This window comes from Nycticebus coucang, chromosome 13, assembly GCF_027406575.1.
Source record: "Nycticebus coucang isolate mNycCou1 chromosome 13, mNycCou1.pri, whole genome shotgun sequence".
Classification (NCBI taxonomy): domain Eukaryota; kingdom Metazoa; phylum Chordata; class Mammalia; order Primates; family Lorisidae; genus Nycticebus; species Nycticebus coucang.
This window is the reverse complement of record NC_069792.1, coordinates 30,177,155-30,321,333: the sequence shown is the minus strand read 5'-3', so window position 1 is coordinate 30,321,333 and position 144,179 is coordinate 30,177,155. Positions and strand designations below refer to the sequence as shown.

At 39.0% G+C, this 144,179-nt stretch overlaps 1 protein-coding gene across 1 annotated transcript; it reads right to left on the bottom strand.

The window, feature by feature from the left end:
• Positions 1-74,788: 74,788 nt before the first annotated feature.
• On the bottom strand, positions 74,789-130,984 carry STMN2 (stathmin 2). Its single transcript, XM_053558628.1, has 5 exons — positions 130,612-130,984; positions 104,123-104,218; positions 98,997-99,169; positions 85,548-85,739; positions 74,789-76,128 (listed from the first exon to the last, which is right to left on the bottom strand). Exons 1-5 carry the CDS (start codon positions 130,628-130,630, stop codon positions 76,069-76,071), a joined length of 540 nt encoding a protein of 179 aa, XP_053414603.1. The 5' UTR covers positions 130,631-130,984; the 3' UTR covers positions 74,789-76,068.
• Between the last annotated feature and the right edge of the window lie 13,195 nt (positions 130,985-144,179).

Here is a 144,179-nt window from a genome sequence, read left to right as displayed (position 1 = left end):
AGCAAACTGTCTCAATTCTTTTTGATAAGATATTTGGAGGATGTAGTAGTAGTAAATGGTAAAGGAATACCTACCTAAAGAAACAACTATCTATGCATGGTGCATGTGGCTCAAAGGAGTAGGATGCTGGCTCCATATGCTGGAGGTGGTGGGTTCAAACCCAGCCCCAGGCAAAAACTGCAAAAAAAAAAAGAAAAGAAAAAAGAAACAACTATTTAGACCCCATAATTTCTAATAAGTTTTCTAATATCTCCCATTTCCTGTTTATTTATTACCTTCCTTACCTTTCTCTTTCTCTTTCCTTTTCTTTTTTTAACTGTAAAAAACCAAAACTACTACCAGACTTTGGGCTATATGGATTTTTTTTTTAATTGATAGAGTCAAACCCAAATATATAAGGAAATGTTTAAAAGCCTTTTTTCCCCGTTCTTATTCTGGTGTTATTGAAGTTCGACTGGCTTTGGTTATGTGAGGTGCAATAGTTTTATAAGAGGTCATTTGCCAAGGTATGATTGCAAATGAAATTAATTATGTGACGCTTGCAAACAATATAATTTCTCTTCTTTTTTGAGGGAGGAGAAAATGACAATCTTGGTCACTGTGGAGTATTCCCTTTAACCAGACACATTCTCTGTGGAGCATTCCCTTTAACCAGACTTAAATCCTTCAGGTGGAAGAGAGAGCCTAATTCCTTCCTAAGTAATAAAATGGTTATGTCTACCAGTTTTTAGAAGATCAAAGCCTTAGCCCACCATCAGGTTCAGTCAGAATGTTGCTGCCCAATAGGTTTGGCAGTAGGTGCACAGAGTGAGTTTAATCAGCACAGTGTGAAACTTTTTAATTTAAATGTTTTATTATTTTATATCCAATGTATTCAATACTAATATGAAACCAATACATAAACAACTGCACTCCCACTAGAAAGATAAAACATAAACATAGTCTAGCAAGGAGCAGAGGAGAGAAGGGGAGAGGAAGGGAGGGTTGGCGGGAGGACGGAGGGCAACTGGGGGGATCTCACCTAATGTGCACAATGTGAGGGCGTTCAGCTGGCCTCCTGGGTGAAAGGCTTAACTACACTTGAACTTTACCTTAGAATTGAAAACAATGTAACCTGAACATTTGTACCCTCATATTAATTTGAAATTAAAAATGTTGTATTATTTTACTATTATTAGGAAAAGCATAATGAGCACATCAAATATATTATTTTAGGGATACAATTCCTTAGGTAAATCTAAAATTTTAAAAATGAGTTGACTTCTGTGACAATATTAACTAAATAATCACCTTGATGGAAGCACACAGAAAACTTTATTAAGATGATAGGCTACAAACTGAAGTCTTGGAAACCTTGAGTGAGGACAGTCTTTCATGGAGAAATATGAGATGAAAGTATGCAAGCTGAAGGGTATCTCAAAATTCTGTAGTGGCTGAGATGACCATTCATTGAAAGATCCTGGTACCCTTCTGCCCTTTTTCATCTCTTGAAACTTTGTTAAATGTGACCTTCTGCACTGAAAAAAGGTCACTTTGATTCATGCTGTTTGTGTACAGTTGATGGATGCCCCGTTTATTGGCTTCTCTATATGGCTTCTCTGCATCTCTAGAATACATCCCTTGCATCAGTTTTTCAATTTGAGCACCAGTCTTCAACATTTTGCTTGCATACCTATAACTGAATTTTTAACATTTAAAAAATAATCAAGTAATACTTTTTATCGTAATTCTAAGTATCAACTAATTCTAAATAGTTACAGCATTTTATAATTATTGACAATTAAAACCTGAAACTGACATATCACTCATTTTAGTGAATCCAATGAAAAATATAATCCAGTAGAATTATGACCCATTTAAACAGTTTCTTCTATACCAGTCAAAAATTTTGCATCATTCATTTCCCTCCTAGGACTTGTATCTTTTTCTTGTATCTTTAACTTTGCAGTTAAATAAAAACAATAGAAATAATTTGATGCATTTTAAAACTTTATAAAACAAAGAAAGCAAATATTCTTTAGAAATATGTCTTTTAATGAGTCAACTCTGGGTATAAACATATATTTATGGCACCTTGATTAAGATAATTGTCTAATTGTCCCCTTGTTTTAACACCTTTGGGTTGTTATACACTTTGGTAAAATTCTGGATGGGTAAGAGGTGAGCCTTTGTTTTGAAATGAGGAAAATCATTGTGAAAAAGAAGTTGAGAAAGGATGACTTCTACTATCACAGGAGCCGTCTCTGGCAAATTTATGTTAGAAAAGTGGAAATTGAGATACAGAACTTGAACCTCTTAGAACTATCCATAAGCTATAGCACTTAAAAGACTTAGTAATTTGAAGACAGCTGAGCTAGAGAATTAGAAGAGTCATCAACAAGGTCACCTTCCTGAGTGTGCAAGCTGGGTAACTGCATAGTTCTCATGCTCAAAGTGGGCCTCAATTAGTACCTTAAAATTCTTAGCAATTTTTGAACCAAGAGCCCATATTTTATTTTAATCATGGCCATAAAATTATGTGGAAAGTATTGGTCGTGAATGTTTGGTAGGGGAAAACCTTGGCAGAGGAAGTAAGATGGTATCTCCAGATGCAATTGGAGTAGGATTACACCATCTTGTGAGAGCTGCTTTATTCAATATTCTGGAATTTCGAGAATTAGTTGTTAAATCTTTGGTAGCTTGAAATCAGTCACTGAAGGAATATGTACACCATAAAAATCTCAAACGCTACAAATCAGGGCGTTTCCATGATCATCACACCACATCTTAACAGAAAGCTGAAATAATGCAACCAAAAGTAGACTGATTATACATTCTTACAACTAGAACATTAAAGAGAATAGTTGTGATAGCTAAAATTAGTTGGTATCTTATGTATCAGGTACGATGCTAAATGCATTACAAAGATTATCTATGAAGTAGATAAAACCCTTCATTAAACCCTATGAAGTCTGAATGGTTGTGTACCATACCACAGATTTATAGGTTGAAATCTTCACTCCCAAAATGATGGTATTAAGAGGTTGGGACTTTTGGGAAGCAAGTAGGTCATGGATGGGATTAGTGCCCCCATGAAAGAGATAAGGGGAACTTGCTTGTTCCTCCCAAGTGAAGACTCAGCAAGAAGGTGCTGTCTATAAATCAGGAAATGAGCCCTCTCCAGATACCAGATCTACCCATGCCTTGATCCTGGTCTTTCCACTCTCCACAATGGTGAGAAATACACTTCTTTTTTAAATAAGCTACCTGATTTTGTGAGAGCGCCCAAACTGCTAAGACAAGGGTGATTATTCTTTTTCTGCAAATGGAAAAATTGATGTACAGAGAGGGTAACTAGTTTTCCTGTGGACACTTAGCTGGTAAGAGAGATGCAGGGAGCTAGGACTTAAATACAGGGCCCATGCTTCTGACACTTCACAATAAAAGCTTTTTTTTTTTTTATGTCTCTACTCCTCACCCCAGTGAGGCTATTTCCACCCATATCTTTTCTACCAGAAAAATCTCATGAACCTCCTGACTTGTAGTTTTGCATCACAACATCTTCAAGTCTATTAAATGTCTCACAGTTTTCCTTTGAGGCTTTAGTACTGACCCAGTGTATCCACAGTCATTACAAATCCTACCTGAAAAATTTTTATCCAGCCTTGTTTTTGTTGTCTGGCTAATTACCATCATTTTTCTAACCCAGCCTGTTTGATGTAGTGTAAAAAAATATACATTTTCACTTTGACCTACCCATTCACAAATAGCCCAAACAATGTTAAACAGTTCATTTCATATAATTATCAAAAACACTTCTGAGTTTCTCTGATTATAAAAACACAGTAGAACCTTTGTAAATTGACCACCCAAAGGACTGTAACAAACTGCCATATGGAGGTGGTCAAGATAAGGAACTAGGCCGACTGTGCTGACATGTATATATGGGTAATGTCTGGTCTATGCAAATTAGGTCAACTTAAGGAGATGGTCACTATGGGGAGGTGGTCAACTATTTATTAGAAAGGTATACTTCATAGCCAGGGAGGTCAAAGTTCAAATTCTGATCCAGTCAAGTATTAGCTGTACGATATGAAATGTTACTAATTTCTCCTTTTTTTTTAAATTTCTGAGACAGAGTTACTTTTTCTCCCTTGGTAGATGTAGTGGCATCATAGCTCATAGCAGTCTCAAACTCTTGGGCTCAAGAGATCCCCTTGTCTTAGCCTCCTGAGTAGCTGGGACTATAGGTGACTGTCACAATGAATATATTTTTTTGTAGAAAAGAGGTCTCACTCTTGCTCAGACTGCTCTAGAATTCCTGAGCTCAAGTGATCCACCTGCATTGGCTTTCCAGAGAGCTAGGATTGCAGATGTGAGCCACCTCACCTGGCCACCAATTTCTCTTTTGTGTATAATGAGTGTTATAATAGTCACCACCATTAGGATTGCTGTGAAGATGAATTGAGAAAATGTAAAACCATACAGCTTCATGAACTCTAGCTACTATTTTGCTCATTATTAAAATTATGAAAAATAGAGACAGAAATGAAGAAGAAATTTAAATCGCCTGTAAACATATAATCTTGAGGTATTATCAAGGTTTTAAAAAATGTTATTTCTGATAGAGGCTCCCATCCAGAAGGAGAGTTAAAGGACAGAAATTTAGCAAGTAACCTGGTGGATTAGAGCTGCACCAAGAGAGAAGATTGAATAACACACATCAACCCCACTGAGGTGAGCTGCAACCCCAAGAATACAAACAAAAGGTACAAAATCCATCACCAAGCGGACGGGAGTCTCCTCCCCTATGAGAATGGTTTGGAGTGCCCCACAAACAAACAAGCACAGTTCAAAGGTCCTCCCATTACAGTCCATGGGAGAGACCCTCTATAAGCTGGACCTATCTCCCCTACTAGGGTGCCACGGCATTCTCCTGCCAGGCGTAAAACTGTATATATTCTCTACCTGCAATTCTGAGCTCCCAGCACTCCTCTCCACTCTCACTCTGAGGTCTGGAGGCCTGTACCACAGGAGTCCAGATTCTTGCATGATTTCTCAAGTGGTGTGGACAGGGTCTAGACTGCAGCTGGTCAGTGCTGATTCTGAGGCATGGGAGTGAGGAGAGGATAGTTGGCTGAGAGGGAACGACACCAGAGCGGCGGTGCCCTGAGGCGCAGAGCAGTAGTCGTTTTTTGGCAACAATAGGGCTCACTCCCAGATATTCTGAAGCCACACCCTCTATTTCCCTGGGCAAGCAGAGGAGGCAGGGCATCTTCTCAGGTGGCAACTACCTCAGAACAGATCTGGGACGGAAATTCAGGACCTGTGAGTAAAGGGTTTACATGAGGCAGTTCCGGCCTGAGTGGAGCACAGGGACTAGAAAACGCACTGCAGAGCCAGGAAATTCCCAGGGCAGGGCTGACTCAGAGGACTGCTTTACTGAGCCTAAGATGCACCTGGCCCTCAGAGGATCGTAAGCCTGTAGACAAAGGAAGGCAGGAGGCTAGAACTGACAGCTAACTGAATACAAACCTGCAGGAACAAAGACAGGGCCTGAGGCGCAGGCTCTGGGAACTCAAAACAGCTTCTCTCCTGCAGAACTTAGAAAGGAGAGAAACAAATTCCAGCAAAGTTGTTCATTCTGTTCTGTCAGTAACATCAATCAGGGGCAGGGCTAGAACTGAGTGAACACCCCCCAGCCTCCATTAAGCGCCTGAGGTTGTCAGGCCTCACCTTCTCCTGTTGTACAGAGGCAGAGTGCAGTGGCCTGGCTGAGCAGATATAGATTTCTTTGTGATTCAGGAAGGTGCAAATCCCTGGAGTACCTGTTCACTAGAGGCAACTGGGTCAAAGCCCTGCGGGGCTATCAGTGGCTGAGTGTGACAGAGGTACAAGGTGGGGAAGGAGGCATCAACCTTCCCAGACTAATCAATTTGCTGTGGGTCCTCCTGACTTCACGGAGCACTGGAGCAAGTCATATCTGAGTTGTCACCAGACACCTGTGATACGGTTGGCAGAGACCTTTTAAACTCTCCTACCTGAGACAGGTGCTGACTGAGACAATTGATTTGGATCTTTTGAACTGAGCCAATTGCCCGAGTACTATTCAATTGGTGCCCTGGGTGTGTGGTTGTAGGAAGGTTTGATTTTCCTTTTCCAATTGTTGCCTGCGGGGGGCGGGGTGACTTAATTGCTGGTATTTCTCCTCAGCTGAGACTTCAACCCAGAGTAACTGTTTGACTGGGGTTGAACAGAGACCAGCTGAAAACAAGACAGAACCACTTAGCTCCACCACACCAAACAGGTCCCCAGTTTCTCAAGCCATAGCACTGTATGGGTCCTCAACAAAGCTCCAGGGGAAAAATCAAATGGTGTAAAATAATCATGGGGCGGAATCAGCGGAAACACTCTTGTGACATGAATAACTAGAAAAGATCAACCCCCCCCAAGGAAATATATGGCAGATGTAAATGAAGATTACATTCATAAATAGCTGGCCAAGATGTCAGAAATCGAACTCAGAATTTGGATCACAAACAAGATTAATAGAATGGAGGAAAATTTGGAATTAGAAATTTGAGGAGAAATTCAAAAGTTGTCTCAAGAATTTAACGAATTTCGAGACAAAACCACCAAGGATTTTGAGGCACTAAAGCAAGAATTCGCAGCCCTCAAAGATATGAAAAATACAGTAGAAGCCCTTAGTAACAGAGTGGAGCAAGCAGAAGAAAGGATTTCTGACATTGATGACAAAGCCTTTGAATGCTCCCAAACTCTCAAAGAGGAAGAGAAATGGAGAGCAAAAACGGATCATTCTCTCACAGAGCTATGAGATAATTCAAAGAAGGCTAATGTCTGCCTCATTTGAATTCCTGAAAGTGATGAAGTGGTCTCACAAGGCACAGAGGCCCTACTCCATGAATTATGAAAGAGAATTTTCCAGACATGCCAAGAGATTCTGAAATTCAGATAGCAGACAGTTTCAGAACCTCAGCATGACTCAATCCAAATAAGACATCCCCCAGGCATATCATAATTAACTTCACTAAAGTTAATATGATGGAGAAAATTCTGAAAGCAGCCAGATGCAAGAAATTCATTACTTACAAAGGGAAGATTATTAGAATGACTGTAGATCTCTCTGCTGAAACTTTTCAAGCCAGAAGAGGGTGGCCATCGACTATTAACCTCCTAAAGCAAAATAAATTTCAACCCCGGATCCTGTATCCAGCTAAACTGAGTTTCACTTATGATGGAAAATTAAGTACCTTAATGGCATTCATATGTTGAAGAAATTTGCCATAACCAAACCAGCTCTTCAGGATACTCTCAGACCTATCCTCCATAATGACCAGCCCAATCCTTTACCACAAAAGTAAACTCACTCAGAAACTTTTTATCAAACTCCAACTTCCACAGTGGTGAAAAGATTAAAAATGTTCACTGACCTTTCAAAAAGCTTGATACCCAAAATTTTACCAGACTTATCAGTATTCTTCATTAATGTGAACAGTTTAAACTGTCCTCTAAAGAGGCACAGGTTAGCTGACTGGATACAAAAACTCAGGCCAGATACTGCATACAAGAGTCACATCTTACCTTAAAAAATAAATATAGACTCAGGGTGAAAGGATGTTCGTCCATATTTCAGGCAAATGGTAATCAGAAAAAGGCAGGTGTTGCAATTCTATTTGCAGACACAATAGGCTTTAAACCAACAAAAGTAAGGAAGGATAAGAATGGTCACTTCATATTTGTTAAGGGTAATATTCAATATGATGAGATTTCAATTATTAATATCTATGCACCCCACCAGAATGCACCTCAATTTATAAGAGAAACTCTAAACAGACATGAGCAACTTGATTTCCTCCAGCTCCATAATAGTCGGAGATTTCAATACTCCTTTGGCAGTGTTGGATAGATCCTCCAATAAGAAGCTGAGCAAAAAAATTGTAGATTTAAACCTAACCATCCAACATTTGGATTTAGCAGGCATCTACAGAACATGTCATCCCAACAAAACTGAATACACATACTTCTCATCAGGCCACGGAACATACTCCAAAATCAATCACATCTTAGGTCACAAGTTTTTTTTCTTTTTTTTTTGTAGAGACAGAGTCTCACCTTAGGGCCCTCTGTAGAGTGCTGTGGCCTCACACAGCTCACAGCAACCTCCAACTCCTGGGCTTAAGCGATTCTCTTGCCTCAGCCTCCCGAGCAGCTGGGACTACAGGCGCCCACCACAACGCCCGGCTATTTTTTTTGCTTGCAGTTTGGCCGGGGCTGGGTTTGAACACACCACCCTCGGTATATGGGGCTGGTGCCTTACCGACTGAGCCACAGGTGCCGCCCCAGGTCACAAGTTTAACCTCAGTAAATTTAAAGGAATAGAAATTATTCTTTGCATCTTCTCGAACCACCATGGAATAAAATTTGAACTCAGTAACAACGGGAATCTACATACTCATACTAAAACATGGAAGTTAAATAACGTTATGCTGAATGATAGCTGGGTCAGAGATGAGATTAAGAAGGCAACTGCCAAATTTTTGGAACAAAAGGACAATGAAGACACAAATTATCAGAACCCCTGGGATACCGCAAAGGCCATCCTAAGAGGGAAATTTATAGTACTGCAAGCCTTCCTCAACAGGATGGAAAGAGAGAAAGTTAACAACTTAATAGGACATCTCAAGCAACTGGAAAAGGAAGAACATTCTAACCCAAACCCAGTAGAAGAAAAGAAATAACCAAAATTAGTGCAAAATTAAATCAAATTGAAAACAAAAGAATTATACAACAGATCAATAAATCAAAAAGTTGGTTTTTTGATAAGGTCAATAAAATAGATAAACCTTTGGCTAACCTAACCAGGAAAAAAAGAATAAATCTCTAATCTCATAAATCAGAAACGACAAAGACGAAATAACAACAGACTCATCAGAAATTCAAAATATCCTTAATGAATATTACAAGAAACTTTATTCTCAGAAATATGAAAATCTGAAGGAAATTGACCAATACTTGGAAGCATGTCACCTTCCAAGACTTAGCCAGAATCAAGTGGAAATGTTGAACAAGCTAATATCAAGTTCTGAAATAGCATCAACCATACGAAATCTCCCTAAAAAGAAAAGCCCGGGACCAGGTGGCTTCACGTCAGAATTCTACCAAACCTTTAAAGAGGAACTAGTACCTATATTACTCAACCTGTTCCAAAATATAGAAAAAGAAGGAAGACTACCCAACACGTTCTATGAAGCAAACATCACCCTGATCCCAAAACCAGGAAAAGACCCAACAAGAAAAGAAATTATAGACCAATATCACTAATTAATATAGATGCAAAAATATTCAACAAGATCCTAACAAACAGAATCCAGCAACACATCAAATAAATTATACATCATGACCAAGTCGGTTTTATCCCAGGGTGTCAAGGCTGGTAATTCAGCACATAAACAAATTAAAAAACAAAGACAATATGATTCTCTCAATTGATGCAGAAAAAGCTTTTGATAATATCCAGCAATGCTTCATGATCACAACACTTAAGAAAATTGGTATAGAAGGGACATTTCTTAAACTGATAGAGGCCATCTACAGGAAACCCATAACCAACATCATATTGAATGGAGTTAAATTGAAATCATTTCCACTCAGATCAGGAACCAGACAAGACTGCCCATTGTCTCCACTGCTCTTTAACATTGTAATGGAAGTTTTAGCCACCACAGTTAGGGAAGAAAACATGATCAAGGGTATCCATATAGGGTCAGAAGAAATCAAACTTTCGCTCTTCGCAGATGATATGATTGTATATCTGGGAAACTCCAGAGATTCTACCACAAAACTCTGAGAAGTGATCAAGGAATACAGCAGCATCTCAGGTTACAAATCAACATTCATAAATCGGTAGCCTTAATATATACCAACAGTAGTCAAGCTGAGAAAACAGTTAAGGACTCTATTCCATGCACAGTAGTGCCAAAAAAGATGAACTATTTGGGAGTTTATCTAACAAAGGACGTGAAAGATCTCTATAAAGAGAACTATGAAACTCTAAGAAAAGAAATAGCTGAAAATGTTAACAAATGGAAAAACATACCATGCTCATGGCTGGGAAGAATCAACATTGTTAAAATGTCCATACTACCCAAAGCAATATATAATTTTACTGCATTCCATATTAAAGCTCCACTGCCATACTTTAAAGATCTTGAAAAAGTAATACTCCGTTTTATATGGAATAAAAAAAAAACCTCGAATAGCCAAAAATTACTCAGAAATAAAAACAAAGCAGGAGGAATCAGACTACCAGACCTCAGACTATACTATAAATCGATAGTGATCAAAACAGCATGGTACTGGTACAAAAACAGAGAAGTAGATGTCTGGAACAGAATAGAGAACCAAGAGATGAATCCAGCTACTTACCATTATTTGATCTTTGACAAGCCAATTAAAAACATTCAGTTGGGAAAAGATTCCCTATTTAACAAATGGTGCTGAGTGAACTGGCTGGCAACCTATAGAAGACTGAAACTGGACCCACACCTTTTACTATTAACTAAGATAGACTATCACTGAATTAAAGCTTTAATTAAAGCTTTTCATGTCTTCTAAGACATGAAACTATAAAAATACTAGAAGTGAGTGCAGGGAAAACCCTTGAAGAAATCGTTCTGGGTGAGTATTTTAGGAGGAGGACCCCCAGGCAATTGAAGCAGCTTCAAAAATACACTACTGCAACCTGATCAAACTAAAAATCTTCTGTACAGCCAAGAACACAGTAAGTAAAGCAAGCAAACAGCCCTCAGAATGGGAGAAGATATTTGCAGGTTATGTCTCTGACAAAGGTTTAACAACCAGAATCCACAGAGAACTCAAACATATAAGCAAGGAAAGAACAAGTGATCCAATTGCAGGCTGGCCAAGGGACTTGAAGAGAAACTACTCTGAAGAAGACAACCACAGGAACTACAGACATATGAAAAAATGCTCATCATCTTTAATCATCAGAGAAATGCAAATCAAAACTACTTTGAGATATCATCTAACTCCAGTAAGGTTAGCCCATATCACAAAATCCCAAGATGTTGGCGTTTATGTGGAGAAAAGGGAACACTTCTACACTGCTTGTGGGAATGCAAATTAATGCATTCCTTTTTGAAAGATGTTTGGAGAATGCTTAGAGATCTAAAAATAGATGTCCCATTCAAGCCTATAATTACTCTACTAGGTATACACCCAGAAGACCAAAAATCACATTATAACAAAGGTATTTGTACCAGAATATTTATAGCAGCCCAATTCACAATTGCTAATTCATGGAAAAAGTCCAAGTGCCCATCCATCCACAAATGGATTAATAAATTGTGGTATATGTACACCATGGAATATTATGCAGCCTTAAAGAAAGATGGAGACTTTACGTCTTTCATGTTTACATGGATGGAGCTGGAACATATTCTTCTTAGTAAAGTATTTCAAGAATGGAAGAAAAAGTATCCAATGTACTCAGCCCTACTATTATACTAATTTATGGCGCTCACATGAAAGCTATAACCTAAGGATATGGGGAAGGCGGAAGGGGAGGGGAGGGAGGGGGCAGGTGGGCAGAGGGAGGGTGATTGGTGGGATTACACCTGTGGTTCATCTTACCATGGTACATGTGAAACTTAGTAAATGTAGAATGTAAATATCTTAACACAATAACTGAGAAAATGCCAGGAAGGCTATAACCAGTGTGATGAAAATGTGTCAACCGGTTATAAAACCAGTGTATGGTGCCCCATGATTGCATTAATGTATACAGCTATGATTTAATAATAATAAAAAAGTTCAAAAAAATTTTATTTCTGTTCATTTTACTTGCAAATTTTGAATCACCATTCATTTGCAGTTTTGTATCCTCATTTTCATTGAATATGTGATGACTATTTTCTAATTTTATAAAATATTACTTGAAAACACAATCTCTAATGGCTGTGTAGTATTTAGTCTTTCGGTAGACCATAACTCTTAAATATTTAAGATGCTTACATATGTGAGTAGTATAAATAACATGGAGATAAACATCCTTGCTCAAATGCCTATTTCTCTGATTATTTCTTTAAAAGAGTCCTGGGAGTAAGTGACAGGCTAAGTGATATGAACCATTCTAAAATTTTCAATATATACTGTCACTTTCAGTTTTGCAAAAGGTTTACTATTTTACCTTCCTACTTGTAGAACGAGTGTTAATATTTGAACAGATTGGAGAGAGAGCAAGATGGCGGCCGAGTAACAGCTTCCTTGCATCTGGGCACCGTGAGTCTGGGGAGATAGGACTCCAGGCATCTCTGGCTGGTGGGATCTGCCTATAATCATCCTTGTAAGGATACAGGGTGTCAGTGAGAGACTTCTGGACCCCAAGAGGAGGACTAAAACAGTGGAAAACTGGCAAGTGGTCGTGTGTGTTCAATTGGTCTAAACCTGCCAACAACTGTAAGTACAGTAGCAGCGAGACTGCAAACTGGAAAGGCCTTACCTGTGGATTGTTTTGGTGTATTTGGACTTGGCACTCAGTTGATCTGCCTTGGGGAGAGCCTGAGTGGGAGTGTAGAGGACTTTGGCCGTTGTCTAGGGCCCCAGTCTGAGCTGCTGAGCCAGACGGAGCTAATAGTGTTTGGCTGTGAGCCACAGGGAGCCATTTTGAGTGATCTGCTCTGGCAAGCTCCGCCCTCAGGGTCAAGAGCAAGATTTGGGTGGGAGTGGAAACCCAGTGACTGAGTAGCCTATGGGCGGGGTCTGAGCCGCCTTACAGCCCTAACCCTCAGGGGCAGAGTGAGACCGGTTTTGGCACACTGGGTAAGTGGATAGCCATTTCAGCAGTGATTCCAGCCACAAGCACTTTCCTGGGAAAGCTTCTACTCAGCAAGTTTACAAGTTCAAATTGCCTTTTAAGAAGGCTGAAGAGAGATTTAGGGTGTCTACCTGCTGGGGTTGGAGAAATCTGCAGCCTCCAGTCGTATCAGCACTGTGATTAATGCTCATACCCCAGAAGACCATGTGTTGCCCAGACAATATTCAACAATATATACATACTGCTTTGTTTTTGGTTGTGCTTTTTTTTTCTGTTTTTTTTTTTTTTTTGGTTTGGTTGTTTTTTCTGTTCATTTTGATGTTGTTGATGTTGCTCTGTTTTTTAATTTCGACCTTTTCCGTACAGATTTTTTTCTTTCTCAATTTTTCTAGTGTAATTATAATTTCCCATTGCTGCCTTTTTCAATAACTAGAACTTCATTTTTGTTAGTGTTTCTACCGCTATTATTTGGTTTTTCACCCAATTTTATCCCATAAAGTTTTCTGTTTGCTTGTTTTGGTTTGATTTATAGCATTTTTGTCTTCCTCTCTACTTGGTGGAGGTGGGGTACTGTGTCTAATCAGGTTAGCAAAGAGCTGCTGACCTCAAGGGAACCACCCAACTGGGCACCCCCAGAAGGTGGAGTTTTTTTAAGGTTGTGTCAAAGTACCCTACTGTACACCTATATTGCTCTGTCTCCCTCTTTCTGTGCCTCTCTTATTTTTGTCAATATTCCTTTTACCCACACCCTCCCCTTTCTCTATTTTTTTCTTTTCACGCATTCCTCCTTTCTTTCATCCCTTTCTTGCTCTTCAACCTTCTCATCCTTCTGGTCCTGTACCAAAAGGACCCATCGAAACCTTAGTCCACAGGCACGAGAACTTAAAGAGCAAGAGGAAGTGAAAGGAAAATTAGGGCAAGGAAACACATAAAAGAAATCACTCATGAGGAAGAATTGGCAGAAAACTCCAGGCAACATGAAGAACCAGTCCAGAACAACCCCGCCAAGGGACCATGAGGTAGCTACTGCAGAGTATTCCACCTATAAAGAAATGTTAGGAACGACAGAAAGGGAATTTAGAATACACATGATGAAAATAATGAAAGAAATGATGGAAACAATAAAGGAAACTGCTAATAAAGTGTAAAATAACCAAAAAGAAATTCAAAAACAGAATCAAATAAGGGATGAACGATATGAAGAATATAGAAAGGATATAGCAGAGCTGAAGGAACTGAAACAGTCAATTAGGGAACTTAAAGATGCAATGGAAAGTATCAGCAACAGGTTAGACCATGCAGAAGAAAGAATTTCAGAGGTAGAAGACAAAGTTCTTGAGATAACTCAGATAGTAAAAGAGGCAGAAAAGAAGAGAGAGAAAGCAGAACGTTCACTGTCAGAATTATGGGATTTTATGAAGCATTCCAACATATGAGTTATAGGAATCCCAGAAGGGGAAGAAGAATGCCCCAGAGGAATGGAAGCCATACTAGAGAATATTATAAAAGAAAATTTCCCAAATATCACCAAAGATTCTGACACACTGCTTTCAGAGGGATATTGGACCTCAGGTCACCTCAACTCTAACCGAGCTTCTCCAAGACACATTGTGATGAACCTGTCCAAAGTCAAGACAAAAGAAAAGATTCTGCAAGCTGCCAGGAGTAAGCGCCAGTTGACCTACAGGGGAAAATCCATCAGAGTGACCGCAGACTTCTCTAATGAAACTTTCCAAGCAAGAAGAAAATGGTCATCTACCTTTAATCTACTTAAACAGAACGACTTCCAGCCCAGAATTCTGTACCCTGCTAAGCTAAGCTTTAAAACTGACGGAGAAATCAAATTATTTACGGATATACAAACATTGAGGAAATTCGCCACAACAAGACCAGCTCTACAGGAAATACTTCAACCTGTTTTACACACTGACCATCACAATGGATCAGCAGCAAAGTAAGGACTCAGAAATTAAAGGACAGAACCTAACCTCCACACTGATGCAAAAGACAAAATTAAGCAATGGACTCTCACAAAATAAGATGACTAGAATACTACCACACTTATCAATTATCTCAATAAACGTTAATGGCTTGAATTCCCCACTGAAGAGACATAGATTGGCTGACTGGATTAAAAAACACAAGCCATCCATCTGCTGCCTGCAAGAAACACACCTGGCTTCAAAAGACAAATTAAAGCTCCGAGTCAAGGGTTGGAAGACAATTTTTCAGGCAAATGGAATTCAGAAGAAAAGAGGAGTTGCAATCTTATTTTCAGATACATGTGCATTTAAAGCAACTAAAGTCAAAAAGGACAAAGATGGTCACTTTATATTGGTCAAGGGAAAAATACAACAAGAAGACATTTCAATTCTAAATATTTATGCACCCAATTTAAATACTCCCAGATTCTTGAAACAGACCTTACTCAGTCTGAGCAATATGATATCTGATAATACCATAATAACAGGGGACTTTAACACTCCTCTTACAGAGCTGGACAGATCCTCTAAACAGAAATTAAACAAAGATATAAGAGATTTAAATGAAACTCTAGAACAACTGTGCTTGATAGATGCATATAGAACACTCCATCCCAAAGATAAAGAATATACATTCTTCTCATCACCCCATGGAACATTCTCCAAATTGATCATATCCTGGGACACAAAACAAATATCAACAGAATCAAAAGAATTGATATTTTACCTTGTATCTTCTCAGACCACAAGGCACTAAAGGTGGAACTCAACTGTAACAAAAACGCTCGACCCCACCCAAAGGCATGGAAATTAAACAATCTTCTGTTGAATAACAGATGGGTGCAGGAAGAAATAAAACAGGAAATCATCAACTTCCTTGAGCATAACAACAGTGAAGACATAAGCTACCAAAACCTGTGGGATACTGCAAAAGCAGTTTTGAGAGGAAAATTTATCGCTTTAGATGCCTACATTCGAAAAACAGAAAGAGAGCACATCAACAATCTCACAAGCCATCTTACAGAATTGGAGAAAGAAGAACAATCTAAGCCTAAACTCAGTAGAAGAAAAGAAATCTCCAAAATCAAATCAGAGATCAATGAAATTGAACACAAAAGAATCATTCAGAAAATTAATGAAACAAGGAGTTGGTTTTCTGAAAAAAATAAATAAAATAGATAAACCATTGGCCAGACTAATGAGAAATAGAAAAGTAAAATCTCTAGTAACCTCAATCAGAAATGATAAAGGGGAAATAACAACTGATCCCACAGAGATACAAGAGATCATCTCTGAATACTACCAGAAACTCTATGCCCAGAAATTTGACAATGTGAAGAAAATGGATCAATATTTGGAATCACACCCTCTCCCTAGACTCAGCCAGGAAGAAATAGAGCTCCTGAACAGATCAATTTCAAGCACTGAGATTAAAGAAACAATAAAAAATCTTCCAACCAAAAAATGCCCTGGTCCAGATGGCTTCACTCCAGAATTCTATCAAACCTTCAAGGAAGAGCTTATTCCTGTACTGCAGAAATTATTCCAAAAAATTAAGGAAGAAGGAATCCTCCCCAACACATTCTATGAAGCAAACATCAACCTGATACCAAAACCAGTGAAAGACCCAAACAAAGAGGAGAATTTCAGACCAATCTCACTCATGAATATAGATGCAAAAATTCTCAACAAAATCCTAACCAATAGTTTACAGCTTATCATCAAAAAGTCATTCATCATGATCAAGTAGGCTTCATCCCAGGGATGCAAGGCTGGTTTAACATACGCAAGTCCATAAACATTATCCACCATTTAACAGAGGCAAAAATAAAGATCATATGATCCTCTCAATAGATGCAGAAAAAGCATTTGATAAAATCCAGCATCCTTTTCTAATTAGAACACTGAAGAGTATAGGCATAGGTGGCACATTTTAAAACTGATCGAAGCTATCTATGACAAACCCACAGCTAATATTTTCCTGAATGGAGTAAAACTGAAAGCTTTTCCTCTTAGAACTGGAACCAGACAAGGTTGTCCTCTGTCACCTTTACTATTCAACATAGTGCTGGAAGTTCTAGCCAATGCAATTAAGCAAGACAAGGAAATAAAGGGAATCCAAATGGGAGCAGAGGAGGTCAAACTCTCCCTCTTTGCTGACGACATGATCTTATACTTAGAGAACCCCAAAGACTCAACCACAAGAATCCTAGAAGTCATCAAAAAATACAGTAATGTTTCAGGATATAAAATCAATGTCCACAAGTCAGTAGCCTTTGTATACGCCAATAACAGTCAAGATGAGAAGCTAATTAAGGACACAACTCCCTTCATCATATTTTCAAAGAAAATGAAATACCTAGGAATATACCTAACGAAGGAGGTGAAGGACCTCTATAAAGAAAATTATGAAATCCCCAGAAAGGAAATAGCAGAGGACATTAACAAATGGAAGAACATACCATGCTCATGGATGGGAAGAATCAACATTGTTAAAATGTCTATACTTCCCAAAGCAATCTACCCATTCAATGCCATTCCTATCAAAATACCAACATCGTACTTTTAAGATTTGGAAAAAATGATTCTGCGTTTTGTATGGAACCGGAAAAAAACCCGTATATCTAAGGCAGTTCTTAGTAATAGAAATAAAGCTGGGGGCATCAGCATACCAGATTTTAGTCTATACTAAAAGCCATAGTGGTCAAGACAGCATGGTACTGGCACAAAAACAGAGACATAGACACTTGGAATTGAATTGAAAACCAAGAAATGAAACTAACATCTTACAACCACCTAATCTTTGATAAACCAAACAAGAACATACCTTGGGGGAAAGACTCCCTATTCAATAAATGGTGTTGGGAGAACTGGATGTCTACATGTAAAAGACTGAAACTGGACCCACACTTTTCTCCACTCACAAAAATTGATTCAAGATGGATAAAGGACTTAAATTTAAGGCATGAAACATAAAAAATCCTCCAAGAAAGCATAGGAAAAACATTGGAAGATATTGGCCTGGGGAAAGACTTCATGAAGAAGACTGCCATGGCAATTGCAACAACAACAAAAATAAACAAATGGGACTTCATTAAACTGAAAAGCTTCTGTACGGCTAAGGAGACAACAACCAAAGCAAAGAGACAACCTACACAATGGGAAAGGATATTTGCATATTTTCAATCAGACAAAAGCTTGATAACTAGGATCTATAGAGAACTCAAATTAATCCACATGAAAAAAGCCAACAGTCCCATATATCAATGGGCAAGAGACATGAATAGAACCTTCTTTAAACATGTGTTTGCATGCATTGTATTTCATATGTTTTGGGAAGCTTTATATTTATTTATAAAACCAATATTAAGTAGAGAGTAAGAGAACTTAAAATGAAAAACACAAAATGTCTTCCTGGTTAAAGTTTATTTTGCTCAGTTTTGCTGTAAGTGATGTGCAGAGGAATAAGGGAGGAAACAGAACAATGCTGACAATTCTAAGAGCAATAAATGGCCTGCTGAGCCGCTACAGACAACAGAATTTACAAAGTAATGTGTCCCCTTTGGGGACTTACTGGGCATTGTCACTGTGCCTTGGGTATTACTGGCCAGTGAACAGTTACTTGACCCAATTTATAATAGCCCATATTCATCTTGAATTATTCATTCTGTGATCTCTGGAAATAGAAAACACACTGCTTTAGAATGAAGGCATGCGTTAGTTTCCGTGGGGAGAGGGCAAAACCTTAAGTATTTCTGCAGTTCTTGGTCTGGTAAATGTGTCATGCAGTTTATTTTTCAAAATGTGACACATAAAACACTTAATTCAATTTAACAACAAAATTTGATTTCTGGGTAGTTTCTTGTGTGTGACTTCAACAGGTTTTCCTTGGTTGACTACAGGCATTTGTGAGGGGTATTGCATGAATTAACAATGGTTGCACTGAGAAAATTAAGTGTTACCTCACTATTTATGCTGCTATATCCCTTGGTGCAAATCCCAATGGAAGACCTGCTTCTACATGAACTATTCCTAGCAGAATAACTTTCCAGTTCCTTGATACTAGACAGAGAACTAAAAAAATAGGAGGAAAAAAATGCACACTTGGGCTTTTTGTTCTTTATTATCTCAGTGGAGTGGTTGCGCATTCCTTTTTCCAAAGCCATAAAGCCTTTGCTGCAATGAAAATCCTTCCTGCTAGGTTGCTCAGCAACTACTGAACCCCAGTCAATGAGGACGATTTCATGCTAGTTGCAAAGAAAATCTCATGTAGAGTGGGGTGATACCCTTCGGAGTCTTCTATTTCGTGCGTTTATTCACATTATTTGGCTTGGCTCTGGTTTATTGGGAGGCGGAAAGCCTTGGTTTAGTCCTTTCCAGCCTCCACCGCTGATTTGGTTAAGTGGTGACACAAGTGGGTGCTCCTTGGGAGCAAAATTTGGAAGAGGGCTAAGTTTGTTTTTAGAGCCAGCTCTTTTTAAATCTATGATCTTGTCTCAAAATTAGTATTTAAGTATACAGTGTTACCTGAATACATGCTTTACATATAGGGGTATGGACATCACTTTGTGTGTTTATAAGTATGTTTATTTTACCAAAAGAGAAATTCTACATGTATTTTATTTGGCCACTTGCTTTTTCAGTCAATATTTCCTGATACACACACACACACACACACACACTCACCACACACACCACACACACATCCATTTCTTTCTTTTTAACCACTGTGCATTGTCCTTGGTGTGAAGTACACATAAGGTTGACTTAGCTCTTCTGGCTTTGATGAATAGGTTGTTCTCTCTACTCCCACTTCTATCTCTTACCTTCTGGAGTTGGTCACTTCTTTCTAAACTCTGGGGGCCTGATGTCCACACACCGTTCCCATGATGCAAAGAAGGACTCATTGATCTCACTTGAGCTATCTCCTGTCATGTAAATCTTCCCTTCCGTCCAATGGGAGGAAAGCTCCAGGTAAACTAACTTATCATAGGGTCTTCTTCCATTTCAGAACTTGGGATGGCTCTCTGCTCCCTGCACTAGTGGTTCTCAAACTTTATGGTCAATAAGAATCGTCTGAGATGCTTATTAAAATGTATATTACCACACTTTCTCTCCAGGAGGTCTGGAGTGAGGCTTGAGGACTCTGCATTTTAACACATACTCCAGGAGATTCTGTTGCAGGTGGTGAGTGGCACCCATATTCAGAGAGATGATGTCCCAAATACAAATTCTTTAGTGCTCTCTTACCCTCCCATACCAGACCCACCTGTCCCCTCCTCTGTTCACATGCCAGACTCCTCTCTCCGCTGTAAATGAGTGTGTGATTTTGAACTTAGCCTGCTTCATTTTCTCTGTTTGGATTTCTCTTTTCACTTTCCCCTTCTATCCCTCAATTCCACGTGGAAAATTTCTACTAATCCCCTAAGTCCCAATTTAAATGTCACCTTCTCCACAAAGCTTCCAGCATTCTTTCCCAGCACTTCCTCTTTCCCTTGGTTCTTCATTCTGTTACTAATAAAATGTGAGCTTATACACACGCACACATGCTTTATGTGCAGTTATACGGGTTCCCCATATGTGCCCATGAAGGCTGTGCACTGCACAAGTCTGGCAGGGAATCACCCATATGAATAATTGTTGAATTCTTATTCTGAAAGCTTTTGGCAGATGGTAGTGAAGTGTCTTGAGAAAGGGGAGGCTTTTCCAAATCTGTGCAATGCACCACTTGGGGTGGCCCAAAAGCTGGTTATTTTCTTTCTAGTTTGTGAGCTCTTCAGGAGAAAAATTAGGTTAGGGAAGTGATCTGTGAAGATGTGTGAAGAATTGGGCTGGCATAGCCCTTGGCACACTGAAATAAAATAGCATTACTGAGCATTTACTAAGAGTTAGACACTTTCTAAGGACTTCTCATGGTTCCCTTTATTAAGGTTATTTAATTCTCATAATAGCCATAATGAGATAGCTGTAATTATCATCTCATTTTAGAGATAACAGAGCTGAGGCACAGAGAAGTTAAGTGACTTGTCTGAGGTCACACAGCTGGGATTAGCCCAAGAAGCCAGACTCCTTTCTCAAGCTCTTGACTATTCAGATATGCTTATTTGAGTTATTGTGTTCTGAGCATAAAATAATTGACTTACTTTCCTAAGGTCAAGTCACTTCACTGTGTTTGCATCCATAGGCATTGTGGGGGAAAAAGAGAAATTACTAATAACTGATATGTGTATAGCCTTTCACACAGTTACAAGGCATCTTTATATATAATGATGACAGTAGTAGTTATCGCTTATTATCTCCTATGTGTTAGGTATCTGTCTAGAAGATTCTTTACCTGCATCTATTAGCATTAAAAATCACAGTTACATACAAAAATACTAACAGATAGTATTATTTTCTCTGAAGGAAACTGAGCCTTACTGAGGTTAAGAGACTTAAGGCCGGGGGGCGGAGCAAGATGGCAGCCGAGTAACAGCTTCCTTGCATCTGGGCACTGTGAGTCTGGGGAGATAGGACTCCAGGCATCTCTGGCTGGTGGGAACTGCCTATCATCACTCCTATGAGGATACAGGGAGTCAGCGAGAGACTTCCGGACCCCAAGAGGAGGACTAAAACAGTGGAAAACCGGCAAGTGGTCGCGTGTGTTCAACCCGTCTAAACCCGCCCACAACTGTAAGTTCAGTAGCAGCGAGACTGCAAACCAGAAAGGCCTTACCTGTGAACTCTTTTGATGTCCTTGGACTTGGCACTGAGTTGAACTGCCTTGGGGAAGGCCTGAGTGGGAGTGCGGAGAACTTTGGCCGTTGTCTAGGGCCCCAGTCTGAGCCGCTGAGCCAGACGGAGCTAATAGTGTTTGGCGGTGGGTCACACGGATCCATTGTCAGTGATCTGCCCCGGCAAGCTCCGCCCTCAGGGTCGCAGAGCTAGAAACGGGTGGGAGCTGGTAACCCAGCAACCAAGTAGCCTAAGGGTGGGGTCTGAGCCGCCTTGCAGCCCTAACCCTCAGGGGCAGAGTGAGACCGGTTTTGGCACACTGAGTAAGTGGATAGCCACTTCAGCAGTGATTCCAGCAAGAAAGCTGGGAAAGCTTCTGCTCAGCAAGTTTACAAGTTCAAAGTGCCTTTTAAGTGGGCTGAAGAGAGATTTAGGGTGTCTACCTGCTGGGGTTTGAGAAATCAGCAGCCTCCAGTCGTATCAGAACTGTGACTAACATCTCATACCCCAAAAGACCACGTGTTGCCCAGACAATATTCAACAACATATACAAACTGCTTTGTTTTTGGTTGTGTATTTTTTTTTTTCTTTTTTTTTTGTTTGGTTGGGTTTTTTTGTTTGTTTATTTTGACGTTGTTGATGTTCTTTTGTTTCTTAATTTCAATCTTTTCCATACAGATCCCTTTTCCTTTCTCAATTTTTCTAGTTTAATTATAATTTCCCATTGCTGCCTTTTTTAATAACTACAACTTCATTTTTGCTAGTGTTTCTACCGCTATCACTTGGTTTTTCACCCAATTTTATCGCCATAAAGTTTTCTGTTTGTTTGTTTTGGTTTGATTTATAGCATTTTTGTCTTTCCTCTCTACTTGGTGGAGGTGGGGTACTGTGTCTGACCAGGTTAGCAAAGAGCTGCTGACCTCAAGGGAACCACCCAACTGGGCACCCAACCCCCAGAAGGTGGGGTTTTTTAAGGTTGTGTCAAAGTACCCTACTGTACACCTATATTGCCCTGTCTCCCTCTTTCTGTGCCTCTCTTCTTTTTGTCAACATTCCTTATCCCTACCCCCTCTCCTTTCTCTATCTTTCTTTTTTTTCTTATCACTCGGTCCTCCTTTCTTTCATCCCTTTTTTGCTCTTCAACCTTCTCACCTTTCTGGTCCTGTAACCCTTAGTCCACAGGCACAAGAACTTAAAGAGCAAGAGGAAGTGAAAGGAAAATTAGGGCAAGGAAACAGATAAAAGAAATCACTCATGAGGAAGAATCAGCAGAAAACTCCAGGCAACATGAAGAACCAGTCCAGAACAACCCCGCCAAGGGACCATGAGGTAGCTACTGCAGAGGATTCCACCTATACAGAAATGTTAGGAATGACAGAAAGGGAATTTAGAATACACATGTTGAAAACAATGAAAGAAATGATGGAAACAATGAAGGAAACTGCTAATAAAGTGGAAAATAACCAAAAGGAAATCCAAAAACAGAATCAAATCAGAGATGAACGATATGAAGAATATAAAAAGGATATAGCAGAGCTGAAGGAAATGAAACAGTCAATCAGGGAACTTAAAGATGCAATGGAAAATATCAGCAACAGGTTAGACCATGCAGAAGAAAGAATTTCAGAGGTAGAAGACAAAGTTTTTGAGATAACTCAGATAGTAAAAGAGGCAGAAAAGAAGAGAGAGAAAGCAGAACGTTCACTGTCAGAATTATGGGACTTTATGAAACGTTCCAACATACGAGTTATAGGAATTCCAGAAGGGGAAGAAGAATGCCCCAGAGGAATGGAAGCCATACTAGAGAATATTATAAAAGAAAATTTCCCAAACATCACCAAAGATTCTGACACACTGCTTTCAGAGGGCTATCGGACCCCAGGTCGCCTCAACTCTAACCGAGCCTCTCCAAGACACATTGTGATGAACCTGTCCAAAGTCAAGACAAAAGAAAAGATTCTGCAAGCTGCCAGGAGTAAGCGCCAGTTGACCTACAGGGGCAAATCCATCAGAGTGACCTCAGACTTCTCTAATGAAACTTTCCAAGCAAGAAGACAATGGTCATCTACCTTTAATCTACTTAAACAGAACAATTTTCAGCCCAGAATTCTGTACCCTGCTAAGCTAAGCTTCAAAATTGATGGAGAAATCAAATCATTTACGGATATACAAACATTGAGGAAATTCACCACAACAAGACCAGCTCTACAGGGAATACTTCAACCTGTTCTGCACACTGACCACCACAATGGATCAGCAGCAAAGTAAGAACTCAGAAATCAAAGGACAGAACCTAACCTCCACACTGATGCAAAAGATAAATCTAAGCAATGGACTCTCACCAAATAAGACGAATAGAATACTACCACACTTATCAATTATCTCCATAAATGTTAATGGCTTGAATTCCCCACTGAAGAGACATAGATTGGCTGACTGGATTAAAAAACACAAGCCATCCATTTGCTGTCTGCAAGAAACACACCTGGCTTCAAAAGACAAATTAAAGCTCCGAGTCAAGGGTTGGAAGACAATTTTTCAGGCAAATGGAATTCAGAAGAAAAGAGGAGTTGCAATCTTATTTTCAGATACATGTGGATTTAAAGCAACTAAAGTCAAAAAAGACAAAGATGGTCACTTTATATTGGTCAAGGGAAAACTACAACAAGAAGACATTTCAATTCTAAATATCTATGCACCAAATTTAAATGCTCCCAGATTCTTGAAACAGACCTTACTCAGTCTGAGCAATATGATATCTGATAATACCATCATAACAGGGGACTTTAACACACCTCTTACAGAGCTGGACAGATCCTCTAAACAGAAATTAAACAAAGATATAAGAGATTTAAATGAGACCCTAGAACAATTATGCTTGATAGACGCATATAGAACACTCCACCCCAAAGATAAAGAATATACATTCTTCTCATCACCCCATGGAACATTCTCCAAAATTGATCATATCCTGGGACACAAAACAAATATCAACAGAATCAAAAGAATTGAAATTTTACCTTGTATCTTTTCAGACCATAAGGCACTAAAGGCGGAACTCAACTCTAACAAAAATGCTCGACCCCATCCAAAGGCATGGAAATTAAACAATCTTCTGTTGAATAACAGATGGGTGCAGGAAGAAATCAAACAGGAAATCACTAACTTCCTTAAGCATAACAACAATGAAGACACAAGCTACCAAAACCTGTGGGATACTGCAAAAGCAGTTTTGAGAGGAAAATTCATCGCTTTAGATGCCTACATTCGAAAAACAGACAGAGAGCACATCAACAATCTCACAAGAGACCTTATGGAATTGGAAAAAGAAGAACAATCTGAGCCTAAACTCAGTAGAAGAAAAGAAATCTCCAAAATCAAATCAGAGATCAATGAAATTGAAAACAAAAGAATCATTCAGAAGATTAATGAAACAAGGAGTTGGTTTTTTGAAAAAATAAATAAAATAGATAAACCATTGGCCAGACTAACTAGAAATAGAAAAGTAAAATCTCTAGTAACCTCAATCAGAAATGATAAAGGGGAAATAACAACTGATCCCACAGAGATACAAGAGATCATCTCTGAATACTACCAGAAACTGTATGCCCAGAAATTTGACAATGTGAAGGAAATGGATCAATATTTGGAATCACACCCTCTCCCTAGACTTGGCCAGGAAGAAATAGAGCTCCTCAACAGACCAATTTCAAGCACTGAGATCAAAGAAACAATAAAAAAGCTTCCAACTAAAAAATGCCCTGGTCCAGATGGCTTCACTCCAGAATTCTATCAAACCTTCAAGGAAGAGCTTATTCCTGTACTGCAGAAATTATTCCAAAAAATTGAGGAAGAAGGAATCTTCCCCAACACATTCTATGAAGCAAACATCACCCTGATACCAAAACCAGTAAAAGACCCAAACAAAAAGGAGAATTTCAGACCAATCTCACTCATGAATATAGATGGAAAAATTCTCAACAAAATCCTAGCCAATAGATTACAGCTTATCATCAAAAAAGTCATTCATCATGATCAAGCAGGCTTCATCCCAGGGATGCAAGGCTGGTTCAACATACGCAAGTCCATAAACGTTATCCACCATTTAACAGAGGCAAAAATAAAGATCACATGATCCTCTCAATAGATGCAGAAAAAGCATTTGATAAAATCCAGCATCCTTTTCTAATTAGAACACTGAAGAGTATAGGCATAGGTGGCACATTTCTAAAACTGATTGAAGCTATCTATGACAAACCCACAGCCAATATTTTACTGAATGGAGTAAAACTGAAAGCTTTTCCTCTTAGAACTGGAACCAGACAAGGTTGTCCTCTGTCACCTTTACTATTCAACATAGTGCTGGAAGTTCTAGCCAATACAATTAGGCAAGACAAGGAAATAAAGGGAATCCAAATGGGAGCAGAGGAGGTCAAACTCTCCCTCTTTGCTGACGACATGATCTTATACTTAGAGAACCCCAAAGACTCAACCACAAGACTCCTAGAAGTCATCATAAAATACAGTAATGTTTCAGGATATAAAATCAATGTCCACAAGTCAGTAGCCTTTGTATACACCAATAACAGTCAAGAGGAGAAGCTAATTAAGGACACAACTCCCTTCACCATAGTTTCAAAGAAATTGAAATACCTAGGAATATACCTAACGAAGGAGGTGAAGGACCTCTATAAAGAAAACTATGAACTCCTCAGAAAGGAAATAGCAGAGGATATTAACAAATGGAAGAACATACCATGCTCATGGATGGGAAGAATCAACATTGTTAAAATGTCTATACTTCCCAAAGCAATCTACCTATTCAATGCCATTCCTATCAAAGTACCTACATCGTACTTTCAAGATTTGGAAAAAATGATTCTGCGTTTTGTATGGAACCGGAAAAAACCCCGTATAGCTAAGGCAGTTCTTAGTAACAAAAATAAAGCTGGGGGCATCAGCATACCAGATTTTAGTCTGTACTACAAAGCCATAGTGCTCAAGACAGCATGGTACTGGCACAAAAACAGAGACATAGACACTTGGAATCGAATTGAACACCAAGAAATGAAACTAACATCTTACAACCACCTAATCTTCGATAAACCAAACAAGAACTTACCTTGGGGGAAAGACTCCCTATTCAATAAATGGTGTTGGGAGAATTGGATGTCTGCGTGTAAAAGACTGAAACTGGACCCACACCTTTCCCCACTCACAAAAATTGACTCAAGATGGATAAAGGACTTAAATTTAAGGCACGAAACAATAAAAATCCTCAAAGAAAGCATAGGAAAAACACTGGAAGATATTGGCCTGGGGGAAGACTTCATGAAGAAGACTGCCATGGCAATTGCAACAACAACAAAAATAAACAAATGGGACTTCATTAAACTGAAAAGCTTCTGTACAGCTAAGGTGACGATAACCAAAGCAAAGAGACAACCCACACAATGGGAAAGGATATTTGCATATTTTCAATCAGACAAAAGCTTGATAACCAGGATCTATAGAGAACTCAAATTAATCCACACGAAAAAAGCCAACAATCCCTTATATCAATGGGCAAGTGACATGAATAGAACTTTCTCTAAAGACGACAGACGAATGGCTAACAAACACATGAAAAAATGTTCATCATCTCTATATATTAGAGAAATGCAAATCAAAACATCCCTGAGATATCATCTAACCCCAGTGAGAATGGCCCACATCACAAAATCTCAAAACTGCAGATGCTGGCGTGGATGTGGAGAGAAGGGAACACTTTTACACTGCTGGTGGGACTGCAAACTAGTACAACCTTTCTGGAAGGAAGTATGGAGAAACCTCAAAGCACTCAACCTAGACCTCCCATTTGATCCTGCAATCCCATTACTGGGCATCTACCCAGAAGGAAAAAAATCCTTTTATCATAAGGACACTTGTACTAGACTGTTTATTGCAGCTCAATTTACAATCGCCAAAATGTGGAAACAGCCTAAATGCCCACCAACCCAGGAATGGATTAACAAGCTGTGGTATATGTATACCATGGAATACTATTCAGCTATTAAAAAAAATGGAGACTTTACATCCTTCGTATTAACCTGGATGGAAGTGGAAGACATTATTCTTAGTAAAGCATCACAAGAATGGAGAAGCATGAATCCTATGTACTCAATCTTGATATGAGGACAATTAATGACAATTAAGGTTATGGGGGGGGAAGCAGAAAGAGAGAGGGAGGGAGGGGGGTGGGGCCTTAGTGTGTGTCACACTTTATGGGGGCAAGACATGATTGCAAGAGGGACTTTACCTAACAATTGCAATCAGTGTAACTGGCTTATTGTACCCTCAATGAATCCCCAACAATAAAAAAAAAAGAAAAAAAAAAAATCAAAAAAAAAAAAAAAAAAAAAAAGAGACTTAAGGCCACACCTCTAAGCGCAAGTACTGGCTGAGACCTCATGCCTGCCTGATTCACCACTGTAACTCACTATTACCCATTTGATAGAGGAGAAAATTGAAGCTCAGAGTGGTTAGAGCTTCGCATTATCTTATGGTTCTGTGGAGCATATGCTCTGTGCAGCATGTTGGCCCCCAGACTGGCTTCTTAGTGGAATCAAATTGCTCCAAGCACTGTGTTTTTAAAGTTGAGCTAGTGGCAAAATTAATGATAAAACCACATTTTACAGACAAGAAGTCTAGAGTTTCAATGACTTGCCCAAGATATACCTAGAAAATGACTAAGCTGGGATCTAAACCAGAGATTCTGGCTGCAAATGCATTACCAAACACCTTACAACACGAGTGACAGACAGCAGAGGCCCCTTTCCCTCCCGAGCCTCACTACTGAGTCTCCCCAGAGCTGCTAACTCCATCTACTGCCAGTAACCTACAATATCACCCAAAATGACATTATCCTTTTCCTGTGTCAGGTGACAAAAAGGAGAGCTACATGTTGCTATTCATCAGCTAACAGTACACAGCTGGCTGAGATTCATCTGGGAAAATTGGAACCTTCTGGTGGAGTGGAGGGGATCTGAGTCATACATGGCAGGGCTCCCTGGAACCCAATACGGAGAAGCAATGTGCTATCTGTGCTTGTAGATTTTGGCCAGAGGCTGACATATATGCATTTTCTCTTAAGTTGTCTTCTGCTCCTGCAAAGGATGAGATGGGGCTGTTTTGGCAGGTGGAAGACCAAAAGCTGCTGGGCCAGAGAGGCCGCTTTTCTGCGGGAGTTTCTTCCCTACCAGTCTTCCTCTCACTTGCCGATATGCTGATTGGCCAGGGCCTTGGAGGATATTTTAAGAGGTCTAGGCACGTGGGATTAGAGAGGTGGGGGAAATTGTGTCAATTAGGGTAGGATTGCTGGTCTGGACTTAGTGTAAGTTGTACCTGTTGAATGCAAGGCTTCCTGCTTCCAAAGCCCAAGTTCTCGTGGCCATGCTCAGACTCACCATGAACTTCCTAACTGGGCACTAAACAGAGGCTCAGAGTGGGTCAGTGATAAGTTCATACTTTAAGGCCAGAATCTGATTTCCTATCTCAAGACTCAAAAGACCACACTCTTTGCTCTGTGATGTGTTGGCTTTTAGCTCAATATAGGAGCCAAACTGCATTGCTGTTTCCCCCCCCAGTTTTGTATAAAACAATGAACAATCATGGACCATTAGTTGTAGGTACATCACCAACACTCTCAGACCTCACTGCAATCTGGCCATGGCCTGAACTCCTACTGGAGAGGAAGGCCTGGTAGGGCCTCCAGCTGTGACCACATTCAGGTGTTCATGGTGGGTTTGAATAATGAAGTGGGCCTTGTGATTCTGGGCTGGATGTGATTCAGGGGTTGTTCACTTTTCCCACTGAGGGAGACTTTCACTTTGGACCTGTTTACCCGCACAGCTGCATTTCCCTCTGGCTCGCTGTGCTCAATTCTTGCTAACCCCAGTGTCTGAGCATCTGGCTGCTGACATGGGGGATGAGTGAGCTTGGGGGCAGCTCCTGCCTCAGGTAGAGGCCCTGAAGGGAGTGAAAAGTACCCAAGATTTGCAGTTCATGTGACCCAGGCAGATCCAGTATGTGAAACAATGCACAACTGGGAAAACTAGTATGACCATGCAGGGAGAAAGCACTAGATAAGAGCTGGAGCTCAGGGGAGGGATTGAACAATACCTGCTTGGCAGGCACATCCAGAGGTGTGAATATTGGGCACACAAGCAATCTCCCCATGGGGCAGCACTTTGTGGACATGGGCAATCCCCAGCTGGAGGCAGAGTGGCTGCCTGGAAGAGCAAGGCATCTCCTTATGATGAGGAAGGCAGAGCTGTGGGGTCTGACAGTCAGAGTCAATGTCTGCAAGGAACAAACACCTGCCGGTGATGCTTACGCTTGGTTCTGCACAGTGCATGCTGCCACTGGGCCACAGAGCTGCCAGTCTGTTGCAGGAAATGCCTGATGCATGCTCAAACTTGGCCCACTCAAGAATTGCCAACATCCATTTAGGAACTAGGTCCAGCCAGGCTTGAGGATTATGATGAACTCTGTTTTTTGAATGTACTTCATGCTTCTTACCTTGTGGCTCACATTCTTCCCTGCCTTGTTTTCATAAGTGTCCAAATAACCCGGCTCTGAGACTTTGTCTCTGATTCCTTCTGTCCTGATTTGGACATCCCTGAAGCAGCTGTGGAGAATTTGCAATTGGATGGTGGCTGATCTGACCCTAGAAAGCATTTCTTTTTAGGGGAAGGTGACAAAAGCTATGATTTAATAATTAAAAAGAAAAGAATCATTAAGAATAAAAAAAGAACGTACATGCAAATAAAAAAGAAGAAGAAGAAGAAGTCTGCACAGCAGCACAGAAAGCAGGAATGAAGTGGTCCATGTGGCAAGAGGGAAAGATGCATGTGGACTGCAGTTACAAATTATGATAATCACAGCCATTATTTATTGGTACCTTGTAGTTGCCAGCCCCTGTGCTAAGTGCTGTATATATGTGTTAGCTTATTTATGACTCACAATAAAGTATTTGGAGGAAAAAGAAATATTTATTAAACCAAGCTTTTAAGTTATTTATCTACACACAGTCTATAAACAAATACAGTACATACGTAAGAGGCTAGCATATAAGAATTTGTGAAAAAACTGAAGTTCCCTCTGTACACTGGTACTTCACCATGACACCCTCCTTAGATCGAAGCCATGGAGCTGGGCCATGGTTAAGAGTTCAGTGAAAAACCAGGAATTTAGCTCAACTCTACCTCCTGGAGTGGATTGCAAAACAGGTACTTGTTCCACATTGTAGTAGGGTGGATTATAGCAAAGCAACAGTGTAGTTTTTATATCCACAAATTGTCTGAAATAGTGCAAATTAAGCTTCTAATCTGTGTCTCTCCCTGTTACCATAATTAATAAGAAATGTGAATTAAAATCAATGACAGACCACAGGTGATTACAAAAATAGATAATAAACATCTATAGTTAGCAAGGCATGCATTTATAAAATTTATCTTTTTTCCATAATGTGCAGAATAGTATAAGTATGTTCAAGAGGTATAGTCAGCAGGCTTCAGAGCGTAATTATGAGGGCATTCGTAAAGAAAAAACACTCGCGTACAAAATCCAGAGTAGAAAGCTGAATACAAATGAGAATATGCAAAACACACCAAATCTTACATCCTTCTTAATGGATACGACAACTAGCTTATTAGCCCTTCATGTACCTTAAAAAGTAACTCTTTGTTATCTATGTACAAACTTAAAAATGTTTTTTTCATGTGACAAGCAAAAACTGAGTAACTTAATGATGGCATTAAAACCACTGAAACTTGTAAAGCATTTTGTATCTTCATATACTTCTGCGCATAGGGCTTTAAAATGCCCCCAAAATTTTTAGAGAAAGTTTTTTAAATTTTCACAAAAATTTATTCTGTAATTATTTCAGGCAGAGAAGAAAAAAAAAAATCCCAAACTGAGGCAAATTGAAGTTTGGAGGCAGGCCCAAATCTCACAAAGCAGAATTCCATCAATAAGTAAATTACATTTGTATGTCCCTTTAACACTTACCAAGTGCCATGTAAGGTAACTGTGTAATGTTATTCTGAAACCATTCTCATTTAAAAAGTACAGTAATTCCCACTCTCATTTGAGAATTTAAAGTACTTATTCCACATAATGTTCAGTTCAGCGAGGTTGACATCTGCTTTGTATGACAGTGTCATCTTAAAGCTTTAGAAAACATTTCTTAACTGTTTTACTGATGAACTAAGGAGACTAACTTGTGATAGGAAAGTTCCCATAAGCTTCTGCTATTAAAATTACCCAAGTTATCTCCTACTCTTCTATTGGAATGTCCACTGTAGACTCAGTGACAATTATATATCAAACGGAGTAATTTTTTGGCTGTCTTTTGTCACAGGCAAAGACCGATTTGGAGGTAAGTAGACAACTCTCAGCTTGAATTATTTATGCTCAAATTTCTAAATGTGTAATAACAAAGAAGTCTCTTCCTATTCAGAAGAGCAGAAACAAAGAGTTTTGCCCTAGTAGTCCAAATAAAATCACACATCTAGATTGGAAATTAAAAAAACAAAAAACAACTCATCCAGATACTTCTACAAAGTTGGAGTTTAGCATAATACAGACATGAGAGCCAGCTTTTCCCTATCCCTTCACAAAGTTCATCCTGTTCCCCTGTAGAGAAATTAAATACTATTACAAGGTAGAAACTCCAATTGTGACGGTGAACTCTGAGCAATTAAGCCTCCAAGACTTTATTCTCTATGAGTCAGTGTTGGAGAGTTCTTGATGATCAGGTTGTAGAGCAATGTATTCAAAAATTGGGAAGCAAATACTCAAAAAATCCTGTGTTAGGTGAGACCTCTGTATCAGTAATCCTGTAATGATTCCCCAGGGGATTTCGGGGTAAAACTGAGGCTGGGACCCATTGTGATTTAAACGAGCTTTCAGGTGTGGTGAGATAGTGATCTTCTCAGCTCTTGGGGTGGCCAGAGCTCCAGGTAAGACCAGGTCATTTCTGGACCTCAATCTGGGTTGCCAAGAAATACAATTATTTTCAGTGTGAAATAGGCTGAGAACCCCTGGTAGTTTAAAATCAATCCTTTCATTTATAGGAAGTTCTGTGGTCTAAATATGTCCACCAGAGTTCATGTGCTAGAAACTTAATCCCCTATGCAACAGTGTTGGGAGGTGGGGCCTTTTGGGAGCTGTTTAAGTCACGAGGGTGGGATTAATGCCAATACAAAGGGCTTGCAGGAGCGAGATCTGTTGCCCCTTCTGCGTTCTGCCATGTGAGGATGCAACAAGAAGGTCCTCACCCGATACTGGTCCTTTGATCTTGGAATTCCCAGCCACTGGAACTGTGAGAATTACATTTCTGTTCTTTATATACTCAATCTCAGAAACTTTGTTCTAGCATCACAAATTGGATTAAGACCAGTAGTCAGCCCCAGTGCATGAAGTTAGTGTGGTCAGCCATTTGGGTCAATCACGTAGCTTGCAGCTGCCACCAGAGACCACCTGCTACAGAAGTGCCTCCTTTCTTTCGCTCTCTTTCGCTTACCTGTCTGTCATTCTGTCTGTTTGTTTGCCTGCTTACCTGTTATTCAGTTTAGTTATTTATTTTATTTGGCTAACAGTTTTCAAAGGGGACCCCTAGGAAAATATTATTATAAATCTTTAATAAGCAGAAAACATTAGTGATTGGTTGAATGGACTTAGGTGCCTGCCCCTCTAGATTTGCTTGCCTGGTCTTTTAACTTGTAGGTCCCTTTCCCATGCACTTTCTTATGTCTCAGGATTTACTTATCCGGTCTCTCCCTGGAATCCCTTTAACTATATTTCCCACATACACTCTTCTTCCATTCTTCGTGGCCCACTATCAATGCCGTCTTCTCTGCATGCCCCAAGCATCATAAATATAATCACTTGTATTTTTGAACTCCTGTGGCACTTTGTGCTCTATTTCTTTTTAAATTTTATTATTATGGTTTTCAGTTGACAAATGAAAATTGTATATATTTATAATGCATATGATATTTTGAAATATGTATGCATTATGGAATGACTAAGTAAAGTGTATTAACATAAGAATTATCTCAAACACTTGTCACTATTTTGTGGTTGCACCTGGTATCTTTTCTTTTTTTTAAAGACAGAGTCTCACTGTTGCCCTTGGTAGAGTGCCATGGGATCATAGCTCACAGCAACCTCCAACTCTTAGGCTCAAGCTATCCTCTTGCCTCAGCCTCCACAAGTAGCTGGGACTACAGGTGCCTACCACAATGCCTGACTAGATTTTCTATTTTTAGTAGAGATGGAGTCTCGCTGTTGTTCAAGCTGGTCTTAAACTCATGGGCTCAAGCAATTGACCTTCCTCAGCTTCCCAAAGTGCTAGGATTACAGGCATGAGCCACCATTGCCTGGCTGCACCCTGTATCTTTTTTTTTTTGATGTCTGAACTGGACTTTTTTTTTTTTTTTATTAAATCATAGCTGTGTACATCGATATGATCATGGGGCATCATACACTAGCTTCACAGACCGTTTGACACACTTTCATCACACTGGTTAACATAGCCTTCCTGGTGCACCCTGTATCTTAAAGTACTGATCACTATGTACAGCAAGCAGGTGGATGTTTGTATATAGGACTTATCTCTGTGTGGTGGATATTATCGGTGGCAAACCAAGCTCCCATTCTCCTGTGGCAGATTTCATTTTCCAAAAATGTCACAACAATAATTCCAATGTCACAAGTTCTTCCAGGACCTTGCCACTCAACCATCAAGTTACAGAATTTATGTTCCCTCTCTTTGAACCTGGGTGGACTTTTGTAATTGTTTCTATGAGTATGTCTAGCAGAAGTGAAGCTAAGTTAGGAAAGGCACACAGATTCTCCTGACTCCCTGTCTTGGGACACGTGCTGCCGGAGCCCTGAGCTGCCATGTAAGGAGTTTGGAGACTCTGAAGCCACCATGCTAGGGAGAGCATGTAGAGACCAGATAAAGACAGAGGCCCAAGGAGACTCTCACTGAGTTTCAGGCAGCCCCTCTTTACCAGCCGATGCCATGCAGAACAGAGATGAGTTGCTCTTGACCAAAATGCAGACTTGTAAGCTAAATAAGATTGTTGTCTTTAGGCCACCAAGTTTTCTGTGGTGTTTTATGCTAATTGGTGACCAGTCTATTACTTTTCCTCCTGTCTACGCAATTTCAGTTTTGCTTGGCCATCTTGAGCTCCTTCACCTGCTGGCACACCAGGCCTAGAGGAAGCAACCCTCACCCCCACTTCTATGGGTAGTTCTTTTTGGGCAAAAGGTGATTCTGCCGACTTGCCAATGGTGCTTCAGGGTTCAATTCAGGTCCAAATAGAAAAAGAGAGACTTGTTGGGGATTTGTTACTAAGTTTGTTTTCTCTCTTTTAGGGAAACTTCTGGAAGCTACTTTCTCCCTCTTCTTTGGGATGTGCAGATGTAAGGCCCAGAACTACTATACCTGTGTTATTACTGGCACAAGATTAGCCTTGCTTGTGAAGGAGAGCAGAGGCCACGAGTGTCCCAGGGAGTCAGGTCCACTAGATCATGTGATTCCTGCAACCCACCCTATTGCGGTTCCTTCCATCATGTGAGTATATCATTAGGGTCAAGCTTCATGGTGAGTCATGCAGACCTAATGTGACAATGACTTAAGCAAGTGGATGATTAATTCTTTCTCATGCAAAAGTCTATAGGAACCCAGGTTGGGGCTGATGCAGTGGCTCCATTCTGTGAAGTCCTTGGGGGCCCAGGATTCTTCCAGATCATCACTCCACTATCCTTAGCATGTGGCACAGCCCTTATCCTTAAGGTCCAAGATAACTGCTCCTTTTTCCAGGCAGCTAGAAGGATAAAAGCATAAGGAAGAAGGTGGTGAAATGAATGTGTCATCTGTCTCTTCAGGAATATTCTTAGAAGCTGCCAAATCCACTTCAGCTTATATCTTGTTGGCTAAAACTTAGTGTGAGGGAGGCTGGGAAAAGCAATTTTCTAAGTGGCCACATGCTCAAGTTATATGACAACAGGATATTGGAGCACAACTCAGTCTCAGATGCAATGAGACAATAAACTTCTTTACCATCTAAAATGAGTTTTTATTGAAATTTCTATTAACTTGAAGACAAATAAATCTTTACCAATACACTTGCTTTCTGGTATATAATCTAGAATGCCTTTCTTTTACAGTTTGTTGACCCAGAAGTTCAAGTTTTGGAGATCACAAATTACTAGATAATAAGAGTAGTTGTGTCTGTTTTTCCCTCTCTTATCTTCTAAGGGGCAAGATATACTAGCACATGAATTGTCTAAGACAGGGATGGAAAAGGCTTTTGCATTAAATGCCATCATTATCACACTAACCCTTCAGGAGGGTGGGGATCATTCTGTGCTGTTTGCTGCTGTCGCCCAGCACCTGTCACAATGCCTAGCAAAGAGCAGGTGCTCTATGAATATTTGTTGACCAAAGGCATGAAAAACCTGATGGACTGATATAGGTTGCCTAAGGAGGTGTGTTGAAGGGGATCCCTGGCTTTGTTTTGGCTGAACTGTGATCTGTTACTGATATATCTGCTATGAGCTGAGACTGGGGAATACCAGTTATTTGCCTTTGCTGTTGATGGATGGAGAAATACTTCAGGCGATTCTTTATAGTCAGTATCTGTTCTTATCATCTTTCACATTTAATACAGATTTATATTTCAATTAACAACAAGATTTCCCCCCCAAATTACATTTTTCCACGTAGGAATGTGCCACAGTGACTCACATATAGTAGGAATCAGTCAATATTTGTTGAGCCTCAGTCATGTTTTCCAAAATTGCTCTGTGCTCAGTGGGCAATCAATTAACTACCCAGATGTGTTGTAATGAAATATTTTTACCTATGCCTTTATGTGTATTTACCCCCAATTAGCACCTCTTAAACCTGAGAAAAGAAATACAATCAGTACACTGCAACTTGTTGGCAATGCTAAATTGAAGGAGTAGCAAATGCCGGTGAAGGACTCGAACCAATAAAAATCCCGTGTGAGGAAGTTTTTTGTTTGTTTCTAAGGAAATACTTCAAAGTTCATGTTAAACATCTAGGAACAGTGACAAGAACAGAAATGTCAAAATAGTCACGGTGCTAATGGGAAGCTAATGAGACCCATGTGTGCAATGTGATCTCCCAGGGGAAAGGACATGGCTATTTTGAGTGGAACGCCCCACAGAGGAGTGGAGCCAGTCCTTCTCTAAGAATCTTTTAGGTGTCACTGCATTTAGAATGCCAGGTGCAGTTTCTAAACTGATTTATCCGCAAAGAGGCTCATGTGAGTGGAATAAAAAGAGAAACTCACATGAATAATGATAGTTAATAATAGCCAATGCTGGTAGACATCTTTGTTCTGGGCACCGCTCTATGCACTTTATATCAACACTTAATTTGGTTCTCACAACAAGTCCATGAGGCTGCTACCAATACTTCAAGGTTATAGCAACTGATGTTTGATGAGAAATACAAGGAGAGAATCGTGCAAAGCTCAACTGAAAAGGACCAAGAAAGAGGTCTGGGTTGACTCTAGAATACACCACAAATATGTAAGATCAAACTAAGAGTCACTTGCATCTGACAGAGAAATACAAGGAAAAAAAGATGAACTTCAGCAAAGAAACTCAGAGTGCATGCTGTAGCAGAATAGTTGAGATTGGGTTGTACCCCTTTGAGATACTGGACTATGTTAGCATGGACAGGGTGGCCAGTCTCAGTGGGTGCTGAGTTCTTCTTTGGTAGTAATCGCACATGTGATGGGGACTCATTGGCAGGAAAATGGTAGAGAAGATATAAAGATAAAGGCAGTGTTCTTTGAAGTGATATTTTTATGCTCTTTCTTACCCTGAGTGGTTATAACCTTCGGATTAGGATATCTGAAAGTCTGGATATTTTAAAAAGAATTTCCATTTCCTCCTCTTTCTCCCCATCTCTTCTATGATGTCTTCCTTAGAAAGCATTAGATTGCAGGGCTGCAGACAGCAATGGGGGCAGGGGGCATGTTGGACAAAGGCACGAGGGCCATCTTTAGGATCTTTGTGGCCTGTGAGTCACTGGGAAGGGCCAGAATGTGGCAGGAGAGTTGCCTCAGACTTTGTCTTGATAATGGTGACAAAAGGGAGATAGTAAGTATCAGAGTCTTTATAAATCCACTCATTACCAGCAGCTCTGTCATCACCTCAGACCCCAGATGTCCAATCATCCTTCTGCTTGGAAATTTCATAGGGGCCTCAGAATATGTTATGAACCATCCATACCCAACTCTATGCTGGAGTACTTCTGCCCAACAGTCTGGGAGGACTCCTGCAATGATTACAAGAATGAGGGCAAGACTTACAGGGTTTGAGGCAAGATTAAAGACAGGGTAGGGGTGGTGCTTGAAGCACCAGTTGCTTTCTGGGCCAATGTTTGCAAATCCTTTTAGAATATCTAATTCAGTGTTGTCCACAGGGCATTAGATTGTGGAGGAGGCTCTGAAGAGCAATTTCAATGGTCGAAGAAAACAGGGTGTATGTGATGAGAAGTAGAGACAATCACGTAACATCAGGGAAGAAGAACACAGAGTAAGAAGTTAAATCCTGCTTCATCCTTGGCTATTTTCTTTTCAGTGTCCCAGAATCTGATAAATTAACTGGCCAAATGAAGATTGTGTTTCCCTGTCACAATTACAACTCACAGCATTCACTCATAGACATAGAATCGAATTAATTTGATGAGGTATTGGCTCCACTTCTCATAGGTATTTGAACTCAAATTTCTATAAAATGAGAGTGACTGAACAATATTAGTAGATTCCTAAAGGACTAAAGGACTAAAAGGGATAGATGTGATGGTAACAGGGATTAGGTAACACAGAGGGGATGGCAGTCAGGGCTGAGAGCCACAACCTTGCCTCCTGCCATGTCATGTGAAATTAGGAACTCAGAGGGAAAATAACTGGCTGTTTATATTATTTGGGGAACAATGTGCCAGCCACAAAACACAGATTGGGATCTCTTCCCCTCTGACCTTAGGACCCTCAATCATTCAAGATGAGTATCTCTAAAGAAACCAAAAACATTCATTGACTTTAGGACTCTGGGCTCTGTGACCACTAGTGGTACTGTCACCAGAGACCTATGCATGGCCTTTGGCTATTTATCAAGCCTTTGAAGAGTTCCTATGCTTCAGATGCCAACTGGCAAATCTTAATGCTCTGAGGCAAGACTGAGACAGGAGTTGGAATGGCTAAGAGATTCAGTTTTGGCAATAAAACTGCTTCCTGGAGCCTTTTCCTCCAGAGTTCTTATGTATTTCAGCAGAAAGCATTATAGGCTTGGACATTGGGAATGAAACATATCTTCTTGATATCTGCAGGGGTTTGCCCAGTAAGCTCAATCCTGTGCCCAAGTCCTTCTGCCTCTTCATTCCTTCTCTGGGCTCTCCTGTATTTTCAGGTCTGTGTAATGTGAGTATTTTAATTTTGAGATACTAAGCCTGCCGGACCAGACTAATGGGGTCAGAATGCCCAGGAGCAGAACGAGGTGCTGATTGCAGGCCTGTAGCTGGGAGAAGAACTGGCCCTGTCTCAGCCTGTATGAACTCAGAAGCTTCTTGAAGAGCCTGCTGTACTCACTTCCAGACTGTTCTTTAGGGTCAGGTCTCCTATGTTTCCTCAAAGTATAAATGTCAGGGCTCACTGGGCCTCTAGCAACATTCAAGAGAAGCTCCCTGTTTCCATCAGCTGTTTTGTCTCTGGAACTGCAGGATTCCTCAGCTCATTCCACAGGAACCTAGCCTTTCATATAATTTTTTAGCCTTGAAGTGGGTAAATTTCAAACCAGATTAATGTCTCATACAGACTCTGAATTTAATCAGGTTTCCAAGTTCAAACTGATTCCATCACATGGCCACAGAAGCAATGGTTGGGTATGGGAAGCAGCTTCTGTGGCAAACATGCAGGGACAGAGAGGGATAAAATGGATTTGGAGACTGGGGGCTGTTCCAGAGTGAGGAAGCAGCTTGTGATGCAAGGAAGGAAGCCATTATAGCTCCAAAATAAGCAGAGGGATGACCCAGTGACTTCTTTCTTCTGAAAATCAATTGAAAATTTTTAAAAGAGAATCTTTCCAGTTTTTAAAACAAGGTTTCTTTTTGCTTGTGTTTTTCTTTCTTCTTTCTCCCTTGTTCCCTTCCCTCTTCCTCTTTTTTCCTCCCTCCCTTTTTTAAACTCTCTTAAATTATTTTCTAATATAAAGAACCTACAGACATTTGTCTCTTCATTGAAAAATAAAAGAAACTGTCTAATGTACTCAATACTTATGTGAAACCAATAGATAAACAACTACACACCCACAAGAAAGAAAAACACAATTATATTCAAGTGGGAGTGTGGGAGGGAGGAGGGAAATGGGAGCGGGGAGGAGGGAGTGACTGGTGTGCTTTCACCTAAGGTGCACAGTATAAGGGTGTACAGCACACCCGTTGAGTGAAGGGTTCAATTACAAGCTGAATGTTACCTAAGGAATGCAAACAATGAAACCTAATCACTTGTACCCTATATTAATCTGAAATAAAAATAAATTAAAAAAAGAAAAGTAAAAGGTCTGCACAAATTATCCTTTACATGTTATGATGCCCTGTGTGCTCTACTTAACACTACATTGCTCCAATATGATGACTATCAAAGATTATGGATCTGGGCATTAGGAAAAATTGCCCTTTACTTTTATTCATTTCATAGTTATGCAGTCCACTGTCTTGGAATGATGTCATTGACCAACTATTTAAAGTTCATCACTCTAATGGGCACAATGTTGGGGTATATGGCACACCTCTTGGGGGTGGAGCACAATTATAAGACGGACTCTACCTAACAAATGCAAACATTGTAACCTAATTCTTTGTACTCTCAAATTAACCTGAAATAATAAAAAATTAAATTAAATTAAAAATAAACGTAATCACTCATGGGCACCATGAGTTCTGTCCTTGAAAGAAGAGACTTTGCCTAATGCGTTTCACGCCTTATGGTGCCCAGCCTGGTATCTCACATGGAATCGATGCTCACTCAACTTTGACTGTGGACGTGGTGGAAAATAATTAGTCTGAACTGTCTCCCTTACTCTACCATGACCTACTGAAAAGAAGGAACTGTGTCTTTAAAAAGCAAACAAAGTGAAATAAACACTCCCCCCAAAAACTTTAGGTCCCACCAGCTAGGTACTAAGTAGCAAAATAGTTAAACTATAGTACATGGCTCTTACTAATAAGTAATAAGAAGTTTGATTTTTAGCATATAAACAGCTCTGGATTGCTTTGGAGTATACATGTGAGTAGAGGGGTATGAAGTGTTAGATAATTTGCTTATTGCACTAATCTTTTAAAAAGAGACAAAAGGACACTTACTGTGCTTGGGCTATAACCATCTAAACGTGTCCTACTGGCTTGTGTAATATTTTGGTTATAATCCCATGACGTACAGTGCGATGGCTGTGACTTGTCCTCAGAAAATTGGTAGATTGCTCAGGAAATCTTTCCGCTGTGAATACCTGCATGTGAACATGGTATTTCGTGTGCCTCTGTGTGCACAGCTCTGTGTCAGATATCCAGGTGAGGAGTGAGCTGGGCAAGAAGAAGAGCAGGCACTAAACAGACCATCACCAGACAGGTCTTCTCTGCTTTGGGAATTTACCATCTTGCCAGGTGATTAGAAAATGCACACAAACCCATCATCTTTCAATGCCGGTAGCATAGACGGCTGTTAACTTACTTTAGCACTTCCTAACTCCAAAGAAGCAAATTGAGACTGTTACAATTTATTTTCCTGAAACAATGAAAGGTAAACTAAGTTTTCTCGGTGGGGAATTGGTGTCTATCTGCATGATTGCGTTTTGCACACACTGCCACACACACAGGTCCTCCCCTTTGGCCTTGGATTTGGCTTGTCACATTCTTTTACACAAATAGTGACTACTAAAGATATCAGGTTTTTCTGACAGCCCGGCAGCTTTCAGCAGGTGCAGTTTAAATTTATAGCTGGTCTCTTAGATACCCTTAGCAGGCTCATTCTCCCCGAGGTGAATGAGGGTGGGACGGGGGTGCCATACATCATCTTCCCAGACGTACTCTCAAGGACTCACTTCTAAGCAAGTGGGATCAGGCAACCTGTATCATTCTTTCTAGAAAATTCAAAGTTATTTTAGACAAAGGCCAAATAATCTCAGCAGCTTAATTTTTTGGAGGAAGGTAGAGTACCCCATTTAGAGAGAAGGAAACTGAGACATTACTTTCCTGAGGTCATGGAGAGCTTGTGGCAGATGAAGCCTCCTCAGTTACAGCCTCAGCCTCACTACAGTAAAGCTAATTTTGATTCAGATTGGTTCCCCTAATTAATTCTCTACCCAGTGATGAGAGTGAGCTCTCCTTACTCCTGCCTGCTTGCCTTGGAGTCTAGGAGGAACTTTTGCACTTTGAGGCTTTAGCCGAACAAAATATAGGGGTTCGAGCCAGGAGAGCTGACTGCCAGCCAGTGTGGCCCCTAAGCAGCCGTGTGGTTTTAGGAAAGTCAGTCATTTCAGAGATTCAGTTTCTTGATCTGTACACGGAACTGCAATGCGGACCACAGGGCAGGGTTCCTGTGATGCCAAATGGGATAATGCACCTGAAAGATTTTTAAATTAAAAAAATATTGTGTGTTTATTTTTATAAAATAGAAAACTTTATGCAAACCACTATGTATACTACCCCCATTGGAGTGTTAACTTGTTGTCTCTAGTACTCACTCTCCTTGGAATTTCTTTATTATTATTATTATTCTCAAGAAGCTGTATTCACTGTGGTATTCATAGCTGCCAAATCTTCCCATGAATTCTTTCATCGCAAAAACTCAGGAATCTTGTTGGCTTGATTTTTAGTCCCTTTCAGATTAATATGATGGCATAAATGATTAGGTCATACTGTGTGCATTCCTTAGACACAGTCAAAGTTGTAGCTGAGCCCTTCACCCAGAGGGTGTGCTGTACACCCCTATATTGTGCACCTTTGGTGAAAGCACACCAGTCACCCTCTCTCCTCCCTCTTTCCTTTTCCCTCATCCCTCTCCTCCGTTTGAATTCAATTGTGTTTTTCTCTTTTGAGGGCAAGTAGTTGTTTATCTATTGGTTTCACATTAGTACTCAATATTTTCCATTCTTGTAGTATTTTACTAAGAAGAGTGTGTTTCAACTCCATCCAGGTAAATACAAAAGATGTAAAATCTCCATTTTTTATGGCTGAACAGAATTCCATGGCATACATCTACCACAGTTTATTAACCCATTCATGGGTTGATGGGCACTTGAGTTGATTCCTTGTCTTATGCTTGTGAATAGAGCTGCAATGAATATTATAGTGCTAATGTCCTTAAGGTAAAATGATTTTTTTTTTCTTCTGGGTAGATCTCTAGTAATGAGATTTCAGGATCAAATAGAAGGTCTACTTTAGCTCTTTGAGGATTCTCCATGCTTCTTATAGCAGCTGTATTAGTTTGCAATCCCACCAATAATGTACAAGTGTTCTCTTCTCCCTGCATCCATGCTAGCAACCGGAGGGTCAGGATTTTGTAATTTTATCTCACTGGGGTTAGGTGATATCTCTGAGTGGTTTTGATTTGCATTTCTTCGATGATCAGGGATGATGAGTATTTTTTCATGTGTTTGTTGGCCAGTCGTCTGTCTTCTCCAGAAAAGGTTCTTTTCAAGTCTCTTTCTCATTTATAAATGGGATTGTTTGCTATTTTCTTGGTTAGTTGAGTTCTCTATAGATTCTGGTGATCAGCCCTTCATCAGATTTGTAGCATGCAAATATCTTCTCCCATTCCAAAAGCTGTCTGTTTGCTTTAGTTGTGGTACCCTTTGCTGTGTAGAAGCTTTTTAGCTTGATCATGTCCCCATTTACTTTTGGTGTTGCTGCGATTGCCCAGGGGGTCTTCTTTATAAAATTTTTCCAAAGCTGATTTTCTTGAGAGTTTTTCCCACATTTTCTCCTAGAATTTTTTTTTTTTTATCATTTTATGTATTAAATTTAAATCTTGTATCCAGTGAGAATCAATTTTTGGAAGTGGTGAGAGGTTTTGGTTTTCTACACGTGACTCATCAGTTCTTCAGCACCATTTATTAAATAGGGATTCTTTTCCCCAGTATATGTTTTTGTTTGGTTTATTGAAGATCAGATGGTGATATATGGCTTGCTTCCTCTATGTTCTTTAGTCTATTCTGTAGGTCTATATCTCTATTTTTGTGCCAGGACCATGCTGTTTTGGTCACTGTTGACTTGTAGTATAACCTGAAGTCTGGTAATGTGATTCCTCCGGATTTGTTTTTAATTCTTAGAATTGCATTGACTATTTGATGTTTTTTTCTGGTTCATCTGTGATTTCATATGAATCACAGTGTTATTTTTTAAAGTTCTTCAAAGTATGATGTTGGTACTTTGATGGGAATTGCAGTAAATCTGTAGACTGCTTTGAGTAGTATGAAATTTCTTGAGACCAGGATCCTTCTGGCTTTCTGTATCACACCTACCGACTGTACCCTCCTAAGATGCTTCCCAAAGAGCTTTGTTCTCCTTATTGCCACAGCCAGTGACTTCGTATTCATGTTCATTCTTCTAAGAGAACGTGGCTTCTGATCTTTTTCATGTCTTCTTGATTATAGTGATTTATTTGGATTTTACAAAAAAAAAAAACAACTCAAAATATAGGTGCATAGTGACAGAACAAACTATCTCCAGAAGTGTACAAAGAAAAAGTTAATTTCCTTTCCTCTTCCATTCCATGCTGCTCCAGGATTCAAAATTGTCAAATTGGTGTGTGTACTTCCGTTGTCTCCTCTGTGCGCATGCAAACCCAGCCTGCATAGAGACAGGGTCCCGCCCTACTTCGTACAGGAAGGAGATCATATTGCAAAGTATTACTTTGCAACTTGAATTTTGATTTAAAAATATAGCCTACCTTTTCAGATTAAAGCATATGTGTTCTTTTTAATGGATACACAATATTTCTCAGTATGTATATGCCATAATTTATTCTATTATTTTCTTATCTGGCTTCAATTTTTTCAAATTTTTCTTTCCACTACCAAAAAAAAAATGCTGCAGGATACATTCAAATACAAGTAACTTTAAACATATTAGTGCTTTAATTTCTGTATAACAGATTTTCAAAGTTAGGGAAAGAGCTATTGGGTCAAAGGGTATGGCATTTTAGAATTAATTTATTAGATGCTATTGGATGACTGTCAAAAAGGTTACAGCAATGTGCTATCTCTGCAATGTATAAAAAAGCCCAACTCCCTACACCATGGCCACTATGGATGGTATTTATGATAGGTATTAATATACATTTTCTTGATTACTGAAGGTTATGAATATTTCTTGCACATGCAACTGGCTATTTTCAGTTCTATTCCTGGGAATTATTGTGCATATTCTTTGCGTTTCTCTATGGAAGAATTTTTTATATTAATGTATTTTATCTGCCCATATGTAGCTCAGATGTGCTATGGTCTGAATGTTGGTGTCCCCCCAAATCCATAGGTTGAAACCTAATCCTCAATGCAATGGTATTAATAAAAGGTGAGGTTTTTAGGAGGGGATTGGGCCATGACGTCTGTGCCCTCATGAGTGAGATCAACACTTTCATAAAAGCAGCCCAAGGGAGCTTGCTTACCCTTCTACCATGTGAGGACACACAGAAGGCACCATCTATGAAGAATAGGCTCAGCCCATATACTGAAGCTGTTGGCTCCTTTCTCTTGGACTTTCCAGTCTGTGGAACTATAAGCAATCAATTTCTGTTGTTTATGAATTACTCAGTCTAAGATATTTTGGTTTAGCATCCCACATGGACTGAGACAACATGTTTTCTCCTGGTCTGTCGTTTGCCTTCTACTTTCATTTATGGCATCCTTTACTACACGGAAATTTTTAAGACACTTACTTTTCAGAAACCTTTCTCTTGTCATCTGAGGTACTGCAGTATTTCCCTGTGTCTCCCATCTCTGCACTACTCCTTTTCTATTTATCTTTTGGTATCTCTTCCTTTTCTTTATTTTACCCAGTAGATACAAGTTCTGCCCTCTTGGTAACTTTTCCTCTCTTGAAATTTGGAATGCTTATCAGTACTTTGTCATTTCTCACCTTTATGCTGATGACACCCTTATCTATATTTCTAGAGTGAACCTTTAGTCTTATGTGTCCAGGTCCCCATTAGCCATCTGCACTTGGGTCTTTCTCCCTCACCTCACAGACAACTTGCGTAAGAGCAAATTCTTTGTTTTAACTTCCCAAACATAGATCTTCCCAACAATTCCTCTGACTTTTTCAGTACAATTAGTTATCTGTCAGCTGGACTTGAAGCTTTGTGTCCATCTTCAACTTTTATCTGACTTACTCAATCTTGGTCAAGCCCAGTCCTTTCTTCTCTGTGTCCAGGTGCCTACTGGTCTAACACCTGGCAGCTTATGAGGAAATACTCCCATTTTCACAGTTGTATGAGTCTTCCTGTATGTACACAACATTTGGTGCAGAGTATTAGGACATGCTTTGGTGTTTGCAACAGTAAGAACAGAGTTCAGGGTGAGGGTTATGGGTGTGGGGATCTTGGACAAGGAATCTTACTGGCTGAATGAAGTCATGTGTGATGCCAATCACCTGGAGAACAATTAAGTCCTCAGGTGAGTTCATGGAAGTAAGAAAAGAATTCCACGAAGAAGGTTTTTCTTTAAATTAGACATCCAGGAAGTTGCTCCCATACTGCATGTTTAAAGGTGGTTTTACCACATAGAAGAGACTGGAAGGTGAGGGTCTTGAGTGAGGAGAGTGCAGGGATGCATACCCCTGGAGGGAGGGAGGTGTTCTGAAGAGATCATGAAGGGAAGGCAAGTCGTCTATGAAAGTGTTGGAGACTTGCATTTTGTTAGTCAAATTAGTTTTCTTGTTTTACTTTCTTCTCCTTTACTATTTAGTAAAGAATTTTACAGGTTTTGGTTTGTGTTAGTGCCATCAAGAGCACAGAGCAGACTTCTGGAACCAGCCTAGTGGTGGCAGCAAAGGTGAGATGAGTGAGCTTAGAGGGAAGGTACCACGGAGAGCAGCCTGGGAGGCAGCGTGGCGAAGCGATGGACGATGCCGGCTGCTGCACCACTTGCTAGTTATGTAAACTCTGGTGAGTTATTGGCTATTTCTGTGCCTCAATTTTCTTATCCATAAAATGGCAATGACAATAATGCCATTTCATATGCTTCCTGGGAAAATTTAAAGATTTGGTGCATGAAGTACTCAAAGCACAGTGCCCAGAAGATAGTAAATATTAGCAAGTATCACTATTACATAACATCTCCTTTGTAGCAGGAAACTCTACTTTGGGTACTAAATTTTGGAGACTCTGAATTTCATTTTGTGAAGGGAGATGACATTCTCTGGTATCCTTCATCCCCTGGAAAAAATATACTAAGCCCCCATTTGTCATCATCATCTAGATTGTCTACTGTCTAAACCATATATTGCATTTTTTTTTTTAAAGAGAGGGTCTCACTCTGTCACCCTCGGTAGAATGCCTTGGCATCACAGCTCATAGCAATGTCAGACTTTTAGGCACACGTGATCCTCTTGCCTCAGCCTCCTGAGTAGCTAGGACGACAGGTGCCTGCCACAATGCTGGCTATTTTTAGAGAGGGGGTCTTGCTCTGGCTCAGGCTGGTCTTGAACTCCTGAGCTCAGGCAATCCACCTGTCTTGGACTCTCAGAGTGATAGGACATGTATTGCATTTTACCACCAAAGTATCTTTCCTTAGAGTTTGCTTTCATCATGACTTTGGTTTCATGTTGTCTGTCTCTTACAATTTGCTTTGTTCAGGTTGGCCTTATATACTATCCTTGATGCTAACTCTTTAACTTCCTTAAGAATATAAGAATATTCTCTTACCTGGAATGTCCTCCATTCCCAACTATCCTCCAACCCCACCCCTGCACCTCCATCAACACCACCTATCTTTTGAGGCCTATCTTTAGGGTAACCCAAATTTTTCTAGAAAGTATTCTGTTCTACTTTGGCTTTCCACTGGTGGGTCCCACTAGACATTTCTCACGTACTTTGACTTAGCACATTTAAATCTGAGCTCTTATCCTCCATTCCTCCCATTCACTTCCTTGTACCTTCTCTACTGTTGATGTCAGCTAGGATATGAGTAAAGGATGCTCAATCCTGATTCATCAGAAATGAAGAACACCCAATGGAGATGATCCATTGTCCTTGACACTTCTCATCTTGCATGCCCGTAATCAACTGGCTACCATGTTGTCCTCCTTGCAGCAATTAAAACAAATTTTCTAATACACAAAATGTGGTTGTCCTAGTCTTCTCTTTTGATATTCCAAAGGCTTCCTATTGTGCAAAGTTGAAATCCTTTCCCTTCTGACATCTGATTTCTATCCCCTACTACCATAATCTCCCATGATTGTGCAACTTCTTTCACTCTGTGGTTCAGCCATTACTGAACCTCTGTGTCATTTCCTAACTCTGGCTTTGCTCACTCAGTTCTTTCTACCTGGAAAAACTTTCACTCATGAGTCTACTCAGAAAAAATCTTCAAGAGCCTTCTTAAATGTCACCTTTTTGTAATGTTACTAGTTCTTATGCTCGTCTTAATGATCATAACCTGTATGCCTTTTGTCTATCTATAAACAAAGAGTTCAATCTTCGAAGTTGTAAAAATACGTGCACATGCTACTACTTTTACTATATACCACACACACACATATACGCATTGAAAATATGATTTGTTTATACATCTGCCACATCTCTGACCAGATTGTGAATTTCTTGTGGGAGGGATTGTAGGTTATTCATATCCCTCTTGTCGAGTGTGCTGTAGTCCATTGGAATACATTAATAAACAGAATGAATCATGCTTTTTGCAACTAGAGTGTTAAGTCTGCAAGGGCAGCCACAATACCTTTTATATACACTCTTTTGTCCCACTCATGCTTGACACTTAGTAGGTGATCAATAAATATTTATGAACAATCTCTTTGGAACTCTGCCACAAGGAAATAGAATCTGTTTTGTATTATTATGCATACATGCTTTTATGCATATGTGCCCTGCTCTCATAATTAGATTTAAGATTCTTCGGGGTAAGGATAATATTTTATACATTGCTATCTCCACAGTGACTCATGCAGTCCTGGCAGCAAAGCCAGGATTATTTCCTTCCAAGTTTTATGGCATCTTATTTCCTGGAACAGTAGCTGTTCTCTCCTATTAATGGTCCCCGTGAAGATGTTGCCAAGGCCTCTAGGAACACCTTTCCTTGGGCCCAGCATGGGATCTAAGGTCTTTATACACATCTTGATGTACTCTGACAGGGGTAACATTGCTAGGTGTTTCAAATAACATACTCTTGAAAGCACCTGGTCATTGACTTTTGCCAAGAAATGGCAGTGCTCCAGGCCTGTTCCTTCTGGCTGGTGCTGAGTCTGAGAGCCTTCTGGCAGCCTGTCAAACTCGGGTGGCCATTTTTAATTCTGCCCCTAACAGCAGAGAGCTCCTAAGCATTTACTTATCTGCCAAGCAAAAATGATGATTGCCTCTCATCTATCTCAATGAGCTATGATGAGGCTAAACAAGACTATTCAACATGAAGGAAGCACCGGTTGGAAGTGCTTGAACAGCATAAATGCTGAATAAAAACCGGAAAACTCCTTCTTATCCAGTATTAATACCTGCTGTGACCTATAGCGGAATGATGAAAATTGTAAATGATTAGGAAGTGGAGAGTTGTTCCATTAGATAAGGTTAATTACAGAACTACGAATATGAAATGCCTTTTTTCCTTCCGTTTTAATTCATTTTAATCCAATTACAGTATTTTTCATCTTCAAGAATTGTGTATTTACTAGTAATGTAAAAGGAATAAATAACATTGTATGTCCGGGTCCTCTATTTCTTAACAGATGTAGCTGACGGGAATGTTTCCTATACAAAAAACATTACCTGGGTCAAAAAGAGCAGTCATCAGCAGCGATCAGACATTGCCCCCTTGTGGTACAAAGTGATGTCACATCTCCCCCAGGAAGAAAACCAATCCAGAGGAAACACTGACCTCTCTCTCCATCTCTCTCTCCCCACCCACTGCCCTACAGCTTCTTGTCCTATAGTCCTTCCTCTTTCCACCATGTTCTTTTACACCATGCTAATTGCCATGCATGCTTCTGTCGTTCCTGTGTTGATATACCTGTTTAGTTCTATGCTTCAGGAAGCACTTATTGAGTCCCCACTGTGTGCCAGTCACTTAGACAGGAATTTTTGGACTACTTTATCTCAGTTGATGTTTCCTTTTATTCTCTAACAGAGCATGATTCTCATAATTTTCACAGCCATTTCTCTGTGTTTATGTATATTTATATTTTTTTATCCTGTTATAATCATGTCTGATTCATGCAAGCAAGGATCACATTTATTTCACTCATGATTGTATATTTAGCACCTAACCAAGCATTTGGCACTTAATAGTCCCTCAATAAAGTTTGCAGATTGAATGGGAAAAACTTAATTCATTCCAATTGAAATGTGATAACTATTGATAGAGGCAAACACAGAGAGTTACGGAAGCAGAGAGGAGAGCCATCTGATCTGGGGCAATGGCTGAGGAAGGAGGTATGTTCAAGATCCTGAAAGAGCCATTGAAGGTCTGAGAAGTAGGGAGAGGTGGACAAGGAGAAGGGGACAAAGCTTCCCATGCACAAAAACCTGAGAAAGAGCATGGAGCATATGGGATCTGTGACTTTCATTCAATACTGTTGGAAGGAGAAGTTCAAGAGCGTATGTCAGGAGATGAGGCTGGCCAGGAGGACAGAGATCAGGTCATGGAAATTCCTGTGTGCTGTGCTGAAGACTACCCAGTGGGCAACTGGCAGCCATTGTTAGAGCATGAGATAGCTACGTTTGTTTTTTGGCAGATCATCACCTGATGGCCTCAAAGCTGAGGGTCAGGTTTTTATTCATTTACCACGTATTGCACCTCTTGGTGTGCAGGAAGGACCGCATACTTGTTAAATGTAAACATACATCAGTAAGAACAGGAGTGAAATGATGACAATCGTGGGGATGATAGACGCATGTGGAAGATAAGTGAAGAGAATGGGCATACATTTGAGTATAGAAGAAAGAACAAGGCAAGGAGGATAAAAGTGACAGCTTTCTCAGGTTATGCAAACTGCACCCCCGCCCACTGAAAAATCCTTAATGAATGTTTGTTGAATGAGTCAGTGAACCTTAGGGCTAGTTCCTAGAGAAATATTGAGCTGAAGTTTTTGCAGTGAGATTCTATAGATACTGCAAAGCTTTATTCAGTGTTTTCATGCCAGGCACTGGGCCAGTTGCGTTAATTAAGTTCTGGGCTTATTCTTGCACTGCTAATTCTTTAGTGCCTTAATTGTATGTGTCACGTAAAGACCCAGATCATTGATTTGCTTATATTTAACTTACATTTCATAAAGTGTCAACTATAAAATGAATGAGGGAAGTTTTTTTTATTATTAAATCATAGCTGTGTACTTTAATGCGATCATGGGGCACCATACGCTGGTTTTATAGACCGTTTAACACATTTACATCACACTGGTTAACATAACCTTCCTGGCATTTTCTTAGTTATTGTGTTAAGACATTTATGTTCTACATTTACTAAGTTTCACTGTACTCTTGTAAGATACACCGCAGGTGTAATCCCACCAATCACCCTCCCTCCTCCCATGCTCCCTCCTCCCTCTCCTCCCTCACCCCCTTCCCCATACTCTTAGGTTATAACTGGGTTATAGCTTTCATATGAAAGCCAAAAAGTAGTTTCATAGTAGGGCGGAGTACATTGGATACTTTTTCTTCCATTCTTGAGATACTTTACTAAGAAGAATATGTTCCAGCTCCATCCATGTAAACATGAAAGAGGTAAAGTTTCCATCTTTCTTTAAGGCTGCATAATATTCCATGGTGTATATATACCACCATTTATTAATCCACTTGTGGATCTATGGGCACTTGGGCTTTTTCCATGACTTAGCAATTATGAATTGGGCTGCAATAAACATTCTGGTACAAATATCTTTATTATAATGTGATTTTTGGTCTTCTGGGTATATACTAGTAGAGGAATTATAGGATTGAATGGAACATCTATTTTTAGATCTCTAAGTGTTCTCCAAACATCTTTCCAAAAGGAATGTATTAATTTGCATTCCCACAAGCAGTGTAGAAGTGTTCCCTTTTCCCCACATCCACGCCAAAATCTCTGGTCTTGGGATTTTGTGATATGGGCTAATCTTATGGAGTTAGATGATATCTCAAAGTAGTTTTGATTTGCATTTCTCTAATGATTAAGGATGATGAGCATTTTTTCATATGTCTGTAGGCTGTGCACCTGTCTTCTTCAGAGAAGTTTCTCTTCAAGTCCCTTGCCCAGCCTGCAATGGGATCACTTGTTCTTTTCTTGCTTATACATTTGAGTTCTCTGTGGATTCTGGTTATTAAACCTTTGTTGGAGACACAACCTGCAAATATCTTCTCCCATTCTGAGGGCTGTTTTCTTGCTTTACTTACTGTGTTCTTGGCTGTGCAGAAGCTTTTTAGTTTGATCAGGTCCCAGTAGTGTATTTTTGATGATGCTTCAATTGCTGGGGGGGGGGGTCCTCCTCAAAAATACTCACCCAGACCGATTTCTTCAAGGGTTTTCCCTGCACTCGCTTCTAGTATTTTTATAGTTTCATGTCTTAAGTTTAAAGCTTGACTCCAGTGAGAGTCTATCTTAGTTAATGGTAAAACGTGTGGGTCCAGTTTCAATCTTCAATAGGTTGCCAACCAGTTCACCCAGCACCATTTGTTAAATGGGAAATCTTTCCCCCACTGGATATTTTTAATTGGCTTGTCAAAGATCAAATAATGGTAAGTAGCTGGATTCATCTCTTGGTTCTCTATTCTGTCCAGACATCTACTTCTCTGTTTTTGTGCCAGTACCATGCTGTTTTGATCACTATTGATTTATAGTATAGTCTGAGGTCTGGTAGGGTGATTCCTCCTACTTCATTTTTATTTCTGAGTAATGTCTTGGCTATTCGAGGTTTTTTCTGATTCCATATAAAACGAAGTATTATTTTTTCAAGATCTTTAAAGTATGACAGTGGAGCTTTAATAGGGATTGCATTAAAATTGTATATTGCTTTGGGTAGTATGGACATTTTAACAATGTTGATTCTTCCCAGCCATGAGCATGGTATGTTTTTCCATTTGTTAACATCTTCAGCTATTTCTTTTCTTAGAGTTTCATAGTTCTCTTTATAGAGATCTTTCATGTCCTTTGTTAGATAAACTCCCAAATATTTCATCTTCTTCGGCACTACTGTGAATGGGATAGAGTCCTTAACTGTTTTTTCAACTTGAGTATTGTTGGTATATATAAAGGCTACTGATTTATGAATGTTGATTTTGTAACCTGAGATGCTGCTGTATTCTTTGATCACTTCTAAGAGTTTTTTAGTAGAATCCCTGGTGTTTGCCAGATATGCAATTATATCATCTGCAAAGAGTGAAAGTTTGATCTCTTCTGACCCTATATGGATACCCTTGATCGCCTTTTCTTCCCTAATTGTGATGGCTAAAACTTCCATTACAATGTTAAGGAGCAGTGGAGACAATGGGCAGCCTTGTCTTATTCCTGATCTGAATGGAAATGATTTCAATTTAACTCCATTCAATACGATATTGGCTGTGGGTTTGCTGTAGTTGGCCTCTATCAGTTTAAGAAATGTCCCTTCTATACCAATTTTCTTAAATGTTGTGATCATGAAGGATGCTGGATATTATCAAAAGCTTTTTCTGCATCGATTGAGAGAATCATATGGTCTTTGTTTTTTAATTTGTTTATGTGCTGAATTATACTTATAGATTTATGTATATTGAAGCAGCCTTGGGACAGTGGGATAAAACTGACATGGTCATGATGTATAATTTGTTTGATGTGTTGCTGGATTCTGCTTGTTAGGATCTTGTTGAATATTTTCGCATCTATATTTATTAGTGATATTGGTCTGTAATTTTCTTTTCTTGTTGGGTCTTTTCCTGGTTTGGGGATCAGGGTGATGTTTGCTTGATAGCATGTGTTGGGTAGTTTTACTTCTTTTTCTACATTTTGGAACAGGTTAAGTAATATAGGTACTAGTTCCTCTTTAAAGGTTTGGTAGAATTCTGATGTGAGGCCATCTGGTCCCGGGCTTTTCTTTTTAGGGAGATTTCGTACGGTTGATGCTATTTCAGAACTTGATATTGGCCTGTTCAACATTTCCACTTGATTCTGGCTAAATCTTGGAAGGTGACGTGCTTCCGTGTATTGGTCAATTTCCTTCAGATTTTCATATTTCTGAGAATAAAGTTTCTTATAATATTCATTAAGGATTTTTTGAATTTCTGAGGAGTCTGTTGTTATTTCATGTTTGTCATTTCTGATTGATGAGTTTAGAGATTTTACTCTTTTTTCCTTGTTGGGTTAGCCAAAAGTTTATCTACTTTATTGACCTTTTCAAAAAACCAACTTTTTGACTTATTGATCTGTGGCATAATTCTTTTGTTTTCAATTTCATTTAATTCTGCTCTAATAGGGTTATTTCTTTCTTTCTACTGGGTTTGGGGTTGGAATGTTCTTCCTTTTCCAGTTGCTTGAGATGTCCCATTAAGTTGTTAACTTCCTATCTTTCCATTCTCTTGAGGAAGGCTTGCAGTGCTATAAATTTCCCTCTTAGGACTGGCTTTGCTGTATCCCAAAGGTTCTGATAATTCGTGTTTTCATTGTCGTTTTGTTCCAAAAATTTGGCAATTTTCTTCTTAATCTCATCTCTGACCCAGCTATCATTCACATAATGTTATTTAACTTCCATGTTTTTGTATGAGTATGCAGATTCCTGTTGTTACTGAGTTCAACTTTTATTCCATGGTGGTCCGAGAAGATGCAAGGAATAATTTCTATTCCTTTAAATTTACTGAGGTTAGACTTGTGACCTAAGATGTGATTGATTTTGGAATATGTTTCGTGGGCTGATGAGAAGTATGTGTATTCAGTTTTGTTGGGATGAAATGTTCCATAGATGCCTGCTAAATCCACATGTTGGATGGTCAGGTTTAAAACTAAAATTTCTTTGCTCAGCTTCTTATTGGAGGATCTGTCCAACACTGCCAAAGCAGTATTGAAATCTCCGACTATTATGGAGCTGGAGGAAATCAAGTTGCTCATGTCTGTTAGAGTTTCTCTTATAAATTGAGGTGCATTATGGTTGGGTGCATAGATATTAATAATTGAAATCTCATCATATTGAATATTACCCTTAACAAATATGAAGTGACCATTCTTATCCTTCCTTACTTTTGTTGGTTTAAAGCCTATTGTGTCTGCAAATAGAATTGGAACACCTGCTTTTTTCTGATTACCATTTGCCTGAAATATGGACAACCATCCTTTCACCCAGAGTCTATATTTATCTTTTAAGGTAAGATGCAACTCTTGTATGCAGCAAATATCTGGCCTGAGTTTTTGTATCCAGTCAGCTTACGTGTGCCTCTTTAGAGGACAATTTAAGCCATTCACATTAATGTAAAATATTGATAAGTCTGGTAAAATTTTGGGTATCAAGTTTTTCAAAAGTCTAGTGGATATTTTTAATCCTTTCACCAGTGTGGAAGTCGGAGTTTGATCAAAAGTTTCTAAGTGAGTTTACTTTTGTGGTAGAGGATTGGGCTGGTCATTATGGAGGATAGGTCTGATAATATCCTGAAGAGCTGGTTTGGTTATGGCAAATTTCTTCAACATATGAATGTCATTAAAGTATTTAATTTCTTTTTTTTTTTTAAAGTATTTAATTTCTCCATCATAAATGAAACTCATTTTAGCTGGATATAGGATCCAGGGTTGAAAGTTATTTTGCTTTAGGAGATTAAAAGTCGATGACCACCCTCTTTTGGCTTGAAAAGTTTCAGCAGAGAGATCTGCAGTCATTCTAATATTTTTCCCTTTGTAGTAATGGATTTCTTACATCTGGCTGCTTTCAGAATTTTCTCCTTCTAACTTTAGTGAAGTTAATTATTTTATACCTGGGGGATGTCTTATTCGGATTGAGTCATGCTGGGGTTCTGAAACTGTCTGCTATCTGAATTTCAGAATCTCTTGGCATGTCTGGAAAATTCTCTTTCATAATTTCATGGAGAAGGGCCTCTGTGCCTTATGAGGTCACTTCATCACTTTCAGGGATTCCAATGAGGCAGATATTAGCCTTCTTTGAATTATCCCAGAGCTCTCTGAGAGAATGATCCATTTTTGCTCTCCATTTCTCTTCCTCTTTGAGAGTATGGGAACTTTCAAAAGCTTTGTCTTCAATGTCAGAAATCCTTTCTTCTGTTTGCTCCACTGTGTTACTGAGGGCTTCTACTGTATTTTTCAGATCTTTGAGGGCTGCAAATTCTTGCGTCAGTGTGTCAAAATCTTTGGTGGTTTTGTCTTTAAAGTTGTTAAATTCTTGAGGCAACTTTTGAATTTCTCCTTGAATTTCTAATTCCAACTTTTGAATTGCTCCTCGAATTTTTAATTTCAAATTTTCCTCCATTCTATTTATCTTGTTTGCAATCCAAATTCTGAATTCGATTTCCAACATCTCGGCCAGCTGTTTATGAACGGGATCTTCAGTTACTCTGCCATATCTTTCCTTGGAGGGGTTGATGTATTCATGTTACCAGAGTTTTTCCACTGATTCCGCCCCATGATTATTTTATACCATTTGACTTTTCTTCTGGAGCTTTGTTGAGGACCTGTACAGTGCTACGGTCTGAGAAACTGGGGACCTGTTTGGTGTGGTCGGGCTAAGTGGTTCTGTCTTGTTTTCAGCTGGTCTCTGTCTGACCCTAGTGAAATAGTTACTCTTGGTTGAAGTCTCAGCTGTGGAGAAATACCAGCAATTAATTCACCCTGCCCCCACAGACAACAATTGCAAAAGGAAAATCAAACATTCCTACACCACACACCCAGGGCACCACTTGAATAGTCCTCAGGCGATTGGCTCAGTTTAAAAGGTCCAAATCAATTGCCTCAGTCAGCACCTGTCTCAGGTGGGAGAGTTTAAAACGTCTCTGGCAACTGTATCACAGGGGTCTGCTGACAACTCAAATATGACTTGGTCTGGTGCTCTGTGGAGTCAGGAGGACCCACCCAACAAATAGATTAGTTTGGGAAAGTTGATGCCTCCTTCCCCACCTTGCACCTCTGTCACATCCAGTCAATGATAGCCCTGCAGGGCTGTGGCCCAGTTGTCTCCAGTGAGCAGATACTCCAGAGGTTTGCACCTGCCTGAATCACAATGAAATCTATTTTTGCTCAGATAAGCTGCTGCTCTCTGCCTCTATCTAGCAGGGGGAGGTGAGGCTTGACAACCTTGGGTGCTTGATGGAGGCTGGGGGGTGTTCACTCAGTTCTAGCCCTGCCCCCTGATTAATGTTATTGACAGAACAGAACAACTTTGCGGGGATTTGTTTCAGTCCCTGCTAAATTTCCCTGCAGAAGAGAAGCTGTTTTGAGTTCCCAGAGCCTGCACCTCAGGCCCTCTCTTTGCTCCTGCAGGTTTGTATTCAGTTAGCTGTCAGTTCCAGCCTTCTGCCTTCCTTTGTCTATAGGCTGATGATCCCCTGAGTGCTGGGTGCATTTTAGGCTCAGTAAAGTGGTCCTCTGGGTCATCCCCGCCCTGTAAATTTCTGGGCTCTGTGTGTGCGTTTTCTAGTCCCTGCGCTTCACCCAGGCTGGTACCGCCTCAGATAAACCCTTTACTCATGGGGCCTGTGTTTCAGTCCCAGATCTGTTCCCCAGTGGTTGCCACCTGAGAAGATACCCAGCCTCCTCTGGTTGCCCAGGGAGATGGGGGTGTGGCTTCGGAATTTCTGGGGGTGAGCCCTATTGTTGCCTAAAACAGCTGCTGCTCTGCGCCTCGGGGCACCGCCACTCTGGTGTGGTTCCCTCTCAGCCGACCATCCTCTCCTCACTTCTGTGCCGCAGAATCAGCACTGACCAGCTCCAGTCTAGGCCCTGTCCACACCCCTCGAGAAATCACCCAAGAATCTGGACTCCTGGGGGACAGGCCTCTAGACCTCAGAGTGAGAGTGGAAGGGAGTGCTGGGAGCTCAGAATTGTAGGTGGAGAATATATACAGTTTTATGCCTGGCAGGAGAATGCCATGGCACCCTAGTAGGGGAGGTAGGTCCAGTTTATAGAGGGTCTCTCCCATGGAATGTAGTGGGAGGACCTTTGAACTCTGCTCATTTGATTGTGGGGCACTCTGAGCCGTTCTCATGGGGGAGGGTACTCCCGTCCACTTGGTGATATATTTTATACCTTTTGTTTGTATCCTTGGGGTTGCAGCTTGCCTCAGCAGGGTTGATGTGCGTTCTTCAACCTTCTCTCTTGGTGCAGCTCTAATCTACCAGGTTACTTGCTAAATTTCTGTCCTTTAACTCTCCTTCTGGACGGAGCCTCTGTGAAAAGCTGACTTCAGTCAGCCATCTTGTCTCCGCCCCAAGTGAGGAAAGTTTTATGAAATCTGAATATCTCTTTGAGTAATTGACCCCTATTCAAAGTTTATAGGCTTTGTTCTTGATATGTTGTCATGAAAATTGTATTTAGGCTCATTCATGGAGTAATATTTTATCTTAAATTTATAAATAAAGAAAAATACATTTTGGGATAGTTTTCTTTACATATTTTTCTCTCTGTGGAGACTAATTAAAATTCAGGGGTCTTCAAATAATATATCCCTTAAGAGTGCATTTTATTGCATGGCAAAAATCTTTCCAGATTTTATTGCAGTTCCTGAAGGAAATGAAAATTTGATTCCAGCACCACAATTTCCAAATATTCTGGATTTTGTGACAATTTTAAGGAATGACTTTTTTTTTTTTACTGAGGTTTCTTGTGTTCTTTAATGCATGGAATTCTTTGATGATAAGAGTGGGAGAAGTCTGATATGAGACTTGAAGTCTGATCTAAATTTAGTCTCTAGGGAGTTTCTCTTTATGGACAACATTTTTTATAAGTTCCATGAAGTTATTCCTTTAAAAAAGACCATTATCAGTCAGTAACCACTCTAGTTATCTCAAACAGATTTTAAAAAGTTAGTTCCTTAACAGTTTAGAAGTGCTAGAAGAGTGAAAATCAGAGGGAAACCACTTTATCTTTTTTTTTTCTTTTGAGACAGAGTTTCACTTTGTCACTGTCAGTAGAGTGCCATGGCTTCACAGCTCGCAGCAACCTCAAACCCCTGGGCTTAAGCGATTCTCTTCCTTCAGGCTCCCAAGTAGCTGGGACTACAGGTGCTTGAGACAATTCCAGGCTAAGGGAAACCACTTTAGCTGTGATCCAGAAGGTCAGGAAGTTTTTAATGTCACCAAGAGCAAGGAGATGGCAGGAGAGGCCAATGCCTATGGGCATGGTTGTCCGAAAGTGAGGGATTTTCAGGAAAATACGAATGTTACAAAAGATGGTGGTTGCTGGAAGCTGTGCATCCCCTGCTAGTTACAGAGTAGGGAAAGAAAGGCTTTTGCTTCCTAATTCACAGACTTCTCATCTCAGAGAAGAGAATGAAAAGAAATGGCAGTGCTGCTGAATGCCACTAGACCATATCTAGCACATTCATCAATAGTTAGAATAGCTGTAGATCTTACAGGGTGTTTTTTTTTTTTTTTTTTTTTTTGTATTGACAGAATAGATCCTTGAGTAATTTTCCAGAAATGGGAAAGTAACTTTGATGAATTTTTATGTGTCTTAAAATATCTTTATTTTGCTCTCACATTTGATCAATCCTTTGGTTGGATATATGATCCTAGGTTCAAAATTATTTCCTCAGACTTTAAAGATATTGCTCCATTAACTTTTAGCATTTAGAATTGCATAAGGAATGCATGGGCAATTTGATTTTTATTCTTTTGTAGGCAAATTTATTTTTACCTGTGTTGAAAATTTAGAGGATTCAGAGTTTCAAAAGTTTGCATGTGTATGGGTATAATCTTTTATTGTTCACTCTGTTTGGTGGTTGGTTGGTTCTTTCTGCTTGCTGACTCATGTTGCTCTGTAGTACTAGGGAATTTTCTTCTGTTTCTTTATTTCCTATATGAACTTCCTCCTTTCCATCCAAGTAATGTAGAACTCTTAGACAAATGTTGGATGGAGCTCTCAAATCATTCTTAGCTTTTCTTGTGATGACAGTATACGCTCTCTCCTCCATTTAAGGATATTTCCCATTCTTATTTTAAAGTCCTCTGTTTTCTTCATTAAGCCAATTTTAGTTTTTCTGTTCATTTATTTTTGTTTCTGCTTGTTTTGTTTTGGTGCCTCTATTTTACAGCATTTGTTTTCCCCAAACATTTGTGATTCGCAGTCTTGTGCTCATCTTTAGTTTTGAGCTTTTTGTTTCCCTGCCTTTGAATTCCATATCTATTCAGCATAAACTTCATGAGGGGAAGGGTTTAATGATTAGAGAGGGGGGTTTGTGTTTGGATATGTGGTCTCCTACCTGGCTTGGGCACTCGTAGTTATCTGAGGCAGCGCTGTGCCTGTATATCTTGGGGCTCATGCTTGTTGCTGTCTTCAGAGTGTGAGCTATCCACTGCTCACATAACCCTTGCAGGGAAAGAAAACAACTGCCTTGGGTCCTCAAGATCTGTCCTCTCAATGGAATATATGCTCTGATATCTTATTGCTTCAGCATCTGTTTTCTCTTGATTCAGAGCTTAGAACTCTCCAGATTGTACCTACCTCTGCAGTACATGGCTTCCTCCAGCTGGGTTTCTCTACAGATCTGAGCCCATCTGTTCTCTGTCTTTCTAAGATTGCTCAATTTCTGGCCTTTTTTGTAGAACTTTTGTTTTCAGGGCTATAAAATGAAGCTATTTTATTTTTAAATATCTTTAATGCTGTAGTCCCAGCTACTTGGGAGGCTGAGGAGAGAATCCCTTGGGCCCAGGAATTTGAGTCCAGCCTGAGCAGTATAGTGAGACCCTCTCCCCTCACTCCCTTAGAGTGTGTGTGTGTGTGTGTGTGTGTGTGTGTATCTGTCATTTGTTTATCTTAATGTCTTTTCACAAGTTTGGAGCAAAAGCAATGAGAGATTAGTATATTTAGCCCTGCATTTTGATACAACAAGTGACTTCTCAATTTCAAAAACATTTTAACTCTTAAGTCATTTACAGTGTCATTCAAATAAGAGGAATCCCCTTTTACTAAATTATTATCCTTGCTTTACAGCACATAAATTACAAAGTTGTTATTCTACCTGCTCTGATGGGTTACAACATGCGGAACTGCTCAGTGACTGAAAAATCAATTTGTTAATCACTTGAGATTACTTTTGAATTTGGGTTCTTGTTTTGTTTTGTTTTGACTACCCAGGCTTTTAAAAAGTCATTGGTTATGGTTGTGGGCTGTAACTTTGAAAGGAGGAAATGAATCCAATTGCTAAAAAATTTTGTATGTTAACTTTTGTTTTATTCATTTGTTTTCATTCATTCTTTACTCCACTAATATTTATTAGGCTCCTGCCATATACCAGACACTCTGTTAAATAGCAAATCACAGTATTTTCTAGAAACCAGACACTCTGTTAAATAGCAAATCACAGTATTTTCTAGAAACTAAAGCAAGTGAGGCTGTTACATAGTTTATGAAGCCCTAGCTGGTAAGAATTGAAAGTAGTGAGATCACAAGTTTGTAAATCCTGCTAAGGAATTTAGATTATCGTAAGGGCAATGAGAAGCTCTGAAAATATTGTAAGTGGAAAAATGACACCAGCAGATTTTAGTTTTAGATTCCTTCCACATCCTTGGCTGGAGCATATAGAACAGATTGGAGCTGGGTAATTTTTCTTTCTTCTTCCTTTTTTTTTCCTCCAAAAGCCTACCATGTTTCTAGCACTTTTCTTGCTTTTCTCCTGCATTTGGTGTTAGCTTCATCTTACAAAACTGAAAACCTAGCCAAGAAAATATAAGCTAGTTTAACAAAGTAGCATTTGATTCTATAATAGACAAGTAGTAGACATTGCTCATACTTAAAGGATTTTGTCCACCCTTTTCTGGTAATATATGACTATGCTTGGTTTATAGCCTTGTGCCCCAAGTGATGTTTTTCTTCTTCTGTAACCCTCAAGTTCATACTGAATGTGTGAACATTAACAGTTTCCATGGTGGATATTACTTAAGATATTAAACTCTGGGGGAATTCTTGAGTCATTCTGTTACTCCCCATTATTTCTTTATAGCATGCAATTTTCTCATTAATTGTTACATCCCAGCAGATGACGAAAAAGGTATATAAGCAAAATATTGCTCCTAAGTGAGTGAGTGTTAACGAGTGAGTAAATTTATTATATATGGAAGGCTGTTGACAACAGCTTTAATTCATAACTGATTCTTATTGTTGTGTTGGGTGACATAGTCTCTCATCAGAGTAAATAGTTCAAAAAATTCATGAAAACTGTGAATAGAAATAAATATACTTATACCCCACACTGTTCCAGAAGTGATCATAGATATATGTATGTAAATATAGGACCTACAGGCATAGAGGTATTTGAAAATTAAATCTCTAATGAAAATTGTAAGAGAATCTGGGAGGCGGAGCAAGATGGCAGCCGAGTAACAGCTTCCTTGCATCTGGGCACCGTGAGTCTGGGGAGATAGGACTCCAGGCATCTCTGGCTGGTGGGAACTGCCTATCATCACCCCTGAGAGGATACAGGGAGTCAGCGAGAGACTTTTGGACCCCAAGAGGAGGACTAAAACAGTGGAAAACCGGCAAGTGGTCGCGTGTGTTCAATCCGTCTAAACCCGCCCGCAACTGTAAGTTCAGTAGCAGCGAGACTGCAAACCAGAAAGGCCTTACCTGTGAACTGTTTTGGTGTCTTTGGACTTGGCACTCAGCTGAACTGCCTTGGGGAGAGCCTGAGCGGGAGTGTGGAGAACTTTGGCCTTTGTGTAGGGCCCCAGTCTGAGCCGCTGAGCCAGACGGAGCTAATAGTGTTTGGCTCTGGGTCACAGGCAGCCATTGTGAGTGATCTGCCCCGGCAAGCTCTGCCCTCAGGGTCGCAGAGCTGGAATTGGGTGGGAGCTGGTAACCCAGCGACCAAGTAGCCTAAGGGCGGGGTCTGAGCCGCCTTGCAGCCCTAACCCTCGGGGGCAGAGAGAGACCAGTTTTGGCACACAGGGTAAGTGGATAGCCACTTCAGCAGTGATTCCAGCGACAAGCACTTCCCTGGGAAAGCTTCTGCTCAGCAAGTGAACAAGCTCAAAGTGCCTTTTAAGTGGGCTGAAGAGAGATTTAGGGTGTCTACCTGCTGGGGTTTGAGAAGCTAGCAGCCTCCAGTCGTATCAGAACTGTGATTAACATCTCATACCCCAGAAGATGACGTGTTGCCCAGACAATATTCAATAACATATACATACTGCTTTGTTTTTGGTTGTGTGTTTTTTTTTTTGGTTTGGTTGTTTTTTTTTGTTTATTTTGATGTTGTTGATTGTTGTTTTGTTTTTTAAGTTCAACCTTTTCCATACAGATCCTTTTTCTTTCTCAATTTTTCTAGTTTAATTATAATTTCCCATTGCTGCCTATTTCAATAATTAGAACCTCATTTTTGTTAGTGTTTCTACCGCTATTATTTGGTTTTTCCAGCCAATTTTATCCCATAAAGTTTTCTGTTTGCTTGTTTTGGTTTGATTTATAGCATTTTTGTCTTTCCTCTCTACTTGGTGGAGGTGGGGTATTGTGTCTGATCAGGTTAGCAAACAGCTGCTGACCTCAAGGGAACCACCCAACTGGGCACCCCCAGAAGGTGGTTTTTTTTAAGGTTGTATCAAAGTACCCTACTGTACACCTATATTGCTCTGTCTCCCTCTTTCTGTGCCTCTCTTCTTTTTGTCAATATTCCTTTTACCCACCCCTCTGCTTTCTCTATTTTTCTTTTTTTTTTTTGTCTTATCACTCGGTCCTCCTTTCTTTCATCCCCTTTTTCGCCCTTCAACCTTCTCACCCTTCTGGTCCCGTAACCCTTAGTCCACAGGCACGAGAACTTAAAGAGCAAGAGGAAGTGAAAGGACAATTAGGGCAAGGAAACAGATAAAAGAAATCACTCATGAGGAAGAATCAGCAGAAAACTCCAGGCAACATGAAGAACTAGTCCAGAACAACCCCACCAAGGGACCATGAGGTAGCTACTGCAGAGGATTCCACCTACCCAGAAATGTTAGGAATGACAGAAAGGGAATTTAGAATACACATGTTGAAAACAATGAAAGAAATGATAGAAACTGCTAATAAAGTGGAAAATAACCAAAAGGAAATTCAAAAACAGAATCAAATCAGAGATGAACGATATGAAGAATATAAAAAGGATATAGCAGAGCTGAAGGAACTGAAACAGTCAATCAGGGAACTTAAACACGCAATGGAAAGTATCAGCAACAGGTTAGACCATGCAGAAGAAAGAATTTCAGAGGTAGAAGACAAAGTTTTTGAGATAACTCAGATAGTAAAAGAGGCAGAAAAGAAGACAGAGAAAGCAGAACGTTCACTGTCAGAATTATGGGACTTTATGAAGCGTTCCAACATACGAGTTATAGGAATTCCAGAAGGGGAAGAAGAATGCCCCAGAGGAATGGAAGCCATACTAGAGAATATTATAAAAGAAAATTTCCCAAATATCACCAAAGATTCTGACACACTACTTTCAGAGGGATATCGGACCCCAGGTCGCCTCAACTCTAACAGAGCTTCTCCAAGACACATTGTGATGAACCTGTCCAAAGTCAAGACAAAAGAAAAGATTCTTCAAGCTGCCAGGAGTAAGCGCCAGTTGACCTACAGGGGCAAATCCATCAGAGTGACCGCAGACTTCTCTAATGAAACTTTCCAAGCAAGAAGACAATGGTCATCTACCTTTAATCTACTTAAACAGAACAGTTTCCAACCCAGAATTCTGTACCCTGCTAAGCTAAGCTTAAAAATTGAAAGAGAAATCAAATCATTTACAGATATACAAACATTGAGGAAATTCACCACAACAAGACCAGCTCTACAGGAAATACTTCAACCTGTTCTGCACACTGACCACCACAATGGATCAGCAGCAAAGTAAGAACTCAGAAATTAAAGGACAGAACCTAACCTCCACACTGATGCAAAAGATAAAACTAAGCAATGGACTCTCACAAAATAAGACGAATAGAATACTACCACACTTATCAATTATCTCAATAAATGTTAATGGCTTGAATTCCCCACTGAAGAGACATAGATTGGTTGACTGGATTAAAAAACACAAGCCATCCATTTGCTGTCTGCAAGAAACACACCTGGCTTCAAAAGACAAATTAAAGCTCCGAGTCAAGGGTTGGAAGACAATTTTTCAGGCAAATGGAATTCAGAAGAAAAGAGGAGTTGCAATCTTATTTTCAGATACATGTGGATTTAAAGCAACTAAAGTCAAAAAAGACAAAGATGGTCACTTTATATTGGTCAAGGGAAAAATACAACAAGAAGACATTTCAATTCTAAATATCTATGCACCCAATTTAAATGCTCCCAGATTCTTGAAATGGACCTTACTCAGTCTGAGCAATATGATATCTGATAATACCATAATAACAGGGGACCTTAACACTCCTGTTACAGAGCTGGACAGATCCTCTAAACAGAAATTAAACAAGGATATAAGAGATTTAAATGAGACCCTAGAACAACTGTGCTTGATAGACGCATATAGAACACTCCATCCCAAAGATAAAGAATATACATTCTTCTCATCACCCCATGGAACATTCTCCAAAATTGATCATATCCTGGGACACAAAACAAATATCAACAGAATCAAAAGAATTGAAATTTTACCTTGTATCTTCTCAGACCATAAGGCACTAAAGGTGGAACTCAACTCTAACAAAAATGCTTGACCCCACCCAAAGGCATGGAAATTAAACAATCTTCTGTTGAATAACAGATGGGTGCAGCAAGAAATAAAACAGGAAATCATTAACTTCCTTGAGCATAACAACAACGAAGACACAAGCTACCAAAACCTGTGGGATACTGCAAAAGCAGTTTTGAGAGGAAAATTCATCGCTTTAGATGCCTACATTCGAAAAACAGAAAGAGAGCACATCAACAATCTCACAAGAGATCTTATGGAATTGGAAAAAGAAGAACATTCTAAGCCTAAACTCAGTAGAAGAAAAGAAATATCCAAAATCAAATCAGAGATCAATGAAATTGAAAACAAAAGAATCATTCAGAAAATTAATGAAACAAGGAGTTGGTTTTTTGAAAAAATAAATAAAATAGATAAACCATTGGCCAGACTAACGAGGAATAGAAAAGTAAAATCTCTAGTAACCTCAATCAGAAATGATAAAGGGGAAATAACAACTGATCCCACAGAGATACAAGAGATCATCTCTGAATACTACCAGAAACTCTATGCCCAGAAATTTGACAATGTGAAAGAAATGGATCAATATTTGGAATCACACCCTCTCCCTAGACTCAGCCAGGAAGAAATAGAGCTCCTGAACAGACCAATTTCAAGCACTGAGATCAAAGAAACAATAAAAAAGCTTCCAACCAAAAAATGCCCTGGTCCAGATGGCTTCACTCCGGAATTCTATCAAACCTTCAAGGAAGAGCTTATTCCTGTACTGCAGAAATTATTCCAAAAAATTGAGGAAGAAGGAATCTTCCCCAACACATTCTATGAAGCAAACATCACCCTGATACCAAAACCAGGAAAAGACCCAAACAAAAAGGAGAATTTCAGACCAATCTCACTCATGAATATAGATGCAAAAATTCTCAACAAAATCCTAGCCAATAGATTACAGGTTATCATCAAAAAAGTCATTCATCATGATCAAGTAGGCTTCATCCCAGGGATGCAAGGCTGGTTTAACATACACAAGTCTATAAACGTTATCCACCATATTAACACAGGCAAAAATAAAGATCACATGATCCTGTCAATAGATGCAGAAAAAGCATTTGATAAAATCCAGCATCTTTTTCTAATTAGAACACTGAAGAGTATAGGCATAGGTGGCACATTTTTAAACTGATTGAAGCTACCTATGACAAACCCACAGCCAATATTTTACTGAATGGAGTAAAACTGAAAGCTTTTCCTCTTAGAACTGGAACCAGACAAGGTTGTCCTCTGTCACCTTTACTATTCAACATAGTGCTGGAAGTTCTAGCCAATACAATTAGGCAAGACAAGGAAATAAAGGGAATCCAAATGGGAGCAGAGGAGGTCAAACTCTCCCTCTTTGCTGACGACATGATCTTATACTTAGAGAACCCCAAAGACTCAACCACAAGACTCCTAGAAGTCATCAAAAAATACAGTAATGTTTCAGGATATAAAATCAATGTCCAGAAGTCAGTAGCCTTTGTGTACACCAATAACAGTCAAGATGAGAAGCTAATTAAGGACACAACTCCCTTCACCATAGTTTCAAAGAAAATGAAATACCTAGGAGTATACCTAACGAAGGAGGTGAAGGACCTCTATAAAGAAAACTATGAAATCCTCAGAAAGGAAACAGCAGAGGATATTAACAAATGGAAGAACATACCATGCTCATGGATGGGAAGAATCAACATTGTTAAAATGTCTATACTTCCCAAAGCAATCTACCTATTCAATGCCATTCCTATCAAAATACCAACATCGTACTTTCAAGATTTGGAAAAAATGATTCTGAGTTTTGTATGGAACCGGAAAAAACCCCGTATAGCTAAGGCAGTTCTCTGTAACAAAAATAAAGCTGGGGGCATCAGCATACCAGATTTTAGTCTGTACTACAAAGCCATAGTGCTCAAGACAGCATGGTACTGGCACAAAAACAGAGACATAGACACTTTGAATTGAATTGAAAACCAAGAAATGAAACTAACATTTTACAACCACCTAATCTTTGATAAACCAAACCAGAACATACCTTGGGGGAAAGACTCCCTATTCAATAAATGGTGTTGGGAGAACTGGATGTCTACATGTAAAAGACTGAAACTGGACCCACACCTTTCCCCACTCACAAAATTGATTCAAGATGGATAAAGAACTTAAATTTAAGGCATGAAACAATAAAAATCCTCCAAGAAAGCATAGGAAAAACACTGTAAGATATTGGCCTGGGGAAAGACTTCATGAAGAAGACTGCCATGGCATTTGCAACAACAACAAAAATAAACAAATGGGACTTCATTAAACTGAAAAGCTTCTGTACGGCTAAGGAGACAACAACCAAAGCAAAGAGACAACCTACACAATGGGAAAGGATATTTGCATATTTTCAATCAGACAAAAGCTTGATAACTAGGATCTATAGAGAACTCCAATTAATCCACATGAAAAAAGCCAACAATCCCGTATATCAATGGGCAAGAGACATGAATAGAACTTTCTCTAAAGACGACAGATGAATGGCTAACAGACACATGAAAAAATGTTCATCATCTCTATATATTAGAGAAATGCAAATCAAAACAACCCTGAGATATCATCTAACCCTAGTGAGAATGGCCCACATCACAAAATCTCAAAACTGCAGATGCTGGTGTGGATGTGGAGAGAAGGGAACACTTTTACACTGCTGGTGGGACTGCAAAGTAGTACAACCTTTCTGGAAGGAAGTATGGAGAAACCTCAAAGCACTCAAGCTAGACCTCCCATTTGATCCTGCAATCCCATTACTGGGCATCTACCCAGAAGGAAAGAAATCCTTTTATCATAAAGACACTTGTACTAGACTGTTTATTGCAGCTCAATTTACAATCGCCAAAATGTGGAAACAGCCTAAATGCTCACCAACCCAGGAATGGATTAACAAGCTGTGGTATATGTATACCATGGAATACTATTCAGCCATTAAAAAAAATGGAGACTTTATATCCTTCGTATTAACCTGGATGGAAGTGGAAGACATTATTCTTAGTAAAGCATCACAAGAATGGAGAAGCATGAATCCTATGTACTCAATTTTGATATGAGGACAATTAATGACAATTATGGTTATGGGGGGGAACAGAAAGAGGGAAGGAGGGAGGTGGGTGGGGCCTTGGTGTGTGTTACACTTTATGGGGGCAAGACATGATTGCAAGAGGGACTTTACCTAACAATGGCAATCAGTGTAACCTGGCTTATTGTACCCTCAATGAATCCCCAACAATAAAAAAAAAAGAAAAGAAAATTGTAAGAGAATCTAAGTGGTCCAAGTATAACTATCAAAAAACTCTTAAGTAGCTGTTTGGGATTATTTTAATACAGCGTTCATGTGAGAAAAGATTGCACCTCAGTTCCTCCTAGACAAAAATAGCAAAAATAAAAAATACTTGTACTTTATGAGTAGTCTATACTAGTTACTAGGTGTCACATTGTTTTTAGTGCTTGAAGTTGCTAATTCATTTAATATTCAATAAACTTCCTATGGTTGGTACCATTATTATCCAGTTAATAGCTGAGGAAACAGTGGCAAAGGGAATAAAGCTATTTGTTTATTGTGACAAAGGTGTGTTTTGAACCTGGAATTTTGGCTCAAAGTCCTATTATTGTCTAGCACTTCATGCTGCTTCTGCATAGCTAAGGAGGCTATCTCAATAATCCAAACAAGTGGTGATGGCAGATTAGATAAAGGTAACAGGGTCTACACCTATATCTATACCTAGATAGGTGGATTTGAAAATAAAGGCAACAGAATTTTCTCATTTGTCTGTAGCATATGAAAGAGGGTTTTGGTTGAGAAGGAGAAAAATGCAAGAGGGTGTGGGGCAGGTTTGGAAGGTAATATTGAGTTTTTTAAAAGCTGTGCTACCCTGAGATGCCTGTATATACATAAACAGAGACGTCGAGTAGCCAGTTGGCCACATGAGACTAGCGTTCAGGGGACAAATCTAGAGATACAAGTTTGAGGACTGCCAATACATAGATGATTTTTGAACTGTAAGATCAGTATAGATTGATGAGTAAGAGTTAAAAAAAGAATATTCTTACTGTGCTTTGAACTTATTTTGAATATAATTTAATTAATGATCTTTAAAAGTTTTTGCAACACTCCTAAGAGCCTCTCACGGCATACCAGTTGAAAATCACTGGTTTAGAAGTTGCATAGAAGAAAAGGCAGCAATTGAGATACAGAAGCAACAACACTGAGATGAGAGGAATTTCAGGAAAGTGTGAGGAAAATTCAGGAAAAGTTGGGTGAAGAAAGATTTCTGAGAGGAGAGAGTTGTAAGTTATGTCAAATAATAGGTTGAGTAAGATGAGGACTGAGGACTTATTACTGGATCTAGCACCATGGAGATCACTGGTACTTGACAGGATAGTGTAGGTCAGAGTGATAGGGAAAAAGCCTTATTGGAGAAGGTTTATGAGAGAAAGGGAGGAGTGAAATGAAAGAGAGTCCAGGGAGACAGTGCTTTAGGAGTTTTGCTGTAAAGTGGGGCAGAGACAGGAAACCATGGAGGGATTGTGATCATCAATGATGGTAAGATCTAGGGAGTGACCGAGGGACTGGTGGCTGCGGAAAAGGGGACAAGTGAGGTCATGAGAGGGAGGAGGTCAAGGAACTCAGCAGAATGTGGAAAATTCTTCTATATGGATATCATAATAATAGCCAAGCAGTAGGATAAAAACAGAGGTGAAGAGTGCTCCGGGAACTAAAAATCATAGAGAACTGAGAGAACATAACCTGGGGGTTGGTAGTGAACACTGACAAGAAAGAGAACTGGTTGAATAGTTTGGAGACATGAACTTCAAGAAGGGAGATTTTATAAAAACCAGAATGATCTGGAAGTGGCAAATGAGAGCATGGGAGATACTTAGCATATCTCTTTGAGGATCTTGCAGGGGAACAGTGTCCTCAGGGGACAGAGAGGAAACACGTTCTCTGCCCATCTGGATTTGCCTCAAAAGGCGAGTTCTGTACACAGGACACTGAGCTCCCTTTCCTCTGATTTCTGGTGGGGCTTGATGAATGTGAGGCCTTGGCTATAGGGGAGGAAAGATAGTTCCATATTTATTACCTGATTCCTTTTTGCTAGGCTGAATTTGTTAGAGGTGGAATTCCTCTCCTGAGATCATAGCTCCTGGTCACTCAGTATTCGACAGTTACTGTTGTCTCTGGGGTATTCAGTTCAGGGGTGGAAATGGTATCCCTTGTTCTTATTTCATAGGTGTTTCAACATCCTCTGCTGGTTTCTCTTAATCCCCTCATACTCTTTAAATAGATTAGGCACTAAATTCTCTTCATTTCCTCCTTCATAGTGTGCCTTCTGTTTCCTGTCAAGACCTGGATAGTGACCAGTCAAAACTGAATGATCCCAAGCTTGGTGGGTGATAAAGGCCAAGAAAGCTGCTTTCAAGGAATGTCAGACTGCAAGGAGGCATATTCCCCAGTGTCCCTGTGGATGTAGCCAGTGAGAATAAAGGATCAAGAAGATTTGCTTAGAGGACAGAGGCAAGGTCCTGCTTCTCTCTAGGAGGGCAGTAGAGACAGACTCAAGATCAAGGAACATGTCCCCTCCCAAGGGTATCGGGATCTCAGTGTTTGGCCAGTGGGATACTAGAATGAGCGAATGCCGTGTGTTTCTCATTCTTCTTTAGAATGAATATGCTTATTGGGATTATTCTGTCCCATTGCACCATTGTATATTGACTATATAGGGAAAAGCAACGACTTTTTAATTTATTTGTCTCTGGTCAAGAGGAAGCATGCATCAATGAGAGAGAGACAGAGAGGGCGAGAGGGAGGGAGGGAGAGAAGAGAAGAGAGGAGAAGAGAAGAGAGAAGGGAAGGGAAGGGAAGGCAAGGGAAGGGAAGGGAAGGGAAGGGAAGGGAAGGGAAGGGAAAAGAAACTGTGTACCATCCAGAAATCCTAGGCATTGAGATTGATGCTACGAAACAATGAGACTTGGGTTCTTTTTACCCTGGGACAATGTCTTTAAATGGAGGAATAAGAGCTGAATATTTGGAAATTTTGGTGGCCAGCAGGATGTTAATCATTGGTGTGGCTCACCAAATGTTTCTGGTTTTCCTCCTTCTGAGCTTATGATGAGATTGCACTTTTCTGCCCATTTAAGAGTGAAATGGGATCATACTCCTTGCCCTGGCCCATGAACTGTGAAGTGTGCTGCTTCTGGGCAGAAGCTTGAAGAAGAGCCAGGGCATGGTTTGTTGTACTTGGACTTTCCTTCTTCCTCCATTGTCTTTGACTCCAGAGTGAGGAGTGACACAGACTCCACAGTGATCCATGTTGGATAGTAACAGGAGGAGCAAATAAACCTTTGTGTTTTTAATTTACTGAATTTTTTTTTTTATCATAGCCTGACCTAGGCTCTCTTGACTTACATTGTAATGGAGATAATTCTGTGCAGATAGCATGACATGTTCATGGAGGCTTGCTATAGCCTGTCGTTGGCAAGCCAGAGTGAACAGGGAATAGTTAGGGGTGGAAGAAGAGTAGAGAAGAGCGGGATGGCAGGGCGCTCTGTGGTCACGTAGAGGAGTGCAGATGTCATCCTGCAGAGATGCGATCAGAGCGTAGCTGCGGCTGCAGAGCAGAGCAAAGGAGGCTTGTGAGGAGGCTGTGGTGGTGTCTCCTAGGGCCCAAACTAGGCAGTGGTTCTGGGATCAGGGCTGAGGGACTATGATGCAGAGGTCAGATGGACGTTACCAGAACATCCATTGGAGATGTGTGGTGGGGACGGTGAGGAATCCAAGATGACTGAGGTAATTTGGGGGGTGCACAGTGACTTCTGTGTTTGCCTCAGCAGTTTAGGCAAATGGCCTGATTGGAAGTTAAGGACGTAGCTGGGCTTGTGCCTGTGGTCCCAGCTACTGGGAAGGCTGAAGGAGGATCACCTGAGCACAGAAGTCTGGGGTTGTTGTGAGCTATGACATTATGGCGCTCAACCCAGGGCGACAGAAGGAGACTCTGTGTCCAAAAAAATCAAGGACCATGGCCTTGTTGGGCGCTGAAAACAGACAGGTGATGGGTTACTTGGATGCTAAAGTCTTCCCCTCAGTGGGAGGAGGGTGGACGGGTTAGAATATGTGGATCGGTCCATTTTTACCTTTGTTTCTCCTCTCAAGTGTTGTCAAGGCGGAGGAAGAGCCAAAAGATGGACTCTAACCAGAGAGAACGGCCTTTGTCAAATTCAGTTGTTCTGTACATTTTTAGATGTAGAAGAGACAGGAGATGAGCGTGAGTCACCAAATCAATGGTATTTTGTGAAAATTCATAGAAAGAAATTTACAAAATTTAAACAGTACTGAGGAAACCAAGACTCTGCCCCGCCCCCCCCAAAAAAAAAATCGTGAGTGGAACCAGGCTACCAAACTGTGCATAATTCACAAAATGGCAACCCCCTGCTTTAGGTTAACCTTAGTTAATCAATTAAGGGGTCTGGAGCACCTTCACCCGATTTAATCCCCCCTGAATAATATGTTGTGTGAGAGACGCTGAGTCATTTGTTCCCTGACCTCACCCCAGCCCCAAGTGCATTTGTCCTTCCATTACCATTGTCATTGTCGTCGTCGTTGCTTTTTCCTGTTTGTTCTTGGATTCCTTTGCATCCCACCTCCACTTTTTCGAATCAGAGTGAAAAGATTTCTTTTCACATCTTCGCCCCAATGGAAGATACCCTGCTGGAAACAGATGGCCTTGCTGTGGCAGCGCTGGGGAGTCCCCACACCTGGATGGGTTTCCTTGTTTGTAGGTGGGCTCCTCAAGTGCGGGCTGCAGATGCGCAGTACCGGGGTCACCTGGGAATGTGTTAGAACTAAACATTTTCAGGATTCTACATGGACCTCAGGAATCAGAACGTCTGGAGGTGGATGGGACTGAACAGTCTGTTTTCAATAAGCCTTCCAGATAACTCTGGATTACATTAAAATTTGAGGACTAGTGGTTTAGGCAAGCTTCATAGATAATATCTCCCCTCACCAGTGTGGTGACATTTGGAGATGGTGTGTGATGAACTATGAATAAGGAGAGAAATCAGTAGAAGCGGGCATTGTAGTCTGGAGCAATCACATGCCTCTTTGTGCCTCGATTGACTCATTCACCTTTAAGATTAGGGATTTGGACCTAATCAGTAGTAGTATGAGAGGCTTGTTAACTATTTTTAATATTTCAGAAAGTTTTGTAGAAATTATCTGCTGTAATTATCTGTATGCTGGACTGCTGAAATTATCTGTATGTTGAACTAACATACCCTTTTTGCTATTTTTTGGCCTAAATAAGCTCCTAGACTGTGGCTCCTCGTGGTCATTCAAGTTCAGGTTTCCAGGGCTTTTCACACCCCAGTAAAAGTCACTCAAGTAATGTTTTCTGAACTAAGTTATGTCAAACCAATGTGAAGATCACACCCCATTTCATGCTGTTCAGAAGCTCATGTGTGTGTGGCATTAAGCACGTGTGTCATTTGTTGCATTGTTAGAGTCCCACAAATAGTAAAGGATATTCAAGACAGAAACTAGGTGGCCTCCCTCCTAAAGAGGCTTGCTAGTGATCCTGAGCATTGTAACCCAATTTATTTATTCATAGATTTGTGCAATTTCAATGATTTATGATTTTCTGCTAAAACTGGATGTGGTTCCTTTGGTCCTGTAATATCCTTCTGCGTCACTGAGCGGACCCTGCTGTGTCCATGTGTGCAGTGTGTTTATTGGCAGTACAAAATTCAGCTGTGTGGCTGGGAATTACATTTTAACAGACGGCCTGGGCTGGGGGAGGTGTCCTGTGAGCCACATGGGAGAACTTGAGATGGTGCCAAGAAGCTTCCACTGTTTTGAAGGGGTTCTCTTCCTCAGAATTACCAGCTTTGCTATGTCCTTCTGTTTGTGTATTTTTAAGAGGAACAGATTGAAGCCCTCCCCCACTGTGTTGGCCTGTCAGAGGGTGAGAGAAAAGAGAGGCGGCCTACTGCTCCTGAAGGGAAGTGAATCAGCAGGGCACTGGTTTCCTTCAAACTCTTTGCTTGTGAGATTGCCTCATTCAATAGCTGTCCTTTTAAAAAAGCTGAACTCCAGGGCTGGACGCGAGAGAACAGACCAAACCTTTATTAGTTCACAGAACTCCAATTCTTTATTAATCACAGCTTGCTCACAATGACATACAGGAAAATAGCACTAATGAAGAGTAAATATGCAGGCAGCAACCTTCAGGAGTTGGGAGTTGGGGAGAAACAACTTCAAAACTGCGCTAGGTACTTATGGTGGGTATCTGGTGATTTTCGGTTGGCACAAATGCCCTGCCTTGCCCCCTTAACTTGCATCAGCTTCACAGATGGAGTAATTTTTTTTTTTTTTTAAATAGGCAGTATTGCCTCACACTGGGGAAGAAAGACCAGCTTGCGTGGAAGTCCGCAGTGTTTCGATTTTGTTTGTGTGTGTGTATTTTAATGCAACAACCAGCTCACAGTTTCCAAGTGGAAAAATATTCAGTAGCATCATGTACTTGTACTATAGGTAAGAGCTTAAAATGAACATCATCAATCATGGCATCCACAAATAAGCCACCTGACACATTAAGTAATCATTCCATCAAAAGAACTTAAACTAGAGAATTAAGCCCATTTTAAGAAGAGCGATTTCATGGCTGCTTGAACCGTTTGTATCTGGATGTGTGTTCAGTGCTTTAAAAGGTTCAGCTTTATGCTTCTACCCAGACTGAGCTCAGATCTGTCTTCTCATCCATCCCTTTGTAAAGCCAAAGCACATTTGTAGCACATAATCCAGGAGAAGCGGAAGTAAATGCTATGCCTGGTGATTTTTCTTTGCTTGGTTTTGTAGTTTCTAGGCAGTAAATAGATTATGAGCGAACAAATGTCATGAATATATCATGAATCATAATACCTGTGTGATCTAGGTATGGTCTTAGTCAAGCTCAGAGATTACAAAGCCATTTAGGTCATTAGGCAATGGTGGGTTTCTAGCACCATAGACTGTCTACTGACCTCATTTTTCTTGGAATGGAATTAGACATGGAGAGCTTCAAAAAGAACAGACCTAGCAAATTCATTTGAGTGGAAGGACACAACATCAAAAGCCTGTTACAGGACATGTAAGATTATGAAATAACTTGCATAATGCAATACTTGTATTTTTTAACAAAAATGTAAGTATTTACAAAATAAGATCCAAGGTATTTTTTAAACATCAAGCAAAACATTCTGCAAAGAGACCGCATTGATTTTTTTTTAATTTTTGATTCTGTTTTTTATTTTTTATAACGAGTTCTTTTTAAACCATGTCATACATTCCCCATCCTGACATCGCATGATTCATTATAATATAGGCAGGGGGATTTACTATTGGTGGGGCGTGCCAGACCCTTATCGCTTCAGCCAGACAGTTCGACCTGGAGCTCCTTGTTCCTGCGCACCTCCGCGGCATGCCTCTCCTACAAAACACCAAAGGGAGAAGAAATATCACAGGGTCATGTTGTCTCTCCACAGAGAGCTCTGAGGTTGGACAATTAATTTGTGAACTCATCCTAGAAAAAGTGCTTCGTACCTCATTGCTGAATATCACTATGGTCACCAGATGGTCAAGGGGAGTATTTTGAAGGCAACTGTAGTGATATTCAGCAATGAGGTATGTCACACTTTTTCTAGGATGAGTTTGCAAATTAATTGTCCTTTGCATACCATGTGCTGGACTGGAAATAACCTACTTTGGAGTCTAAAATTTCTACCTTTAGGAATTTTTCTTAATTCATAAGAGAGCAAGACATGGGCCTGAGGAAATATCACATCAGAGAAGATCTCACAAGATCTAGGATGTCATTAACTGTTTTTGTTTAATATATTTAATTGTTTTTCTTTAAAACTATGATGAAAAAGTCACATGATTAAGAGAATGTTGACTATCAGGACTATTGTATGAATACAGAAAATACTGATAAAATGTCACTTGTTGGTTTCCTTTTTATTTTTAATGATGCCTTTACTTTTCCCTAATATTTTAAAGATTTTATAATTGCTGATGGACACATTGGAGGTGTTAGATCTAGGAGGAAAACTTTTTGTATTGTTTCCTAAGTTCTTGATCTCTTCATCAAGGCCCCTCATAACTGGACTCCAGATGACTTTTCCAGTCTTTTCCTACAGAGTGGGGTGGTCTGATCATAGCTCACTGTGGCCTTGAACTCTTGGGCTTAGGTTAGGTCCGCTTAGGTCCTTTTATCTCAGCCTCCTGAATAGCTAGGACTACAGGGCTACCACACTTGGCTAATTATTTTATTTTTATTTTTAATTGTAGAGATGGGGTCTTACTAAATTGCCCAGGCCAATCTTGAACTCTTGGCCTCAAGCAATCCTCTCACCTTGGCCGCCCAAAGTGGATAATCTTGATATTTCAGTATAATGGAATCATCTTTTCTTGCAGTTTTCAATAACGGAGATTCCTAATCTTTTATCTTCACTGGACAGAATTGTAAACTTACTTTTTAAGCCCTGTGGCCTTTTCTTCACGAAGATTTTGATGATACTGCAAACTAATCTCATTTTTGAACATGGTATAAACTTTACCTTTTATGGAGCAGTCATTTTATTCTAATTTGTATTTTGAGCATTTCTGTTCTTGTCTACTCTGCTATATTTAACTATAAACTTACTGAAGGCCTGGACTGTGTTTTCTCATTTTATGTTCCACTTGCAGGGCCTAGAACAGTGCTTTGCAGGTAGCGTGGGAATGGTGGATTTTTTTTTTTTTTTTTTTTTGTAGAGACAGAGTCTCACTGTACCGCCCGAGGGTAGAGTTCGTAGTGTCACACGGCTCACAGCAACCTCCAGCTCTCGGGCTTATGCTATTCTCTTGCCTCAGCCTCCCGAGCAGCTGGGACTACAGGCGCCCGCCACAACGCCTGGCTATTTTTTTTTTGTTGTTGTAGTTTGGCCGGAGCTGGGTCCGAACCCGCCACCCTCGGCATATGGGGCCGGCGCCCTACTCACGGAGCCACAGGCGCCGCCCAATGGTGGATGTTTATTTATGTGAGATACCAAGGCATTATCCTTGGGGTGGTAACCGAACTTCCTGAGGACGGAACTGATGGAGGAAAGGTGGACCCAGTATTTTTCAGTACATAGTACTATACCAGATGATTACAATAATGTCGTCTTATAGATCATAGGTGCTAGATTAATGTTTGTGAAATTGAAATTGTAAGATGCTAATTTTTAGTAATAGTATTTATTTTTATATTTAGGATATTGTTTATCTCATTTCCTGTGGTCCCACCCCCCACCACCTCTGAAGCTCCAGAAATTTCTTGAGACTATAGATTCCTTTAGTTCAGGGGCAATGACCTTGACTAACTAGAAAGTAAATCTTATCATTAAACTCTATTAACCTTGAGGCAATGCTTACAGAGTTTTTAATATAACAATATTGAGCATTTATTAGGCATTCAATACGTATCAGGCCTGCATCACTATGGATTTTGCCTGTATTAATTCTGCTTATCCTCCCAACAACATGTGGTGGAGGCTCTATTATCTATCTCTATTTCATAAAGGAGGAAACTGTGACATAGAAAGGATAATTTCCCCAAGTTCACTTAAGTAATACCTGGTAAACAGGGAAGGATTTCAAGCCAGAAAGCCTGGATGTATAGCCTAACCTTTCTTAATCACAGTCTCAATGTTAATATGAGAGAAAAATGTAATAGTTGCATGGGAAAAGTCTGCTTTTTTTTTTTTTTTTTTTGAGATAGGTCTCACTCTGTTACTCATGCTAGAGTGCAGTAGCCTGATCTAGGTGGCTTTGAACTCTTGGGCTCAAGCAGTCCTCTTACCTCAGCCTCCTGAATAGCTAGGACTACAGGTGTGGGCTACCATACTTGCCTAATTGTTTTATTTTTATTTTTAATTGTAGAGATGGGGTCTTACTAAATTGCCCAGGCCAATCTTGAACTCCTGCCTCAAGCAATCCTCCCACCTTGGCCACCCAAAGTGCATAAGCCACCCTGCTCAGTCTGAAAAATGTGTTGATTTTCAAGTGTAGTTTCTGAGAGAAAAAGGCACAGACCACCCTCCACTTCCTTCAAAAATACAGAATCGGAATAAGCAGGAAGTTGACTCTAGAGAAAGAGATTAAAACCAATTTTATTTAATTGGTTTAAATGAGCCTTTGTATATGTTTAAAAACCATGAAAAGAAGGAAAAAATTATGTATAGAGAAATCAAGTCCTGTTTGGAAATGTCACAGGGGAAATTAGCATGGATGCAGCTGACTCTTCTTTTTGTTCTGCTATTATGAGGAAAAAGATGAAGCGAAATCTTTTCCTCATGCAGAAAGAAACTAATTAGTGAGAGCTGAGCTCTGGTGAAAATTGAGAAAAAGCCCAGACCATCATTATGCTAGGAAAAAAGCCTCAAGTGTAAAGATTCATGTAAATTCAAATTTATAACAAAACAGGCAACATTGTAGTTAGTATTATTAGGCTACTTTGGAGTACAATTATTAAACTTAAAATTAGTTATGAAGAAATGAATTTTTCCCTTTGGGAAGAATAAATGTAATTCATGGGCCTGAGAAAACATGAAAAAAGGGGAAATCTAACAAATTCTTTGGGTTTCCAAAGATTTATTATTGATTTTAATCAATATATCAATATATCATGTGAAGACTTTACATTTAAATTGGCAAATATCATACTCATGAAATGTTAATGTGACTTTATATCAAAATGTGGAAGAAGTATAGGCAGGAAACCTATGATTTTCAACCTACTGTATTTCTCTTATTAGTAAGCTGTTTGCAATTATCAGATGACCTGGAGTCCAGAAGTTTCTCAGGCAGATATTCAGAGAAAGCTCATCAAAAAAGACTACTCTTTGGTGGGCATTTCTTTCATTACTGTTCTTCTAATATCTGGCAGCTTCTGTCAGAGGCCCAAGCATATCTAAATTTACAGTGTTCTCTGAAATTTATGCCCTTCCTTCCAACAATATGAGGGGAACATAATAAATAGTGTTTTAGCATTGTGTGCAACTATGCCTTTCATATATGCAAAAAAATGAATGGTGGTCTTAAGAAAAACTTCTGTTCCTCTGAGAAAGTGGGACTTAAAAACTTTCTCTGCTTGTTAAGTAAGAAATATGAGGTCTTTAATTTTTTTTTAACCTCTTAATGTCCCTTTAACTTTTCTAGGTGTCGAATATAAACAAGGGGCTTGCACTAGATGACCCATTTATGAAATTCTGTTATATGAGTCCCTTTGAATGAAAAATGAAGTCAGCATCATCAGGAATCCTTCTGAGCAATACTAAAGAGGGCTCAGGAGGGAACGGTGACAGCCAGTAGAACATATTTTCATACATCAAGATGACAGTGATCATGAGGTCATGGGCATCCATGGAGTGTAAACTTTGAAGGCTCCTGACAAGCCTGTTTACTAGGCAGTGTTTGATGACTGATAAACAATAGTAGCAGCTTTAGCTTAGTTTAAAAGTTTGGAGTCTAAGAAATCTAGATTCTGTGGTCTACTGAGCTTTGTGATCTTGGCCCAATGGCTTAAACTCTGTAAGGACCAGGCTCCACAGCTGTGAAATGGGGATAGTAAAGTATTTCCTTTTAGGGTTGTTGTTTGTATTAAATATGATTGTACAGGCAAAAAATGCCTGGGTTATAGCAAACAAACAATAAAGCTTAGTTTTAATCCCCATTTGCTATTTCATTATTCATTCATCAGATAAGTTCAGTAGTAACAGTTACACAAATTGTATCTGTGAATTAGAATGACAAGAAAACAAGTTAAGAGTCAGATGAGAAGAATTCAATATGTGATGGTTGAAATTTACACATAATGGGTTATATGTTTCAAAATCACCTGTCTCACTACGTCGCCCTTGGTAGAGTGCCGTGGCGTCACAGCTCACAGCAACCTCCAACTCTTGGGCTTATGCGATTCTCTTGCCTCAGCCCCCAAGTAGCTGGAACTACAGGTGCCTGTCACAATGCCTGGCTATTTTTTTTTTATTGCAGTTGTCGTTGTTTAGATGTCCCAGGCCAGGTTCTAACGCACCAGCCTTGGTGTATGTGGTTGGCGCCATAGACACTGTGCTATAGGTGCTGAGCCAGAATCTTAATTGCTTAAGAAAAAATTATTTTAAAAATAATTTTAAGGGCCATTATATTATATGATGCCATTGTCACTAAAATAATGGCTGTAATATCTTCGCTTGACATTTTCTAGATTATTAGAAGTGACGTTATCAGTTATAGTGAGATAATTTATTTTATTTACTCAGTCCTATATTTCATGGTTGCATGGAGTCTAACAAGGTTGTCTGGGTTACTTCCTTCTCTCAGTCCTGAACACCACTGAGAGCTCTTTGGGTATTGGTTATAGTTTTATGATCTGGGCATTCTTGGTACTGACTAGTAGATGATACAAAATCAAGAAGACATGATGCAATCTGGATTATGTGAAGAATTCACCAAGTTCAGCAGAATTCCTCCTCAGTGTCTTCCTGGGTTGTTGCTATCTATTCCCTCCCCTTTGCTACATCTGACAGCTCCTGAGTGTGGAATTGCTTGAGCCTAGCAGACTCTTCTACAGACTGCCGCATGCATTTCCTCTCATTGGTTGAGTTACATGCTTGATTCCACTCAGCGTTATTTCCACACTGTTTAGCTATTTGCATTTGAAAAATTTAACTGCATAATTTAATTAGATATGACAGTAATGGAAAATTGTGGGGGTGGAGAAAAAGCTTTGAAAATACTTGAGAGGGTGAAGTATTTATTAGATAATGGGTTAATCAACTACAAAAGCCAGGGAAAATTATAAAAATTCTATATCCAGATTCTTTTGCAAGTGTCTTTAGGCCGCATTCAATTTTAAAGAGATTGAAATTATAAATCACAGTTAATGTGACATAATGTGAATAACTCAAGAAACGAAGGGACACAGAACCCCAATAAGCTGATACATTTTCACAGAGGTCTTGGCTTACCTCAAAAGCTTGGTGAATAAATTTACATTTAATTATTTGGTGTATGTGGCTGGTGCCATAGCCACTGTGCTATAGGTGCCGAGCCAGAATCTTAATGAAAATTATGTGTTTGATTAATGGATGTATTATTGTTAAAATGATTATACCTGCTATAACTGTTTTCAAAATTAACTATCTCACTGTATATCCTGATTGGGTCTGATAAAGGAGCTCCTACTACTTATTGATTAAAAAAACTCCTACCAGGGCCAGGTGGTGAATTTTCTGCAGAACGCTGTAGAGCACATTATGGGAGAATGGGACACATTAGGGGAGGCAGTGTCTCTTTAATCATTTCTGCATCACAAGAACAGGTATTTTTTCTCTGACCTCTCCTTCTTTCCCGGCTTCTCTCTCTTTCTTTGCTTCTTATCCACTCCAAACATAACAACATTTTTAATATCACCAGTGTATCATAATCCATAGACTGTACTTTTGAGTCCTGGGTAGGACGAGTCACCCAAGTTGAGTGACATAAATAGATGAGCTTAATGCAAGTCTTTGTGGCATAGGCATCCCTTCTCCATCCTTCTCCACATTTGATTCTTTTCTACTTAATAGGCTGGAGTGTTGAGATGAGGTGCTATGGAAACAGGAAGTGGAAATAAAAAATGACTGTAACCTTCTTTGAAGGAAAAAAACACTGATGGAATGAAGATGAAAATTACTTAAATATAATTTATAATGACATAGGAAAGTGTATTTAAGAAGCCTTTAGCTCAGTGGTTCTCATCTACAGCTAAATAAATAATAAGGGCTACTGGTGAACTTTAAAAATAATATTGATTTCTGGGCCTCACTCCAGACAATTAAACACAAATTTCTTAAAGAGCTCTCCAGGAGATGCTTCCATATTCCTCAGCATATCATAGGGACTCAAGAGATGCTCATCGAATGAGTAACTCAGTGATGTTGTTTCAGTAGTAATCATATTTCGATGTGGCAGATTTTAGAAGGGCTTATGTTATCTTGGCACTTTCATGTGTTTTAAGCATTGCTATTGTGATTGATTCTCTTTTGAACTTCTAATTTTATAAGAGTGATTTCATTCAAATAAAAGGCTAAAATTGATCATAATATAAAACTTACTTTGTCCTATTGTAGGAAAAGTAAATAGGTTTAGTACAGACAAACAAATGCACAATATGTAAAGAATTTGGTACTAAATCAACCTATTTAAAATACATCAAATGAAAGTAAATTTGGTACTCCCTAAGAGATATCTCCCCTTTACTGAAGACATAAAAGATCTTGGCTGACACTGGCCAAATATCTTATTAGATTTGAAAAGCATCTCTTTAGCTATGGAATACTAGGAAGAATGTGGTCCTTGAAGTTATTTGGGTGCCATCATCTGACGTGGGATACTAGTTCTCAAACCTGGCTGCATATTGGAATCATATGGAAAGTTAAAAAAAAATATGGATGTTGGGTCCTACCCTGAAAGACTTTTCTGGTTGATGTCAGGAATTTTAAACACAATCCACAGGTTGATTATTTTCAGAAAAAGGTATGCATGTAGGTATGTATGGGAGGAAGGGTCTGAATTTGGATGGGAACAGGATAGAGGGCAAACAGGAGCTGAGCATGGGTGGACTGGGTGAAGGAAAAAGAAAACACACAGAGAAAAATAAATTGCCTATTAAAATCCAGGACTTCTGCAAATACTAGATATACTATGCAAATTTTGTGAACTATTTTATAATTGCTATCAAAAGGGCTAGACTCTGTGTTTATGTATGTGTAATTTCAGAAACAAAACTGCTCAAGGACTACTAATGACATAAATCTTGCACTGGATACTGAAGGCCTCATTGAGCATGGTGGCCTAAGATCAGCGTGTCTTATTCATAGCAAATTCAATTGATGTTTTGGGGGCTTTGGATGTGAGATGTCAAGTTCCAGTGAGCACAGATAGAATCCACAGGGACTCTCTGCTGTCCATGGTACCAGAACTGGCCAAGCAGGAACCTCTTCAGCACTCTAGAGAAGCACAAAATGAGGGTGAAGGGAGGATGACTGACTAGTTCAAATTCAGGGGAGTAAATTTTAGCAAATGGAACTTTGCTCTCTTACATCTCAGCAAAGCACGTGTTATGGTACTGTCATATGTAACCAGTAGGGAGCCACATTCTGTTGCCTTCTCTAAATCCTGACCTGTTTCATTTGTGTGAAACATGATGACAATTCTGAGGCTACAGAAACACCATCTTCTCAATAAAAATTTAATCCAACTTTCAGGTTTTGGCAAGTCGTCCAGTAAATTATTCTGGCTTCTTCCCAATTCAATAGTCCTTGTCCGTATATCTCTGACAGCCTCTGTGTCTTACTGCTGCGTGAGAACCCAAATGCCCTTTCCCAGCAATGTTTTCAAAAATTCTTCAAGAGCATAGATGAAAATATCCAGGTTTTTATAAGGTTTTATGCCTGATTTCCTTTGGCTCTAGTCTGATGTTTATAGTTAGAGACTGGGAATAAAAACAAAGAATTATCAGAACTTCAGGATAAGGTGACCTAAACCTTAGATGAGATGGGCCAACTCTCTATAAGACACAAAACTTCCTAAGAGCTACTCAGAAAATAGGAGGCTGATTGGACTAAAGTCTCCATGCTCTAATGACAGGGATAGTTCTGTTTCTCTTTGAATCCTCAGTGTCTAATGCATAAAAACACTTAGTACTGGCAGGGAGGCGTCTGCTTCGGAAAGGTTTGAGGCATCTTTCTCAGGGATCCTATTTCTCAATGCTTAATTCAACTTCTAGAAATGGACAAAGCTAAACTACTCATAGCTGTACTGTACATTTTCAGAAGAAAGTGTTTTGGGGAGATAGATGGGAGGTAGAGAGAATAGAGCCTACAAAAGAAAGAAAGAGCACTTTTCAGAGGAACTCCAGTACTGTTCATCCTGAATGATGGCAACAAATATATGTTCATGGTGTCGAGAGGAAAGGCACCAAGATATCAGAACGTGATGAAATGAATAAGTCCAATTAGCTTTTCTTTGCTAGCGTTCCACACAATGTTATTATACCCTAGTTTTATGTAGATTTTCCTACACAGGAAGAATGGGCTTACAAGTATTCATAACTATCCTGGCTTTTTCTGGCAAATATATTTTCCTAATTTTATATTTAGATCAATGATCAGATATTACTTAACTAAATATTAAATTAAAATTAAATGCCATTCATATTTTATATTAATACAATGTATATGAATATAATATTTATGTTATTGTTTCCAGTTTAATATTTCTACAATATGTTGGTTCTTTTTTTTTTAGAGACAGAGTCTCACTTTGTCATTCTGGGTAGAATGCTGTGGCATCACAGCTCACAGCAACCTCCAGCTCTTGGGCTTAGGTGATTCTCTTGCCTCAGCCTCCCAAGCAGCTGGGACCACAGGCACCTGCCACAGTGCCTGGCTATTTTTTGTTGCAGTTCGGCCTGGGCCAGGTTTGAAGTTGCCACCCTTGGTATATGAGGCTGGTGCCCTACTCACTGAGCCACAGGCACTGCCCCAATATGTTGGTTCTTAAGGTTTGTACAGCAGAAGGCTTATACATTTAAAAAACATGAATCAGTCCTCCTGAATTGATTCATCATTGCAAAATTTCACAGAATTCTAGCTTTAACATTGGATTCCCATTCCTCTACCATGTTGCACCTTCCACTAAGTGAATGCTACACTGGCCCTGGGAGTTGGCTGTCCTTACACCTGCAGCAAATTTGGACCATCTCTGGTACTCAGGAATAGGGGAGTTCACCCAACTGTGTTGCATATGAATGTGTCCATCTGCTCAGGACTCGGTTGTGATTACCTTTTCCTGCAGACGTTCGATAATAGCAGCTAGATTCGCCTCACGGTTTTCCTTAATTTGTTCCATTTTCAGGATCAGCTTTTCCTCCGCCATCTTGCTGAAATTGTTATTTTCCTCCAAAGCCTTCTGAAGGACTTCTCGCTCGTGTTCCCTCTTCTCTGCCAATTGTTTCAGCACCTGGGCCTCCTGAGACTGGGGAAGAAAAATATATCCATCTTATAATTACCTGAAAGCAAACCTAGCAGAATAATGCCCCCCGATTTGAGGAAGCGTTCTTTTCAGATGAATAGTACTTCTGGCCTTGAGCACTGCTGTCAGCTCTGTACTCATCTTCATGGCTTAGAGTTTTCTATAGAAAATGTGGTTGGTTGGGAAATGCAGTTAGCTGAATTTTCAGCTAAGAAGTTTTTGAACAGACTGTTGAGGAGTTTTTTTTTTTTTTTTTTAAATGACATTGCTAAGCAGTTATGCAGAAGAAAACACTGAAATAATCACTGGATGGCAACATTCCATGAAGCCTGAAGAAAGTGGTTGAGGACTCGGGCAAGTTCTGATCTTTTTCTTACCCCATTGATTTTTGTTCAACTGTAGGCTGGGCCCTATAATGAGCTTTTCAATTTTCCTCAATCAAATCATCAAACTTATTTTTTCTTTTTATTCCACCCACCCTCCCCTTTCCCTCCATAAGCCAAATTCTCTTTGAAACCTGACAACATTGCAAACAATGTCCACTTGGCCAGAAACAGCAGAAAGTCCTTGCTTTGTCCCCCTCTTGAAAATTCTGAGGTCACTTGGGTAATCCTTGAAACCCTGTGTTTGCTCAGTGATAAGAACAGAACCATTACAGCCAGATGAATTCCCCTTGATCCTCCTCCCCACTTTGATCACTGTAATTCTCCAGCCTCTGTACGGTGTATGTTAACAATCACTGGAGAACTTGATAAAAATGCAGGTTCCTGGTATCTACCTACTGAGATTCTCATTCCAAGGTTCTCTGGTGGGAATAAGCATCCCTAATGATGTCAATGCAGGCAGTCCATAGTCTGCTTTTTTTTGCAAAACACACTGGCATGGGATTTGTTGTCAGTCCTGTGTTTGAGCCTTAGCTCTGTTGGTGACCCTGGGGTGTGTTACTTAACTTCTTTCTGTATTCATTTTCTCCTGCAAGAGAAGTCTTAGCCAATACTAACTTATCCAGGTTTACTAATAGATTACCTACTCATTGTTCCTGGTTAATTCCTTAGGATTGGCTGATGGTCTGAGGTGAGGCAGTAATCATATATGTGAATATCTAAACAATGGTAGACCAAAAATATTCCTACGTGCTCTGTTAAGTATATTGATTACCATTAAAAACATTAGAAGGAAAGCATTTTAGTTGATGGTAGTAGCAGTGCGTGCGTGGGGTCACTGGAGAGATTTTGATGTATAAACAATATGGGGCCTAAAAAGGCAAGAAACTTCTCTTCAAACAAAATTCTATAGGAATGGTAAAATCAGACAGCCTTATGAGTCTTTGTTGATGTGTTTATTCCGAAGTTTATCAGGAATAGATTTGTGGCTCACTGAGGGTTAGAGAGAAAGTCCTGGAGACTAGTACTGAAGACCAGCACTTAATGCAAAAAATAATGAGAAAATTATGACAAAAACTAAGGTTAAAACCAAATGGAACTTTTCCGGAGGAAATAGGAGTAAAATATTTTCTGGCTGGTTCATCCTCTTGCCTCTAGATGGGACTGTTGGTAAAGCATCCTGTACAGACTTTGCTTATTTACCAGGATACTGAACGCTTACAAACAGAAAGGTGTGTATATATTTGTTTAAAATCTCTCTCTATGAGAAAAGTCTTTATGAAATTATTTTTGTATTAATATATGAATACAAATAGTACTTATCTCATATGGTTCTTTGTCATTATCAAATGAAATAAAGTTGCAAGGTATTCAATGAGTGTTTAATATTAGATAAGTTAGTAGTGAGCATATGGTAGTCATTATGATTGAAAGTAAAACTCAAGGCCCTGTCACTAGAAGATGATGGTGACTGAATATACTGCGCAGGAAAACTTAAATGTAAAATTTTGGCTATCCATGTGTGCAGAGTATTTGTTCAAACTCCTTTGATTTTGGACAGTAGTGGACTTAGGATCCTCAGAGCTGATGATAGTCTGAGTCTTTCCCTAACTCCCTCATCCCCACCACACACATGTCCCCAGAACCGGGCTGCACTTAAGGGAAATCTCATGGTGAAGGAAGCACCACAAAGCAATAAGAGGAATCAACTTTGATCTTTCATTTCAGAAATTTCAATACATGTAGCCTGCAGACTAAGAACCTTCTAGAGAAAGAAGGCTGGGTTTTATCACAAAACAAGGGTGCAATGTGCCCAAGAATTAAGTTCCTTTTGTAATGAACCCCTGGGGGAAGCTCTAGGGAACTAAACCAAACCAAATAAATCCAAATAAAGCAAAGCAAAACTTTTCAAAATTCTCTAATGCAGTCATTTTCAATTGTTTTTTTCACTTTACCACACAGTTATGTAATACTCTTTGAACAACTGGTGCCCATCAGTCCTAGCTGCTATTACAGGTAGCTCTGTGACATTTCAGCTCAGCGTGCTGCGATCCTTCCCGCTCTTCCTCCCACAGATCAGTGTTTCTAACTCTGCCCTAGATAGATCCCCCTGGCTTTTCACAGCCATTTGTTTTAAGCAGGCTTTCTCCAGGAACTCCTGTGGCATGGTGAGATGAGCCCAGCCTGTGTTTAGAAAACCTGGGTTCATATCCTGCTTTACTGAGTGTAGGGGGCCACCCTGTGGCCTTGAAGACGCACCTCATGGCAAGTCACGGCAGCGAGGGGCCATGTGCCTGCTGCTTTACCTACTGGATCAGCTAACAGAGGACTGCTGTGGATAGTTATCAAGAAGCCACCACAACTGCCAAAACTTCATTTTCAGATGCTCAAATTACTCTGGCACTTGTTCTGTTGTGTTTTAATTTAATGTTTATATTTGCATTTGTGATTTTTTAAAAATTTTTTTTGTGAAAGAACCAAAGTCATAAAGAGACAGCAGGGTAATATGATTGAGACAGGAAGGCCTTGAAATTAAAAGGATAAGAGATAGCAACACGTAACTTTTCAAATTTCTTGCCTTGGTGGGACACATTTGGTCTGCATGAACAAATACTCCCACAGTTCCCATTATGAGTAATGGAGAATTGCCACTATAAGTAATGTCTATTGCATTTACTGGAGTGCGGCATTTGGCTCAGTTTGAAATGCTTCAATTAATAGAGTTAGTGTTTTTGTAGCCATTGAGGCTAAATGAGATTAGACACATAGGTAGTGAGTGCATGTCTTTAGTGCAATTAATTGGTGAAACAGAAAGAGCAGGCAGTGGAGTATGTTCCCCTACGAGTCTGCTGCTGACTGACAAAGACCTGCCAAACTGGCCCAGGGCACACGTAGGGCGACTCACTTCTGTGATGCATTTTCTTATACACTGGAAGAGGAGGTCATAGCCACTATTGCGTCAACGAATGCATCTGCAACATCTGTGTTTCAAATATTTAAAGCTCAAGTCCATAAAATTCAAGTTTAACTTGACTTTAACCTTAAATCAATGCTTATTTAACATTCTGAAAATTCTAAAGACCTTAAGAATTATGCTATATCCACTCTGCCTTTCCTCTGTAAAGAGAACAGCTAAGCCTGGATGACAGTACGACTACGTGTAGCATGGTTAACTAAATATTTTAAGCCCACAAAAAAAAATATTTCTTTTGAAATATTATTGCTCATAGACACTGCATTTGGTCACTAAAAAGCTGTGATGGAAATGCACAGTAGATTAATGTTGCTTTCATGCCTGATAACAAAAATTTGCAGAATGTGAAGCAAATTATAGGGGAAAGCATTCCTCCTCGAGGAAATACTTAAGGTTTCTAGTTAGGTCCCTACTTAATAGGCACTCAATTTTTGAACAAATTCTTCCATGGAGTTAATAGCCAGAGGGGCCTCTACTTCATTTTCTAAGGTCTCTATAGAGAGACCTGTGGTGGTGGTGGTGGTGGAGAAGTCATAACTTTTCTTCTTCTTCTTCTTTTTTTTTTTTTTTTTGCAATGTAGCATCCAGATATTGCTGCCTATAACTTCTCTAACTTAATTCCTAGGGAGAAATCGATACATGAATATAGTTTAGTCTTCTAGTCATACCCTCAAGGAAGAAAACTGGCTCTAATTCCAATGAGCAAATAAGCAGTTAGTCCAGAAAACTGTGCTAAAATATGACATAAAAACAAGTGATGTAAAAAAGTGGAAGGATTTTCCTTCATTTTTGGTAGAAGTAAAGTTCTACTACATGTTCAAATAGGTTATTCCTTTATTCCCTGATTGAGCAGATAAGCAGAAAAGAATTTAGATTGTGTGGATTGATAGGGAGACTGGAGGGGTAGGATTTGTTAAAAGTTGTTAAAAATAATTTGTATAAGGAAAGAGTATCTGGCCTCGGAGGAACATTTCTGAATAGCATGTCCCTAACATAGAAGGTCACTGAAATGCTAAAATGAAAAATTAGGGCAAGATAATCATCAGCTGATATAATGCAAATGTCAAGGCAAAATATAGAACTGAGATGTTCCATGTGACATTCTAGGAGACTAAAGAACCTTCTCCATCTTGCTATTGTAGGAACTGAGGCACATTAGTGGTGAGCATCTTTTCTAGGCATAAACCTCCTCACATTGAACTCAATAGCACTGAAATAACTATGTGAGAGGTGCCTGGAGGGAAGGATAATGAGACAGGGGAGAAAAGTCACTGTACATTTAGGAAGACTTTAACATTTTTCTAAGAGGTTATCATTTCTTGTATTACTGAGTATGAGAGTTTAATTACTGCAAGATAAATTTGCATTAACTGGTATACGTGTACAAAACTCTTTTTACCTTACGTACACATATGAGATACAAGACCACATTTTAGACAGTGTAAGTTTTCCCCTTACTTCTGAAGTAAACACTTCTATCATTTTATTTTCTCATTTCTTTCATCATTTGGGGATATATTACTTGCTATCAAGAATCACTTATCAGACATGAAATCTCTTTCCTATTAGCAACATGCTTTTATACTAGCAGGTTAGATGATGTGTCTGTAATTATTGGCTTTACTGCTAATGATGAAAAAACATTATTAACCCAGCTAGAGTCATGGATAATGTCTTGTTGAAATATGACAATTTAGTATAATAATGTCAGATAAGAGCATGCAATATTCACTTTGTTTTGAAGAGCCAGAAGCATAATAAGAAATTTAAAATGATTAAAATCCAAAGACCTTTACAGTCTTTCTGCAAAAGTGAGTAATGGGAAAAGAAATGTGGGGTACTCTTTATCACTGAGAAGATGACACACAGGAGGATTCTGTGGCCATGTGTCATCTTCTCTGGGGAACAGAATGTTTCCTGAATGCCAAACTATGAATAACCCAGCACTTTATTTCATAATCTCTTGCTACACAAATCAGCCCCTTTTTTCCTAGAATCCATTTTTATTGCTGTCCACAGTGTGGGATGCCAACGAACAGAAAAGGTACCCATAATAACTAAAAATAAAACAATTTAAAATGCCATAAATTGATATCATAAATGAAAATAACTAAATAAAAAAGTAAGTTTAATAGATCTGGTGACTAAAGATCAACTTTTATGACATTTTATAAAGAATAAGCAGTAAATCTTCCTTTTAGTGGTTCAGTGAGTTTGGAATTGATTGCGTTGGTAAGGTCAGAATGCCAATAATCTCACTGGACTGGTTTGAGAAACGTGTTTTTTTAATTTAATTTTCTAAGAATGTGATTTATCAATGTCATTGAGGTCTTTCAGGTTTTTTTTTTTAATAATTTTTTTAAGCCACTTTCATTGGGCTAACCTATTAACATATCTATTACCTGTCAAACTGTCTATTCTATGCAATTTGATAAAGAATATTTTATATTTGAAAATATTTATGAAACATATTGTATGGCTACATTTCAGTATATTTTAATGAGAAATTTATTTCTTTTATAAAATCATGAGTTTGCTAGATCATAATCTCTGTGAGGTCAGGAATTGGATGTGTGTCTTTACATAATAATAACTAACCCTTTCACTGTGCCTTTTGTATGTCTTTATGTAGAATAACTTTCCAACTCTTCCAATAACTCTATGACGTATGTTTATGTAGTATTATTTCCATTTTACAAATTGGTAAAAGAAGACATAGAGAGATTAAGGGATTTGCTTAAGGTCACTCTGCTGTAATGTGGTGGAATCAGAATTTGAACAAAGACCTCTTAACCACATGTTCTTAACCACTATGCTTTTAAAGATGCTCTGATGAAGATGACCAAACTGGAACACTTAGGAAAGTGAAAGAGGAATCACTAATAATGATACTGGACCATGGGGAGTTAGCTAGAGTTGTCCTGGTATACATGGTTAGCCTAGCTCTGCTGCTTCTCACTAAATAAATGTTGAAACAATGAGTAAATGATGGATGGACAGCTGAAGTGTTTATGTGATTTCACTCATGTGGGTGAGGTGCCGTATATAGACTCTGATTTCAAGAAATGAGCTTCAAGCTAACCACATGAGATTAATATAATCTCTTGGAAGTAACCATTGACTCCCAGAGATAACTGAAGAAGGGAGAAAAAAAAGACTTACTCTTTCTGTAACAAGCTTCTGCTAACCAATCACTGGGGCATTAATTCCGGTTCAAAGGGCCCTGAGGGAATATTGTCCAACCTAGTAACCAGATGGTCAGTGTTGGAGTAATGTCAACAGATGGGAGTAAGGAGTTGGAGAAATTGCCAAAACATTTAACACAAAGTGAATTTGATCCCATGTGGAGACTCCTCTGTGGAAGCCTTCCAGATGTAAATGGAGAAAGTCCTCCAAACACAGACGTGGTCGCTAGTTCTCAGACAGGGTCCTTGAAGTCCTAGGAATAGGACTTAAAGGTACCAATGGTGGGAAGAAGAGCTCATAAGGTTTTTTAATGTTTAAAAATCTCTAACAGAAATTATATTTCATGTCTATTTTTATATTTACTTTGAGTTAAAATTATGTTAATTTTGTAAAAAAGTGCTTATCTTATGATAATCAGAAATATTAACTGGCAGTCACAGATTCCTTTGATTACAGCTATGGCAAAAAGTATGAAATTAATACTTATTTAAATGTGATATGTTTACTAAAAAGAATCTTTAAAAATATTGCTAGGGAAAGGAAATGGGTCTAGGGCAGTGATTTTCAACCACTGTGCCGGGGCACAATGGTGCACCATGAGAGGATCTTGGGCTTTTAGGTGTGCTGCGAAGATTTTTAAAAATCATTAATTAAATTATTTTTTGGGCGGCGCCTGTGGCTCAAGGAGTAGGGCGCCGGTCCCATATGCCGGAGGTGGTGGGTTCAAACCCAGCCCCGGCCAAAAAACCAAAAAAAAAAAAAAAAAAAGAAATGAAAATCATTAATTAAATTATTTTCAAAAGAAGTTAAAAGCACAGTTAAGTATATTTGTTTTACCATTTTTTTAAGGGCTGTATTTTTTTATTTTTTTATTTTATTTGGCCGGGGCCGGGTTTGAATCCACCACCTCCTGTATCTGGGGCTGGCGCCCTACCCCTTTGAGCCACAGGTGCCACCCTGTTTTACTGTTTTTTTAATCAACATGAGTTATTTATTTGTTTTTACTTTTATTAATTCATATACATATAGATCATGAATACATTTATGCATATGTGGGGTACAATGTGTGTACCCCACATATGCATTGCTTACATAATGGAGTTTACACATCAGCCTGGCATTCGAGGCCCTCCTTGACCTCACCTCACTACTCTCCAACTCCCTACTCAGATCCATTAGTCCAAACCGCTGGTCTCCCTACTGCCCTAAAAACACACTTTTTTGTATTCTTCCTTCTGTTCTAGAATCCTTAGTTCTAGAATCATCTTCTTAGTCTAGAAAACTTTCCTGTTTTTCTATTTATTTTTCTAGTTACCCTTCTTTAACAAATTCACATTTCTTTGAAAAGATGGTATATGATTCACATGAAGTAGTAAAATGGCTTTATTTTCTTTTTTTAATTATTTATTTATTTATTTATTTTTTATTATTAAATCATGGCTGTGTACATTAATGTGATCATGGGGCACCATACACTGGTTTCATAGACCGTTTGACACATTTTCATCCCACTGGTTAACATAGCCTTCCTGGCATTTTCTTAGTTATTGTGTTAAGACATTTATATTCTACATTTACTGAGCTTCACATGTACCCTTGTAAGATGCACCCCGCAGGTGTACCTCCTGCTTCATTTGAAAGCATTCTTAAATGCTACCACTGATTTCAATGCCTATCACTCTCCCCTTGCCCTCTTTGCTTCAGCCACATTGGCTTCTGTGTTATTTCTCAAGCACAACTCTCCTACTGCCACCTCGAGGCCTTGCACTCGCTGCCCTCATTACCTTAAATATTCTACTTCCAGAAGGCAGCCGTGTGGCTTACTCCCTCAGTAGCTTCATGCTTCTTTTCAAGTGTTGTCTTACTCAAGATGCTTTTTCTGACTATCCAGTAATATGGATTCTTTCACCCTCACACTCCTAGTGCCCTGCACCCTATAATATTTTATATCACCTAATATATTGCATATTTATTTATTAGCTCTCTCCCTCATTGCAACATAAGGTTGATGAGGATATCCCTAGCGCCATGACACAGTAAGTGCTTTGTAAATAATCTCTTACTGAGTGATTTTTCACCTGACTGGGTATTCTTTGGATTACAGAATTCACTTAGTGCAATATCAGAAGATATCACTTGGAAACTTATTGACGATAATTTTGTTTTAGGATGAGAATATGAGATAAAGAGTCAGTTCTATACTTCCACTTTAACATTTGGCCATGAAGGTTACCATTTATTTATCGACTTAAAAATATTTTATTTGTAGTACTAGCTAGCTTGTGTCAGGTTCTGTTAAATGAAAGACAAGTGCTACCTTCATGGAGTTTGTGGGAGATATACTAAATAAATAAAATACACCATTAAATAAATAAATACACAAATAGGGATATACACAATAATAATTGTGGTAAGTGCTACAAAGGAAAACCTGGGTACCATGAAAGAGAATAAGAGATGAAACTTGGGTTCAGAGAAGTCCTTTCCCCACCCTGAGGAATCGACATGGAAACTGAGAAGGTAGGTAGCCAAGAGATCAAGGGTGAGATTTAGAAGATAATCTTACTTACTTTACTTCATAAACTTCACCTGCTTTGGTTCTTATAATGTAAAGATTACAATCATAGTATGGAAGTTTCTATTTGTAGAGAATGTGTCTACGTATATTATATATATATGAAATCTGAATTATCATCTAGTATCAATTTGAAAACCTTAGGCTTAGTGTTTTCCTACTGTTCACTAGGAGTTTTCTGGTGGATGCATCTGTGTCTAACTCAGTAGCCACAGGCTGTTTATGGCGATTGAGCACTTGAAGTATGGCTAATATGAGAAAGAGATACAAGTGTCAAAAAAAACACTGGATTTCAAAGACTTCGTATGAACAAAAGAATGTGAAGGATCTCAGTACTTTTATATTGATTGCATGCATATTGAAATAATGTTTTAGATACATTGAGTGAAAAAAGTATTATTAAAATTCATTTCATTTTTCTTTTATCTTTTTAAATGTGCCTTTTGGAAAATCTTAAAATATATCTGTGGTTCACACTGTATCTCTTTTTAGAACATTTTATTTATTTGCTTTCTATTTCAAAATAACATGAGGGGACAAATGTTTAGGTTATATTGTTTTCAATTCTAAGGTAAAGTTCAAGTTGTAGCTGAGTCCTTCACCTAGGGGGTGGGCTGAACACCCTCACACTGTGCACATTAGTTGAGATCCCACCAGTCATCCTCCCTCCCACTTCCTGCTCCTCCCCCCCACCAACTATCCTTGTATTTTTCTTTTGTTGCACTGTATTTATTTCGTACAGTGCAGTTTTATAGAACTGCATAGATTGATATTTTTTATTCTATTTATATGAAAATAACCACTGTAGGGCAATGAAAAACTTGCAGAATGAATAGTGTTATGAGCTAAATAATTGTTCAAATTGCTATAGTAACACTAAACATTTATAGATAAAAATTGTGGACATTTGTAATTCTGCCTGCCTCAGATCCACGACCCCTCCCTCTGGTAAGAACATCTCAGTTTTCTTTCGGGTAACTATCACTCTACACTTCTCACCCCAGGGATCTTACACACTCCCCTCTGCAGGTCAGGGGTGGGCATGTGATTCAGACTAGCAGATTGAACTACTACAGTCTCTTGGCCATGCAGGTGCTTCCCTGTTAGGCATGTGATCCAGATCAGGCCTTTGAGAATTAATTCCAGGACTTTTGGTAACTACTGGGAAAGAGAAGCTGTCTTTCTGCTGGAGTTGCTAAGCCGTAAGAAATAATCTGGGACTGACTGTTTGAATTTAAACTTGTTTGCTAATGAAACCAATTAGATGCAAGAAGAGATGATAGTTTCCTGATAGTATTTCTTTCTTTCTTTCTTTTTTTTTTTTGAGACAGAGTCTCACTTTGTCGCCCTCAGTAGAGTGCTGTGGTATCACAGCTCACAGCAACCTCTAACTCTTGGGCTTAGGTGATTCTCTTGCCTCAGCCTCCTGAGTAGCTGGGACTTCAGGCACCTGCCCCAATGTCTGGTTATTTTTTGTTGCAGTTTGGCTTGGGCTGGGTTCGAACCTGCCACCCTCAGTATATGGGGCCGGCACCCTGCCCACTGAGCCTCAGGCACCACCCCCTGACAGTATTTCTTGATCACTGGGATCCTGAGGCTGTGCTTACTCTAGACTTTTAGTCACATGTCTGCTTTTTGTTTTGGCCAGTTGGGTTTTGGTTACATGCATGTCCTCGCTAAGATAATTACTGAGATAAATGTACTGGCTGATGACTCTTTTAAAGAGAATTAAGAATTTTTCAAATTGGTGCTAATTGAGTCAGTATAATTCAATAGAATAAAGTCAATTAATGCTTTTTTTTTAAGTTGGTACTTTTTGGTAATTAGTTATATTTTGTTTTAATTAAAACCATACCACTAGGGTTTTAATTAAAAAATCCATATGATGATTTTTGCACTAAAAATTTTTAACAAATAATACCAGAAAAGGTTCCAAAGAATATTTTTTTGGGGGGCATTATAATGCTGGATGATTACATTTGTACATGTCTTTTAACTATGTGGCCAATTTCTAGTTCAATTCAGTAGTTTAAATGTATAACTGTTGATAATTTTATTGCTGTCAGAGTGTAGGAGGTTTATCAGAATCATTAATTAGGTACTTCAGGGAGTTTTATAAGAATACCCAGTTAATTTGATCATGTCTATGTTCCTTTATCTTCAATAATGTCCTTTGAATCAAATACATTAATGAGAAACACCAGTAGCATCCTACACCATGATGTGGTATTTCAGTTTCTGAGTTTTAATTTCAGCCCAGTTACTGATTTTGTACTCTAATTAAGTCATAGCATTTCTGTATGTCAACCTTTGACCCATACTGACACCTGTTACCTGTAAGATGCCATGGCTTGGGTGGGAACTGAAACTGTCCTAAGTGTAACATGATCCCTGCTGATTTAGTTCATGGCTTAGATCCTTTGGCAGCAGAGTTTTTTTCTTTTCTTTTTTTTTTTTTGCAGTTTTTGGCTGGGGCTGGGTTTGAACCCGCCACCTACGGTATATGGGGCTGGCACTCTACTCCTTTGAACCACAGGCGCCACCCGTGGCAGCAAAATTTTGATGAACTGTCACTCCGAATAATTTAATTTTGCCTTAAGCTATAAATAATCACAACAAAAAAGCTGATGGAACTTTTTAAAAAGTAGCTTCTTGTCCATATACTTGGGTTAGTAGCTCAGGTTTCTCATTTTAAAATCTATAACAATAGTAATTGGTAAAATACTAAGCAGTGTTTTATATATATTGTGTATATATAATATTAAATACTCATTGGAGACTAAGAGAATGTCATTCAATGAAAATTGAGATCAGCGTGTTATTATGATGTTTCTATGATATGTACAGTATGCTTTTTACTCCGTTACGTTACATATCATGGGAACATTTTTCAAGCAAAAATGTGAATATTTTCCTATTCAGAAAACTTAATTTGAGGGCAGCTAACGTTCAGCCTCCTTATTTCACAGTGTATGTGTGCGTGTATATGTGTGCGTGTATATATGTGATATGCACATATACTACACACACTCCCGCGCTCCCTCTTAGAGAATTCAGTCTTTCAAATAGTGACTGTTTTCATTCCCTTTGTAATGACCCAACACAGAAGTGTTTAGTATGTTGGCTGACTTTTTATAGACAATATCTTCATAAAATAAAGAAGTATTAAAATGCATAGTTTTCACACACACCGTGGGGCATATTTTTAGTTACTACATGATTCTAAAAATATATCACAAAGAAGTAATGTAGGGATGAATTACCTAAAAGAATTCTATTTGTGGATGATCAAGAGTACCACGATGTGATGAGCTACCATAACACATGGTTGGAACAGATATATTCAGGCATAACTTTTGTCTCTCTATATAGAGTCCACAGGATTTCTGAGTGTGCTCACATTTTAACATCCTTGGCTGTTCTTAGCTATCTGATTGTGGAAAATTAAAGATTTGACAAAAGGAAAGCTCTTTAATACAAGCGGGGGCTGAAGACAAAAAGAAAAAAATCCCAACAAGTCTTAGAAATGGATAGACGAACATATCCAAATATCTCCAAGAAAATCCTAATCTTGGAAGGACCCACTTCAAGCATGTGCTGTGAGGCTCGGGGGAGGAAAGGGTAAGCTCCTAATCCTCACTCTGGGGTGAACGGCATCTGGGGAGGAAAGATCTTGGAGGGAGGATCTGGTAATTTATAGTTCCAAGGATAATCATGCAGGCCACTTGCAGCATCATACAGACCATAGAAGGGAGTTATCACCACTCCTCCTTCCCTAGAGTTAGCTAAGGCTGTGTTTTCTTGACACTGTTTGTACCTGATGGACTACAGGAGGGAGGCTTTTATGATACGGGGATACGACATAGGGGAAGGTGCTAGGGCATGGATGCTTTTTTAGTTTCTGAGAGCTCTAGTTTTGGATAGCCTAAAATCAGCATTTATCTTACCATAACTGAGGCAGTATTTATCCCAACTAGCCTGGCTCTTGGTTGAAGGTCAACACAGGTTGGATGGTGCAGAGATGTGTGCGTGTGTGTGTGTGCGTGTGAGAGAGAGAGAGAGAGAGAGAAAGAAAAAGAGAGATAGAGAGAGAGAGACAAGAAGGGGAAGGAAGGAACTTAAAAATCTGTGGGAGAAATTACCTTTCTTCTTTCCTCTGCAGCCTCCAGTTTCTTCTGGATCTCCTCCAGGGACAGGTCTTTCTTCTTTGGAGAAGCTAAAGTTCGTGGGGCTTCTGAGATAGGAGATGGTGGCTTTAAGATCAGCTCAAAAGCCTGGCCAGAGGCACGTTTGTTGATTTGCTTCACTTCCATATCTGAGAAATGAACATTTGAGAATGTTAAGAACATAGTGCTTTGAGCATGGATTTATTTTAATAATTTAGATTCTTGCAACTCAAAGTAGCATTGTCATTCTGGGAGACAGGAATGAAGTACTGCATATGATAATTTGATGTACACTATTTTGAGCATGTATTACCTTTCTTTTTACTATAACTATGAATATATTCCAATAGAATAAATACTTATAGCACTGGAGGATTCGGCACCGCCTATAGGAAGTTAAATAATGCTAGGCATACTTAAAACAATAGCCAGCATTGATTTTAAACTAATCTTTATTTTCTTTATGAATAAATACGAGCTTTGCAAGGAAATCAAGTAGCATGGCTTTCTTTTTTGAAATTTACATGGCTGGAAGCATTTTTTTGTTAGATAAAAAAAATAACAGGGTTGGCTCGGCACCCGTAAGCACAGTGGTTATGGTGCCAGCCACATACACTGAGGGTGGCGGGTTCGAACCTGGCCTGGGCCAGCTAAACAACAATGACAACTGCAACAAAAATAGCTGGGCATTGCGGTGGGCATCTGTAGTCCCAGCTATTTGGGAGTCTGAGCCAAAAGAATCACTTAAGCCCAAGAGTTTGAGGTTGCTGTGATACTACTTCACTCTACCAAGGGCGACATAGTGAGACTCTGTCTCAAAAAAAAAAACCCAAACAAAACAGAGTTTTCCAGTTCTCACATATAATGAGACTATTATATCTATTATTATATTATAACATATGGTATTATTATGTGTACCCATACCATTATAATGTAATCATTCCTATGGTGAGGAATCTAAGGAGCTATGTCAGAATCAATATAACTCCCTGAACAGCTGGAAATAGTTGGCAAAGTCAATGCTAGAGTGCAAAGTGTCTTGCTGGTCCTTGCCTTGTCCTTCAGTAGGTTTGTTGCTCCCAGTCATCAAGTGTGTGTAGGATCCTGGGGAGAGCAACAGCTCTGTGATGGGGCGGCACAATCAGACAAGACTTACTGTATGATCTTTCCTCCTATTTTGTTGTTACTTAGAATATCCTCCTCCAGCAGACCCCAGCTGGAGACAGCAGCCAGAAAAACAGGCTCGTGGTGGAGGAGGGACAACCGCTACTTCTTTAATTTACAGCCATGCACATAGAATACTCTTCAGCCTCGAAAAAGAGGGAAGTCCTGTCATTTGTGACAATACAGAGGAAGCTGGAAGACATGTGCTGAGTGAAATAAACCAGACCCAGAGAAACAAATACCACATGATCTCACTTATCTGTGGAACCTAAAAAAGCCAAACTCATCGAAGGAGAGAGTAGATCTGTGGTTGTCAGGGGCTGGGGTGGAGATTGGGAGATAACATTGCTCAAAGGGTAAAAAATGTTGATTAGAAGGAGGAATAAGGTCAAGAGATCAATTGTACATATCATGGGGACCAAAGTTAACAACAATGTACTGTGTTCTTGAAAATCACAAGAGAGTAGATTTTAAATGTTCTCAGCGCAAATATAACAAACAAGTATGTGAGGTAATGCTATATTCAGTAGCTTGATTTAGCCATTCTGTGATGTATACATATGTCAAAACATGTTTTACACCTAAATATATATAATTTTTGGTCAATGAAAAAAAGGACCGAGGAATGGTTAACCACTTTTTTTTTTCAACAGTGGTTTATATAGCAAAGATAAATCATCAGATCCTCAGGTTTTAATCCTACACGATATGATTTGTAATATGAAATAATACAATTTATAACATTAAAAAAGCAATAGTCAGCTAGCATCTTCTAGGATATTTGTAATTACCAACTCACAACTTAATAAAATAAAATGACTTTTTAAAAGGACTTACTGGCCAGCCCTCATTGTTAGATGAGTGGTCTTTATATTGAGCCCCAGATTGATTTCAACTCTCAGGTCCTTGTTTGAAATCTGAACCTACCCCAGATCAGGGCATTTTCTGCTGCACATCACTGTCTTTCAGGTACAGAATTTGAAAGCAGTACTTACGCTCCATTCCAAGTTTTTCACACATCCTCAAGCGCCTTGGAGTGACACTGTTTCCAGATTTTTACCACACATTGCTCCCTAAACTCTAAGTGAACTCTAATTTATTAATGTCCTTTTTAAATTGTGGGAACACAGCTGGATGGGTCTCCAGGCCAGTTCTGACCAGAAGAGAACAGAGAAGAAATACTGCCTCTCTGGATGAGAGGCTTATGCTTCCATTAGTGTTCTTTTGGCAGCCTGGTTAGTGCACACTGAGATTGTGGTCAAGTGAAACCACAGGCTGGCAGGATTTGACCTTACATCCTTAAATGCTGATGGATAATCCCAATAAAACTAACTCAGTAAGTATATTGGAAATGATGTGGGTTTTTTTACCCACAAATGAAAAATGTTTCAAATTTTCCTGAAGACAGCCCTAAGATTATACTTATATTTTAAATACAACTCTAGGAAATTATGTAAGCTTGTGAAAAGAACTACAAGAGAACACAGGCACATGAAACTAGCTTATTTGATAAGGTGATGGGCTTTTAAATGGTTTAATTTAGAGACTCTGGAATCAGAATTGCCTGTATTGGCATCCAAATCATAAGCACCTCCTAATAGCCGTGTAAAAGTGGAAACGTTAATTAACTTTTTAATGTTTTCACTTTCTCATTTAAAAGGTGGAAGTTAAAAGAACAACTTCCTCATGAGATTGTTGTGAGGATTAAAAGATAAAGGACACTGAACGCAAAGCACATGCTGTAAGACTTAGCATTTATGTATGAAAACAATAATAATAATAATCCTATTATTATTTCTTATTATAATGTTTGTACGCAGAAAACAATTCATATTATTATCCAACATAGGAATATAAGACCAAGTTAAAGACTTTGGAAATTTAAAATTCTCTACCTTTTAGAGAAGCAGTTCATGCACCATGTTCAATTGTCTATTCAACATGAAGACTCGGCTCATTGGACTTTCTTCTTTCCCTTTTCTTAATCCCTAATCAGCAGAAACCGTCTCTACCTCCTCTGTCCTAACCACTCTGTGTTCTACTTACTGAGAATTTGTCTATTATAAGATTGTTCAATTATACTAAGCCCCCAGTTCCTTAAATGTGAGGACCATACCTTATTGAATTCTGGGTCCTCAGTGACAAACCAGACTGAGATACTACAGTCTCATAGGAAACGCGGCTGGATCCTTAGTTGCAGTCACATTTAACAGATAATAAAAATCTGACTAGTTTATTTATTGACTGAATGGACTTGTATAATGCAGGCATTGGACCTGCATCATAATAAGAGTTTTGGTTAGAAACTGAAGCCCTTTAACTTAGAGAGCATTTCCCTATGAAACAATTAATTATCACTTAAGATGCCTGTGCTATGATAGAACATCTTTGGAAGGAAAATGCGTTTGAGTCCTGGAATGGGCTTTAAAGGTATAGAAGGGTTAATAGCTACTTGGTCTCTTAGCCTTGTCTTTAATGTATTTCTTACATAGGTGGAAAAGAAAAATAATTGTGGGCCTAGGAATTCACAAAGTATGCCTCAGCTACATCTGGTATACGTATAACTGTAGCTAACATTTTCATTAGGTTGACTGAATAAGGTGAAAATAATATTGTTGAGAATGCTCGCAAGTGGCTGGGCTTGATGCTGAGTGTTTGTTTCATTTGTGTTAAGCCATTTAAACCTCACAACAAGCCTGATGCTAGAGTTACATGAAACTAACAGACTCTAAGTATCTGCTTGTTGGAGGTCATGTGGAGAGTGGCAGAGCCCAGAAAGGAAACAAATATAAGCACAATGAATCCAGATAAATCAAACTTAAAGGGACGCCCTTCATTAAAGGTAATGGCTGTACCAATGTTTTAGACTTTTCCAAACCCTCTTAATGTGGGTCTCAGTCGCAAGTCAGTTTTTTTTTTTATTCATTTTTTTTCTTATGGTGAAAAGTTATGTATTTAGAATTGGCCAGCTGGACTTGGTTTAGATGATCCCAATTTTGTTGGCAACATCCAAAGCATCATAATCAGGAGCCAGTCGAACATATGCCTTCTCACCATCAGGCCTGATCAGGATGTTGACCTTGGCCACATCAATGTCATAGAGCTTCTTCACAGCCTGTTTGATCTGGTGCTTGTTGACTTTGACATCCACAATGAACACAAGTGTGTTGTTATCTTCTCTCTTCTTCATGGCAGACTCAGTGGTCGGGGGAACTTGATGATGGCATAGTGGTCAAGCTTGTTTCTCCTGGCGGCACTCTTCCGAGGATATTTGGGCTGCCTCTGGAGCCTCAGAGTCTTTGGCCGCCGGAAGGTGGGTGATGTACGGATCTTCTTTTTGTGGCTGTGGATCCCTTTTAGCACTGCCTTCTTGGCCTTTGATGCCTTTGCTTTGGCTTCGGCTTTGGGAAGGGCAAGAGCTTCCTTCTTCGCTTTCGGCACCATCTTTGCAAGTCAGTTTTATTCATTAAGTCAATTATTATGTTATCATTAGCATGCTGACACACATACATGAAATATGGGAGCTTTATAAAGACTACAATAAAGGAATCAGTGATGTTTGTTGATTTTCTCTCTTGCTTTCTCAGTACTAACATAAAGCATTTTCTTGCGAATTGTGATCTGTTCCATTATAGGTTAACATATCTTATTATTTGCAAAGAAAACCTTAGACATATTGTGGGTGTTGATATGCTGGATGTGGCTGCTAATAACAATCCAGCCATGTCTCTTAAGAGACATTACTGTGTTTTATTGGCACCAAATTCAAACTGTTTTGAGCAGTCAATAAGGCCTAATAGCTAGACACAGCAAGTTAATAGTAAGAGCTAACAAAATATTGATATAATTGTATCACGAGCTATGAGTGAGAAACAAATATATGCAAGCCTTTCCAAACCATCCAGCTAGCAAGGGCATTTCTTTTACAGGCAACTCACCATCATAAGTATAGATGTTGATGTTGCGAGGTTCCGGGTAAAAGCAAGAGCAGATCAGTGACAGCATGGACAGCTCCTTCATTTTTTCCTTGTAGGCTGAAATGAAAGATTCAAGATTAGTATCTTCCTTTTTCTGAGTTTCCTTTTACTACTTCCTTTAATTTGAATAATAATTATAGCCTCCTGCAGAATGACTATTGCCAGAAATACTTTTTTGCTTTCTTTTACAAAATATAAATGAATGCAAGATGTCCACAGATGTTTAAAATGCATATTCCTTATTTCAGAGGACATGAATTGCATATTATAGCAGGTTAGATAGTAAGTGAAAATGGAGTTAGGGAAAGAAAGGGCAGTGGAAGGAATTAAGATTCAGTAAGACAGGAAGGAGAGGTAGGATACGGAGGAAGTAGGAAGAGACAAGATGAGCAGACAGACAGGCTCTTTCTGGTAAATGCGTGTGCAGGTTCTTTGTACATAGTAAGATTCAGGAGGGGCCCTTGTTGGTTCAACCCCCCATCACCACATGCTCATTTGGGGATAGACAGAGAGCTCATCAGGCTAGTTATTAAGCAGATACATCCTCCAAGGAACCTATGTTGCTGCTTTCACTTCATTCCCAAGTGAATTTTCTTCTCTCTCTCTCTCTCTTTCCACACACACTCATAACCTGGATCTGAGATTTGATAAGGTCTTATAAGGATCTCCTTTCCTTCCTGTGAAACCCAGTTTGGGGGCCAACCTTGCCAAGAAGCTGCAGGAGTCCAGATTGTGATCTGTCTACCTCTTTGCTCCCCCTCCCATTTCATTACCTCCTGTTTCCTCTAGGAGGCCTCCTGCCCAGGTAAACTTGGTGACCATCTCATCACTGTCACTTGTCACCAGGACAAGTGTCTCCAGATTGCCAAATGGGGATAAGGAGGTGGGATCCTTTCACCTTTGTTGATTATTTAATTAGTAACATTTATAAATCAGTGAAAATGTAAGAAAAAGATGGGTATATTGTGAATTAACTTGTGACAAATTATAAACAAATGGCTGTCGTCTAACATCATACATTTCACAGGTAACATCTGCCTCTTGGCAAGGCTTTCTGATCATTATTGTAACCCAAGGGGTAATGGGGAGCTCAGGCAGGAGGGAGTTTCTGGAAGGTATTTGGGCTTTACTGACATGCGCATCTTTTCTTGGCCAAACAGAAACAGATTCAAAAATTGGATGCTCCATAGCCACAGAACATTATACTGGGAAGGTTCTAAGGAATCATTTAGTCCACCCGCCCTACCACCAATTTTACAAATGAGGAAACTGAGTTACACAGAGACTAAAGTCATGTGTTGCCAGTGACAAAGGTAGAGACTGTGGATAAAACGCAGCAAATCAAAATCTATCTCAAGACTGGTAAGAGCCTTCTTCTAGATCTACTTTTAGGATGAGGTTCAATGTATTAACAGGTGCAAAGATCAAATATTGTCAATTTCATGTGGTTCAACCTAAGGTATCCTGAGAATCTGGTTAAAGATCCTTTCTTCCTAGTTAGCTTATTTCCTTAGAATAAGCAACACAGTTTGTCATGTGCCATGAAAATCTTCATGCACCCATTCTGGGAAAATTTTATTGTATGTCTTTGGAATTTTAGGAGGCTAATCATATTTCTTCATATTATTTGTTTATTTGGTTAACGAAATAATGTCACTTATAAAGGCCCAAGCAGATCTTTACATAGTTGTTCAGTGAGAATCATAATTTCTTTTCTTTTTTTTTTTTTTTGCAGTTTTTGACCAGGGCTGGGTTTGAACCCGCCACCTCCGGTAATACGGGCTGGGGTCCTAATGAGAATCATAATTTCTACCAGAGGATAAAACATTTGGTGGTTTAATACATTTAATTCTATGAACTAATTGAAAACAATGACGGAAAGCCTTTATAGGCTGGCACCTTTTCATAAGAGAATACAATATGATAGCCAAAACATTTTGCAAAATTAATCACATATTAGAAGCATGTGAAGCATGTTAGGTGCCACCCTTAGTAAGAAGAATCAATCCAAACATAGCAATGAAAGATCTTGTGTCTTATAATATGATAACAGATTAAAGTTGTGGAAGGACACAGAATTTTATTAAGAGATAACTCCTCAACATCTGCCCTTAGGAAATGAAATTCAGTAATTTTCAGTAATTCCACTGCTGTAATTATGCATGACAAGCAAAAGAAGAGAGGAGAATGCAAAGATTGTCAGGGAGCAGCATGTTCAGAGACCTATGTGTAATGAAAAAACATTGGCATGGACTGAATTTTGTCCCCCCAAATTCAAATGTTGAAATCTAATCCCTATGGTGATGGTAGTTAGAGGTGAGGCCTTTAGAGAGTAATTAGGTCATGAATGGATCCCTCATGAATGGGCTTAGTGTTCTTATAAGGAAAGACTAAAGACCTAGTTCAGTCTTTTTCTGCCATGTGAAGGCGTAGAAAGGAGTCAGCAGTCTGCAATCCCACAGACGGCCCTCACTAGAACCTGACCATTCTGGCATCTTAATCTCTGCCTTCCTGCCTCCAGAACAGGGAGAAATGCATTTCTGTTGTTTATAAGCCACCCAGTCCATGGCACGTTCTTATAGCAGCCCACCGCTGAGACAAGGGCTGCTAAAGTGACCAGAGGGTAATGCATGGCCTGGTGCAGAGATAGAACGTTTCCATCACTGCAGCTCCATCTCCCAGGTAACACTATGCCAGAAAAGAAGCCAGTGGTTTCTTATTGCCCAGGAATTATTCTAAATAATTTCTGAAATACAGAAATAAAGTTTGATAATTAATATTAACTTTTAACATAGTAGAAATAAAGCCTAAATTTGTAATTAGAATAATAGGATTCATATGAATTTCTGTAAGATATAAGGCATAGGAATTTAAGTAATCGATTTAGATTATTAATGTATCTAGATATAGTTGCTTTATGTGGGTTATACTAACAAAAATAAATGCACTTTCTACCTCATAGGGCTGTGAGGATAAAATAAAATATTTCACAAAGACAAAAAATTATGTCCCATTGATATTTGTATATCTGAATCTACCATGATATTCTGGGTATTCAATAAATATTTAATAACTGATTAACTGAATTATGAGTATTCATCTAGTTGTATAATCATTGATATAAAATTATGACAGGGAATCTGTTTATAAAGTTTGTTAAATACAGTTTTGGTGATCAAGAAAGAATATTTTCACTTTATTTAAACTCAAAAAAAATTTTTTTCTTTCCTGTCCTAGGTGGTCTGGGGACAAAACCCAGTTGACTCCTTGGGTGATTTTTTTATATAACATCCTTATCTTGATTATTATTTTTGTCAAAGGCTAAGACTATGTCATATGAGCCCAGTAACAGCCACTGCATAGATTCTTATTGATTCTTATTCTCCCTGAATCCTAGGGAGCACCTTAAAAGCAGGCACAACCGCAGTCCAATCCCAGTTGTGATGGTTTCCCTGCAGCAAAGGCACGCTCAGCTGGGAAGGAAGGTTTCCGCTCCACTTGCTGCAATGACCCAGTCTTTTCTCAGATGGCATTGCTCTTCCTGGTCCTCTTTGCTCACCCAAATCCTAAAATTTGAGTCCTAATTCAGATTTCCCCTTCTCAGGGCCTCTCTCTCTTACTCTGATCTCTTACTGCCCTTCCTGGGCTTTTCTACACAATCTTGATTATATACTATTTAAGGTCATGCGCTATTGGTTTTGATGTATGATTTTTAAAATCTAAATTGTAAGCTCTTTGAAAGCAAATATTACATTACTCACAATAGGAAAATTGTCAAACGATGGTATAGTTTGTATTAGAAGTTCAAAAGAACCATAAAGCCTAAGGGTAGTGAAGACAGTGGCTGGGGATGGCTTCACAGTTAGGATTGCCCGATTTAGCAAATAAAAATACAGGACACCCAGTGACGTTTCAATCTAAATATTGTATGGAGTATACTAAGTATCATGTTTCTGAAATTCAAATTTAATTGAGTGTCTTATATTTTATAGGGCAACCAGAGCAAACAGATCTGGATCACAAAGACTGACTAGTGTTGGGAAAAGCAAAGAAGAGAAGGTGTACGTATTACTGTTACCATGGAAATGGGGTTCTAAACAGGCTTTCTGGGAGGCTTTTATGGGTAGGGCAGTGAGTTAACATCAGGACTGCTGACTTCCCTCCAGGGAGCATCCTTTACTTAGTGGTCTTTGCCAATGGCATTCTCTGTACTCCAGGGGGCAGCCTTTCCACAGCACACCCTGCAATTGAGCTTTAAGGAGTCCAGTCCTGATGGGAAGCCTTGCCCCGGTGCGGGTGGGGGATGGTGGGTAGGATAGAGGGGTGGGGGTGGGGAGTGGGTCAGTTTTGCTCCAAGATTTTGGGTGAGATATTTTGAATTTTTGCTCATGTAAAAAAGTTTGTGATTTAAAACATGCTGTTGGCATTAAAACAGGGATATACTCTGTGCTAAAATGCCAAAATATCATGAATTTTAAACATGTAAACCTCAAAACAAAAATTAGGCTTCAGAGTTCAGTTTTGAGTCCACAATTTGGAATATTTCTTTGTGAGTTTGAGAAACATAGCGGTGGCAATGAATTGGTGAGCTGGCTTGCTTACACAATTCTGGTTTATGCTTGTTAATAACAGTCCCTTTCACTGTGAAAAGTATTTTGATTTGGCCACTGTGATCATTCTAGGAATATGGAGCCACTGAACACCGGGGGTGGGGGGGTGGGTGGGTGGGAGTACCTCATAAAAGTCTCTTTTTAGAAAGATTTTTCTGGCCATTTTATGTAGGAAAGACATGTCACCAGGAGGCATGCTTAAGACATAAAAGAATAATGTTCAGCAGTTGACATGATATGGTTTAGGTGGTGCAAAGGGGAATAAAGGGAAGATGCAAGATATTTAATGAAAGAAGAATTCACAGGAAATGATGATGGAATCTGGGGACAAGTCTCTATAAGAGTGCAGAGAAAAGAGTGACAAATCCTTGGGGATCAGTGGCCAAGGGAAGCTTTCCAGAAAATGCATCACTAAAGCTGAGGCTAGTACAGTGAACTAATTTGCAGAAAATAGTGTGTAGGTTGAAGCATGAAATATAAATAACTTGGATAAATATTTTTTATTAACATGAAAAGAATCCTAAGCCAATGGGAAGGGATAGGAGAAAATGCTAATAAGATTTCATTATTGCTATTCCATACTTTGAATTGACAAACATTTTCTTTATTGGTTTTTAGAGTACAGTGTCTATTAATCTTTTCAACTACACCGCAACACGAAGTAGAATTGTATGCATGTTTTTAAAAATGTGGGAGGTGACAGGTAATTCCATATCTTTTTAAAAATAGTTGCATTTGCTATTAACTATTAATGTTTGCAATTAAGTGCATTTCTTTAGTGTACTTATTTAAAATTCAACTCTCGGGAAGTATAATGATTCTATAGCTATACTCACTTAACCTAATGACGTATAAACATTAATTGTTTCTTTGCCAGTCTCCCAAATGGCTACAATGAACCATGCATAATGGTAACAGCTGCTAATTGTTGAGCACAAGAATGTACTAACGGTATTTGCTTGCATTTTCTTATTTAATCATCTCAACAATGCTGTGATAAAGATACTATAATTAGTCAAAATTTAAAGATGAAGAAATAAAACTCAGAGAGGTCAAGTAACTTGCCCAAGGTCTCATGGATCACCAAGTGTGAGCCTAGTTTGAATGTAGGTCTGTCTGACACCACATGCCTTGCTCTAAACGGTGTTTGCCCACTATCAGTTTGCTCAGTTATTTTAGACACATCTTCACCGCCTAGATATTGTTGCGAACAAGAAAATAATATGCATTATTAATGATTTTCAAAATAAAGTGCCCCAAACATTTTTCACTTCCTGTTTTTCTTTGGAATTTGCTCTTTAACCAGTTCCCACATATGAGTCATTGACTACATGGCAATAGATAAGTATAGTGTTTTATAGAAAATGTGACAGTTTTGATATGTGTTTTATGCTTGGATAATAAATATTGATACAGAGATGGCCAGAAACCTCAGGAATGGCTTCTCAAAAGAAACTCTCAGTATATATATTCTTATTCTACGACTAAAAATATCCTTGTATATTCATATCATAGCTATCAGGTAAATGGAGAATTGTAATAATTATGTAGATAATTTAGAAAAAAATTGCATTAGTTATTTGACTATCTCAAGAATGACTTTGGCAGGCAATTACCAGAATTTTGTTTTATTTGTGTGTGTGTGTAAACCTGGGGAGTGTTTTTTCCCCTCCTTTGGGAACAAAGTGTGGTTGAGGAGAATAATACAACTGGTACTAAAGATTTAATAATCAGATTAGATGTGGGGAAAGATTAAAACAGCAGAATGATTCCTGTACTTGGTAAATGATAAAATAGATACTTGTATATGCTCCATTCTTCCAAATGTATGTCATAAACTTGGAGCTCTTTGCTCAAATTTCAAGTGCTTCTTAAATTTATATCTCTTTACAAGAAGAAAATAATATACACTATTTGACAATATTGTATACCTCATTATTTTTGAAAAGTTGAAACAATCAAAAAATAAGTGGTTTAAAATTTTTCAATTTTCCATTTCATTTGGCTTGTATGGGAACAATCATTAAATGATTGTTATCATTTTGTTGTTATTTAGCTTTCAACTAGTAGTACAGTACCACAAAAACTTCTTATGTTTATTCATCCTGGGTAAATTTTGACTCCTTAGTTTTGGCTAATGCTAAGTGTAAAAATGGAAGTGATATATATTAGACTTCCTGTTATTATGTAAAAGATAGTAAAGAATGCTTTGGAAATGTCATTAATTTACTACTTTGGGAGAAAATATGTCATAATCCCTTCATGGGATATGAGTCTGAGTTCTAACACATGGGCACTCTTGATGAGCATAGTGAGACCGTCACGCCGAGGGACAGACGGCTGGCCATGGCCCTGCTGAAGAATTCCCAGGGTCTGTTAGCACTTTCCCTTTTCCTTTTCCCCCTTTCTCTTGTTTTCCCTGCACTCATAAGTTGAATCTACATTTCTTCTTTCAAAAGGTCTTTGGGGAGAGAGTAAAGGATAGAATCAGATGTTACAGAATGCAGAATAGAGATCTCTTGCCCTTCATTTTACAGCCATTAGATTTGCGTGGTTTCTGATAGAAGGGACACAAGCCCTTTGTTTGAAGCTCAACAATTTATACAACTGAGACAGAAACCATTCTTGCCTTCAGAAAAAACATCTGCCATTTCCAGCTGAGGATAGCTATGGACCCTGCTACCCTAGCAGTCCTCATAGCTGGTGATAGGATTTAAAAGGACAGCAGACAAAGGGAAGACAAGGTTCTCTGCTATTGGGTCCTAGGGAGACTTGAGTCTTGCCCTTACAATTAATTATTAAACCCTGCTGCTCCCCTAGTTCTGTCTTCCCCTCTCTCTTCCTCCCATTAGGTAGGAATCAGCTACCTTGCAGCTTCTCCTGGTTTTTTCTTCTTTTTCTATTTCACAAATTAAGCCCCTGATGCTCATATTAATTAGATTCTGATCACACCACGTGTGTACGTGTGTGTGTCTTTGGTAGTTTGTTTGCTTTGAGGCCCTATGGCCGAAGGTCAGATTATTTTTTAAAAAGTCAAATATATCATCCAAATTAGAAATACTTTTAGGAGGTCTGTTACTGTGATTTTCTTCTATAAAGATGAAATAGATTAAAATGATTTTATTTAAAACCCTTCCTACATACTATATTAGCTCAAGTTGGAGCATAAAAATATTTTGGCTGATGAATATGTAATTGAAGATGTGATATTTAAAAAGAAAAATAAACAACTCAGATTTTTAAAAACCAGTTTTAACATCCCAGAAGATCGCTAAGATGAGGTAATGTTTTAGATATTTCTGCTATGATGATGTAATGCTAATTGATTTAGAATAAAATTAGATCCAGTCCACATTTTACCCATCTCTCCCTATAAGAATTATGGTCTCCCTAAGCCAGGGAAGTTGTGAAAGATTAATATTTTGACCAGCCCAAACATTATTTTTTTTCTGTAGGAATAAATACCAAATCAAATAAAGGGATGCTTAAGAAGGTCAAGGCAGTACAACCCATCACTGACTTATCCAGACACATACAAGGCTCTTAAATTTCAAGTTGATAGATTTTTGGCACCAGCAATAGTGACAAGAAAAAGAAATTGGATGACATGAATCAGTCCCTGTGATCAAAACTGTAATAGAAGCAGTAAATTGTAACAACCTGGGACCTCTTCTTGCTCTTGATTCCAGCTAAAACCCCTGCTGTGTTTAATGAGGGCTTTACTCCACCATGCAGGCTCTCATCTTTTTCTCTCCTCTGATGAATGAAATTCTTGTAGTCTTTGAGGGAGACCAAACCACACTCTGGTTAAAGGAAGTGACAGAAGCTTTTTATTCTGTTTATGTGTCAAGATTTTAGGACTAACTCTAATTTTGAGTATGGAGGGTTTCTCCCCCTCCTTACTTACTTACTACCAGGGAGTAGTCATCATCCTAAAGTGATAGCTAGCCAGGTTGGGACTTGAATGAAACAAAGCCAGAGTTAAAAAGAGAGAATCCGTTCCTTTGGCTAGGAGAGTTCTCCTGTAACAATGACTTTCCTGCAGACTTCTGAGCCAGGATGCTTCAGAGCAGCTATTTGAGGCTTCCATGACATTCTCTGAATCACTTCTCCAAAATGTGGCACCCAACTAATTGGAATTTACTCGCATTATTTTTTAATTCTTAAATGAAGAGTAGAAAAGTATTTTGCACCCATTTTTAATTCAGCAAAACCCACATTTTCTATACAGAATGATGGATTATGGGGTTAATGTTTAGAATCACAGATGTTTTGTTTACCAATGACAAGCCTTGGGTTCTATTTCACATGGATTTTTGAGTTTACTCTACAGTTTTGTAATTAAGACTTCATACAGGATGGATTGCCTAGTATGTTCTCAGAAAGCTTCTGAAATAGAAAATGTAAGAGTTACTATCACAGTGCTATGTGTTATGTATAGTTCTCTCTATACATAGTCACATACATATAGTGTATATATATATACACACACATACATAAACATACACACATATATATACGCACACATACATAAATACACACACACATATAAATCACCTGTCTATGAACCGAAATCAAGTCCCTTACTCCTATAATATTTGTGTGACTTTATCTCAGTTCAAGGACAGGTGACTTTTTCTCTTGAATTAATCAGTGGTTTGGATATTGAGGATAAAAACGTAATGTACTCAAAGGAAATCCTGTTTATCACCAAGGGATGGGTTGACTGTCTTCAGGTAATGCAAAATGTTGACTTATTAACATTGGGAAGAGACAGAATCAGATTAATCAGGCAGCAATTTTTGCTTAAGCCCAATCAGTTATATTTGATTTAATTCCTCCATCAATCTGAAAACTTGCTAAAAGTTCAAAGTGTATTTCATGAAGAGTTGGCATGAAAACCTCTATTTCCTTGGACTAATGTAAAGTTTCAATGCATTTGAAGAATTGAGTGTCTTATAAAAATCCATGTTATATATAATAGTTATTAATATCAACTGTGGAAGAAATGAATGCAGTATTTCAATTTGGTAGTATTGACAAATAATATTTATCAAGGTTCCATTAAATAGGATTCTTACCTGGGTAGTGTACAAATTGTGCTCATGGTAGTCTCCTAAATGTTTTCTTAGGAAATGAATGACATATAAATAATTGATAAAGATAACTATTTCAGGCAAAGGTCACAACAACCCCCCTAGGATCCAGCATTTTGCTTGCTTCTATAAACCTAAAAAGACTATCAGGTTCTCCTTCAATGGAACTTTGTAAAATGCACGGTATGTAGCATTTACTCAACAGTGTCCTAAAATTTGGGTTTTCAAGTCACATTCATTAGTGTTTTATTTTAGTCACTCATTCAAAAACCATGCATTAAATGCTTATGTAACTGCTGTAGTGAACAAAAGCCAAACAGTCAGCTAAGATTTTTCTGCCTGGATGAAAACCAGTTCCAGGACTTGGCTAACCTTACTTAAGTAATATGTTCTATGGCCACTGCATGTGAAGGAAAACAGAAGGAATACACCACCCACACATGCATATGTATTTTGAATAGAACCTATAAATACTGTCAAGATTTATAACGATCTGACATTACACATAATGCAGTGATTTATTTTCGAATAACTCTGGCAGTGTGTGAGAGCCACCGAGCCTGTGAGAGGCAGCTTACTGTTGCTTTCACGGTGTGATTATCTTCAGCTTCCAGTTTAGAGGCAGCTAAATAGTGTGAAAGAAATACTTTGGGTTAACCTAGATAGGATACAAAATTGCTTTTTCGTTTTGGAATTCAAATGCTTTTTCCTTAAGCTTTGCCGTGAAAAGGCTCATTTTCTGAAATAGGTTTCATCAAATCATATCCTAGAACTTTAATTAGTATAATTTTCTGCAAAGAACCTACAGCAATATACAAAGCGAGTAAGTAATCTGTCTGAAGCCTCTGCATTCTCCTCAGTTTTGTGTCATCCACTTTATATTACAAACAGTGTCACAATATTAACAGACAACACTTAGTCCAGGATACATTTTCCAAATTTTCTTTCTTGTTTCTTCTGGATGTTTTGAAATAAAAGCTGCTCTAAGAAATGATCATTTTCTTCTGAATAAACAGTTCTCCGAAGAAGACATACAAATGTCCCACAGGCATCTGAAACAAGGCTCAACATCACTAATCATTGGAGAAAAGCAGGTAAAAATCACTATGAGAAAGCACCTCATCTGTGTTAGAATGACTATTCTGAAAAAGGCACAAGATAAGTTAATGAGAATGTGGGGAAAAGAAAGCCCTGGTTCACTGCCAGTGGAATGTAAATTAGAATAGCCATAATGCAAAGCAGTGTGGAGGTTTCTAGAAAAATTAAAACTCGTACTACCAGCAATCCCACTGCTGGGTATATATCCAAAGGAGATGGAATCAGTATGTTGAGAAGATACCTCCACTCCCACATTCACTGAAGCATTATTCACAATAGCTAAAATATGGAATCAATCTAGTGTCTACCAGTGGAGACTGGATAAAGAAAATATGGTGCACACACAACAGAATACCATTCCGCCTTGAAAAGGAAGGAAGTTCTGTCATTTGTGACAAGATGGATGAACCTGAAAGACAGTATGTTAAGTAAAGTAAACCAGGTAGAGAAAGACAAAAGCTGTATGATCTCACTAAGAAATTACAATTTGTAGAAGCGGAGAGTAGAATTCTGCTGGCCAAGAGCTGAGGTGGGAGGTGGGAGCATGGGGAAATATCAGACAGGATACAAAGTCTCGGATTACGATCAGGAGATCTACCGTAAGCGCCTGTGGCTCAGTGAGCAGGGCGCCGGCCCCATATGCCGAGGGTGGCGGGTTCAAACCCAGCCCCGGCCAAACTGCAACAAAAAAATAGCTGGGCGTTGTGGCGGACGCCTGTAGTCCCAGCTGCTCGGGAGGCGCGTAAGCCCGAGAGTTAGAGGTTGCTGTGAGCCGTGTGACGCCACGGCACTCTACCAAGGGCGGTACAGTGAGACTCTGTCTCTACAAAAAAAAAAAAAAAACAACAAAAAAAAACATGGTGACTAAAGGGCCAAGGAAGGGGAAGGGAGGGGGGAGGTTTTGGTGGAGGGAGGGTAGTGGGTGGGGCCACATCTATGGTGCATCTTAGAATGGGTACAGGCGAATGCACTAATGTACACAGCTATGATTTAACAATAAAAAAAAAGAGAAAAAGTAATGTGTACTTGGAAATTGTTAAAAGAGCAGATCTCAAATGTTCCCCACACAAAAAGAAAGAAGTATGTGAGGTGATGGATATGTTCATTAACTTTATTTAATCATTTACCATCTATACACAAATAAAAACATTATATTGGATACCATAAATAGATATGTATAATTTTTATTTATCAATTATCCCTTAATTAAACAAGAAAAAATAAATTTCAAAAATTTTAAGGAAAAATAAATGGTTATTTTCTGTGACACAAAACTTCTCATGCTGTGATAAATGTAGTTTCGTTAAGTTATTATTATTTCCATGGCAAAATATCGCTTTGTCTTTAGCTGAAGCAAGTGGCCAGAGAAAAGATAAAGCCCTTGAAAACTGATTTTATGTGGATTACATAGCACAAGAAAACTGGAAAGATTTAAAAAGTAACTGTGTTCTTTTGCAGGTGGATTTCACAGTACACTTAATCTACGGAATAAAAACAAGGATTCCAGCACCGTCAGGTGGAGTTTGTTCATATCTCAAGGAAAGACTTTATGAAGATTTTTTGTTTTCTTTGGTTGTTGCTTTTTTTGTTTGTTTTTGCCCTTTTATGAGACATGGCTTACTGGAACTGGTGGTAAGGATTCTCTCTCAAAAGATACTTTAAGTTCATGAGTACAGATATGCTTAGATGTTTAATAAGTTTGCATTTTGACTAATGCAATTAGAATCAGTAGCCATTGCATCTTAGGCTCAGAAGGAACAACAGAATCATCTACTGATTCTCATTTAACAGATGAAGAAATTAGACCTGAGAACCTTTATTTCTCCAGATATCTTCCCATCCCTCAGGTGAGGTAGGTAGTAGCAGAGGCAAAATGCAAGTATGGGAACAGAGGTGATGAATGGAGTGATGGTAGGTTATTTATTTAAAAGCAGTATTTTTATTTGATATTTGACTATGTCTCCTGTTTGTAAATCTGCTTGTATACAATAATAAATGTTGAATAGTAAGAAAACATATTTTGCTTTTTGGCAAGTGTTTTTCCTTTCCCAAGAACCCTGTATTCTCTAACCTCCTTTTTCAGAGCCTGGGAGAGCAGACTTCCAGTCCCTTTTGGGAAGGAAACTCCTCTGCATGTGAGGACCGGTGCCTTAACTATATATCCACAGTCCTTGCGCTGTATCCAAAAGTCTCATATTTGTCATTGCTTCTTTTGACCACTACGATATACGTGTTATTCTTTCTTACTTTCAGAATTTCTAGAGTTATAAAATATTCATGAAAAATGGCATTTTTCCTTTTCCTTTACAAAATTATGGAATGTATTGAGATTCTTTCATTCCATGCTCTTGAATACTAACACAAATCTGGATTAATCTCATGTTCCAGGTAAGAAAAGAAACATCAGATAGTGCTTGGATTAAATGATCTTTTATATCTTGTCAGAATTTCAGATTTTTTATTTTATGACCTTGAGTAAGTCAGTTGACTTCTCTGGACTCATTTTCCCATCTGTAATTGGTTTCTCTAAGCCCTGGACTCCTGTGATTCCATAAATTTAGCATATTTTATCTTTAAATGAGGTAACTTTCCCATTACATGCAGATACATCCTTTTGTGATTTTTCTTTTCTTCTTTTTTTTTTGCAACAGGGGCTTTCCTTACCTACCTTTCCTTAAACAAATTATTTTATGGCATTTTATTTTAAAGAAAAGGAAAATTTTATATTAAATTTTATATCAAATTTGTATTTATCTTTATATTTCTGCTTGCCAGCTTATTTTTTTCTTACTCTTGGTATTTCCTAATCGATAGTACTAACTGATATAGTACACATGGATATAAAGTATTATATATGTGTGACAAATGCTTCATAAATCAACTAATATCTTGAATTTCAAACTGTTAAAGTATCAGAGAAAATTCTACTTTTCTTTACACTTCATGTGAGACCTATTTTTGGCTTCAAAAAAAATTTTTTTGTTGTTATTTTCTTCCAACTGACATTTTTTGGGTCTTTTCTTAAAGAAGACCCAAAAGCTGTTGTAATACAGCTTGCCACAATTCATAAACAGTACAGATTGCACCGGTGTATGCTCTTTTTTAAAAAATATACTTTCAGAAAAATTTTGAAACAGAATCCAATTCTTTCAAAGCTGTTTAATTCAGTTTTTCTTCAATGTTGGTCCTGAACTTAAAATCACTTTTCATCCTAAATGCTGAATCCATTTTCTTTTATTTGTTCTACTATTAAACTTTTTTAAAAAACCAAGTCTTTGGTTTAGAAGAAGTGCAATTCTTTTCTCTACCTTTGTGCTTCGGCTCAGCATTTCAGAACCTCATGAGATATTTTTGTAACAAAGGGAAATATCTATATATTTTTTCAAAGTTGATCTCTCCTATCGATGCAGTATGTTATGACCTTGAGAGGATTTAAATCATAATGGTACATTTTTATTGAGCTCTTCTTCAGTCCTTATTCCATGTTTATGAGAAAGTGAAAGTGTATCTATGATCTGTATTTTTCGGCTTATAAATGTGAAAAAACATTGAGCATTTTTATATGTACATTACTATCATGTTTGTTTTTGCCATGATAGTAATGTACATATAATGAAAAATGATAGTAATGTACATATCATGAATGATAGTATGTACATATAATGAAAAAGCATTATATTGTACTTGTAAATATAAGAACATATTTCTTTTAATATGTCTGAAGTTATGTCATAAAAATAACTCCTAGTTCATATGCCACATATTTATACAAACTGATGTTTTCGAGGTAAAACAAAATGTTTAAAATGCTTTTATATTGGCAGTTAGTTATCATCCCTTAAGCTTTTGTAAACTGAGATGGCAGATAAATGCTAATTTGATTCCTCAAGATAACTTTGTTGTTCTAGTAACTGCATTCTGCTCACACCTTATAGATTTTTGAAATAGCAATAACAGATTATTGATTGGTACCTGAAACACTTGATTAAAAAAGCGTTGCTTTTACATACTTAGAATAATACATGTGTTAAATTCTAAGTATCTCTATCCTTTTCCTCACCACAGCCATCTAAGAAATATTCTGTTTGCACTGTTAGATGCCAGTGTCTTTGTGGTACTCACTCACTAATGGGTGTGGGGGGAAGCTCAATTGATCCAGATAGGAAAGTAACTGGAGGAGGTACCCCTGAAAGAAAAGCTCTGGCTAAAGAAAGGGGGTTGAGATTGGAAGTAGGAGAGCAGGAAGGTTCGGGAAGGGAGGAGACTGAGGAGGGGAGGGGGAAAGGCTGCAAGAGTTAAGTGATTAGAGGCGTGGATGACTCCAATGGCTTGGTAAAATAGTAAGAAAGGGTGAGACTGGGTGTGTGTGTGTGCGCGCGTGCATGTGTGTATAAGATAAAATCCCCCCTCCTTACCTGCTCTTCAAAAGTCCTTACATTTTATTTTATTTTATTTTATTTATTTGTTTGAGACAGTGTCTCATTCTGTTGTCCAGATTAGAGTGTATGTCATCAGCCTTGCTTACAGCAATCTCAAACTCCTGGACTCAAGGGATCCTCCTGCCTCAGTCTCCCAAGTAGCTGGGTCTACAGGTATGTGCCACAACACCCTAGTTTTTCTATTTTTAGTACAGATGGGGTCTCAATTTTGCTCAGGCTGGTCTTGAACTCTTGAGCTCAATCAAGCAATCTCCCACCTCCGCCTCCCAGAGTGCTAGGGTTACAGGTGTGAGCCACTGCTGCCTGGACCTACCTTTCTCTTTTAACTTTTGAAGGCAGCTTTAATCTGACCTTTAACATGTGTGAACATCTGGGCATGGGCTGCTTTGTTAGAGTCAGAGGGTGGAGAGTGTCAAGGTGGGGCAAGAGGTAGACGTGGAACCAAAACCAAAGTGAGTACTGAGAGTCTTACTTCTGGCTTGTCAATCCTCTCACGTTTTCTGTGTCTATTTGCTGGGGTTCCCTGTTTTTGGAGATTCTCTAAGCGTGGTAGTTGCCACTATGGGCTGTTGTTCACCAGCTGAACCTTAAAGCAGGGGGATTGGGGAAAGGTTGGTGGAATGACTGCAGTAAACTTTAGGTGAGTCAATTGCATCTTCTGAGGCAACTTTCATTTATGAAGAAGAATCTTCTTTAGAAAGAAGGACCTGTTTAAGAAATGATTTTAAATATCTATCTACAGAGGGCTGAGCAGGTGGGTTCTAATCATAAGCCCTACAAAATGTCAGAAACTGTTGTCTGAGGGATTCCACCAACATTTTGTTTCACTTTTTATTATTTGGGAAGTATTTTTCAAAACGTGAATGCTCAGATTCTTACTGTACTCCTTATTTTAGATGCATTCCCATTAGTATTTCCCAAATAAAATAAGCACAGTTACCATATCTAATGACAATCACCCCCTTGCACTTACGCATGAAATACTTGGAAGATAGTATCACTTTCACATTTGTTTCCTTGATTCTGACAGTGACCTTTGATGTGAACAAGGCAGTTAGTATTGCTATTTTACAGGTGCTGAATTAGAGGAGTAGAGAGGAAAGTTGACCTGAGCAAGGTCAGTTAGTGAGAGTCAAGGCTACAACATGAGACTTTGGAATCATGCTCCTGGGCTTCTTCAATGCAGCCTCAGCAGCACTGGTGGAAAAGGGCAGAGCAGGTGGGAGCGCAGGCTGGCCTCCTCCTCAGGCCGTACTGCAGAGTTACAGATCACTTACCCCCAGAGAGCCAGAGCGTGGCTGCTCTGGGCACCCAGGTTAGTGCAGTTAGGTTTGCTCCATGCGCAGCTCTGCACCCCTGCAGCTGCATCAGCACCACCCGGGGAGCTTGTTAGAAACGCAAATTCACGAGCCATTTCAGAGCCCTGGGATGACAACCTCTGGGGTGGGTACTACTTCCTCAAGTAGTGCTGCAGCTCAGTAAAATTTGAGAAGCATTTTCACTAAAGAATTCTCTGGCCAAATTGGTTGATATAGAGATCAGTTCAATATTTAAATTTTGCTACCTTTTGCTGGATTTTACTATTTTTCCTAATCGATGTTATTGGTATATTATGAGGTACTGTCTTGTATTCATTGTAGGGCAGTATGATAAAATTGTTAAAATGGTGAGCGACTTATTGTTATAAATCACCATTTACTGCTATTCAATTTTTTTGTATGTATAGAATCTTATTTTTTTCCAAAGATTAAATTTACCAGGGGTGAGGACCATGTTTGCTTATATGTTCATGATCTTTAGCAGAGGCTACAGAACAGAGGTGGTGCTCAAATCTGTTTTACTTTAGTTAGTTACATTAACTGTGAATTACTTTGGGCTGGAGACAAATATGCTGAGTGTGTGGCTTTTCTCACTGTGCATGTTTGATTATAGGACTGTGGAATGGCTGCTAAACGTTACTGCGTGTGTAAGAGATATATATCATATTTATTTATTATCATATAAATATTTTGTAGATAATATATAAACTTTATTTATTTAGTATATTAGATATAAATATATGTAATATATACCAATACATAAAATGTTAATATGCCACAGTAATATATATATTAGACCTGTGTTCTGACCTTGGTTCTGAAGCTTAGCTTACCATGTATAAACTTCACTTGAGTACAATTATGACTTAATAGTCACTCATCTTTAACTAAAGTAACTCATATACTATGCCCACCTCACAGGGATTATATAATATTAAAAAGGAGAAAGCAGGTGAACGTTTTCTAAATATAGGTCTCAAAGAATGTACGACAGATCATGCTAAGTTTTCTTTTGAACATTTAGTTTTTCTTTTGAACACGTTTTAGTCTTCTATGCTTATTTGATTTTTTTGTTTTTAGTGTAAAAAGGAAAAGGCTGTTGGAAATAGAATGAAAAGATCATTTTTAAAGTGACAGGAGTACAGGATTATGTAATCTGTCATCAGAAGACTGTAATTGATTTGAGTAATTTTTTACGCGTTTGAACAAATATTCTAAGTATGTTAACTGGTATGTGTTAGATAAAGCTGTAATACTTAAATAACAATAGATATTTGAGTTGAAAGTAAAAAAGAACTCCACAGTAGCAGAGATAGTTATGTTCTGAAGCAGGGTTCCAAGAGGCTGCTGTGACTATCTCCTCACGGCACCTCGTTCACCTGCCTGAGATATGCCCCTTCCCCTTAGCCTGGAAGTGATGACGGTGCTATATTGATGGGATTTTCTGGTTTCAGTTTTGTAACAGTCAGTATATTATAAATTCTTTTTTTTCCACATGCATTAGGTTGCTACTCACTAGAAAGCCCAAACTGGAAAACTATTATGAGGTTTACTGTGAGCAGTTTTATTAAACAGAAATTAAACTTTATGGCTGCATTTCATAGGAAAAGAAATCTTTCAAAAGAGGGAGTAGAATGCTAATAAAAATTTAATTTACATTTTAAAACACTCTCTTGTAAAAGTATTTGTGGGACTAGGTTTAGATAAACTTCATGCAATTCCTTTATCCTGATATAATGATACCCAACTAAAAAATTAATTCATATTATTGATGATGCATTCTTATACTAAGTACTTGCAATGGGTAATGTACAAATTGCAATAACCAATATACCATCATTCCAGAATAATAACTACTAAATGGACATTCTTGCAGGCATTACTTTACAATCTTGGTTAAAAAAAAGTCAGTCCTAGGCAATATTTTTGCTCCATAAAAATAAATTATTTATAATGTGCAATATGAGAGAACTGTAGTTATCTATTTCTTGTCATAAAAATAAATCTTGAAACCTATAATTTTTCAGAGTATTAAATATTTTACTCTGGAGGTCAACAACATTACAAGTGAGAAGAAACTTTAAATGTTTTTGTTATGGTTTTATAGCATAATGTGTGGATCCTTCTCTTAAGTACAATTCCTAGAGAAGCTGTATTTCCACATGACTAGTAAAATGATTGCTGAAATGCATTAATTAACCTTTACATTCACATAAAAGTGTTCTGTGAGAACAAATGTACACAAAATGTTACCTTTAATCATGACTAATAAAAATGGTTATTATAAACACAGGTGTTACTACCGCAAATGTCTCCTTGACAAATGACAGGGCCTGATTCCTTTATTAAAAGATAATTAAAAATGTTTCACAAGGGATTCAGAGTCTTCCCACAGATCTCTCCTTTCTACTTGCTTTTGAATAAGACAAAGATAATCTTAAAGTAATATTTAATAGTTATATTAAATGTGGATGCCTAAGCTACATTTCTCTGTTAGCTTTAAATTTATTTTATAAAACAAAATATTAAAATTAAGGATCTAGGTTATATGGGAAGAATTAAAGATCATTTTGAAATGTGTTAACTGTGATAACGTTGATTGGATTAAGTTAATTTTTTATTTTTCAGAACTGGTCATCATAGCCTGTTCGCATCAGAAATTGCTGCTGCGCTGAACCTGCAGAAAGCAAGGTATTTCATTATTACAACCCCTGAGGTTTTATAGCTCTCTTTCCTCCAAAGCCTAAATCATGGTGATTATTTTAATAAGCCCCAGGTTAGCTATTAAAACTAGTCATCACTTCGAAGATATTTTCTCTTTAAATGGAGTCTGTATCCAGAAAGGACAAGGCCAGAGATGTGGTGGTACACAAATTTGACCTTCACAGTGGGAGCACGTTTGACAAGAAGTACAGTTAAGACTAGCAGGAATTGGTTGAAGATACAGATTCTGTGGGCAGAGGCCTGGGTCCAAATTCTGGATGTGACTGTGTGGCCTTGGGAAAATCACTTCATCTTTCTGTGCCTCAGTTTCCTCATCTTCAATAGAACCTACTTCTTAGGATTATTACATGATTAACATAGTTAAATGTGTAAAGTGCTTAAAACAGTGCCTCACATGGTATGTGTGCCCTAAAAGGATGACACCCAATCAACAAAAGTCACTTCTCATGGAGAATCTGAAATTAATGTCTATGCTATAAAACAAAAATGACTATTGAAAGAAAGCACATTGCAGGAAAATTGTTGAATATAGGAGGTTGCTAGGAAGATTTTTTTTTGGTTCAAGGCCTTCAACTTTAGATTTTTGTCACATGTGTCTACATACACAGCCACACTAAACTGCCAGCACTAAATGTTTAAAGTACACACCACTTTGTATGCTATCTGAGTATGTCTTCTTACCTTTTGAAAGCCTTCAAAATGAACAGTTAAAAATAACACCACCACCAACAAAGGAAGGGCCAACCTTGGGATTCAGTCTAACCTCATGTTGAGTGACAGTATATTCTACCAACTCTGTGGTCAGTTTTATTTGGGATACGTTTGTATGTTTTTAGTGCCTGATTGGGAAAATATTGTATGTCTAATTTGAGACATTTCATGTATAATATCATTTTTGTAAGACAAAATTTCCAGTCATGTGGTAATGTTTGCATGGTCAGCCACTCCTTGGGAGAACTGACATGATATCTTTGATGCTAGTTCTTGGAGATCTACTTTTTTTTTTTTTCTCTAGATTGACTTTCTTAGAAATCCAGAATTAAATAATTGAGCTTATTTATTGGCTTAAGTAATCAGAAAAATCACAGACAATCTGTTTTCAAATATGCAGCTATATACTCAATAAATTCTTAACAATTTTCTCATGTGGTCTCCAGGAAGACATACTCTGTTAAAATAATGTGGTAAGTAATAAGTGTAGGACATATATTAATAATCCTCTGTTTTAATTGCCTCAGTATGTGGAGTAATTGTGGTGAATTAGCTGTGTGGTAAATGAAGTTGCAAACTTTTGCATATTATCTGACATCCAAAAGGTTCTAAGTTGAACTTTTTGTTCTGTATATCGTTTATTAGTGACAGTAAACTGGCATTATTGATTTATCATTCTTCTAAACTGTACCATAAGCCACATTCATTTCTTCTTAGATAGTCACACACATACGCACACATTTCAGGCACAGAGTCAAATTCCCATTTTTTTCACATTTCTCTTGAAAGTCTTCTGCTGAGTTCTGCAATTTGAATATAATTTTGAAAATCCAATTAAGGGAGAGTGATGGTGCAGAACACATAATTCCCACAGGAAGAATATTCCCAAAGTGTATGAGTTTGGAAGTAAAATATTTTGTAAAGATTGCCATGGCTTTAAGGATGTTAAGACACAGTACCAGGTTGTTATTATGAGCAGTCCATATAGATAACAGCAGTCCATATGTAACAACTGATGTTATATATATGGACAAACATCTGAGAGTTTTTTAGGAATGCAGAATGTCTGGTCTCAGCTCAGATTTCTTGAATCAGAGTTTGCATTTTAATGAAAATCATAGATAATTCATATGCACATGGAAGTTGAGGAACACAGTAACATGGCAATATTAAATATTTTACAGATGGATTATAGTTACATAAAATATAAAAGCATTCTCCAGGGTGGCGCCTGTGGCTCAAGGAGTAGGGCGCCGGTCCCATATGCCGGAGGTGGCGGGTTCAAACCCAGCCCTGGCCAAAAACCAAAAAAAAAAAAAGAATTCTCCAACCAAGGCTGAAATGAAACAAATCCACTTTAGATGATCCTAAAAATTAGTTTATGTGTATCTGTTTCTTCTTACTTCGTTAAAATTAACATTGATTTTCTACTAAATTAATGTAATTTTACAAGAAGATGTTCAGTAGTTGCCTAAAGCTGATAAAAATGTTTAAAATCACATTGGATTTAGTTTATAAAGGAAGTTGTTCTTTTTTTTAGGTTTCTTTAAGTGGAAAAGAAAAATAGACTTAGAAGATGGTAAAAGCAGTAACCATCAGTTTTTGGTACGGGTCCTCAATATCACATTACATCTGCCTGTTTTACCTACTAACCTGCAGGTTATCCCATATTCAGGGGTGTCCTCAACATGGGGGGCACATTGCAAATAAATAAGTAAACAATGTTTTTGTTTAACTTATTCCTTTATTTAAACATTAAAAAAGCTATTCCTAAATAATTGTACTGTTGCTACTGATGCTTTTTAACCATTCATCCACTAAAAAACCCCAGAAGTAAAATTACATTAAAATTACAATAAATGATATTGTAATAACAATGTAATGAAACAGGAAAGTAAAATCATTAAGAGAATAATTAATCAGGGCCTTCCAGATTATGATCACTCATTTCATCTTGTCTCCTTGATAAATGCATAAAATCTTTTCATCTACTAAGGTAAAGCATAGCATTAACTTATTGGATAAACAATCGAATGTTCCAGATTAAAAAACAGATTTTATTAAAAAGCTAATATTTGGAACTAGGCTTCAATCAATCTTCTACTTCTTTAGAGAACCTGATCGCCCTCTAGTGGGATAAAAAGTTAATGCAGACTCCAAAATTTTCCAAGTGAGAGGACCAGGAAAGAGAACGCGTCAAGGTTCCGGAAACATCTGGGTCACTGGCTAAATCAGTATTTTCTTTTTGTCTGGCTATTTGTTGAACATTTAATATAAAGTAACAGATTTTGTGGCAATAGAATAATGTGTGTTTTTCCGTGACCGAAAAGGAAATTGATGTGAGCTGGGGTTAGCTACCAATAGCTTGGGGTGGCCACGCCCAGGTCCAGAATTTGCTCTGCAGTCAGCTTCATTCAGCCTTGCCTGAGCAGTTAGCCACTAGGGTAGCATGAACATACCATATAGTCCATCTTACTCAAATGGAGTAAAAAATAATGGTAATTGATAAGTCAGGAATTTTTCTAAAAATGGTCTGGACTTATCAATGACAGAATCTTCAATATGTAATTAGTTCATCTTTCATTTCATTTCTGGTTGTACAGATTCAACTTAAAGAATTTTGCTGGATAGCTGCTACCAGATTTTCACAGACTCAAGTAACTACTGACCCTAAATTATGGGAAGGAAAATGATTTTATTGTATGAATTAGCTTTATGGCTTTCTGGGAGGACATTTTCTAAATCTGAGTAAAACGTAGCCTCTGGTGGCATTTTTAAATACCTGGAAGTGAGTAATTTGATGGAAGTCATATTATGCCACATGATCAAATGCTTAATCCACAATTCATCGATTAGCAATTAAAAAATTAAAAACCCAAAGTAATTAAAAAAATTTAATGCGACAAATAAAACCTTCCTAAATATGAATGAAGCAACAGCTCTAAAAACAAACAAAAATCCTCCTTCTTCCCTTAGCACAGAATACTTTACTACAAATCTGTAGGTCAGATCACAAAGCCATTGTGAATTTTGACTTAACGATGTTCTAGATTTTAATATAAATCTTAATTATCCTCTTAAAATATACTTTCTTTCAGAGAATTTTAACGCTCATACACAAGCGCCGCCAGGTCTAGTAATTGATTCTACCGTGCTGGCTGTCTGCTACGCTGGGCGCAGCGTTCACTGCGGCTCTGGCTCTGCTCATTCACCTCGTAGAACTAAGTCTGAGAGAAATTGGTGAACTACTGCTACTCCTCTTTCAGTTTTATCCTGAAATCCTGACCAAATCCCCAGTTTTTCCCTTCTACTTATTTATATACTCATTTAGAAGGAGCCCACTTCATCAGAGCAGAGAATGGGAGTATCTTATTTACCTAGCACAATCACGCTGGATACAACCAGTCTTCATTCAATCAGGAAAGAAAGCACCCGCCCCTATGATTAATTGATTATGCTTTGTAATTGGAAGGATTTAAAAAACTATTATTTTAATATTGTAGAGGTAAAGCTTCTTTTCATGATTTGCAAATGCAGTTTAATTGTGGCCAGGAAGGATCCTGGCATTTGTCATACTTAGGCTGGGCTTTTTGTAGGGATTGCGGCTACCATTTCACAGCCAGTGTTTCTGTGTAGAATTTAGATTGATATCAAGAATCAGCAGTTGGAAGAACAGTTTTAGGGAAAACAACAGTTAAAATTTTGTCCATGATCCATATGTTTATAGATATAACTTGATGCTGAAGATCATAACATCTCAATTATACACGTAGTTTTCACCCATTGCAGCTACATTTTTTTTTTTTCTTGGAGAATTTTCCAGCAATCATTGGCACACATACTGACCTTAGCAAGTCCCTGCATATGTATCCCAGTCACATGAACACACACAATCCCCACAGGAAGCGAAATATATTTGCTTTCTAATTTAAATGAACAGCCAGACACAAAATTTCCTTTTTTGTGGGGCAGGGAATGAGGGGAATTAGAAGAAAGAAAAGTGAGGGGAATACGAGTTAATCCTTAACCAAAGCAATGCACGTCTCGTTTGAATAAATGAGAACAAATAAGGCCACTGAGTCATGAAATAATGATTCCAAATGATAATACTAATGACGACGAGTTTGTAGCCGCCCTTCCGCAGCAGAAACCTTTTGGGAGGGTTGCAGAGGGCCAAGCGAGATTGCCCCCCTCCCATTCTGAAAAGCCTTCTGGACTTGCGGGTAAGCGGCGAATTGTGGGAAGTGGGGGTAGCTCAGGACACTGCGCAGAAACCGGTCTCCCCAGCTGCACCCGTGGGGGCCAGTGCCCAGCTCCCCGGAGGTGAGCGAAGGGCGCGGCGCTGGGCTCTGCAGGGCTGGCTGCGCTCCACGCGCCCAGTCGCCACGTGCGCCCCCATCCGGCCAGCAGCCTCCGGCTCAGAGCCCAGCTAGGAGGGGTGGAGCCCAGCCGCGCCCAGCTGGAGAAGAGGGGGTCCCTCTTAGAGACCCTCCGCAGAGTCTCCATTCTGGGGAATCAGAGAGAACAGAGGGTGGGCTGTGGGATTGGGCTGGGGAAAAATAGCCCTGAGCTCCGCGGGCCGTGGGTGGGTGAGAAGAGCCTGCCCTCCCCGAACCCCAGGGAAGGGGTCACCTCTGCGGTCTCGAGGCTGGGCGGGGTGGGGCAGCGCCTTTGTGCTGACGGGTGGGACTCCAGCCGGCTTTTCCGCAGAGCCGCACACTTGTCTGGGAGGGGCTCAGCGCCAGGACTGATAGACACGCTGGGTGTCTGCGCACATGGAGGGTGCCAGGGTGGTTCTGGATTGCGGGGTTGGGAAAGAGATCCGAGGACCGCAGACCACTCAACAGCCCCTCTCGTATCCCGCCGTCTCAGTCAGTCCCGGAGCCGGTGGTCTCTCCAGCTCTGCAGGGAGGGTGGGGCAGGGCGGAGCCGTCCAGATACAGCCCTTTCGCCCTCTTTCCCCCTTCTCTGCATACCGCAGCCGGATCCCGGGGAGAGGCGCGGCCAGCTGCCACAGGATTGTAGGCCCCTCCCAGGACCACCAAGAGCTGGAACCCTGGAGCACTAGATGGGCTGAAGGCCCTGAACCAGGGACCTTGTTCGGTCTCTCTGACTCTCCAACATAGGTTAAGCCTATGATATTGTCAGTATTTGGCCCTGTCTGACCCACAAAACGGGCATTTCACGTGGCTCAACTTAAAACCTTGACCTCCTTTTGCTTTACATTACAAGTCTTTATCTGTATTATTATGTACATACACATATCTGAGTTCCAGAAGCTTTTCCCTCAAGCGATCAAGGAGTTAGTTCAAAGACGCCTTTATCTGCGTCTGTGTCTAAGCATCTTACGTTATGTAGTTCTGAAAAGAAAAATGTTAACCCACTTTTCCCACCTCTCTCTAAACAGAACAATGAGGCCTGCGTGGGGAGGGCGGGGTCAGTGGACAGGTCTCTCCTGGAAGCCGCGGCCGGGGGTCCGGAGCACAGAGCGCGGGGCGTGGCGCTGCTCTCCCTGCAAGGCTGGGCCCCTGGGTGTCAGCCTTGTGCTCCTCACACGACCCCATTTCTCCAGAAGATGCAGCACTGGGCGCGGGGCGGGGCGGCGCGGCGCGGTTCCGCACAGGGTGGGGCTGTCCGCATTGTGCGCCCGGCGCGGCAGGTGCCTCCCCCGGGACCGCGGGTCCGCACACAAAGAAACCCCACCCCAGCGCCTTCGCAGCCGCTGTCCCTCCACCCCTCCCCATCGCGCGCTTCCCCGCCCCTGCAGCTGCCCACCCGCGCCCTCCACGCGCTCCGCGACTTCCTCTCTCCTTCCCCTCCCTTTCCCTAAAACAAAGGAGCAGAGGTCCGACTCCTACCCCTCCCCCCTCCCCCGGCTTTACCTCACCGCACCGAGTCCAGGACTAGCGGTTTCTCCGACCAGACAATACCATAAAATGTGCCCGGTTCTTCCCCCCAACCCCCGCACCGTCTCCACCCATCTTTCAAACAGCTAGATGGGACGGCTTTGACTTTGCATTTTTCTTTTTCCTTTCTCTCAACCTCTCCCTTCCCCTTCCCCATTTTCTTTTTCAAACTAGAGAAGAAATAAAGGTCGTTAGAAAAGCACTTTTTAAAATGACCCTTAACCATGTGAGGCAAACAGTTAAGGTAGCTTCCTCCCCTCACGATTGAGACCTCATTTGAAATATAAAGGCAGCACAAATTTCCTACCCACGGCAGGGCAACTTACCTGCTTCTGTCTTTTAAAAGAAATCCTTCGCTTTAGATTTCCAAGGACCCCCTTTCTGCCCTCCCACGTCCCCCAGACCTGCCTCGGTCCTTCCTGGTCCTGCGTTACCATTAACGTCTTTATCTTTCTAAAATATCTCAAAATGCCCTCAGAGCTCTGAGAGAGAAGGTGAGAGGTGGGTTCCAGGTAGAGCCAACAGAGAAGGAGGCGCGATGCCTTACCCATTGCTGTTTTAGCCATTGTAGGGAGGTGCAGACGCTGAGCGGTGGCGAAGGCAAAGGGTCCGGCTACAGCAGCGGAGAGAGCGAGAGAGGACTGAATAAGGCACTGAGTCTGCAGAGTGGGACCGTGCTAGAGAAAGAGCGAGAGGCAGGAGCCCATGAATAATTATCACTCAGAAGCTCAAGCAGATTGGCTCCCAAGGTCCCCTGACATGACTCCCGCAGAGTCAGAATCTCCAAGCATTAAATATTGATCGGCCAATGGTGCTGAAGTACAAAGTACCACAATGCAGTTTGAAATGGAAATCAGTCCTTCCCTGGCGGCTCCCCCCGATTTTGGGGGCCTGATAGTACAGTCCAAGTAGTGTGGAGCCTTAGCCCTGAAGCCTCCTAGGAGCTAAGAACTGGGCTGCGTCTACCTGGGGGCCAGGAGGCTTGACTTTGTTCACATGTTTCAAAGCACATTTCAGTGGAAAGGGGCTCAGAGATCTGACAAGTTCTCGCAATATGCTGGCTGTTGGAAAATTCTGTTTAAATGCTGTGTTTTTACTTTTTCATGTTTTCTTCTTCACCTTTGGCACTGTCTTTGGTTGATGCTGGTCTCCCAGGGCTACCCCATGTGGTGGTGGTTCAGAGCAGACTTGCATCATTGTTCTTTATCTTCTATCACAGTTGGACTTAAGTCTCTGAACTGTTGAAGGTCTCTCAGGAGAGGAAGGCCTGGTGTTTCCTCCCTAAGCACAGTGAAAGGGTCTGCTTGGCTGCTCAGGAATAGGAATGGCCATTAAGGTCCACCCGGGGAGCTGGTGGAAGAGGATGTTGGCCTGCGGCCTGTCCACCTGGTAACAGGGCAGAACCCGCTGGCTGGCTGATGTAGGCCCTGTAGTGAACGCCTTGCTGCCCTGGAGGTGTAGGATTACATGACTGAAACCTTTAGGTTTTCAGGGCTCTTAGGAAAACCCTTTACATTGAAAAGTTAAAATAGAAGAGATGAAAACTGAGGTCCGGAGTGTGATTTTTCTGAAATCCAGAGAGACTCCATTTATCTGGGCCAAAGAAAGATGTGTTCGAGTTTAAGACTGAGCAATGTGGTACATATGGATTTTTGAGACTAGTTGCAAAAAGCAAAAACAAAGACATTCATTAATTCATTCCTCTCACTTAATGAATATTATTCATTGATTTATTCTCTCTCTGGATTCAAATACTTACATATTTATTGAGCATTTACCAAGTGCCCAGCTCTAAGGATACAACAGTGAGAAAAAGTTAGGACTTTCTCTCAAAGAAATTTTTTTTTTTCTTTTTGGGACAGTGTCTTTCTCTGTCACCCAGGCTAGAGTGTAGTGTTGTCATCATAGCTCACAGAATCCTCAATCTTCTGGGTTCAAGTGATCTTCCTGCTTCAGCCTCGTGAGTACTTGGGACTAAAGGCACATGTCACCACGTTGTCACCACATCTGGCTAATTTTAATATGTATGTATATTGTATAGACAGGGTCTTGCTTTTGCTCAGGCTGGTCTCACACTTCTGGCCTCAAGCAATCCTCCTGCCTTGGACTCCCAAAGTGTGAGACTTTGCTTGGCTTCAAAGAGAATTTAATCACTGTTAACTTAATACGTCTGTGACTTCATTGAAAAAGTCTACATTCATGCAGAAAGTATGGTTTTGATATTGGAAAAGGCAAAGAATTGCTAATTCCAATGTATTTGAAAACCGAAAGAATAGCACATTGCTGCAGTCATGAATATGTACAAAACCCTAGAAGATTTTTATTTTATAGAAATAGTTAGGATTTTTATCATTAGTAAAGTTAAGTTCTTAGTAGTTTTCAATCAAATAATATTTCAAAATTTCTATCTTCAGGAATAGTATACAGTTTCCAATACATAAAACCATTGAAAATAGCAGGGTACTCTCCTTGGTGCTGAAATAAATTTCTTCACCTCCTATTAACTTGTCAGATATTTTAACCCTGTGGACGTCTTGCTGAATGACATAAAGCTACTGGAATTGAAGCAATTTTTAACTGCTGAATCATGGTAGAAATAAGAGATAAGTGGAGATCAATAAAATTATTTCTTGAACAGGAAGATTAGAAATGATTGTTCCTGTCACTGTTCAGGTCCGTGACTATGACAAAGCAAGAGAGCGATATGAAAGTTGGCAGTGTCTGGAAATAAATAACCATTTTTTTCCTTCTGTCTATAGCCATTTCCCACTTCAAGTGTGAGAGTTAATTCCCTCTTACTGGAGTAGTTATCTATCATGAGATGAAAGATCTTCAGCATGTCTGTGTGACTAATATCTTTAAAGTGTTCCTCTTCTCCTGAGCACACCCTTTCCCCTCAGTCTATGTGTCATTTCTACATATTTTTCAGCTTCCTTGAAGAAGAAGGGCTTTACATCATGGCATTAATGTCTGTAACAACTGAAATTAGCAGTTGAATGAGACCTATTACATTTTTAATCACCAGGAGGAAGACAAAAAACCACACTCATTCTATTGTCCTAATCTCTCCTTCTCTGGTGAACATTACATACTGATGCATGGAAATAGGAGAGGGAGGTCAGTGTGTATAGGGTCAAGTGTCAGATGTGTGACTCTTTTCTACCTTAGACTTTCTGGATGCTTAGTTATGTATGATTTTCAAATAATGTCAAGCAGGGGAGGGATTGGGTTAATATGGCTTACTACAGAAGAAAAGATAGTGGGCTATTGCCACCTGGCTTAGAAAAGCCAAATAAATTCAAAGAGCTCTGTCACTATCAATTATTGCTTTTTAATTTTCTTTTAACATTACAATGTGCTATCATACATAATTGGTCTGAGAGAGTAAGGGCAAAATAGGAACAGAAAAAATATTTCATATTCAGTAGTTTGTTCACTTATTCATTTGTTTCTACAGCCAATTTATTTATTCAACAAATATTGATTTAATGAAGTTTTTAGGCTTTTGTACTATTTTGTTAGTAAAGCTTTACCTTGATGTCCAAAAATACTAAATGAAGAAAAATGTAACACTCATCTTTTCAGGAAAATATTATTAAATTGTTAGGGGGCTGAATATCATCCTATGATTTTATTTACCATCTTAGTCTATAACCACTGAGTGAGAACACAATGAGAACACAAATAATAGAAAAGATAACCAAAACTGGCTCTGAGAATAAAAGAGCATTTGTTGGATCTTCTAACTATGGTGGTAAAGTGAACCCCAGATTTATGGAGATGAGAATCAGTTTGCCATGAAGCAAATGGTTTCCATGGTGATTGATGGACACCCAGATTAAAAAATAAGGACAACAGGACTTGGACAGACTGAATAGATATCACGTATAACTGTTTAAATCACCATGGATATTTAAAACATTTTCAATGTGATTACTGTGTTCATGGCTTCTAATACATGTAAATGTTTAAGGGCTGAGTCGTGTATATATATTTTTCCTGGAGTTTGGCTCCATGATCACATGGTAGATAGTCAATAAATGCTTGTGAAATAATATTAACAAGTAACACACAGTTGCAAATGGTTCAGGATGAGACTGAACCCAATGAAGCCATACTGATGCTTCCAACCACCCTTCTTTGCTTAGCTCAGATTGGAAGCAGGTATCAGCCTGTTTACGTGTGCTTATTTATTTATATCCTGCCCCTTCCTCAAAAGAACATAAGTGAATAGAGCTCACATCCATAGAAGGCCCTTGATAATTTTTGTTATCTTTAACAGCAGTAAGCTGAAGTGGAAATTAAAGACTTGCTAACAGTAATTTTTATTATTGTGAGTTATAGCCTATTGTGTATTGTCTCGGCAAGGAGGTCTGAGTTGTTGATTTCTTTCCAACTGGAAAGGAAAAGTGACTTTAGAGGATTAGCTGATGTCATCTAATGTAGTCATATGATTTTCTGCTATTAATAAACAAGTGTCTCAGAGACATAATAAAGCAATTATTGAAAGTTAGTGAAATATGGAAAACACTGTTAGAGTTAAATTAATTGTTTTAATCTGACCTTACTTGATTACAAAAGAAGTTTGAGAAATAAAAGCTGTGGAATTTTTTTAGGTGGCTAGAAATTTAGTATATAATATCGATGAAGATATTTAGAGATGCATCCAAAATAACCATACGTGAAAGAATAGTCAAGTGACTAATACTTTGATTATTTTGCCATATTTAAATCCCTATAGATTAAGGAAAAATAAAATGAAAAGGATCATATGTCATTTAACAGTTCTGTTCAGTATGGTTTACTTGAAAGGGAAGTCACTCTAAGGAGGGAAGACTAGTATTCCTTATTAACAATGAAATATATAGTGTTCAGGAAGTTGCCAACGTGGTCGAGTTATTTCTGAAGTGGAGAATGAACATCTTTTATTGTTTTCCTAATAAACTGGTTATTTAAAAATGAAGAATGCTTAGTTAATTATTATGTTAGTTTCTGTACCTAGGGTTTTCTTCACATCTGTACGAGACTTGTATGTATTAGTAATTAGTATAATTCACCCCTGAAGCAAAATGACTTATTGAAATTAGTAAATCTTATCGATGGTTTTATAATTCAACTTTCCTGGAAATGAACTTGCTGTAATCATCAGAAGGGATTGATATAAACTTAATAAGCTGAATCTTTACATTAAATTAGTAGTGTTGAAAAACTATGTATTTGCTATCTTAGCAGTAATTACTGTGACTTTTCCCTTCTCTCTTTGAGTTGATTGACAGCCTGAGGCCATGGAGAATCAGTGGGACACCACTGAAGCTGGGAAGCTGGTTTCCCTTGGGATTTTATTTATCATCTTAGTTTATAACCATTGACTGAGAACACAGTGCCTGGAAGAGAAAAATCTAGGAGAAATAGGATTCATTCTATTATCCCACAATAAATAGAGTAGGGTAATTTATTTCATTTTTAAGCCAAAGCCCTACTATGAGCATAACAGAATATGTATAGTAACATTAGTTGCTTAGGCACTTTGTTTTTTTAAATCAAGCTGGAAGAAAATGAAGGATTTACAGAAAAAGAAAAGCAAAAGACTTTATTATACTGCCTTCCAGGGAGATTTTCCCATTAGTCATTTATTAACGCATTCGCTGACCTTCTGAACTTTCCCCACTTTCATTCTGCTTTATTATCAAATGGAATTGAATTAATAGATGCAGGTAGCATTTTTAAAAATCTATTTTATCAAAAATTGAATTTGACGGTAACATTAGCCTTGAACTCAACTATATACAACAGAATCTGATTCCACTTAAAAAAAAATCTCTTTACATATTTAATGACTCTTCCTTTTTTTGATTACTTCCTAAATCATAGGTTAAGCAGCTACACCTAGATTTTTGGTCTGTTCAGCAAAAATGGAGCAAGGCATAGTTATGTAGGAAATGCTGCCCATTGTGCCAAAAAAAGAAATTTGCCATAGATTTGCAGATGTATTATTTGCGTTTATTAAGAATGTGCTGGAAATGTTCTCTATTTCAAAGGAGATTCTAATAGAATTTTAATTATTGTGGGTTATATGAGCATACCTAAATGTTTTATATTAACTATTTACATCAAAATATAAATATATAGTATTTAAACTTTTTTTTGTGATTCATAATTTTTTTTTTTATTAAATCATAGCTGTGTACATTGATATGATCATGGGGCATCATTCACTAGCTTTACAGACTGTTTACCAAGTTTCACATATACCCTTGTAGGATGCACCGCTGGTGTAATCCCACCAATCCCCTTCCCTTTACCGGTATTTAAACTTTTGTCATAAAGTATTTCAAATGGACGTGAGAGAACAAATAATGAACTTGTATCAAAAAATTGCCAAGATTGGCGGTGCCCATAGCTCAGTGGATAGGGCGCCTGCCACATACACCGAGGATGGTGGGATCGAACCCAGCTTGGGATTGCTAAACAACAATGACAACAACAACAAAAAAATAGCTGGGCGTTGTGGCAGGCATCTATAGTCCCAGCTACTTGAGAGGTAAGAGAATCACTTAAGCCCAAGAGTTTGAGGTTGCTGTGACCTGTGATGCCACAGCACTCTACTGAGGGCGACAGTGAGACTCTGTCTCAAAAAAAAAAAAAAAAAATTACCAAGATTTATTGCTTCTATTTCTTTTTCTTTTTTTCATCTTTGGTGAATTCTTTAAAAGGACATTTCAGACATTATTTTAATTAACTCTTACATACTTAAGTAAGATTCTCTGAAAAATATGAACCTTGATCACTATTGATTTATAGTATAGTCTGAGGTTCAGTAACGTGATTCCTCCTGCTTTGTTTTTATTTCTGAGTAATGTCTTGGCTATTTGAGGTTTTTTCTGATTCCATATAAAACAAAGCATTATTTTTTCAAAGTCTTTAAAGTATGACAGTGGAACTTTAATAGGGATTGCATTAAAATTGTATATTGCTTTGGGTAGTATGGACATTTTAACAATGTTGATTCTTCCCAGCCATGAGCATGGTATGGTTTTCCATTTGTTAACATTTTCAGCTATTTCCTTTCTTAGAGTTTCATAGTTCTCTTTGGTACTGGCACAAAAACAGAGAGGTAGATGTATGGAACAGAATAGAGAACCAAGAGATTAACCCAGCTACTTACCATTATTTTAATCTTTTCAGTGGGGGAAAAGATTCCCTATTTAACAAACGGTGCTGGGTGAACTGGCTGGCGACCTGTAGAAGACTGAAACTGGACCCACACCTTTCACGATTAACTAAGAGAGACTCTCACTGGATTAAAGATTTAAACTTAAGACACGAAACTATAACAATACTAGAAGAAATTGCAGAGAAAACTCTTGAAGAATTTGGCCTGGGTGAATATTTTCTGAGGAGGACCCCCCTGGGCAATTGAAGCAGCTTCAAAAATACACTACTGGGACCTGATCAAACTAAGAAGCTTCTGCACAGCCAAGAACACAGTAAGTAAAGCAAGCAAACAGCCCTCAGAATGGGAGAAGATATTTGCAGGTTATGTCTCCGACAGATGTTTAATAACCAGAATCCTCAGAGAACTCAAAATGTATAAGCAAGAAAAGAACAAGTGATCCCATTGCAGGCTGGGCAAGGGACTTGAAGAGAAACTTCTTTGAAGAAGACAGGCGCATGGCCTACAGACATATGAAAAAATGCTCATCATCCTTAATCATCAGAGAAATGCAAATCAAAACTACTTTGAGATATCATCTAACTCCAGTAAGATTAGCCGATATCACAAAATCCCAAGACCAGAGATGTTGGCATGGATGTGGAGAAAAGGGAACACTTCTACACTGCTGGTGGGAATGCAAATTAATACATTCCTTTTGGAAAGATGTTTGGATAACACAGAGATCTAAAAATAGGTTTGCCATTCAATCCTATAATTCCTCTACTAGGTATATAACCAGAAGACCAAAAATCACATTATAACAAAGATATTTGTGCTAGAATGTTTATTGAAGCCCAATTCATAATTGCTAAGTCATGGAAAAAGCCCAAGTGCCCATTGATCCACGAATAGATTAATAAATTGTGGTATATGTACACCATGGAATATTAGGCAGCCTTAAAGAAAGATGGAGACTTTACCTCTTTCATGTTTACATGGATGGAGCTGGAACATATTCTTCTTAGTAAAGTATCTCAAGAATGGAAGAAAAAGTATCCAATGTACTCAGCCCTACTATGAAACTAATGTATGGCTTTCATATGAAAGCTATAACCCAGTTACAACCTAAGAATATGGGGAAAGGGGAGTGGGAGGGGAGGGAGGGCGGAGGATGGGTAGAGGGAGGGTGATTGGTGGGATTACATCTGTGGTGCATCTTACAAAGGTACATGTGAAACTTAGTAAATCTAGAATATAATTGTCTTAACACAATAACTAAGAAAATGCCAGGAAGTCTATGTTAACCAGTGTGATGAAAATGTGTCAAACGGTCTATAAAACCAGTGTATGGTGCCCCATGATTGCATTAATGTACACAGATATGATTTAATAAAAAAGATACTGATAACTAATATTTGCAACTCATTGGCCTGTTTCTCTGGTAGAAAAGTTTAAGAAATGATGAATCTCAAAGGTTCTTAACAGAACTACAGTTCAACAATTTATAGATTCTCCAATGTGTTTAAATAAACTCTTTATCTGCATTCTAAAAAAAAAAATATGAACCTTGTCTTACCCAAATACAATTCCATTATTACACTTAATTTTAATAGTGCTTCTCTGGTATCATCTAGTATCTGGTTCATAAATCGCATTTTCATGATTGTTTCAAGAATTTTTTTTTTATAGTTGTTTTGTTTAGATTAGGACCCAAATATGGTCTGCACATTCTATTCACATCTATGTTTCTCAAATCTCTTTAAATTTGGAACAGTCTTTCCTTCGTTTTTAAAATGCCTTCCATTGACCTATTGTAGAAAAAAAGGTCATTTATCCTACGAACTTTATTATATTCTGAATACGACTATTTCCTTCTAACGTAATAACTTAAGTTGTTTCTGTGTCCCTGTAAATGGAAATCAACTTTTGAGAATTAGTTAGATTTAGAATCATCTCCTCAAAGAGTAACTTAGATGTATTAACTTTAATTAAAAGTACAACTGATATTTATTCACATGTTCTGGAGATCAGTTGTGGAACCAAGGCAAGGGAGGGTTGTTAAAAGCAAAACCCACAGCAGCCTGAGGAGCAGCGAAATATTTTTGTCCCTGACATTAGTCAAAACTTATCAGGAAGAGCATTTCCCTGAAAGCAGACTGGCCTTTATCAGGGAAGACAACTTGACTTAGGAATCTTGTGACTGAAAGCTACAGAAAGTGGTAAGTTTTATTTCTGGGCATGGTAATTGTTGAACTCTATTGGAATTCTGCTGAACTCTGTAGTCAAGAATTTACCATTTCTCTGTTAAAATCAATACCTTTGTGGGTGGCACCTGTGGGTCAGTGGGTAGGGCGCTGGTCCCACATACCGAGGGTGGTGGGTTCAAACCCGACCCCAGCCAAACTGCAACAAAAAAAAAATAGCTGGGCATTGTGGCAGGTGCCTGTAGTCCCAGCTACTCGGAAGGCTGAGGCAAGAGAATTGCCTGGGCCCGGGAGATGGAGGTTGCTGTGAGCTGTGATGTCACAACACTCTGCTGAGGGTGATAAAGTGAGACTCTGTCTCTTAAAAAAAAATCAATATCTTTGTCACATTTTTGGTCAAAGTCTGATGAGTGAGCTGTGCTGGCTTCGGTCATTTTGATGCAGTATTGAAATGCTGAAATATTTATGTCCTCCCACCCCTCAATTCATATGTCAAGATCCTAAGCCTTAAGGCAATGGTGGTAGGAGGTGCCACCTTTGGGAGGTGATGCATGACCTTGGATCCCTCCTGAATGGGATTAGTGCCCTTATGAAAAAGGACACAGAAGGTTCCTTCACCTCTTTCACCTGTGAGGACACAGCTAGATGGTGCCATCTATGAACTGGGAAGCAGGCTGTCACCAGGTATCAAACTACCAATGTCTCGATCTTGGAGTTTCCAGTCTCCAGAATTGTGAGAAATAAATTTCTCCTGTTTATGATATTTTTGTTATGGCATTCCAAATGGCCAACACGTTGCTAGGTGTCAGTCCAATATAATGGCGGTGTAGCGATTTTTCAGCACCTGCATACCATTTAGTAGAAAGCATAAGAGGTATGTGGACAATCATAAATGTCAAAAGACATATTTGGAATCCTACTTTGTATTTTGCTTTTAATTGGCCTGGAATCAAATGGGAGACTACATATAAGTACCACAGACCAGTTTGGCCAACTTTGAACAACTTTGAGTAACTAAGGTTGTTCCCCCCACAATGATTCCTCTTTTTTTTTTTTTTTGTGGTTTTTGGCCAGGGCTGGGCTTGAACCCGCCACCTCTGGCATATGGGACAGGCACCCTACCCCGTTGAGCCACAGGCACCGCCCAATGATTCCTCTTTTTAATGAAATGTTTACCCAAGTATTAGTTATTGTATTGACTCAATAAATAGTTGGTCTGTAAATATTCAGGAATAATTTTATTAGCTATACTTATAGCTAATAAATTTATGTTGCTTGGTTGAATTTCTAAAACTTGAGCTATTTTATTTGTTGGTTGGTTACAATCAGTTATAAAATGTGGATCATACTTTTCAGTCTAAGGAAGAAATCTTAGTTATATCTGGTGTTGTGGATATTTTCTGGTAACTTACCAAGTGAGGCTTCTCTCAAACTATGAGAAACAAGGATTTTTTCCCAATCCATAGAAAGGCAGAATGATCTTTCTTACATGGGAGACCCATCTAATTATATAGGAAAAATAGTCTCTTGGGTTCATATCAAGGGGACATAAAGATAACCAGCTGGTACCACTTGCCATTTGAATGTATTTGGTCTAACTACAAAGGAAAAAGATTCTAGGTAGATTTAAATAAATCCTGTGATGTTTCTGAATTGATATATGTCAAAATAGTCTAGGTAACTTGCATTATTACTTACATGTCTCGTCCTATCCCTTATATCCCCCAGGTGGCTTTGAGGCTCTGCATATGTAAATAATAGCAAAAATTGTTGTAGACCTAAAGTACAATAGAGGCATATGGATTAGATGTATTTGGGTTATGATTTTTAGCAATTCCCTAACTGGCAGTGTTGGGAGCTTTTGCAATTGTCTGTTTCAATTGCCTATTTACTTTCGTAAATTTCCCACTTCTGGAGGCCTTTTACTGAGGTCAGGGTTAGATTTCCAATGGGGATGGATATCACTATGTATGATCCTTAACATGTTTGCCTTGGGAAGCATAAATTTCTGGGTTGTATATTCAGGAGTTTATAAGATGCATTAGTGGTTAGAAACACTTGAAATGGTCCTTTTTGATATTATATTGTTCTAAGGCAGACTTTCACTAATGTCTTTCCCACGTAATCAGCATACTTCCTGTGTGTTTTGTAGGAGTGTGTTTACTGGTATCTCTTTAAGAAATGCAGCTTGTACCTCTTATGTCTGACTCTATACATGACATTAAGTTTTGAAAACACCTGGCAAGATCAAAATGTAACAAGGTAACATTAGTCAGCAAATAAGTGAGAGTTTATGGTCATTTTGTGATGTAGATTACAACACCAATAAGGCTAAGGTAGAAATTTAGGATAAGATTCATTGTAGGATTCATTCCCTTATAAATAGTAACTATTAAAAAAACCATTGGTTTATAACTTTTAAACACAGTGCTTTGATTATATACGGTAACCATGAAGTTCATGTGCAACTTAAAGTAGTGTGTAATTTAAAATTGCACATGAACTTTATGGCCACTATGTATATCCTTAAAGACAAAAAAATTGCCAAAAAAAAAAAAATAAATTCAAAAAGGTGACCACTCCTTAATAGTTTCTTTTTTGTATCGTGTGTGAATGTGGAAATTTTGAAATCATTTTTTATACATAGTAGTGCCGCACCCCCGGTATCAAGCCGTGGCGGGATGGCTCTGTCCGCGTTGTAAAAACTGTGGTAAGGCGGTGGGTGCTCCTCGGAGCGTTGCCCCCAGTCCCCCTGGTTTGCGACAGCAGCGCATAAGTTGCCTAGCATGCCTTTTAGTGAACGTAGGAAGTCATGAGGTGCGGCATAAAGGCCTGAGTAACCTTTACCCTGAAACCTGTTTGAAACTTGTTTGTTGAGTTGAATGGTTAATTGTTGCTTGAATGTCCTCAGAAACTAAGAATAAACATAATGACTTACTAATCCATGACTTCATCTATACAATGGAGACTAAAAAGTCTCCAAGGGAACACGTTCCCACCATAAAGGTCAGTTAATTGAAACAATGTATCAAGAGAATGCAGGGATGATAAGTTAAGATGTTCCTACCAGATACCCGCTCCCTCCGGTCTCTTATCTCTACCTTATGTCCCTTTGAAACTGTTTCTTTGAAATAAGTTTTCTATGAAATTGCTTTCTCTATAATTTTGTCACTATACACTTAAAACATATACATAATTCACTATCAATTCACTAACAACATAAAAATCATAATCAAATATAAAAATATAAAAATACAAAATGTGAACAAAGCAGTTTTTACAAAGAAAGAAGGTTTAAACATAGATAAAGAAAAGTAGAAGAGTAACTGCTGATAAGCAGCAGTCCTTTGTTCCCCCTTACGGGCAGAAACATTGTCTAAGAAAAGACGGTTGACTACTCCCATCTACAAAACTTGATAAAAACTTTATAAGCATCAGCAGGTCATAAAAATATCTTTTGTGGTCTGTAACACATTGTCAAAAATGTATAAATACCATGCCTAAAAATCAGTAAAACACAGCTGCTTTCTTCATCATCCTTGGTGTGTAGCAGTTTGTCATTTTCCTGCGTCGCCCTTTCAATCAACCTGAGCCGTTCTTGCCCTAAAAGCCCTCGGACTGAGACTCATTCGACTGGCGGTCCGCGGCAGCTGGCGCCTGGACAGGGACCTGAAGGACAGGTGATCTTTCTTTTTCTTTCTTTCCTCTCTTTTTCAGATTGAAGGCGACTCTCACCAGGGAGCTGCAGTCCCGCCGGTAAAGGCTGACCGGTTAAGTGTGAGTAATCCGCAGGACAACATGGGGCATACATTGGGTAAGGAAGAACACATGCTCAGTGTCATGATACAGCGTTTATTAGAAAAAAATGGTTTTCATGTGTCTCTCAAACGGTTAGAGGAGCTTATACATTTCATAAAGTTGGTAAGTCCTTGGTTTCTGGAGGAAGGTTCTCTCTCTCTCTCCGATTGGAAGAGAGTGGGACGCGAAATGCGGAAATACATGCAAGAACATGGGGAGAAGGTCTTGCCCCCTCAGGCTTTTCCTTTATGGTTACAAGTTAGAGAACTTTTGGCTGACAATACCTTTTTAGAAGCATTTATAAGAGAAACTGACTCGGAGGCTGGCGACCCTGAAACTAAGGAGGCACCCATTAATGATGAGGTTCCCCCCGAGGTTCTTAAAGACCCTGAACCGGTACCAAACACTGAGAGCGTTGTCCCTTCGGCTCCAACGCTCAAAGACATTCTACCGCCACTCCCGCCGGTTGATAATTCTTCAGACAGTGACGAGTGGGATGTGATCGATGAATTTACTAAACCAGATGAGAGGGACAGAATGGATGATTCTATTCACCCCCGCCGAGCTTATCCGGCAGTTCGTGTCCCAAAGGTCGCATCTAAGACAACCTCACGGGCTCCGCTTCCCCGTGTGCCTCCTTGTCTCCCTCCACCGCCCGCGGGGTTTCAGGCGGCGATGCGAGAAGCCCGTCAGCAGGGAGATTTTACATTTGCTTTCCCGGTGCGCTTTCCCACTGAGGAAAGGGCACCACCCACCTGGGAACCTCTGTCGTTAAAGACGCTTAAAGAACTGCAACAGGCTGTCCGTACATCGGGAGCTTCTGCACCTTATACTTTACAAATTGTGGAATCAATTAGCAGTCAATGGCTTACCCCGTATGATTGGCAACAAACGGCCAAAGCCACGCTTTCCCCAGGTGATTATATTTTATGGAGAACAGAGTATGAAGATAGATGT

Bases quoted from the DNA above. Each gene is read 5' to 3' on its own strand.
- STMN2 (XM_053558628.1), bottom strand. The intron at 99,170-104,122 runs GTGAGTTGCCTG...TTCATTTCTCAG, and splicing joins CAACATCTATACTTATGATG to ATATGGAAGTGAAGCAAATC. The intron at 85,740-98,996 runs GTAATTTCTCCC...TTTCTTCCCCAG, and splicing joins CTGCAGAGGAAAGAAGAAAG to TCTCAGGAGGCCCAGGTGCT.